The sequence below is a fragment of the Typopeltis vanoorti genome, chromosome 10 (genome assembly GCF_054136105.1).
Source record: "Typopeltis vanoorti isolate ZY-2024b chromosome 10, IOZ_Tvanoo_1.0, whole genome shotgun sequence".
NCBI lineage: Eukaryota > Metazoa > Arthropoda > Arachnida > Uropygi > Thelyphonidae > Typopeltis > Typopeltis vanoorti.
Window position 1 is genome coordinate 135,188,006 of NC_143558.1, and position 144,179 is coordinate 135,332,184.

The 144,179-nt window shown below is 35.0% G+C and overlaps 2 protein-coding genes across 4 annotated transcripts; both read left to right on the top strand.

Moving 5' to 3' along the window:
- Positions 1–812: 812 nt before the first annotated feature.
- Positions 813–79,462, top strand: LOC150102821 (uridine phosphorylase 2). The gene is made up of 8 exons (XM_090398805.1): positions 813–871; positions 19,303–19,423; positions 27,215–27,376; positions 43,553–43,667; positions 47,531–47,601; positions 51,695–51,836; positions 62,333–62,479; positions 72,303–79,462. The coding sequence occupies exons 1-8, from the start codon at positions 843–845 to the stop codon at positions 72,440–72,442; spliced, it is 927 nt and encodes a 308-aa protein (XP_090254931.1). The 5' UTR covers positions 813–842; the 3' UTR covers positions 72,443–79,462.
- A 19,401-nt stretch (positions 79,463–98,863) lies between these two features.
- LOC150102822 (uridine phosphorylase 1-like) lies at positions 98,864–135,774 on the top strand. Of its 3 annotated transcripts, none has more exons than XM_090398676.1 (9): positions 98,864–98,920; positions 101,938–101,993; positions 109,974–110,091; positions 116,091–116,252; positions 120,568–120,682; positions 126,268–126,338; positions 128,028–128,172; positions 131,190–131,336; positions 135,466–135,774. In XM_090398676.1, exons 2-9 carry the CDS (start codon positions 101,944–101,946, stop codon positions 135,621–135,623), a joined length of 966 nt encoding a protein of 321 aa, XP_090254802.1. In that variant the 5' UTR covers positions 98,864–98,920; positions 101,938–101,943; the 3' UTR covers positions 135,624–135,774. The 3 variants fall into 3 exon arrangements, with proteins under 3 accessions (XP_090254802.1, XP_090254804.1, XP_090254803.1); XM_090398677.1 differs by lacking the exon at positions 98,864–98,920 and adding an exon at positions 100,090–100,493; XM_090398678.1 differs by lacking the exon at positions 116,091–116,252.
- The last annotated feature ends 8,405 nt before the right edge of the window (positions 135,775–144,179 follow it).

The window sequence follows — 144,179 nt, forward strand, 5'->3', positions numbered from 1 at the left end:
TCAGGAATGTGTTCTCGGTCTACATACAAAAATTTGAATGAAAAAATTTTCAGTTAATGAAAACATCGAAAAAATTTTTAAAACGAATACTGTTTACTTGCTAATACTTTTTTCCTGTAGTATCCCATACGTATTGGAGTTAGTATGGATATATATAAATGATGTTTATGTTTTTGTAAAATGACTACCAGAATGACTAAAATACAAAATAATTCAAAAAGTACAGAAGTGGAATTTGAAAGAATTGGACAGTAACTAACCCCGTCCATTGCAAGTCAGTACTGATTTTGCAATGGACAAGCTTCATGGACGGGGTTATCACATCTGAAAATATAACATTTCCAGATACCAATTATTCATAAAATCATATATAAAAATTAAGTAATTTGTGTTATGATATTATGGTTATATTTTACTTTCAAGTATCTGAAAAACTGTTGAACTTCCACGCAATAGGAAGAAATAAGCAGCATGCATTTTGTCTTGTTGCTTATTTCTTCCTACTGCGTGGAAGTTCATCAACAGCTTGTCAGACACTTGAAAGTAAAATATAACCATAATATCATAACACAAATTACTTCATTTTCACGTACATGATTTTATGAATAATTGGTATCTGGGAATGTTATATTTTGAAGAAATCATCAGCTGATAAGGATTCTATTTTTGAACGGAAGCTAGAAGAGCTGTTTCATTTCCTTATATCGATTGCCACCTTTTCAGAAATGGACGATTCCTTTATTGATCGGTCTGCCGAGTTCTCCGTATTTCAACGTCCTCACTCACCTTCATACCGTTGTCAGGAAGCTAGAGGAGGTGGTAGTCCCTAGAATACTGCACTCATGGCTGATAAAGAGGATGGAGCTCTTAGGTAAAAGTCATATTTTCCTTTCGAGAATATTGTAATAAGTTAATTATTTGTCTTTTTCTTATTTATTAGATTTAGGAAAATTAAGATTGTTTATATTGCATGTCTTGGGACAGTGGAAAAGCTCGATATGAAAGAGTAAGAAAGAAAATGAAAAGTGATATAAATTAATTAATATTGCACGTTATTGTAATGTGGATATATACTAATAAGTATTGCTAAAACGATCTTCAGTAGAAGAAGCTGAACGAAAGCAAGAGAGAGAGAGAGAGAAGGGGGGGAGAAAGAGAGAAACTATAAAATTTGCTGTTAACGAAAAATATCCATCAAAAAGTTACGCGCAAAACAAATATATGGGGGCAGGGGTCTCTGGAGCAGGATTTTGGGACTATGTAAAAAATAAATTAAAACACAAAAAAATATAAACTTGATAAAAATATAAAAAAAATCCTTACCCCACCCACAGTACAAAAATGTACTATAGGTTTGCAAATAACCTTTCGTGTGTGGGATCAACATATATATATATATATGTATGTGTGTGTGTGTGTGTGTGTGTGTGTTTAAAGAGAATGCTCAATATCACATCCGGAAACGCTTTTAGTTTACATTTAATAACATGACTGATATTATTTTTGTATTATTATTATTATTGTTATTTAGAATCAATATCCGTTCGATATGCACGAATTTATATCCTTGTGCAAACTAGGTACTAGAATAATTTGAAGAGACATATAAGAGGATTTCGAACTTGCTTTGAAAGAAGAGCTGCACAATCTAGCATTAAGATCTTTATTTTCGACGTTCGCTGTTTATTGTTGTTTATATGTCATATCTACTTTATATTAAGAAGGAAGTTTGTCATATATAACCTCAGTGACAGATTTCTTGCAAAAAAAAAGGGAAGAAGAAAAAATCACCAGCAGTGATTTTTTTTTCTCTATTTTTGTTTTCTTTTACAAGAAGAAAGTTATTCATATCACCAAACTGTAACAAAACAAACACGTGAATACGTTAATTTCAAAGAATTGCAATTTCGAACAATGTTTGGTCTCTAGGGCAGAGCCAGATTATGGAAAAAATAACAAAAATAATAATAAAAAGAACAAACAACCCATTAGTCCTCCTACTGTACTAAAGTCTGAAATCTTTCATAGATGGGAGTTGCATAGCAGGTGATTTTTGCATATGGAGCTAAATGGACCGCACTTAATCCAAAGTATCTATCATTGTTTATGTTAGTAACGATGAACTATGACTTAGAAAAAAAAGTACAAAAATAGACGAAACTTTGAAGGGCACAGGTTAAACTTTTAATAAATAGATAAATTATATACACGCAATTTCAAATTACATTTTAATTTCTACTTTTATTCTTGATTAATTAGTTTCAATTTGTTCCTGATTACCCAAGATGGAGGCGTCTAATCGTCTAAATGCAGAACTACTACAATAATTCCATAGAAAGTGACTAGGTTTTCACAAAAACTAGCACTACGGCACTGAAACGCTAAAAAGTATCATGATGATTTTCGAACTGAAAAAAAAAAAAAAAAAAAAAAAAAGGACACGACTTTAAACCCTGATTACACAAGTTACTTGCATTTAGCACATTTCTTGTGTTTGCTTAGAAAAGCTGAGATCGCATTTGTCTTAACTGCAAAATATTTTTAATTGGCAGTATTTTTTATTTTATGATACAAACAAAAAAAAAATTGAATACTTGTTAAATAGGGCTTTTCACTGCAGCGTCCTTGCAACTTAGCGAATTGCGAGGACGTCGCGACATTTCAAGAGGCTTCCTTTTCATATTCCATCTAGGACGCCAGGAACTTTATAAGGACTTTTCAACTGAAGATGAGCTAGGGTCTTTTCCAGGGGTTCAGATTTCAAGCCCGCGCTCATGTGCTCACGTTGCGTGTGTGTCTGTGTGAGTTCCGGCCAATTTGTCTGTTTTATAGTAGAATACAAACTGGGTTAACAAATCCCCCCCCCCCCCCCCGAGATTTCGTTATCCAGGGTGAGTATTCTTGCTCTGGATGATGGAAATCATTCATATCACAGCGGGATTCTAACCTACATGTACTAGTTGGAGAACGGACGCAATCCATTTGGCTAGTCTGGCTGGAAACCAGGTTGTATGCTTATGGATTGCACATAGGCAGAAACAACAAAATGAATAAATGCACTTTAACTATAAAATGGCAACAATAAAATAATTATAGTTATTTTTCTTCAATTCAAGAAAGGAACAACTGCGAGAATTTAAAGTACAATTGAAAAGTAGTCTACCCTCCAGCAGGAGGGAGCGTCTTTTCACATAACAGAGAAATACTAAAGTAACTTAATGTGAAAGCTGAAAACCATTATATACAGTTATGTAATTTTCTGTTGTTTTCAGTGTTGAAAGAGGTTTTTATCAAACAGGCCGAAAAATATGTAACAAAACTTATGCTGTTTGCATATCGACGTAAACAAATACAATATATAAGGTTATATTCCATTAACTGGTTCCAATGTTCCATTACCTCACTTTCACTGTCTTTTTTGCCATCTAATCTTAAAAACAAATGGTTTTTATCTTTCTTTAGTTTTGCCTGTCTTTATTTGTGAATTAAATTCATTCTGATTATAATATTTAATGTCGGTATGGGCTTGGAATTAGAAGTGATTATAATTTACAATCAGAATGTATATCTTTTTTACACCATTTAGAAATCTTATGTACGAAACAGGATTTCCCATAATGGGAAAATGTCAAACATAAAAGCTGTTGCAAATCATGCGGTATATATCTCAAGCGTTGTAAAATAAAATAAATAAATAAATAAAAACGCAGGTAAGCCGTAGCTATGAAAATTTCCCGGGCCTGTCAATAATAAAGAGTTACTGAGATGCTACGAGGGTAGTCTGTAAAAGTTCTCGGTCTCGACCATAGATGGCAACACTATCTGCAAGATTTTCTTTTTCTAAGTTGGTACATCTTTCATCGGCATCAATGTGAAATTGCAAGTCATTCTATCAAGTAGTTTGTTTTATACAGCTATCTGAAGCAAAAGTGTTGTCTGTATCCCTTGAAATGAATGAAATTGAGTAGCGTGTGGTTATAAATTCTTTGTAAAAGAAGGTTTAACGCCAAAAGAAATTCATTCGAAGTTCATAAAAGTTTATGGGCACTCTTCTCCCTTGTTTTCGACAATTACGAAATGGGCTGCCGAGTTTAAAAGTGGCCGTACCAGCCTTGGAAATGATCTACATGAAGGACGTCCAAAAAGTGTAACAACACCAGAAATCATTGATCACGTGCACGATATGGTATTGGATGACCAGCGAGTCAAAGTGCGTGAAATTGCTGAGACTATAGGCATTTCAAAAGAACGTGTAGGATATATTTTGCATGAAGAATTGCAAATCAAAAAGCTTTGCATAAGATGGGTGCCGCGCCTTCTCACAGAAGATCAAAAACGCACTCGCACGAAAATTTCTGAACAGTGCTTGGAGCGTTTTAACAAGAATAAAACTGATTTTGTGCGTCGATTTATTACTATTAATGAGACTTGGATTCACCATTACAATCCAGAATCCAAACAGCAGTCAGAACAGTGAACATAAGCCGGTTGTTCAGCTCCAAAGAAGACAAAGTCATGGCATCGGTGTTTTGGGATCCTAACGTATTTTGTTTATTAATTATCTTGAAAAGGGTAAAACAATAACCGGGGAATATTATTCTGATCTTTTAACCAGATTAGATGAAAAAATTCGTGAGAAAAAACCCGGTTTGCAGAAGAAAAGAAATCATCTTTCATCAGGACGCCCACAAAGGTGTTTTGGCAATGGGAAAATTAAGGGAGCTGCACTATGAAAAAAAACTAAAACTCTTCCTCGCTGGTCAGCGTTTTTCTTCGAATCAAGATGTGATTGCAGCTGTAGAGGGGTATTTTGCAGATCTTACTGAGAACCACTACAGGTACGGGATATATGTATTAGTCTTAAGGGAGATTATGTTGAAAAATAAAAATAATTTTGAAATTATAAATTCGTTTTTTCATTGTTAGGCCGAGAACTTTTCAGACCACCCTCGTATTATTTACAAGGGCTTTTGCCTCTCACATTTTCCCTGTTTTTCCAGCTAATGGAGTTCTCTTAACCTATAAGAACGCCTTCTGTAAACTGATTTAGAATATAGATATAGAATGCAAATATATCGGTTAGGTTTCATTTAAGCAATAATCAAAACATCCTATTGACATTTCTTGCTTATCAGAAGTTTCCTAATAATGAATAAACCATACGAATGAATTAGTGAATGAATTATAAACGAATTAACCTTAAGGTTCATTTATAACAATGCATAGAAATTAGACCCTGAAGCAACTAGAAATAAGTTCATAATGAAACAAAACGCACGTCTTTTCTTTACGGTTCTTTCGTATAATTTCCATAATTGTTTCGAATTTTATATTAATTTATTTTCGATTAAATGGGGGGGGGGGAATAATGTCAAGTATAGTCATGAGGGTTTAAGTGTTCGTGACTAAATAGGCTGTTTTGTAAATGTGGCTGTTTATGAAGTGCAAAAATATTAAAACAATTGGAAAACGGATTACAGCGGTATAAATCTAAAAAGAATAACGAATCAGAAGAAACTTTTGGTATAAAACTTCAGCTTAGCTATTCTTCAAATGATATTTTACAATTTGCGACAATCATATAAACTGTAGGTGGAATGCTCTGAGATAGGACGTTCTGAAGAGCAAGTTTACTTCTAAATGTTAATGATCAAGTTCCTAGTGAGAGGATCATATTGCAGAGTGATGAAGTCAACAAATCAAAAAATCAAATATTTTGTGTATATTCAAACGCTGAAGTGGTCTTACATTTGTGCCAAAGTAATTATATATTTGATAAACGAACATCATTTATGTGAAAAAAAAAGTGAGCCTGGACTGTGTAAGCAGAAGATTGACTTAAATTAGCGCATAGAAGTTGACTTGGTTGGTAGAGTGAATAGTGTACCCGTTATCCAATCCCAACAGGTTATGGATTTGGATCCCACCATAGGCATGAATGTTTGTTATTGTTGTAGCTGTTTTGATATTGTGAATATCCTCGGGGATTTTACATACTTAACAATTAAAATGATAATGTCAGTCAAATAGTTGCTTCTAAATTGCAACTGTTGTTTTTTAGTACTGAGCTTACTTTTTTTATATATGATTTTTATGAAATTTATAAAAAATCAAGGCAGGTAAAAAAAAGTCGAGTAATAAGTGGTCGAAATCGTTGAAAAATCAACACACCAGCTGGTGTATGAGCAAGGAAGAGAAGGGGAAAAGGAAGGTAAATGATGCCGTTTTGCACATTTTTCGCTATTTTCAAAGTGCCAACCGTTCGCTGAAAAGGGGGATAAAAGTCACCCATCATTCTGTTGTTCCTTTGCTCTCACCTAAATCTTTTCGAAAATAAAGGAGAAGATTGACGGCCAGCTCTTTCACAATATGGAAGCCCACAGATTAAATAGTGATCACTGATATGGATTCCGCCATTCTCATTTTCTACAGCAAACCTCCTTGCCAACCTTACCCACCTTGGACACAAACCATGGAAAGATTTGGAGAAGCTCGTGTGGTCGCTCTTGATAATTCCAATCCATTTGATCAAATTTGACATACAGGCCTTCTGTATAGTCCTTCTCCTGCCCTTTGCTATTGGGTCTCCAGTTTCCTCTGTGTCAATTATTTCGTGTCATGATGATTTCCTCTCATCAGATTTCTTTATTCATTGCCGAGGTACCCCACTGCTCTTCTCTTCAAGAAAGTGAAGATGATTTAGTGATAATTGAATACTTATTTCTCCGAAGGATCTTACTTCACTCCTCCTTACATTTGATAATATTCAAATCTCCAGACACTGCCCGCTTATTGGAAGCCTGAAGTGGCTTGAAAAAGTTCCATGTCTGATTTCTATCAGGGTTTCCTGGACTATGTAAAAAATAAACTAAAAAATGCAAAAATATATAAACTTGATAAAAAATAGAAAAAATATCCTTAGCTCACCCACGATACAAAATGTACTATATGTTTGCAAATAACCTTTCACGGGTAGGAGCAATACATATATATTGCGCAAGCACATCATAATATCCATAGGCTTCTCAGTCTTCATGAAACTTGGTCTACTTTCTCATTAAAAACACTGCTTCTCCTCTGCACAACCTTAAACGCGTCAATAGTCTCTAGATCCTTTGCAATACCTGTTCATCTCTTTGAAAACCAGGTGGCCAAATCTATGCATAATAATACTAATAATAATTATTGATACTTTTATGTATTTTTTTTAATATTTTTACACAATTCGATATGTAATTTACGTAATGTTTTTGTTATGTATTTATAATATAATAATTTCAAATATTATATTATTTAAAAGATAAAAAAATATGTGGCACATTTGTAATTTGGCGCCATTGGCGTGTACGCAATTACTTATTCATCTTTTGCTTAAACAACACTGAGCTCTGGATATGAATGATCGTAAAGAAAATTGGTAAAATAATTTGTTTGGACATGCTCAGTAATTGTACGAAGATGACGAATTAAAAATAATTATTATCATCATTATGATTATTAGAATATATATATATATATATATATATATATATATATATATATATATATATATATATATATATATATATATATATATATACCCTATAGATATAAAATGATAAGCCTTTTTATGAAACGTTTTTGTGTCACGTTTTTTGTCAAGTTATTTGAAACGTTTTGAAACTCAGGGGCTACCCTGAGTGTCGAGTCATCAGAATTCAAGGAGAACCAGCCTACCAGTCCGGAATCGGGGGGGCCGTATCCCCCCTAGTGTATATATATATATATATATATATATATATATATATATTCGCCCCTGATATATATATATATATATATATCAGGGGCGAATGCTGGTCTTGAAAAATTCACGCTTGTTCGTTATGATTCAAGGAGTGAGAGGTGTGATTGAAGTCTGATTAACGGAATAATGCATTGCTGACCATTTAAAACTATATATTTAGAAATTTATGTACATTTAATCATACAAATACAACATTTATTTTACAAATGATATTCTATCTTTTTTAATTTAGCTACTTGAATACAAATTCTACCCTACGGTTCTTCTCTATGAACATGGTCATAAAAGTTGGTTGTAACTTAATTTTTCCAAGCAACACGCACACTTGTAAAGGCGGCTGAAGCTCACTGACTAGAGCTGCGTTGACTGCGTATGGCCTGTGTTTTAAGCAACAGAGTGAGACGACGTGAAATGGCCATGAAATCACAGTGCTGCCTGGAGGACCCGGAAGCTCCTACAACCGAGCAAGCCAATGTAGCTTTGACTAGACGAGCAAGCATCGGCCTTCGATACACAACGCAAAGCTCAATTATTGCCTCGCAAGCTTAAGACGTCTTCTGTCTACAAAAATAAAAGCCTAAATGGAATGCTTATAAATGCATGCGTTTATTAACAAATAAATATTACTTCTTTCTCAATTAATGAGCTCATAGCATGCATGGAGAATTCGCCCCTGATATATATATATATATATATCAGGGCGAATCACATTACTCAGCAAATACGCTCTCCCACCCGAAAGTTTAAGCTTAGAAAGTTATTTTCATTAAATAAAAAATTAGAATATTTAATTAAAGATAACGTTTTTTTTTTTAATTTTAAGACTAATGTAACAAAATATTATTTTTCTATGTTTTCGAAAAAATCGATGCTATTTTTACTGCTCTTCCTATTCTTATTTATGCAGTTCTTATTGAGATGGTTCTCGCAAAATGAAACACCTCAAAGTAATGATGCAACAACACTAAACACCTTATGGAACTCCTGTTGGCTTATTGGGGCATATTATTAAAAAGTAGTAGTGGGAGAGTGAGTGGGTTTGTGAAGGTAATTTTTTTTTTATCGTGGCGAGTAGGAATTAGATGGAACTTCATTTTCAGCTGTTAAAACTGGTGTCTGCGACAGATTTAGGCCTATAATGAAGTCGTGTAGCTTCTTTCATTGTATGTTCAAGAAAAAAAAAAGAAAGAAAGAAAGAATAGAAAAATAGGAGTGAATTTTTTTTCTGTCAACCGGATGTACCAATATCTAAAAAATGAAAGAGAGAGAGACAGAAGGAGATAGATAATGTTAATCATCGTTCATTTAAATTTCCCCATTTTGTCATTGTTGCAGTTATTCTGTTTAGAATCAGATTTATTAATATAACATAAGTAATCGAGATGGCGCAATTTACACAGAAAAACATTCTTGAGAGTACTTCCAGAGCCCCATTCTAACGACCATATTTATCTTATAAAGCAGAAAGACAGATGACTTCTCAAGAACAATTAATAATCAAGTGGCATGCCAGTTGTGGAGTTGAAACAGACATTTGCTGATAGCAAGTAGTGTGCAGACGGTAGGTTGTGTTGTGTGGAGTGCCCTCCAACGATTAGTCCTTGGACTGCCTGGAGGTACGCAATAAAAATATTAAAATACCAGCATAACAGTATAAAATAAGGAGAACGATAGCAGTAATTTTTATTTGGGTTAAATTGCCCAATTATGCTGAATGTTTCCTGGAATATGGTTGGCTATGTTCCTCATTCAATGATTTGAATAAAGTTAAATCGAGTTTTTTTTTTTTAACGCCTATATTTAGTATCTGTATAAACTATATTTATAACAATAAATATAGTTTATTCATATCAGGATAAATATATTGTCCATCTTCGTTCTCCATTCCACTTCAAATACGTAACAGATAAATCATATGCGGGAGTTAAAATAACAGAAAGCTGGAAGTTGAATGCAATTTAGAAGCGTCTTGAATTATTAAAACTGTAATGTCATCCAAGAAGTCGCTTCTAAATTACTAGCCACCCTCCAACTTTCTAAGGACATGACCACTCCTTTTTTTTTAGGGAGATATCGTTTATATTTTTAGATGAAATAAGTAAACCAGTTGAAGAGTAATTGGTCGAAATCGATTGAACGATCTATACTGGTGTCTACAGCATTTTAGTTTATTCTCCCCTCCTTCCTCCCTCTCTATAACCACCATAATCCATTTTGGTCAGTTCGTCTGAAATTCGCAAGGAATTTTAAAGAACTTAAGAATATACTTAGAGTATTCGAGATATGAAATTAGTTAATCTAATCACTTCTGGAGGAGGAGTAGAAGAAACTATATTGATTTCCCCTTTCCAAAGTGTTCTAATTCTTTCATTAGTTGAATTACTTTTCAAATTTTGCAGGCTGTGGCCTGCTGAATACCTCTATTGAATAAACTGATACATAATTGATTTTCAACCCAAAGCTGCAGCTACAGCAGGTTAAATTAAATCTATGACTTGGTGATTATTCCAATATGATCTTATTAGTAAGTCAGTTACTAATATTAGTAAGTGACTTACTACTAATATTATTCAGCAGAGTTCTAATAACTTACTGTAGAGTAAGCTAATAGAATTCTAATGACTTATTGTAGAGTAAGGCAATTGGTCTACAGTACTTACCTCAAGATTTACTGCCATCTTGTTGATCCCGTTTAAAAAAGATGTCGAAAATTCCTCTACACACTCATCATTTGTGGTTCATTAGAAATTAGAAGATTTTCAGCTAAGTGATGTTGAACGAAAGTTGTAATATGGTTTGCTTAATCTGCTGCATTTACTTCAGTTCGAAGGTAATTTCTGGACATATAACAAAAACGAATTAAAATTTCGCATGAAATTCAATTTACTCTTTGCTTTTAAAAATCTGCTTCTTTGGTTAAAATAATTCTTCCGATTCACATTCATGGTGGAAATGAAGTGTTTCGTTTCTCTTAAAAAAATTCCACAGAAATTCTCTATTTCTTACCCCCCCTCCCCCCCTCCAAAAAAAAAAAAAGTCAAGCGAACACTTGTGACCAGGCTGTGTAGTGACTTATTTAAAATATTAAATTCCGGAAGAGACATATTCACGGAGAAATTAGACCATTATTGAGCATTCATAGTCCATCTCATCTGGAATATTACAGGACCCTGAAAAATCATCCTTTCTCCTGTCATTTCTTATCGTCACAAAATTTTCAGGAAGAAGACTTTTATTATACGAAGTGTGAATTGTGGTTGACAGGTGAAATGATTTTTTTTTTTTTTTTTTTTCTGTAACACTGGCCTTTCTTTTGGCTTTAACTGTTCGGTGCTACGAGAAGTTGCACCGAATTCACGTTTAGGGGTCACTCACCTCTAGACACATAGCAAACGGTTCGAAAAAAAACAACAATAATTTTGGATGTGTTCAAGTCTGGCTATGACAGGGAATTCTAAGTAAAGTCCTGTCCTGCCGATTTCTTCTGTCCTACTGGAATGTCCTGCCGTTCACTGCATGCCATGATGATGAATTTTCTCCTTTATCATGGCTAATGTAAGAGTGCTAGAATTCTTTTTTTTTTTTTTTTTTTTTTGTCTCTGTCTATTTTTCGTATATGTCAGTGGCCTCTCGCTGACCCGAAATCTTAATTCAGTTTTGTTTATTCCATTCTTTAAAAAAAGCCTTATTCTTCCAGTTTTCTCCAATAATTACATCGTGCAGCTGTTTAGAAATAATATCATATAGTTCCATATTCGTTCTCACCTTTAACCGACATATAAACTGATGAGTGTATTCTATAGGTTATTAAATTTCTCATGTGCAGTATTGATATTAAAAAAATTAATATTTTACTATGAAAAATTGAATGCACAAAGATATTTTATATGAAATAAATAAACAATACATGATTTAATTCATTTGTTTAAGTCACTATATTCAAATTAGTTTATTTAATTAACTAAGTTCATTAATTTTCGTAACCTTAATTTTGCACTGAAAATTCATAACATGCAAGTGTAAGATAACTTACGAACTGTTCATCTTAAGCATCGATAGCATTAATGCTTCTGGGGAAAAAAAAATACGCGCGCGCACACACGAAAATCTACGAAAGATTTTAATAAACCTATAGCACATTTGTACTATGTGTGGGCTAAGTTTTTTTTTCTATTTTATTAATTTGATATATTTCTGTATATTTTTTTTATTATTTTTACATAGTCTGGAAGCTCTGCTCTTGAGTCCAAACATGGAACTTTTTTTTAAACTACTTCAGGCCTCCAACAAGCAGTGCAGTAGTGTCACAACGGGCGATGAAATTTATCTCCCACAATCACAAACTTTTGCACCCACTGCAGTATTCGATCCCGCAACCTGTTGGTTGGAGAGTGGATACACTCACCACGTGTTAACATAGTTATCGCATATAAATTAATTGGATAGGCCATTATTTACAGATGTCGTATCAGTACAATGCCCATGATTTTTGAAAGCTTATTGCGGAACCACTGCTTTAATATCTCTCTCGAATTTTTGCTGATATAAGCAGTTTATTGAGATAGAATGTTTATCTTCTCTTCCGTCTAAGACGGGTTGAGTCTTCTCTTGAGCAGGATCTTCCAGTCTTCTCTATTCCTTGCTGTTCGAAAAAGTTCCTTATATGTTCTGCATCCCGAGATGTTCTTTATTAATTTCAGCCAGGTAATTCTTCAGGTCTTCTTTTTTCAGTTGAAAAAGTATTGATTAGGACGTTAGGGAAGTCTGTCTGCGTACAGTGTGGCCAAACCATCTCAGTTGTTGTTTTCTAAATTTTTCTCTTATTGTCTTTTTATACAATAATTCTTGTCTGACTGTACTGTTTGCTTTCTTTTCTATCCAACTTGTTCTATTTATTTCTCTTAAGCATTTTCTTAAGCCTGCAGCTTGTTCTCCTCTCTTTTCTTAACTGTCCACGCTTCTGCTCCATAGATGACTGTTGGCATAATTATTGATTCATATAATTTGATTTTGGCCTGCTTAGATATCTTGTTTGTTTTACAGATTTTCTGTAATTTTCCCATGGTGGTCCATCCTATCGCTATTCTGTGTTTGATTGTTTTGAGTTCATCTATTGTTTCTGTTAGTTTTGATCCAAGATATATGAAGTTGTTTACTTGTTCTCCATTTAGGGTGACTGAGATGGTAGTTCTGATCCTCCCATCCTGGACTGTCTTCCTTAGCCGAAAAGAATGTAATCAGGGTTCGTCAGACAGTCCGCAAAAGTTGCAATACGTGCGAGTCAAGAATTGCAAATTCCTGAAGCCATCTATGAAAGATCATAAGAAAGCAACATAAAATTCTGCATTTCTTGCAGGAAATCCTAATCAACAATAAGTTAAGTCATTTCAACTTTTGCTTTGAAGGTGTTGACAAAGTTGGGAAAAACTGTTGATATCATCGGTTGTTCTGATGAAGTCAACATCCATTTCAGTACACTTAATCGGCACTATGCGGGAATTTGGAGTTCTGAAAACTAATGTACCATAATCACCGCTGAAGAAACAGTTCAAAAACACGTATATTTTCTTCTATAAACAAAGTACAGACAACAAATATTCTTTTTATTTGCTTAAAAGCTAACAACACAATGGTCATTCTTGAAAATGTTCCAGTATGTGTTCTGTTGCAAATTGATGAAAAGAAGACTTTGCTAACAGAGTTATGCACGGGAAGTTTCTGCTAATGTCTTGTCGGTCGATGACCTGAATCAGACTATCTGTTGAGTCACTTGACGAATAAATATTGCATGCAAATGTGCAGGATGAAATAGTTTACCATTGCAGCATCTGTAGGCTGATAAATGATCTTCACATTAAAACTTCTAAATAAAAATTTAAGAATTGCTCATATTCAAGGATTTGTTGTTATCCTTTGGTTTGTTAAAAACAAGAGAAGCCGGGGGGGGGGGGGGAATGAAAATAGAAGTGCAAAATATTGCTCATAAAATCCTAAAAATGATTTAGATTAGAACTAATTAAAATAATTGAGAAAGTCGAATGCTATGATTTGTAACTCCATCGCCAGGCATGTTGTCGTACGACTGCGACTTATATTTACTGTTATGGTTGGGCAATCGGCGGGATAGCGTCTATGCTCTCCATCTACATGCTCTGAGTTCAAATTTCACAGGAACATGAATATTTGTGAATGGCTTTAATAGTAGAAATTTTCTTTCCTTAATGCGAGACTTCCACTCTGCTTATTCAGCAGAGTGGCAGTCTCGCATTAAGGTACTGGAGTTCTGATGTGCTTGCAGACGTTCCGTATTTGACTTCTAGAGCAGGAATTTTGAATTGTGTAGCCCTTAGCCCACCGAGTACTAACATGCTAGGTGGACTAAGGGCTCTCTCTAAGAATGGAAATCTCCTTCTCCTCTCACAGTTAATCATTCGCTTCCGCAGAATTATGTTGAAGAAAATTTTAGGTGAGTAATGCAGAGTAAAATATAATAGCTCTGTAAAATGTAGTTTTGAATGTATAAAAGTGTATTATTGTTAAATAAGGGTGCAGTGACATTCTGATGCGTTCAGATAATAACATTAACACTCGGATAGAGTTGTGTTTTATACTTACCAAGAAATTATATTCCAATTTTGAACTTTTACTCAAGTGTAGGCAAACAAAGTTTACGTGTGAAGTATCTTTACGACTTGTCTATATGACTTTTGCATTAATTCAACCTTACTATCTTTCTGGGTGTGGCTCTCACTGATGAGACCTGAATAGTGGTCGGAACCGGTCTGAGTAGTTGCCCTTGCCATAATGTTTCTGCATGAGATACTGAGGCAATTGATGTGAAGTATTTATACACCTCGATAAATAATTAAAACAAGAATATAATTGTTTTTCAAGTATAATATTCTTTGTAACCCAGCGGCAAACTTTTTAAAGTTTTATTTTGCTTAATGCACGATTTAATTAGTAATATTGCTGATTGTTTGAGATTCCATCATGAATATATCGCTACTGAAAAACGAACAATGTCCGACAGACAACTTTACTTAGCACTGTATTTACTATTTATTATTTAATCTGTAATGCCTATTTTTATACTGTTAATTTCGAAATGCTCAGAAAGTGTCGTTAATGATATTATTTGGAGTTTCACTGTATTTGCTCAACTTGCGTTAAATTTTTCAAATTTTAAATGACTTTATAAATTATTGTTATGTATGCTAATTTCTGATTACCACATCCCGAATACACATGTTTCAGAATTACATACCACATAATTAAAATTATTAATCTTCAATCCAAAAGACTTTCTTTGAAAGGCACTTAATTAACGAATGTTTAGAATCCCATCTTCCATAAAAACTATTATTATTATTATTATAACAACAGAAAATTCAAGACTGATTTTCCAACGTGTTCTTATATTTAGAACCCACAAAAGAAAATAATCGATATACCGATTCTAGATTGCGTGCCACTTACCAAATCCCAACTTCCTCCCCTAAAAATATACTAAATGCATCCTTATTATTCTTGAAGCGTTGATTTTATCAGTCACTCTTTTCAATATAGATTGTCAGTAATTGCGTTAAATTTTCCAAATTTTAAATGACTTTGTAAATTATTGTTATGTATGCTAATATCTGATTACCACATCGCCACTCACACGTTCAACACGTGTCACGAGGAATAAGCCACTTCCGGTAAAATTAGCGCAACCTTTGCAGCTGAACGCGTGGTTCTTTATGACAGTGTGACGCTCACTCGCTTTCTGTAACAGCGTGCTTAAGTATTCTTCACCTTCTCGAATTCACGGCGTGTAAGCATGGATACCAAATGGCATGTAGATTTTAATATAGAATGGTAAGTTTAGTATATTTTAATTTTTGAAATTTTACTAAATCAGTTTCGTATGGAGAATTGAAAACGTCGTTTCATTTATTCGTTTGTTTGATTTCTCTAGTGATGTGGAAACTTTGTAATGTGCTAAGGCAGTAAGATACTCTGCAGTTTCGCATCGTTCCAAAGAGTGGATTTTCCTCATCACACAAAACATTCACTATCCTTCCAACAACTTCTAGTTCACCTACAGATTAATTTACACTATTTATTTGCATTCTTCTGTATTAGGTACCAGAAACTTCTTTAGGTGTGCTAAAGCAAACACCAGGCTGGTGTTTCTGACAAGGAGAGAACGATGATCGCACATAAACTAAGAATTAGTGTAAATTATTTATTTCGACAATAACTCGCGCAACTGAACATATGGCAGGGAGAAAGGTACTTCTTTAAAATTGCAGTGACGCCCATTTGGGGCTATTAAGGCTTATTCTCCAGCTTAGTGCTCTACGGCTATTTTTGTCCATGTGGCGGCGGATAGATCTGCGTTATTTGAGATACCAGTAGAGAATGCGGCTTACGCTTAGATAAACGCACTTTGCTATTTGAATACCGATGATGATGTTTTAGTCTCGTGTATCTTAGCTGCTTTTTGTCAGGTTGTACGCATCATTATTCTAGTTGAACACATGCTAGTGGAATTTTGTATCCTTGCTAAGCTTGAATAAATCCAGTTTTGTTGAAAACAGAATGCAGATTACATGTTCCAACTCTAAGCTTCAACACAATTTACGATCTTTCCATATATCTTGAATCGAGTTAGAAGATTTCTTTGTCGGAAAAAGATATATCTTAATCTAGTAACAATGGGGGAAAGTAGTGCTTTAGAAAATTTCACTGCAAAGAGAAAAGTAACGCTTACTTAGAATGCACAGCAGGTGCTCTTTCGTTTTCAGTTCATTCACATTACTACATCAGTAGGAAATTATGTTGCAACGAGGGTATGACTTGTAAAATATCAATAGTGCGGTTAAACTCCGTAATATTCAGAGTGTGCGTGTTGAACATACCCAAGGGCAGCTGTAGTTCATAATTTATATGGACTTCTTTATATATGCCCAAAAGTGGTAGTCCATAATTTATATAACTTCTTTTTATATGCCCAAAAATAAGCTTTTAAATTTTATAAAGTGTATATTTATTCTCTGATCATTAGATTTCTTTTTTGAAAAGCTTATTTTTGCATATAAAAAGAAGGTAATGCTCTTAATTTTGATGAAGTCAGTTTCATCATATACATTATAAATATGTTGCAACCTCATCTCGAAATTGCAACTAATCTCCAGGTCCTACTAGCGTCATACGTTTCGTAACATTTCCAGTAATCCGTAATGATACTTCTTACAACACATAGCGCCTATTGAATTAGAAACCTTTATGCAGCTGTATATAAACGTCACTTACACATCGTATATACAAAAATACTTGGTCATGTGCCTCACCATGTGTTTTAGGCACTATTTAAGAATGCTTCTGGTCAGTAATCGTCAACAGTGTTGATCACGTGGACAAACAAAGGATCTTTCGGAGGTCGATAAGGGACTTATTGTAGGTGCCCGTTCAGCTAGAGCCACGATTATGAGAACAGCATAGCTGACTGGTTATTCAAAAAGGTAAGATATCCCGGATGTTTATCAGTATAAAAATAATCCACATTGCTTGTCTAAGAGGCGTAACTGTGGTCCTAAGACAGTCTATCAGGAACGAGATCGCCGTCGGCTGAGAACCTGTAACATATATGAACATAACATCCTGTGTGTAACAATTGACCGAAGCATTTAATAAATTCCCGACCCATACGGGCCGAATTATGTGCAGGGAATAACAGTTTCTAATTTAGTGGCCGGTATGTGTGTAACTGCTATTTTGTACCTTACAGATAAGGCACATAGTTTTATATATTTGATTTCGAGGATATCTTATTTTATGCTTGCTTTGGAATGCTTATTTCTGCTTTTTCTAAGGGTGAGCGCTTCTGGTGACAGTGACCTGACTCAGCATTTTATTTCAGACGACTTTCTGATGAAATGACCTATATGAGCTTGCGGTGGTCATTCAGGTCTTTAATAATTCGTGAACGTAACTAAGTAAATTGATATCGATTCCCTCTTTCAGCTGGTAGAAATGCAGAATCAATTACTGAAGGGTGTATAATTTAATAAAAATGATAAGACTGAAAATACGTAAATCGTTTTTGCAACTGATGTCAGGTCTTCGTAGCGTCATAACGTTTTCAGTAATGAAACTTCTTACTTTACAACAGATTGAATTCTGTTCTCAGTGCCAGTCCTAAGGATTTTCTGAGAGTTGACAAAGAAGCTTTCATCTGTTTCTAATTCTAATACTCCGATTTACTTTTTTCAAGAAATGTTGCCTAAAAACTAATTTATATCACTATAAAAATACATGCGAGCCACTTGGTCATCCTATTCTACATGGAAAAAAACTTATTTTTTTTTTAAGATTTTTTCCGCCATAAATTAATGAGAAGCAGGGATAAATCTCTGAAAAAAAATTTCTTTCATCTAAAGAATGGGATGACGAATCTTCTTGCTTTTGTCCAAGTACAAAGTTAGGCAGCTTCAGTTTTGATTTCACATGATTGAACCACTCAAAGTAACAAGGTAAAAATACAAGTAGTAGGCAATAGATGGGGGTGAGAGTATGGATACTGGATTATGCAATTCTTTGGTGAATGATTGATAGTATGATGTGGATAATGGATTTGTATAGTACGTGGGTGGGACAGTGCCCTTCACGATGACTCCTTTGGGATGCTAAGTAATAATGATATTACTGACCGTCTACGTAAATATTGTCATGTAGGTGGCCTATGAATTGTCATCGTAAATTACTACATATGTAAACATACCAACTGTCCTGATGAATGTGATTTAGTAACGTATATGTGCAGATATCGTGAGTTCCAGTTTTATAACCATGCAAGCATTACTTACCGGATATGGGAGAAAATTAAAAAGAAAAAAGAATCTGATTCTCTTTAATTTCCCCAAAGATAGTAAACAGGGCTCTTTTGCTTTTACTAACTTTTTGGAAATTGGAATGGTGATGCTGGCAGGTCCTCACGCACACACATCAGCTGTCATCAACAGCTGAGTCCACGATTACCAAAGATTTTACTGCCATCGCGTTATGCTAAACCCTGACATTCACAATGCTATCTAAGACAGTGCTGGTTCCACAGTTCATTTTTCTGAAATGCAGGATTAAAATTCAAGCTATTTTCGGAGAAAATCCTACTTATTTGTTCTAGAGATCGACTAACTTGAGAACTAGCTTTAAAACGAACTAAGACGTTCTAGTTGAATCAAACGTAACGGTTTTTCTTCTAGTGGTTTGGTATTATGATATACCAAATACGTTGACAGATATGGTTCAATAATTCTTTTTTTCCGACATTGCAGGAATAAGCTTTACAACAAGAAGTTAAACATTTTTGTAGGTGTTTATCGTTACGTCACAATTTTAATTACTGGAGATCATGTTATTACAATGGTTGTTGTCATAAGCCATTAAGGAAAATATTAGATAGTTAATTAATTCGCTAACTATTTTTCTGGTGTCGAATAAAATTAACTCCTTTTTTTATTGCTTTCATTCAGGTCCGAAGATGGCAGCATTATTTTACGTAATCCGAACATCTCTGAAATGTTAGAAGATGTGTTGTATCACATCTCCCTTAGCACGGCTAACAATTTGCCAGAAATGTTTGGAGATGTCAAGGTGAGTAAATTTAAAAAAAAAAAAAAAAAAACTATAAAATATTGTAAGAGTAGTTATTAATTTTAGAGTGCAAAAATAATGTTTAATAAAAAGAATTCGAAGACTTTCAGTATTTTGTGTTCGATTTTATTGGTTTGAGTTTATGAGCATGTTGGCTGTTTTTCCAAGATGAATTGTGTGCGTTTTGTTCGGACTTCCATTATCCATGATTTGATTATCCTGCTCTACTGTTCTCCAGTTTTTCCAATTAGCTATATCCAAACGTGAGGCGAAACTATAGTTACTCCTCGACTTCAGACTGTGTTCAGTTCCAACGATCCCATCATAAATTGAAAAGGTCGTAAGCTGGAAATCATATGAATATGTTAACAGTTAACATGCCTGGATACTAAAATGTGCAGATCTATTTTGTTAAACTTTTAATTGGTTTTATTCTTTTTGGAGTGAAATAATAAAATATACAAATATAACATATAAATTTACTGTATACATTATTTACTGTAATAATAATGAAATTACGTGTACAATGATTCTGAGCGCTTACAGTAAAGTAATTCGCTGTAAACATATAATGCAGATGTACGTGGTGGGGGCGCTAATGCTCTGATAAACACCTAGAACAAACATGATATTAAAGCAAATGATATAACCACAAGAAACAACATATCTTAGAACCGCTTAAGCCCATTTTTAATCAAATTGCAATAATTTGTTCATTTTCTTTTAGGATATATATATATAAGAAGATAAAATTAATTTTAGTTCTAGGTGTTTATTAGAACTGCTCCAGCCGCCACTTGTAATTATGCAAAACTGCTGCTTAATTAAATGGACGATTCCTTGGATGAGAAGACTAGTTCATCAACAAATTTTTAAAATTCAGGAATTTTGATCTAATGATGGTTTACTAGATAACTTTTGCAAGGTTATGTATTTTCACTCATAAAGATGAGGTGAGAGCAGAGGTTGAAGAAATCAACCTCTATTTATACATTACGTCCAACTTAGTCTGCACAGTTTGCCTTTTGCTTTCTACACAAATTTGTCTAGCAAGCAAATGCAGCTTGCATTATTCTGTATACGTTGCAAAAATCTGTCTACGTTGGAGCTCATTTCCTTACAGTTTAAACAAACGAACTGGTTTATTAAGAAGCAAATGTCACTGCCAATTTTTCCATTCTAAACTTTTTGGAAGAATCGGCTTTTTCTTTTTGTCCTTTTGTTTTTTTTTTTTTCCCATATTCTTTCTTCTTCTACAACTTTTCTGCGCATCTATCGCTATAGTGTCTTCATCTTCCACCAACTTCATCTTCTGTTTCAATAATGAAATACTACGAGTTAGCATAATGAAAAGAATTGTGAAAACGGAGGAAAACTCACGTAAAAAACTTTAACGTAGAATTTTCACCTAAGTATCGTAGGCATCATCAGTGCAAGATTACAGAATGGCTATTAAACAATAACAGAGAATTCTAAAAAGAGTCACCTGAGTAGCTAATGTACGATAACTAAAAAAGGTCAAGAATTTCTTAAGTTATTTAAAATAAATTATATAACTATATACTTAGGCAAAATGAAGTCAGTACTTTTCACATCTGCTAATCTCTCCTGTCTCCCACAAAGGGGATACACATAAATCATCGAATCTTAAGTTCGGACAATGAAGTAAGGTTTCACACGTTTCTTTATCAAGACTTCCTATGAGGAAACGACTTCTTTTTTCGAGTGAACTCTGTTTGTTGTCGATAGCATGTTCCGCAAGTCCAGACTGTTCAGACTCCTCTATTAATATAAGACGTGTGTTCTTCTAGACGAATAAAAGCAGATCTTCCTGTTTGTGTGAAATAAAATACTTAAAAGAGCATGGAATCTGATGGACTCCCTGATAACTGAGAGGTGGAAGCTTGTCTTTAGGAGAAGCGAGAAAGGTGGAGATTTTTCTGATGACGAAGGCAACAAAAATATTCAGTGTTTTTTTAAAACTTTCGCTATGCGTTCACTAATACCATGCACCTAAGGGATATGAATACGAGTTAATTATTCTGTATTTGAAGAGGTAGAGATACTATAACTATTAAAAGCTTTTTTTGATGAAATGATCCTTAAAACCATTAGATAAAAAGGTGGAATTAATATGTCGTAATTCTTTCTGGAAAGGTTCGCTTGAAGAACATGAAGAACGGACACTGTATACTAAAGCTTTAACAGATCCATCCTTTTGACTAGGAATGGTGATGAGATTCGTGTGGATATAACGGCCTGTATGAGTCTTCTTCCGAAAAACTAAAAAATGTAGGCTACCATCTGGTTGACGAAGAATTAGATCTGAAAGGCTAATTGTTTATTTAATTCTTCTTTTAAGGTGAATTGGATTCTGGGGTGAAGTGTACTAATTTCGAAAGAAACTGCTGTAACTCAGAGGATATGAGCCATTCCAAATTGCAAAAATATTATCCACATATTATCCAGTATGTGTAAGTCTAGGTGAAATGTTATCAAAAATACTTTGGTCATTTGTTGATATAATTTGTGTTTAAAGAAAAAGATAACGTGAGTTTTCCTCCGATTTTGTAATTCTTTTCAACTTCATCTTCATTGTCAATCTCCAACTCAAAATCCGTAGTTGACAGCATTATCTTGTCACCAGTCTCTTGTAAAGCGTTGGCTTTGTCAAATCCTATGAATGGATGAACATAATTTTCAGCCACTTCTTCAAAATATCATTGATACACTTTGCTGTCATCTCATTCCATTCTGCATCCACTTTCTTCGGGCAGTGTAAGAATATATTCCTTCCAAAAGTCTATGAGGATTTCTCCCTCATTAGCAGTAATAGCCCGAGTAAAAGTATTTCTTAAAGAAATAAGGGATATGAATTCGAGATAATTATTCTGTATTTGAAGAGGTAGAGATACTATAACTGTTAAAGCTTTCTTGATGAAATAATCTTCAATCTTAATATAATGTGCCTTGAAGGCAGCAATAACATACTAGTCCATGGGTTCCAGGAGTGATGTGGTATTCGGTGAACGAATTACCCTTAACATACAAAGACGTCTGTGACATGTCTTTTGTTTATTGCACCAAAATTGATTTTGAATTTTGGTTTCATATATAAATACAACCGAATATAGGCGCCAGACGATCTTGTGCCTATTTCCTTTCAGCCGAGAAAAGTTGCCAATGGCGTGTATCGGCTATTTCGTTTGCGTTTGTACAAATTCATCATTATTTTTCAAATAATGATGAATTTGATCCAGCAAATCACCCTCCCCAAAAAAATTGGCAGAAAAACGACCGCTTTCTGATTTTTAATTGGTACGTTAAGGGGTCAATGGGATGGACGTCGTAAGTACGAGCGGTCATAAGTCCAGAACTGATTATGTTATGTTCCCTTGTTCGAATAGTGTACTGCGTTGTTTTAATATCAATACTTCATAATGATAATTTGAAAGGTGTCACAGTTTAGATGTGGTCTGTAGTCTCATGTTATGCACGGTTTAATGTCTCTTTTCACTATTTACCAGAAAATTTCTCGCGTCGCTATGCCGAAACTTTTAAAACGTTCATGCCATCCCAGACCCTTGGAAACTTTTACATTCTGGGATTTGAACCCAGTCTTTTTAACCTAAGGGCAAATGTCCCGACGCCCATTACTGCGCAACAGAAGTTATGTACTCTATGCCACACAGCTGGATTAGACCGTATATCGATAAGAACATCGAGATATATCTCGAGAATCCTGTCCAAAGATCATTTAGATCGTCGAGATTGCTTCATACTTGATAACTAGTATTGAAACTGAGAGCAGCATCTAGAACCTTAAGGAATGCGGAGGGCTCATTTACGCAGTGACATAGATCGAGGATCTAGAAAGGTGATCTGTAGTAAGACAGGGTGTCTAAATCAGTATGGGACTTGTAAATAAGATTTCGCTGCCTAAGTGACTCTACTATCATGTATCAATTTACAATATATAAACAACTAACTTTAGCTTGATATCGTTATTTTGGAAAATTTTAAACTTAGGAGTACACTGCTAGGATAACATTTATGTAGTACAACTTGAAATATTACCCTTTTTTTTTAAATTCTTCTAGTAGTGATGATCATAATTGAAATTCATCTATAAAATTTAGAGTTGAATAGTAAGTATTCACGTTAATCGAATCCATTTAGATATGGCACCTCGTTATTCATGAAATTACTAAGGTTAGCAAATCAGCAAAATAGTTGCGAAGTTCGCCGACTGCCGAAAGCCTGCTTCCCTCTTAGATTGAAAATACTCAAGAATTTGAATTTTCAATTCTTACTTAATATCGCGGGTCCTGTAAACGTTTCCATTTGAAGTTGGGCTTCGACTTCCGTTCGAATGTTGCGTTGTTTTAAAGCAAGCAGAATGAAAATAAAAGTTTAAAGCATAATAAAACAATGAAGTGCACTAATAACTGCTCATTTATTATCAGTCCCGCCCATGAGAAGTTCAAATCCCATAATTGGCAGTATTGTGTTGTCACCGTATTATGTTGTCACAGTATTATGTCAAATCCTGTGAATGAATGAACATGAATGGATAATCTAGAAATCCAACTCTAAAGATGCTTTCATAGCATTTTAGATCTCTAATAAGCAGGATGATCTAACACCGAATTAAGTTGAACGAAAAATATAGAAAGTGTTTATTTTATGTTCCTTGTAGTGTATTTCAATAAAGTGTGCCTTACAACCAATGAACGAATGGATAGGAAACAAAGGAACAGCAAAAGCATGTTGACAGAATGAAGAAAAGATGTAATAATTAGACGAATAGGAAAATGGAAACCAAGTTGAAAGACCATGAAAACTGAAGGAAAATTAATTGCAATAAACCTTTTTCACGAGTCTAAGACCTAAGCTGGAGAAATAGTGAATTTCTGTAATATCTCGATGTCGGAGGTAATCCAACTTGTAAGAGTTCATTGTTCAACAGCATCGGTTCATTAGTTCATAGTTCTGGGCTACTCACTGTTTATCAAAGATTGGATCCGGTTCCAGTATTAGGAATGGATCGGCAAAAAAATAGGAACGGTTAATTATCTTTCATCCTTCCGTTTCAATAATATAGTAATTATGGATCATATTTTATACTAATGTTCATATCTTATCGAGACTTCATTAGACGTTAACGTACATGTTTTCTTCTTAACTTCAAGAAATATTATAGTTATCGGTTCCCTGCTGTTTACTCTCCCTTATTTTTTGGAATATTTTTGAAATATTTCTCTGTTATTACTGATCAGGATTAATTAGTAGGATTTCCTTGTGAAAAAGGAAATGCAAGTAATTTTATTTTAGAATATTTGTTCTTTGCCATTTCGTGTTTTTCGGGTAGAGGCAGAGAATTCTGTGCTTTGTGAACATCCAAGTTATGATCGGTTTACTGATTATTCCTCGCTGTATGGTGCTTCATTAAATTTAATTCATGAAGTATGATCACGGGTGACTACACTGCTGTTTCTCTCCACTCTTGCCTTTCAATTTGTTTCGCTGCTTATACACTATTTACCAATGATTCTCCGGATACCTCTGTTATTTGAAGTTATGAAACATTCCAGGTTTTTTAATAACATACAAACCGGTGTACAGATAGAAGGAAGCCGTATGTCATCGTAGCAGTTGAATGTAGGTCGTATGGCAACACGACGTGGACTCGGTGACATCGAGAGAGGTGTCATCGTTGGCTGTCACGTCCATACGTACCATTGCCGCTCAACTGGAGCATTCATAATCAACGGCTAGTGATGTGATTAACGAATGGAAACGTTCTGACATCCCTAGTGCAGGAAAACAATCGGGGCGGCCGCCGAAAATGACTGACAGAAACAGGAGGATGTTAAAACGGGTGGCATGCAAAAACCGGCTACAACTGGTACAGGCCATCCGTGATGAGTTCCAGAGCGCCAGTAACACCATGGTGAGCACTAATACTGTATGAAAAGAACTCCATTTACTGGATTTTCGCGGAAAAGCAGCGGCACACAAGCCGAACATCACAACAACGAACAAGGCGGATCATCTGGCCTAGTGCAAAGAGTTTGTGAACTGGACAATTGACCGATGGAAAACGGTACTCTGAAGCGATGAATCAAGATTCACCTGTTTCCAGTCTGATGGCAGGGTCTAGGTGATGAGGCAGCCTAGTGATCGGTTGTTACTACAGTGTTGTATCCAGAGTAAAGTTTTGTGGTGGAGGAGTAATGGTGTGAGGTGCATTGAGCTAGTTTCGAGTGGGACCACTGGTCGTTGTTCGGGGTTCCACGCGACAGTGCCCCATGCCACAAAGCTGCAGCTGTTATGGAATGGTATGAAGAGATGGGTGATAAACGACTTCTCTGTCTTGCGCACAGTCCAGACCTCAAACCCCCATCGAACACCTGTGTTGGAGTAGCGATTGAGGTCCAGAGCAGCACGTCCTCAATTTGTCGCTGAACTCAGTGCTGCTTTGATGGGGGAATTTTAGTTTTGAGAACATGATTATCACTTCGATGTATTTTTTTTTTTTTTGTGACAACGCTTTGATCTAGATTGTACCACAAGTCTCGTTTTAATAAGCTGAGTTGATTACTTTGACTACTCACTAGTAAGAAGCTTTGTGGGTTTTTTTTTTCACTAAGCCACTTAAAGTATCAGTGTATGAATCAAAGTAGGTACGGAAATTATTTTCAAGAGTGGTCATTTAGTCTATTATTTCCTTCTATTCTTTTGTTTAGGACTTAAGTTTTACTGCTGTTGACTGCCAACTCAATCAGTGCTGCAATTTTACATAAATTATCTAGGTGGTTTGGGATGGTCTTAATGTTTGGGAAGGAGCACGTCATCTTCCAGACAGTGTAGAGTTGTTCCAAATCTTTGAGCGTAAATAAGAATATTATGGAATTTATTATGAATTACATAACACTCTTTACGTTTCGTTTGATTTATAATGGATGCTTTTGGGACGTAAATTGCTATGTTCCTGGAAGTTATTTTTGGACGAGTCCTAAGCTTTTAACAAGAGAAATGTTTCAGCGATTTTTCGTTGTTTTATTTTATTATTATTTTTTGCAAAGTCGCAGAAATTTTCATACAGTATGTTAGTTTTGTAGCCCGATATAATTTCGTTCTAGAAGTGCATTATTATCGTTGTCAAAATGTGGTTGTAGTTTATCACTCAAGTTAAATTTTTATACATCATTTTTAACGAGTTATTTAAAATGCTGTGTTGCGTTTTCTTCTGAAAAATGTAAGTTTTCTAAGAAAAAGAAATTGCATATTTGTGATGGGGGGGGGGATATTTAGAACAATATTTTTCCCATTTCGGGAAAGACATTATGCTAAATATATCCCCTCTCCCATCACAAACTACATATTAGACTCTCTTAGTTAAAATGTGACATCATTTAAAGATGACACACGTATTTTCCCCCAAACATACCTAGGTATGGTACAGAAATGAGTGAATAAGTGTTTTTGTATTTTAAAAAAAAAGTAGACTGATAAGACACCTCCAAATTTATGTCAAATTTATTGTATTGTCTGTGTGTGTGTGTGTGTGTGTGTGTGTGTGTGTGTGTGTGTGTGTGTGTGTGTGTGTGTGTGTGTGTGTGTAATATATAATCAGGGAATCAAATGATTAAGGTATTTTCTATAATTCATTTAATTTTATTGTAATCTTAAAATAGTTTTTCAAATATTTTAATTCAGATTTTATTACCCAGAACTACAGACTATTATCAATAAATAAAAGCACAAATTTTCAATTTTATTTTATAGTTTGTTTGTATGGGTGGAACCCCAAAAAGAATGGAAAGATTTGCCCATTATGTTCAAGAGCAACTGAATATTAAGTTGCCAACTGGAACAGCTCTAGATGATATCAGTCGCCGTTCCTATCGTTATTCTATGTTTAAAGTTGGACCTGTACTTGCAATAAGTGTAAGTGATTGCCCTTTTAATTATTTTGTAAAGAAAAAACACCTGCATTATACGGATTTTATTGACTGCATATATTATTAATATAAATTTCACAAATATGACAATCGTTTATATGAACATTTTAAATATCAGTGCAAAATGTACGCAAGAGATATTTCTGAACTTCATAAGATTGTTATGAAATGATTACTTTTATTGAAAAGTTTTGATTACTCCATGTGATACTTCTTAGATCCATACCACAATTCACTCTTCTCGGTATAACGTGTCCATTTAAATTTATATGTTGGTTATTATTATTTTTACAGCTATTTTACAGCTTGTTTTCGTTTAGGAGTGTCCCTTTTTTTAAAATACATTGGCTTTTTACTCAAGAATTCATAGGGTATTTTAAGGCTAAATATATGTAGACTAGTAGAGGAAGAAATTTTTCACAGACCTTGTTTGGATGTTAGGATGTATTCGTTCTCCATACTTCTGCTGTTAGACTGTTCAAGGGGGGGGGGGGTAGGAAACGTGTGGGAGGTGTTTGAGGCAAGATGGGAGGATTAATTAGAAAACCCAGCTTTTTTTAAACAATATATATATATATATATATGTATGTGTATATATATATATATATACAGGGTGTTCGGGATAAATTTGACATATTTATAATTAATTATATTTTTCCGTAAGTTACATGTATTAACACACACTTCTCTTCATTTAAAAGTTTGGACCCTTCTTCATTCATATACAAGATGTCAGAAAGGATGGATAGCTGGAACCCACCTGAATCATGGAAGAGAATAACTTGTATCATGATGATTCGTGCCCGCCATCAAAATAAGGATATTACGACTGCTGCCCAATGCTCCCTGAATACAGTAAAAACAATCAGGCATGAACTAGAGACTTGCAATGGTGACTACGAGGATGTAGCAAGAAGAAAGATCCCTAGCAGACGATCTGATTGCGTTCGTACAGCAGAATTCCTCGCAAATCTGCAGGAACAGGTGTTGAAGAACCCTGGCATTGGAATTCGGGCTTTGTTCGTGGAGTTGCTAACTGTAGTCAAGCCCTGGATAACAAGGGTAGCCAATGGTAGGCCGTATGTATGGCAGCAGGATTCGGCCCCTTGCCACACCTCTGGGAAAAGTCAAAAATGGTTGTCTGAAAATTTCTACGACTTCACCAGTCCAAATGTTTGGCCTCCAAACTCCCCAGACCTTAACCCCATGGATTATTTTGTATGGGGCGCAGTTGAAAAAGACACCAATCGCACTTCCAGTAATACAAAAGCCCAGTTAATGGATAAAATTAAAACAGTTTTTGCGGCCCTTCCCAGGGAGACTGTAGCATCAGCTTGTTCGAGGTTCCGAAGCAGAATTGAAGCTGTGATCGATGCTAATGGTGGTTATTTTGAGTAAATCTTGTTGATAGTATTGTAATTAACTCTGCCTGTAATGTTTTTTTGTCAATTCATTAAATTTAATAGATACAAAGAAGATTTTCTTTTTCCTTACGAAACTGTCAAATTTATCCCGAACACCCTGTATATATATATGTATGTATATATATATATATATATATATATATATATATATATATGTATGTATATATATATATATATATATATATATATATATATATGTATGTATATATATATATATATATATATATATATATATATATATATATATATATATATATATATATATATATATATATATATATATATATACATACATATATATATATATACATACATATATATATGTATGTGTATATATATATATATATATATATATATGTATGTTAAAGATACCAAGCAATTTTAAACCTGGTTTTACTCCATTTCCCAAGTAAGCAAACAGACTAAAAGTCAAGTTTGCGCCTGCAATTGATGCAAGTCTGATCCCACAGGTAGTGCAGGACCAGGGAAACTCGTGGCAAAGGTGGAACAAGCTCCGATCACTAATCTTAATATTTGCCCTTAATGCCAAAACACATCTCCAAGAAGGGGATGTATGATGTTTTGTATTAAAGGCAAGGGGCCACTACCCAGACCGGTTTCGACCTTTATTGAGGTGGGTGAGAGTGAAGAATAAACCCATCATCGGCCTATTGAAAAATAAAGGGGTCAGAGTGTCCCCGAAGAGAAGTAAAAGAGGGGTAAGGAAGTGACAGAGAGGTCAAGGTGGGGTGCGGGGGGGGGGAGGGGAGGGGAAGAGGAGAGGAAGCGGAATAGGATGGGAAGGGCGGGTGGGGAGGTAGGGGTAGGGAAAAAGAAGAAAAATAGGCCTCAGCTCATTATTCTCATCTTGCTAGCTTAAGGCTATCAAGTGATATTTCCTCACCCTCCTCGGAGATCTGCCTTAGGAAATCAAAAGGACCACGGAGGTAGCCGGTGCCCAGGTGACCCGCCCCTTCAGGGCAGCCCGCCTCGAGTTGGCCTGCGCTGCCTGGGTTTTTCCTCCGAACTACCTCCGTGGGAAACCAGGGAACAAAACAGACCACAGGGGGGACGCAGAGACCAAGGAAATGACTCGGAGTGGAGCTGCTGCTGCAGATGGAGATCTTAAAGCAGCAGCAGGCAGAACTTGATGGCGTTGTTTCTGACAGTACACAGGATTGGAGGTGAACACCACTTGATCTTAAATGTGGTGTCACCCAGAGCCTCCCTTTCGAGATGTAAAAATCTTCTTAAGGAACCGTAGAACATGTAAAGTACGATCCGGGAGAGATCCAACAAACTGGGAGGATTAGCAGAGTTGTAAAATTTTTTTCTTACCTTCCAGATGTGATACTTAAGCTCATTTATTATGAAGATTAGCAACTTCTGCCTGTTGTTGGCTGGTGGAGCAAACTGCAGGAAAATGATCTGCTCCTGCAGCAGGAGGGGGATGCGGAGCACGTCGCTTAACCTCCTCCAGATGAAGATGGAAATGGGACACCGGTAGATGGCGTGCCCCACGGTGTCCGGGCTCCGACAGAAGTCGCATAGGGGGTTCAAGGTGTTGTTGAACCACCATCTGTTCACATTCACTGGAAGGTGTCCATATGCTATCCTCCATGCCAGGTCCTTTCTCGACGGGTAGCCTCGATGTTTGGAGAGGTGGCCGAAAAGGATGTTGTTGTCAATTCCTAGATCCGGAACGTCGGTATGAATGATGTTAAATAAATGTTCATACCATGTTGAACTGTTCCGGATCGCGGCGATGTTTACACCCGAAGAGCGGAGTTGTTGCATTAGCTGGCACAGTCTGTTGTAGGCTTCTGGAACAATGTCCGCCTTGGGACCCTGGTGGACTGGGATCCCAAAAAGGGGAAGCTTGTGACCCAAGAAATACCGCACAGGATAGCTGCAGGGATGGGTGGTCTGCAGTATCCTGCTAAGATGGAAAGCGGTATTACTTAGGTATCTGATGTTAAAGGAGGGGAGGCCGAAGCCCCCCCCCGCTTCTCCGGAAGTTGAAGGATGTTGAGACCAACTTCCTGGCGTAAACTGCCCCAGAAGAACTTCAGGGGCTTCCTGTAGAGCCGGATTTCCTGATCCTCGCTGATGTTAGTAATGTTCAGGACGTGCTGAAGCGCAGGGCATACGATGGTTTTGATGACGGTCGCCCTGGAGGAGAGTGACAGCTGTCCATTTTTCCAGTCCTTGAGCTTCTCGACGGTGTTGTTGTCGAGATGTTCTATGTTGAGCACGGGCTGCTCTTCAAACGGGACCCCCAGGATGGTGAGGGGGTCGGCAGTAGGGACGAGACCTGCAGGGATGTTGTTCAGGTCCCAGACTCCATACATCTTGATCTTTGTTTTGTCGGGGTTGGATGTTAACCCCGACACTTTAAACTTTTCTAAGATGGTATAAAAATTCCGTATGGAGTCGTTGTCCCTAAGAGTGCCCACCACGTCATCCGCGTAGGCGATTACCTTGGAATCATCCGTGGTGAGAGGAAGTGGGATTCCTCTAACCGCATGAGAATTGTTGACAGCCCGCAAGAACGGTTCAAGGGCTAGTGCAAAGAGCAGCGGACTGAGGGGACACCCTTGTTTGACCCCTTTCTGGATGGTGATGGGGTCAGATAGGTGTCCATTAATGAGGAGACGAGTAGAGCTGTTGTTGTAGCCTCCTCTGATGATGTTGAGGAGTCCACTGCTGACCCCGACTTTCTCCAAGATGTTAAAGAGAAAGGAATGCCGGACGCTGTCGAACGCTCGGTTGAGATCAATTGTCAACAATGCCATAGAATACTTCTTGATGTTAACCAGACGTAGCACTTCTCTGATGAGGATGAGATTGAACTCCATCGATCGACCAGGAACACCATACACTTGGGTACTTTTGATGATATACCTCATCCCGATTTTCAGTCTGTTGTTGAGAACACGGGCGAGGATCTTATAATCCGTGTTCGACAGACTGATAGGGCGCCAGTTCTTGATGATAGAAGGGTCCCTGTTGGTCTTCGGGATGAAGACGGTATGGCATTCCAGAAATTCCCGTGGCATGTTTCCGGTGGTAAGGAAAGAGTTGAAGATTGCCACGAGAATGGGGAGGATGTGGTCCCAGGCCTCTCGGTAGAGTTCCGTGCTTAAGCCGTCTGGCCCAGGCGCTTTCTTTGTGCGACACTGTTTGAAGGCTGATGTTATTTCGGCCGCTGTAAATGGTGCATCCAACCCTGCTTGGATGTGCGCAGGGAAGGAGTCAATATTCCAACAGGAGTAATCCTGGGGGGCACTGTTGTCTAGGTAGAGTTGACTGTAGTACCCCCAGAAGGCGTTCATGATGTCAGATGTTGTAGTGTGATCACGTCCGCCTTCTTTGATGGTAGTGATGGTACGTTCCTGCCGGAAGTTGACGTAACGCCTGTTGTAAAAAGCGGCCGATTGCCTGTCTTCCGAGCGGAGGTGGAGACGGATCTTAATGTTCTTTTCTTCCACCTGCTTCTGTCTCTCCGATTCAATGTCGAGATTGATGTCACGGATGACGTTGTGACATGGAAAGCCTTGGCGCTGGCTGGCCACGAACCAGCTCCTCTCCTTGTAAAGATCACGGAGCCGAGCTCTTCTGAGGAAGGCACGTTCCTGGCCCCATTTTATCATATTTTCTCTGATGTTAAGTTTTAGTCGTGCCCAGGCGTCCCAGTCCCAGCCAGCGGTGCACCAGGTGGAGCACAGTTGGTTAAGCTTGGCTGAGAACAGGGACGGGAAGTCTGGTGGTAACTTCCAGGGGCCCGGACCAACATCTACGGCTTCTAATGGATGGTAACTGAGCACGACTAATTTGTGGTCCGAGATAGAATAATTAATTGGAACGTGCCTTATAGCTTCGGCTCTGGAGACAAGGGATGATGACAAGTAGAAGCGATCGAGCCGTGTGCCGATGCCATGGCCTGTCCAAGTATAATCCCGACAGTAGGGGTTGCGAGCCCTCCAGATGTCCGACAACTGGAGATTCCTGATGTGGGTTTCCAGTTGTCTGTAGCCAGCAGTACCTGTATTCGGATTTCCCCCTACTTTATCGTAGGCCGGGTCCGACACACAGTTAAAGTCCCCCATCAAGATGACGTGATGGGCGCCGTACAGGTATGTATAGAGCGACTGGAAGAAAGTCGATCTTGATGTTGGATCTGCCGGGGCGTAGATGTTAATGTATCTAGTGATACAGCCCCGGTACTTCCAGTCGACGGCAAGGACTCTCCCTTCTGTATCCCTCTGGATGTTATGGAAGGCTCCGAGGAGGGGGGCTAGCATAAGTACCCCGACCCCGGCGCTGTTACGTGTGCCGAAGCTCCAGAAAGACGTGACGGGGTACTTATGGCTCAGTTCCTGCATATCTTTGTAATGGAAGAAATGAGTTTCTTGCAGGAACAAGAGCCGGATGTTAAAGGCTAGCATAAGCTTCCACACCTCCTCTTGTTTGGATGGTGAACGGAGCCCTCGGATGTTAAGAGAGGCAACACAAAAGGGGGGTGGCGGCATTCTGATGTTTTTATGCCCGGCCTAGATCTTTAATACGTAGCTGTCTTACGTATTGAATTAAGCTGTCGATCTGTAGGGGGGAGGTAGAATATCCCGCTTCCTGCAGACCGGCTTCCAGTTTATCGCACGAGCTCGAGAGAACCTCGAACTCGTGGTGAATGTTCTTAATTTTAAAGCTGACGATCTTGTTTCGCTCTGTCTCGTAGTTATACAGGTTGAACTGGGAGCCGGTTAATTTCTTTATTTTTTGGTTTATGCTGGAACGGTAAGAGGAGGTTTCCACCTCCATTTCGGACTCCGATGTTGTGGAGTCCGTACTCCTCTTGGAGCGGCTTCGATGTTTTTTTTCCAGTTTGGGGGAAGCCGCTTCCTTCCTTTTCTTAGGGGGTTCTTTCGGAGGTGGAAGGTCTTGTTCCCCCTCTTTCACTACAGGGAGAGGGATGCTAGCTACTGCAGGGGAAGTCTCTGAAGCGTGAACAGAAGAAGCTTCCTCTGATGTTGTTGAGGGGGGGATAGCTGTTGTTGTTGCACTATCCATTGCTTCTTCTGTACTCCCCTCGACTGTAGGCTGTTCTTGTTCCGATGGTGGTGGTGGTGGAACACTGGAAGTTGCCGAGGGGGGGACTGCTTCCTCAGCGGATGTTGTTGCTTGGGAGGAAACAGTTCCTTCTGCTGGTGTTGTTGCAGATTGCCGCTTCGGGATTTTACCCAAGATGGTCTGGGTAAACTTCTTCTCCCCGCTGTTGGTAGGTGGATCTGGAGATGAAGCGTCTCGGGCAGGCTGTGAAGGAAGTGCCTCAATTGGCGCCCCTGCCCGCTCTGCAAATGTTCGTAGTGGACAAGATGTAACAGTATGGTCCTTCGCAGAGCATTTACGGCAGGGGTGAGGGCACTGGTTAGAGATGTGCCCGGCGCCGACGCAGTTGAAGCACTTGGCTCGGGGGCAGTCACTCCCCAGATGTTCAATTGAGCCACATCGCAAGCACTGCCGTTGTACCCCGGGGTAGTTCACAAGAACACGCGACGTGCCGATGTTGACAAGATTTGGCACTGGTTGCCGCATGTCCATGGTAAAGGTTACCTCGCCGGAGTACCAAGCGGGGTCTTCCTTGGAGACGCTCTTTTTGATGTTGCTCACTTTCCCCCACTTACTAAATGTCTGTGTGAGCACGTCGTCTCCGGACTCTAAGTATTCCATGGGGAAGCGGTCGATTCTGATCTGCCGAACCTGTGATCCCACCATGGTTGGGATCACCTGCTTCCCTTGGACGGTGAAGCCCTCTAGAAGTTTATCTCTCGTGGCCGCACTTTTAACAACGAAAATAAATCGTCCTCCTCCATGGGTGGTGAAGGAGAAGATGTTATTAACTCCTACGATCTCCTTAAGAACGGTTGTAAGAACTCTGGGATCCTCTAATCCTGGAATCTCCACTCCAAGTGTCCTTGTCCTGGGGGGGACGTAGACTGCTCTACTCATGTTTATCTCTGCGTCTAAAAAAATAAAAATAAAAAAAAAATTAAGAGTCTTGCGACTCTGAAAATCCCGTAGTGCGTTAAACGCACTACCAGCAAGTTAGTACAATTAGTATAAAAATGCAAAATGTTAGTAGAACAATATAAGTAAATAAACACTGTTAGTAATAAATGTAACAATGAAAAAAAAAAGGCTATCCTGATCCGCTGCGACCGATTAGAACTTCTCGTCAGTGGGAGCTAGGCTAGAAATACCAAGATTTAGTAATACAGAGCTTGTAAGTATTTCACCAAAACAAGTTACCATAAGGTGTTTTAACCTTATTAAATAAAAATCTCTGGAGGAGATATAAATGTAGAAAGTATTTTTACCTTGGGTATAAATATATGTTAAAGATACCAAGCAATTTTAAACCTGGTTTTACTCCATTTCCCAAGTAAGCAAACAGACTAAAGTCAAGTTTGCGCCTGCAATTGATGCAAGTCTAACTGATCCCACAGGTAGTGCAAGATCAGGGCAACTAAGGGTAAATATTAAGATTAGTGATCGGAGCTTGTTCCACCTCTACCACGAGTTGCCTTGGTCCTGCACTACCTGTAGGATCAGCTAGTCTTGCATCACTTGCAGGCGCAAACTTGACATTTTTGTCTGTTTGCTTACTTTGGAAAAATGGAGTAAAACCAGGTTTAAAATTGCTTGGTATCTTTAACATATATGTATATATATATATATATATATATATAAAAGGGAATTAAATGACTTTATACCGAGAATGACAAATTTATTGTTAAGATACAACTAGTTTTGTTGAAATACAACTTCTTCAGGTATCATGGGCAAAGAATAAAATAAAAAATTACAGACACATGAAAAAATACATTAAAAGATCTATTATAAAACAAGTACATTTAAAAAAGATTGCGCGCTGCAGTTCCAACTGAAGTTGACTACGTGCGTGAGCTGGTATTAGTGCGCCAGTATTGGACAGTGGCAATGTGCACATCAGAAATATTATAGCTAAGGCTGTTATTAATATGAGACGAATCAAGCGATATTTCTTTAGATTCAATTATTCTTCTTTGTAGTTCATCATAGCACACATGGATATTAGAGGTTTTTTGCCAGTCAACGATGTGCTGGCGGCGATCATCTGCGTTGATGGAGAAGAGAACGTGGCTAGAGAGAGAGCGCTGGCTCTGGTTCTGTTGTAAGAAATGTCTCTTTGATGTTCTTCCATGCGTAAAAGAATGGATTTAGCAGTTTGGCCGTAATATGGTTTGCCACAATCACACAAAATCTTATAGACTCCTGGATACTGAGTAGGAAGATGTTTCATTTTAGGTCTACTTAGTATGGAGCGAAGTTTAGGGAATTCTGTTTCATCTGTTAATAAAGATCTGGCACGATGTGCCAGGGTTGAAATAATACCAAACTTTTGTGGAGGGTAGCAAGTTCTAATGTTGAATTTCTGAAGCATTTTTGCCAGTTTCGGGGGGAGAGAGCTGATGTATGGTAACGAAATAAAACCTCTTGGTGGAGAAGAATCTTCAAGAGCAGTTGAGTGGACAGAGAGAAATTTATTAATCTTTTTAAGAGAGAATTCATTGTTAACGAAAGACTTTTTAAGAAAATTGAGTTCATATTCAATTTCTGTTTCATCTGTTAATAAAGATCTGGCACGATGTGCCAGGGTTGAAATAATACCAAACTTTTGTGGAGGGTGGTGATGGGAAGAAGCATGAAGGTATCTGTCTGTGTGAGTGGGTTTTCTAAAAATGGAGATGTTGATGTTCTCAGCGCATCTCGTAAGTTTTAAGTCCAGAAAGGGAAGACATTCGTTGGATTCTAGTTCACAGGTTAAGTATGAGAAATACATCGTCAATGTAACGATACCAAACTTTAGGTTTAAGAGGTGAGGAATTAATACACTTTTCTTCAAAATCTTTAAGAAATATGTCAGCAAGAATCGGAGAGAGCGGACTGCCCATAGCCAATGGACTCTCTCTTAAAAAGATTAATAAATTTCTCTCTGTCCACCACTCAACTGCTCTTGAAGATTTTTCTCCACCAAGAGGTTTTATTTCGTTACCATACATCAGCTCTCTCTCCCCGAAACTGGCAAAAATGCTTCAGAAATTCAACATTAGAACTTGCTTCACTACGTTCCCTAAACTTCGCTCCATACTAAGTAGACCTAAAATGAAACATCTTCCTATTCAATATCCAGGAGTCTATAAGATTTTGTACGATTGTGGCAATTCATATTATGGCCAAACTGCTAAATCCATCCTTTTACGCATGGAAGAACATCAAAGAGACATTTCTTGCAACAGAACCAGAGCCAGCTCTCTCTCTAGCCACGTTCTCTTCTCCATCAACGCAGATGATGTCGCCAACACATCGTTGACTGGCAAAAAACCTCTAATATCCATGTGTTGCTATGATGAACTGGAAAGAAGAATAATTGAATCTAAAGAAATATCGCTTGATTCGTCTCATATTAATAACAGTCTTAGCTATAATATTTCTGATGCGCACGTTGCCATTGTCCAATACTGGCGCACTAATACCAGTTCACGCACGTAGTCAACTTCATCAGTATCATGGAATGATACTGATGAAGTTGTATTTCAACGAAACTAGTTGTATCTTAACAATAAATTTGTCATTCTCGGTATAAGTCATTTAATTTCCTTTTTTATATACAGTTCTACCGAGTAAATAATGTACATTAATATATACAGGGTGTTCGGGATAAATTTGACAGTTTCGTAAGGAAAAAGAAAATCTTCTTTGTATCTATTAAATTTAATGAATTGACAAAAAAACATTACAGGCAGAGTTAATTACAATACTATCAACAAGATTTACTCAAAATAACCACCATTAGCATCGATCACAGCTTCAATTCTGCTTCGGAACCTCGAACAAGCTGATGCTACAGTCTCCCTGGGAAGGGCCGCAAAAATTGTTTTAATTTTATCCATTAACTGGGATTTTGTATTACTGGAAGTGCGATTGGTGTCTTTTTCAACTGCGCCCCATACAAAATAATCCATGGGGTTAAGGTCTGGGGAGTTTGGAGGCCAAACATTTGGACTGGTGAAGTCGTAGAAATTTTCAGACAACCATTTTTGACTTTTCCCAGAGGTGTGGCAAGGAGCCGAATCCTGCTGCCATACATACGGCCTACCATTGGCTACCCTTGTTATCCAGGGCTTGACTACAGTTAGCAACTCCACGAACAAAGCCCGAATTCCAATGCCAGGGTTCTTCAACACCTGTTCCTGCAGATTTGCGAGGAATTCTGCTGTACGAACGCAATCAGATCGTCTGCTAGGGATCTTTCTTCTTGCTACATCCTCGTAGTCACCATTGCAAGTCTCTAGTTCATGCCTGATTGTTTTTACTGTATTCAGGGAGCATTGGGCAGCAGTCGTAATATCCTTATTTTGATGGCGGGCACGAATCATCATGATACAAGTTATTCTCTTCCATGATTCAGGGGGGTTCCAGCTATCCATCCTTTCTGACATCTTGTATATGAATGAAGAAGGGTCCAAACTTTTAAATGAAGAGAAGTGTGTGTTAATACATGTAACTTACGGAAAAATATAATTAATTATAAATATGTCAAATTTATCCCGAACACCCTGTATATATATATTATTGTATTTAAGGGCGCTACTTTGGGGAATGGTTTTAATCTTTCCACCTTGCCTTAAACCCCCACACGTTTCCTAACCTCCCCTTCAACAGCCTATCAGCAGAAGTATGGAGAATGAAGACATCCAAACAAGGTATGTGCAAAATTTCTTCCTCTACTAGTCTGCATATCTTTATCCTTAAAATACACTTATAATACCCCATGAATTCTTGAGTAAAAAGCCAATGTATTTAAAAAAAAAAAAAGGACACTCCTAAACGAAAACAAGCAAAAATAGCTGTAAAAATAATGGTTTTTAAGAGGAGTAACATGGGAATTTCCCAGAAATAATACCTTATATGTTGGTTTTACATTAGCAAAACAATTTTAATGGCGTATCAGAATAGGTAAAATAATCAGTCTTTTACGATAAGCTATTAAAATTGTTTTGCTAATGTAAAACCAATTCGGTATTTTCCAGGTTAAAAATAGCTTTCGTTTTCTTATTAATTATGCATGCGTTCAAATGGGTGCAGTCAAAGAAAGTTTTTGGCTGATTCAGACGGGAGGATGGAATCCCCCCCCCAAATATTTTGTAGCTTTTTTTACGTCCAGATTTATTTAAATGAGGTATGTTCTGTAAAGAATGTCGATTCCCAGAAACTTCCACTTTGGAAATGAAGTTTATGATTTTTTTTTCCATTTTACATCATTTTACCACATGTAGGGTATTCACTTTTTCTTGTTTAGCTTTATTATTATTATTATTACGGGCAACTCCAGGGAGTCCTTAGACTCATCGAGGGAAGCCCCAAATCATGTTCATCACAACTATTCAACATTCATACAGTATCTATCATACCTCGCCTTAAACTCATTCACTGTCACAGCATCCACCACAGACTCTGGCAGCCCATTCCACTGATTCACCACTCTAAAAGTAAAGAACCCCGCTCTAACACCCTTACTAATCACACTTTTGCCCAGCTTCCATGGATGTCCCCTAGTCCTCCCACAACCAGCCCTGTTCTCAAAAATATTTTCTGAATTAATTTTATAGAAACCCTTCAGTAATTTGAATGTCTCAATCATATCTCTCCTCCTCCACCTATCAACCAATTTTTGCAACTCACAAATCCTCAACCTGTTCTCATAAGGTTCATTCCACAGACCTGCTATCATCTTGGTCACTCGCCTCTGGATCCTCTCAACCTCCTCCCCATCAAGAAGAAACCTAGGACCAAACCTGGGCACAGTAGCCGAGATGGGGTCTTATCAAGGCTCGATACAGAGGAACAATAACGTGCTTGTGTCTGCTTACCAACGTATTCTTCAGCAACCAAGTGATTTGATGAGCTGATTTGGCCACTTTTGCAATGTACCCCCTAAACTTCAACTCCTTATCCACCAACACTCCTAAATCTCGTGCCTCATCAATTTCCTGGAGTACAGTTCCACCAATGTAGTAATCTGCTGCTAATCTTTTCACCCCAAAATGTATAACCTTACATTTTGCCACATTAAATTGACATCCATTCTCCTTAGCCCAGACCTCCAATCTATCCAAGTCATCCTGCAAAATTTTGACATCATCTGCATTCACTATTGCCCTACCCAACTTTGCATCATCCGCAAACAAATGAACTGTTCCTCTCAGATCCTTTTCTATATCATTAATGAACAAATTAAACAGCAGTAGTCCAAGAACAGATCCTTGTGGCACACCACTAGTCACAGGCCGTCTTGTGGACTCTACTCCTGAATAAACCACTCTCTGATATCTCTCTAGGTGACCTAGAGAGATATCAGATATCCCTTATCCTCATCATTTAGCAGTAGATATATTAGAGACTACTGTCCGTAAGCAAGTTTCTTTTGGCATTGTATCCTACAGACTTCTGGTACTGATAAATGGGTGGACTTGATCCTTAGAAGATCAGATATGAGAAACCAATTTAATACCCAACAGATTTGTTAAGTAATTACTTGACTGGATTTTTGTAGTGTGCTAGTTCAAGAGCAGCTGAAGTTTGCTCAGCATGGTTGGCTGTGTGGATAGAGCTTCCTTTTCCAACCAGCAGGTGGGTTGTAGATCCGGATTCCACTGCAGGCATGCATGTTTGTGAATATCTTTAGGTAATAGATGAATTTCATTGTTTTGTGTGAGACCCACACTTATTGGAGGCCTGAAGTGGCTTAAAAAGCTTCATGTGCTCTCGAGCAAAACTTCCAAATTATCTAGAGGCTCCGCAACTTATCGACAACGATGATAAGCTGCCTTTTGTCGAAAAGAATTTGTATTCGAATTTTATCTCCAATGCGAGATACATTCATAAGGGCTGGAAAGCTCTTATGGATGTATCATGGCAGGTGTCATATGAAGGTGGAAGCGTTTTCTCTGAAAAATCATAAACCTGCCAGAAGAATACACACAATCAACAGGCATAATACACTGGGATTATGGCCTTACCTCTTTTCCCATCCGGATTATCTAACTGTTAACTGCGATAGGTTTATAGCCTGGGTGGGATTCAATAAAAAGAAGCACTCATTTGACGAACTGATTTTAAAGGTCGGATTAGTTCTACAGGAACTATAGACCCATGGCATGTTATTTGCAATAAGCAGCACATTCGGATATTTCCCCTTAATTTGTATATGGAACGAACCTCAAGGAGAACGGAAAAACTTGTCCACCATGTCAGTAGGAGTGAGTCATTACGTTTATGTATTGATTCCTACTAGAAACTCGGGTTTGCTCTCAACATAGGCAAATTCGTTAGTGAACATCCGTAATTAAGGCATTATACACAGGATTAATAGTCTTAGGTATAACTGTTGCTGTTATTCGATTTGTCACAATTCTGGATATTCATAATCATTAGACATAGCATAACCTAATCACTTCTTACCCCAATGTGCCATCCATCTCATCGAGGGATCTATCACTTTCCCGAGGTATTCTATCCTATTTTGCCCTTTTGAGAAGTCCCCTTTCCATTCTTGTTAAATATGCAAAGTATTTCGGCGTTTTTTTTTTTCAGTCGGCGCCTTTAAGGGATCTTAAAGTCTTATTAATCTTCTCTACGATCCACCTATTTGGATCGTAGCTCCATCTGTCCGACTTTCAATGTATGACACTAGACAGTCTCCGGTCCCACCACATTTCAAAAGAGCAGCTTATCGTTTACCTACCAGAATTGGTCGGGTTCCAAGTTTCACATCTATAAATTGGAACCGAAAATTTTCATTTCATTTTTCTGCATTGATGGATCCATCTTTCTTAATTCTAACCAATCCGAGAGCAGATGTAAATTTAGGAAGTTTAAACTCAGTTACTTGGAATACTTTCTGTGCTGTTTTATAACTGCTGCTGTTATTCGATCAACAGTTGTGTGTGTAATATTCGTTTCTAAGTCACCTTTAACACTAATTTTCTCAATTTCAGTTGGAATTAAGTAATATATATATATATATATATATATATATATATATATATATATATATATATATATATATATATATATATATCTTCCTAAGAGATTTCTGGTAATTCCTCAACACCATATAACTGCAACTTTGCCAAACTACTAAGATACCGTAATCATTTTTTTTAAATGTATACTTCTTTTTTTGAGAGAGTGAAAAATACTATTGTAGCAATATATTGTTGGATTTCCAATAACTATATTAGCTTTAAAACTCGCGTATGCTGTGTACAGTTTTTTATTTATTATGTACTGAGAAACTCTGAAAATACGACTACTCTGTGATGATTGTAAATCGTGCGATTTGAAGAAGTGTAAGTGCAAAATGTACTGTAGGTATCTCTAGATCATTTATTTATAAATAATATGAATTTATAAATAAAATTTTTATTTATAAATATTTTTATAAATAATATAAAAATATAAATTTATCTGTAAAATTGTAAAGATAAAACTACAAAACAAATGTGTGGAACTCCAAAAACGACATGCCAACTTGTCTATTAACTTGTTCAACGGTATAATTTCATTTCATGATTTGTTTTGTCAGTGAGAAGACGGCGAATAGTAAGTATTTGTTGCTGAAATTTATTTCTTTGCAACTAGGGTAGTAATTGAGATGAATGCAGAAAACCAATCTCCGTTAATGTAGTATTATTCATCTATTAGTTGGTTAGTATCATGTTTATATATTTTTCCTGCCCTCCGAGAGTGAGACAATAAGAAAACTGGGTTCCATTAGTCACAAGTTGAGTTGTTGTAATGCTTGAGTAAATAATAAAAGGAAATTTGTCATTCTTCGTGTCTGCTTGGAATTGCACTACACTTTACTACTTCTTAGTCAACCAGTAGCCTAGCCCTTGCGAAATAACTGTTCTTAATAGAGGGGAAGGAGAGATCACTTAAGCTATCAATTGAACGAGTGTATTTTATATCTAAGTGTTTTTCTAAATGAGCATTTTTATGTACTGGATATTACCTGGTTGAGTAGGAGGAACGAGTACGGGTTTTATTTTTTTATATGTATGAATAGTAAAGCAAAATAATGAAGTTTTACTTGAAAGGTTCAATGGATATTAATTTATTTACCTTTTTTTTTTTTTTCCCTCTCTCTCTGAAAAGTGATGATTTATTCTGGTTCATCACTATACTACTATGCTAAAGATTCTCAACTTCAGGGTTGTGGTTGCCATGATACTTGTTCGCATGCGTATTATATTTCGTGAAAATTATATGTAGAAATTAGTTTTAATCTTCTCTAGTATTTTTTCATTATCTTAGTTGTAATAACTAAGGTAATGGAAAATAAATATAAAACAAAAGGAAAAAACGTTTTGTTTAAATTTGATTTTGCAATTGATTTTAATGTGTGATTTTTTTTTTAATTTGGAACTTAAGATACAGTATTATAATTTGCAAAATAGATTTTGAGAAAAAAAAAAAAACAGTGAATTCTTTATGTAAATAACCCATTGCCAGCCGTAAGTACCTAATGATTAGTCAGAATGGACATAGAGAAAATAGCAATAACCATAGGTACAGTTCAGATTTTTTTTTTTTTGAAGACTTTCTGTAATCCTAAATTATTTTTCTTACAGCATGGTATGGGAATTCCATCTCTTTCCATTCTGTTACATGAAGTAATAAAGTTGATTTATCATGCAGGATGTAAAGATGTTACTTTTATTCGCATTGGAACCTGTGGAGGTATAGGTAAGTGCTCCTTTGGTAGATTGGTATACTACTATTTCAAAACTGTATGCAAAACAAAGAGGGGGAAAAAGCTATTTTCATTATGGTAGATTCGTGATTTTTTTTATTTTATTTATTTATTTTATTTTATTTTTTTGGATAATTAACCTTCCGAATTTTTGGAGTGATTCGCATTTGTCTTTAATTTCCTATTTTTAGGTTATATATTGTATTAGATAAAGTATTAGATTATATTTTGCCTTTATAAGAAGTTATGCTTAAAATGGAGAATCCTGCAACATCTTAATATTGTCTTTTAGATATGCTGGTCCTTCGATCAGTTTGTTTGAATTACATTGTATTCTAAAGATAAAACGTGTTTCAAATGTCCAACAGTATCATTTATTTCATAAAGCATGCAACATTAAGGATGACATGGCGTGACCTGGATTATCCGTACTCATAATAGTCAAGTAGTCGATTTCAAATCTCATTAGTTCTTAAAAATGCCCAAAAGTGAACGTGATTTGGCAACTTTTGTTCCATTTTTGTCTTCGCTGAGCAGACAGTTTTGTGGAGAATTACACCTCATCCATAATTTAAATTTATTTTAATCATTTAAAGATGCCGAAAATTTGGCATTATTCGTTTCAGTGGAAACGAATAATGTAAAAATGTATGTCAGGCAAGAGAAAGGAATGGAATTTTAAACGGATGATATATACAGTTTGATTATTATACAGTTTGAGTAGAACGTTATACAGAAATTGTAAGTCAGATTTCAAGTAATCATTAAAAACTGTATCACAAATATATTACCACTCATTAAACAACGAAAGTATTTTCTAATATGCTTGCTATTTAATGTTATATTACACGAAAATAATAGGAAGTACGGTCGGTGTTTATGTCTAGCCTCTGAAACAATCTGCTACGTTTGATTTATTGCGAATCTGTTTTTTTCTTTTAAATAACAAATCAGATTAAAACATAAATGGGAAAGTAGGACAAAACCCTAATTTTCCATTTATAGTGCCATCAATGAACAGTAGTTTGATAGAATACAAAAATTTTACACAAGAATTAACTGTCAAGTTCAGGTATTAAGAACAACTGTACAAAAATCTCGTCTATATTCCTCAAAATATGTTTGTCATTATTTTCTAATGCGATTTTAAGTAATTTCAGTCTTATTATATGTATGGAAATGAAGTTATGTTGAATTATACTGTCACTATGTATTTAAATTTCATATCAGTTCTTATCAGAAAATTGTCAGCGTGGAGCATGCTGTCAATTTTCTGACAGTCACGCTTCATGCACACCTCCCGATATAGCAGACTAGTCTAGGATTGATAAGTCCAGCAGAAGCACCCTTCTTTCATAGAAGCTGCTAGAATTTCAGAACGTTCAGAGCAAATTTTTGCCGGCCTAGTTGACCAAGTGGTTAATGTATCCGCTCTCCAACAGAGTACAGGTTCGAATCCCATCGTGGATATGGATGTTTGCAATTGTATTTAAGTTGAATTAAACTCCTACCTAAAGACCATTTTATTTTATTGCAACAATCCGTGCGACGCCATTTCTCCGTTTATTACAGGCTTGAAAAAGATCCATGTTTGGACTCTAGATTAGGAACCCATGAAAGTTAATTTTAAAAATAGAAGAAATCCTTTGCTCACCCACGATACTAATTCTATAGGTTTACGACTTTTCGTGAGTGGGAGTTACGAGGGTGTATAAAAATATATTTCAACTTAAATATATTCCAATTTTAAAACTAAATTTTAAAGTGTATGATTTCACTGAAATGATATGGGGGAATAGCGCTGTGGGATGCACACAGATCTTGGTTGTTCTGTTAATTTAAAAGGAAAGAACTTAAATGGAAAGGATATTTGCTCATTAGACAGTCATCAACGTTTAAGAAATGACGAATTTTATCCAGTATACTCCAAGTTGTGTAGTTTTTTTTTTTTTTTTCACCAAAATGAAACATACATATAGCAACCACTATGTATCCAAGAATCGAAAACATTTAGGAAAGGCCACGGATTTCATTTTTAATCATTTTATAAAAATGGACGAATATAATTTTCTGCAGTCTAAAAGTTCTGTTCTCAAGAGAATTTTGTTAGGTTTATTCTTCGTTCAGTTACATTAATTTTAATAATTTTTTATGTCGGTGAGCTATGTTCCCTCTTCCCGAGCATTTTATCCTTACTCGAATGGTGCATCACCGAGCTCTAGAAAAGTACACTAAAACTAACATTTATACTTGCGAGTACATGTTGATATCTTAAGAGCGCTCGCTATAAACTATTGCAAATGACTATTTTAGATATTTGTAAATGTCTAACATAGATATTTGTAATACTTTTATTTCAACTATTACTTGCGCCAATGCAAAAACCACCTTAACCATTCAATACAGTCTGTTTAAAACACATTTCAAATTGCAATAATTTTTTAAAAATTAAATGCCACAATCCTTAGCCTACCCACTGTGGGCTATGATTTTTTTTTTCTATTTTGGTCAGTTTTTTATATATTTTTTATTGTTTCATCTATTTATACATCGTTTGAACTGACTTATTTCACTATGTAAAATGTATAATAATCGAGATTTACTCTTTAAATGAGCAACCAACTATTGTTTATTTTGCATAGTTGGTTGCTTATTTAAAGAGTGAATCTCGATTATTATACATTTTACATACTAAAATAGTCAGTTTTTGTTTAGAAGCACAGTCTTGAGCACGCACTCTGAACTTCTTTACTTTTTTACATTTAAGAATTCTCTTCTGAAATCATTGGACACGTTTTTGTTCCGCCACCACACACACAGTCTTCATGCTAATAAGCTGGAGCAGTCCATTAAGTTAATTAATGTACTTCTATATATGTGGACAACGAACTTAACTTACCAGCCCATAAGTTCATTATCTATATACATATTTTGCCCAGACGCGGATTATTTACCATAATTTCTCGTACGGAAGTGATGAAACATGCACGAACTTTTCTCTACTCACGTAAAAGAATCTTAGCATTTCCAAAAATATAGCTCCTCTAGACTGTCCAAAATATTTCAGAATTATTTATTTATTTATTTCGTATGTTGATTCAACGGCCGCGAGCCCCTTTTACGGGGAGATATGGCACCACCTCAACCTACCCCCCCCCCCCCTATTTTTATCCGGGCTCGGGACCGGCATAGTTGACAATTCAGACATATGGCTGGAGGGATTGTCTTAAGTATTCCTGACTGTATCCTGCTTGCGGGATGAAAACCCCCAGATAAACCGGGGGAAAAACCCTGCTGTCCACGCCCAAGACCGGCTAACTTGGCTATCGCTGAAGAAGATCCATAAGCTCCTCATGTCGTCGACGGGAATCGAACCTAGGACGCTCCTTCCGGCATGTGGTTGCTAAGCGGTTAGCCTAGTGGCTATGTGTAGTGACTATTTCAGAATAATGAATTTAATTGAAATTGTTCCTGCATCTGATCTCACATATCGAACAAAACAAAGAAAATAAGTGAGTTCCCTTAGTCTTCTTAAGCGAAATAAGCGTCCACCAAAGCTCTCATGCGTTACCACAAGAAGATTGAAGTAGTATAACGTTATAACGGAACTTTGGTTAAAATCTGCCGATATTGTGCCTTACTTTGTCCTGAATGTGGTACTTTAATTTCCATCGCTCATCACTTTCCTTTAAGCTGTTCTTGCTGTTGTTGTTTATCTCTTACCCTTTTATTTCATTAAGATGATGTTGATCAGATGAATTATTTTGCACATAGTTATGTTTGCACAAGAATATTTTTGAAATTCTAATTTAATATAGTTTATCTGTTTTTTTTTTTTTTTTTTTTTTTTGTGCAGGAATTCCTGGTGGCAGTTTGGTAATATCAGAAGCTGCTGTCGATGGGATGCTCCGTCCTTTTCTAAAATTAGTAAGCAACACAGTTTCGTAATTCTTATTCTGAATGATTAACTACTTTTATCACTATTTTAGCATTAGCTGTGGCTTGATCGAAAAATATTTTTTTAAGCCAGTTTAAAATGAAAGGCGCATTTTCTCAAGTAACTAAATAATCATGGTGAGTGTTTTTGCTCAGTAAGTCTTAAGCGAGCTTTCAGAACTTAGTCCGTAACGAGATGCTCTTTGTTTGTAAAGACTTGGGTTCGAATTCTGTCCAGAATGTGAAGAACCTTTTGTAAGGTCTTTTCAGCTAAATGTGAATTAGCTGCTATCATACGCAGACGGCACTACCGACAAGCAAGAGGCTTAAATATTTCTTTATCAATGATATGTACTTTGCATTTTGTACTGTTGTCAAAAGAAAATAAATTCTGTTCATTGCTGTTTCGCAAACAGCAATGAACAGAGTAAATCTTCAAAAGAATGAATGGAGGATTGCAGCAAAAGCCTAAGCATGGATTGTTTCAGCACGAGTTTCGATTACGAGAAATTACATATTGGTTCAGTCTAGTTGAGCTTTACGAACCTAACTAAATAGATGGAATATGGTTATGTGTTCCGTGGCTAAATTTGTTGAGAAATTCTATCTTCTAAATATCACATTACTCAGTGACGATCTAGACGAATGCACCAGGATCTCACATATCGAAGAAAATAAATGAGTTCTCTTAGTCGTCTTAAGCGAAATAAGCGGCCACCAAAGCTCTCATGCATTACCACAAGAAGATGGAAGTAGTATAACGTTATAACGGAAGTTTGGTTAAAATATGTGAGTTATAATTGAATTTTTCGCAATTGAGTTATAATTGAATACTAAAGCGTATCAAAATGATTGGATTTGCGAATACGATACTTCGTTCTTTTTAAAGGATTGTTGAATAGGTAATGGTACACAGTAATGAATTTGCTGGTATGGCAACATTATGATGGTTTCAGGTTCTCTCATGACAAGTTACGACTTTATGCAGATGCGAAAATAATGCAGTGGGAACTGTTTTGAGCTATATATGGTAGTTTAAAAGTATATTGTTATATTAATTACTAAATATGAAAAGCACTTGCCTTCTTCCTGGTTGACTGAGAGCGTAACGTACAAGCAGCCCAACTAACTGGCTACAGTTTTAGAATCCCTTGGGTATGGGAATCTGCACCATGATTTCGGTGCAGGCTCCCATACCCACGGGATTCTAATCTGTGATGCAGATTTCGGTGGGAGTTGAATTCCTCTCGTGGTTTATAACTGCCCTACTTATTGGAGGCCTAAAGAGTTCTGTGTTTGGTCTGTTATAAATAATAGAATTTTTGCATTATGTGGAAAAATTGCAAAAGATCTCTTGGCACACACACAATGTAGTAACGTATTATAGCTTTACCACCTTTCGTTGGTGGATGGTGTGTGTGTGTGTGTATATATATATAAAAGGAAATTAAATGACTTTATACCGAGAATGACAAATCTATTTTTAAGATACAACTAATTTCGTTGAAATACAACTTCTTCGGGTATCATTGGTAAAGAGTAAAATAAAAATAACAAACACATGAAAAAATACATTAACAGAACTAGTATAAAACAAGTACATTTAAAAGGAATGCGTGCTAGAGTTATATTAATTACTAATTATGAAAAGCACTTGCCTTCTTCCTGGGTTGACTGAGAGCGTAACGTACCAGCAGCCCAACTAACTGGCTACATTAACTATCGTTCTCATTAACACACATATATACAGTATATATATATATTTGTGTGTTAATGAGAACGATACAACTAGTTTCAGCTTTTTACAGCCTTCATCAGGTATCCACTAAAGGTAGAAAATGATAATAAAAATTGAAGTTTCTGAAAAACTGAGAATCACAGGTAAAATGCAATACATAATTGACATAAAAAAACGTTGTATTTTTTCAAGTTGTTCTATCCAACGTGCCATTGTTTATTGCGTGCGTGCTTGTAGGCTCTTGTGAATGCCAGTATTGAACAACTGCAGTATGGCTATCAGGGATGTTGTAACTCAAATTGCTGTTTAAGTGTTCACGATTAAGGAGGATTTCCCTGGATTCCACAATTTTCCTTTCAAACTCATCACTGCAGCGAAAAATGTTTTCGGATCTATCCCAGCAAACTGAGTGACTTTGGAGATCATAATGAGGATTGTTTGAGAAAAGAACACGACTGGATAACGCAGTTGCATGTGGTCTTTTATAGGAGATGTCTCTCTTATGTTCCTCTATACATAGTTCAATAGATTTATTAGTCTGTCCAAAATAAGAAATATTACAATCGCACCATAATTTATATACACCTGGATATTTTAGGTTGTGATGAATAGGCTTCGGATGGCTTATAATAGAACGGATTTTAGGAAGAGTAGTGAAAAACGTCCTGATGTTGTATTTTTTAAGGACTTTGGCCAATTTATTGGAGACTGAACTAATGTATGGGATAGAGATGCTACCTTTAAAAAAAAAATTTTCTGTAGTGCACTGCCTAGGAGGATTGAGAAGAAATTTCTTAATCGTTTTTTCAGAATATACATTTTGTTTAAAAATAAGAGAAAGGTGATTAATTTCTTTTTGGAGTTCATCTGGTTCATTTAAAAGAGAGTGTGCTCTGTGTCCCAAGGTAGAAATAGTTCCGAGCTTTTGTGGTGGAAAATGATGAGATTGACAGTGCAGATATCAATTAGTATGAGCGGGCTTTCTGTATATAGAGATTTTAAATCTATCAGAGCATCGTGTAAGAATTACATCCAGGAACGGAAGGCAGTTATTTCGTTCTAGTTCGGCAGTGAATTTTATATTAGGATGTTGGTTGTTAAGATGATGAAGAAAATCCATGAGAGATGTGTGCCCGTGACTTTATATGATAAAAATGTCGTCAACATAACGTGACCACAGTTTCGGTTTAAATGAGAAGGACGATATAGCTTTCGTTTCAAAATCTTCTAGGAAAATGTTTATAAATATTTAAAAAAATATATTTTAAACAGCAAAAATTACAACTGAACTTATAACATATTTTTTTCTACTGAAGTTTTAAGCCTTTTGTAGGTACTATCTTTCTCTCCTCAATAATGCTAAAGAGCACTAGCGAATTATTGTATTGATGAAAATGTTTCCAAGCATTGGTCTTTTGGAAAAATTTTCAAATGGTAATCCTCAAAAAAAATAAAAAATAACTTTTGTGTGTATCTGGGTTTCAAACACAACATATGGCATTTTTCTTCAAATGGTGTTCGCAGTTACTTAGCTCCAGATCTCATAACCTTTGCATTACTGGTCTGTGATCTCGGTATAAGTGTTCTCTTTAAAAAACAAATGTACAATGAAAAGCATACATACTTTCCCATCCACGGTACTAGTGTACTATAGGTTAACAGACCTTTCGTGGATGGATTAGCCATATAAAAAAATAATAACATTATCCCGTCCCTATACCGAAAGAATGTAAAAGTGACTAAATAAATACGACTATGATATAAAATCGTCTCATAAGCAAACTTACGAAGAATAAAATTTATATTAACGTTTTGATTTTACTGTTCAGCAAACTGTGAGCGTTTTTGCAAATATTCGCTGTAGCATAAAATTCTCCAAACAGATACTGCCTGCTTCACTGGAAAATTTGTAAAAGGACATTCTTCCTATGTTGCAAATGGAGGATTTTGATAATTATAAAATTATACTGCAGTAAATAATTTATTTCGTCATAATTTAAATTATTAACGAAATTTTTTTCATTTATTATTGTACTGGATTTATGGCATTATTAGTAATATTCTGTAAAATATTGAAATCATTTAGAGATAATTCTTATTTTTTATGGTGATTAGTTTCTATTATAAAATAATAACAATTACACTCGCGTATCGTTTCGCGAGGCGTTTGTCATTTGGAAACATGTGCATGAATGTATTTGAAAAGATTTCGTATTAATTTTTGCATTCTTTTTTGTATTGATTTGCGTATACTGTTTTAATTACATCGTGTTTATGAGAACTACTTTAGTTTTGAAAGTTACAAATTGGTGAAGTGCGAAATAAAAATTATACACAATTTTTTAGCACATTCTCGGTAAAACTGTGCGGAGACCAGCTGTCCTTGATAAAGAGTTGGCAGAAGAGCTAAAGACCATTGCGAATGAAGAACTACCTCATTATACTACAGTTTTGGGTAAAACTATGTGCACTTATGATTTTTATGAAGGTGAGTTGTCTTCAATTGTATGAGTAAGTGAATTTACACTTCGCTGATTAGAGTAGAAAAATTTAATGATTCGTTGCATTAGTTATTTCTGTTAAAATTGCATTATTTGGTAACGCATTGTATATACATGGCAAATAAGTAATAACATATTTGTTTAACTATTTTTGAAATGTTTTAAGCTCATGAGGGAATGTATTGCTAGGAAGCGAATGAGTTGAAAGAGACCGTAATGGGGATTAAAAGATTAACTTATAAAATTTCTAAACTTAAAATCAATTATTGTTGATTCTTTTATTGGGTCAAAAGAAGCAGAATCTAAATATCTTGTTATGAATGATTAAATAATTATTCTACAAGCATAGAAAGTGTTTTTTTTTTTTTCGTGAACCAAATTTTTGTCCAGTGAGTATTTAGCTTTTTTAAATAACGAAACCTGCGGTGCGTTCATAATTAGAAGAAACACACGTATAAACCACAGTGAAAATTATTTAATTGTAAATATTTCATCCTAAGTATCTTAGGACATCATCAGTACAGTATTTAAACAAAAATTAGGAATAACATACAGTTAGGGCGCATGATTACAATAGAATCTCATGAAAACGTGCTAAAGTAGTACCAAAAAAAAAAACAAAAAAAAAAAAAAACGTTAATTATTTAACACAGTTTTGTATGATAATTTCCCATACTTTAGGAATAGTAAGAACGTCGTTGCGGTTTAGGTTTGGTCTGTGTAGTAGGGCTTCAGAACTTTCTTTGTATAAACGTTCATGTTTAAATAAAGATCTATGTAAAAGTTTAGCCTTTTCCCAATGGATCCTATGGTTTGGATTTTCAATTCCGTGTTGAGAGAGGCCAGATTTCTGCGGTTTAAGAAGACGAATGTGGTCTTGATGTTCCGAGATGCGTTTCTGAACAGACCTACCTGTCTGTCCAAAGTAAGATAATTTGCATGAGCATGGAATCTCATAAACACCAGGTAACATCAAGGGTGAGAATTTGTCCTTAGGAGAAGGTAATAAGTTGTAAATTTGGTTGATAGGTTTGTAAGTAGTGGCAAAATTGTATTTCTTCATAATTTTAGAAAGACGTTCTGAGATGCCTTTAACGTAAGGTATGGGAATCCTATGCACTTCTTGTCTGGTTTGATGTATGCAGAAGTGACTGATGATTTTTTGAGTTGTTTTGGGATTATATCCATTTAGGATGGCTGTATTTTTGATAACTTCTAATTCCTGGTTTAAAGATTCTTCAGAGGAGCAGAATTTGTGTGCTCTGGAAACTAGTGATTTAATAATGCCAGATTTCTGAGATGGATGATGAGCAGAAGAATTGTGAATGTAGCGACCTGAGAATGTAGGCTTGCGAAAGACGGAAGTGGCGATGGAACCGTCTTCTTTTCTTTTGATGTGTAAATCCAAAAAAGAGATACCTGTGGAGATTCTTTTTCTAACGTAAAGTTGATGCGATGATGAAGAAGGTTAATTTTATCTAGAAACAGTTGTAATTCAGGTTCGGGATGATTCCATACTGGAAATACGTCATCGACATATCTTAGCCAAATTTTTGGTTTGGGTTCAAAAGTGAATATTTTTTCCTCAAGGTGTTCTAGAAACAAATTTGCTAGGTTTGGTGATAAAGGAGATCCCATTGCTGTCTTATCCCAAACCTAGCAAATTTGTTTCTAGAACACCTTGAGGAAAAAATATTCACTTTTGAACCCAAACCAAAAATTTGGCTAAGATATGTCGATGACGTATTTCCAGTATGGAATCATCCCGAACCTGAATTACAACTGTTTCTAGATAAAATTAACCTTCTTCATCATCGCATCAACTTTACGTTAGAAAAAGAATCTCCACAGGTATCTCTTTTTTGGATTTACACATCAAAAGAAAAGAAGACGGTTCCATCGCCACTTCCGTCTTTCGCAAGCCTACATTCTCAGGTCGCTACATTCACAATTCTTCTGCTCATCATCCATCTCAGAAATCTGGCATTATTAAATCACTAGTTTCCAGAGCACACAAATTCTGCTCCTCTGAAGAATCTTTAAACCAGGAATTAGAAGTTATCAAAAATACAGCCATCCTAAATGGATATAATCCCAAAACAACTCAAAAAATCATCAGTCACTTCTGCATACATCAAACCAGACAAGAAGTGCATAGGATTCCCATACCTTACGTTAAAGGCATCTCAGAACGTCTTTCTAAAATTATGAAGAAATACAATTTTGCCACTACTTACAAACCTATCAACCAAATTTACAACTTATTACCTTCTCCTAAGGACAAATTCTCACCCTTGATGTTACCTGGTGTTTATGAGATTCCATGCTCATGCAAATTATCTTACTTTGGACAGACAGGTAGGTCTGTTCAGAAACGCATCTCGGAACATCAAGACCACATTCGTCTTCTTAAACCGCAGAAATCTGGCCTCTCTCAACACGGAATTGAAAATCCAAACCATAGGATCCATTGGGAAAAGGCTAAACTTTTACATAGATCTTTATTTAAACATGAACGTTTATACAAAGAAAGTTCTGAAGTCCTACTACACAGACCAAACCTAAACCGCAACGACGTTCTTACTATTCCTAAAGTATGGGAAATTATCATACAAAACTGTGTTAAATAATTAACGTTTTTTTTTTTGTACTACTTTAGCACGTTATGACGTTTTCATGAGATTCTATTGTCATCATGCGCCCTAACTGTATGTTATTCCTAATTTTTGTTTAAATACTGTACTGATGATGTCCTAAGATACTTAGGATGAAATATTTACAATTAAATAATTTTCACTGTGGTTAATACGTGTGTTTTTTCTAATTAGTATTTAGCTTGTTTCCTTTGGAAACAGAAATCAAATGTCGCGTTGAAATCAGTATAATCCTAATGGCTGAATAACTCAGCATTAGCTATAATGATTACATTTCAGCCCTAAAACACAATTTTCCTCTTTCGTTTTTTCCTATGTTTATAAGTTAAGAGATTTAAATAGCCGATTGAAGATGGCGAAACACCTCTAATTAATTAACATTAAAGTGATACTGATTTAATTCTCGGTGTTTTTCTTCAAGGCTGTCGAACCCATAGCTCATATTTCCAGGAAATAAAAAAAATCCAGTCACACTCAATTATGTTACTCTTCCAGATTTCCTCACTTTCTAGGTAATGCAATGTTGAAAAGATGATGAATATTTGTTGATTGGTTGATATGTTTTTTGTCAAGAGACCGAAAGTTTTTGCTGAGGTTCAGGCGTTTAAAGATGTAGGTTTGAAGAAACGAGTTAAAACGATTTTTTTTTTGTTTGACATGACGAATTATAAGATATTGGAATTCATTTCCTAAATGGGTAGTTGGAATCGATGGCTAATAAGCAATTTGGTTTAATTTTCTTTCCTCTATCCGAAAAGCCATCTTTTCTGAGGATATCAGGTTGTAATAAAAATAAACTACAACGCAACAACAATAGGCAGTATAACATCGATGCAAAAATTAGTTCTTGGTTAACACTCCCACTGTTTTCGATAATCGTTTCCTATATTCTAAGTGTTTCGTATTTTCGAAATCTTGGGTTTTTCTAAAGATAAAGTACGATTCAGAAAATTTGCCTTTATTAAACATAAACTGCATAAATCGAGAACAAGATGGAGTGTGTATCTGGTCGCCCGTAGCATTACTCACTCATGAGGGCGGCCATAAGTCTTCTGTCATGATTTAACTGTAATTTTTAAAGTATATTCTTAGTTAATTAATTTATTTATTAACTAATTTCAAATTGAATTTTAAAATTGTATCCTCTGGATAAAAATTTATTTGAAATTTGTCCCAGGCTTGTTTCTATTAAAATAAATAATTCTTAATAACCACCAGATTTGAAATCTTTGTCCATCCCATACTTTGTCTCCTAAGCAAAACCTTATAACAAAACTCATTTTAAAATATGAGTTTTGTGCTGAAAATAGATTAGCTGCAATTTAACAGGGGCTATTTAGATGGTTGTTTAGTTTTTATGTGGTCTGTTTGCTTATTTTGTGTTGCGAAACTGCTTTTCAGTTTTGTATTACTTTTTTTTACATGTGAGATTGTTTGAGATTAACTTATTTTAGTCTTATTTTATTTTTTTATAAACAATAAATAAAATATCAAAGAATACCTGAAAGAGATCACTCGAATGAGGCAACCTATGGGTTGTATAATGTAAATAACTAAAAGTCAGCGACATTTTACTTTCCATTCTCTCCAGTTTGACCATATTATACCAAAATTTTTACGAGTTACGTGAAAACTACTGTATTTGAAATTTCGTCGAAATCAGTTAGACAACAGAATCTTGTAGGAAGTCACGTCGTTCTCCTCCTCTTCCCGCAAACAGGTTACTTGAGGAAGAAAATAAGTTTTTGTCAATGTTTTTGCTATTTTCAGTGTTCTGCTTCTGTTATTAATTGGATTTAATTTTAAATTTGTAAGGCTGTGTTATGTTCATTATTATTATTAAGTGCTATTAATCTTTAAACTATGATTACAGAAGATTGGGATTGCGATTCGACTGTATTTATTTTGCCGCCAAAATAGAGGAGTGTTTCATTTGTATGCATTCGGTACCGGGAATTTCTTAGAGGAATAAAAATCCATCTTTTCAAAACTTGAATACACTTGGATTGTTCATAGCCAGCGTTTCTTGGTATCTCGTATGTTAGGTCTCTTTTCGAAATATATAAACCTTAAATTTTTATGGTCAAATATATTTAAAGGGTTTATACTTACTCTTCCAAAACTAATGCATTTTGTAGAATTTTCTGAAAGAAACTTTGGTCGTGGCCTCTTCGATATGTGTGGATCGAAAAGAACACCCTGGCCATATTGGTGCTAGAAGTTTTCAGATAAAGGTTTCAAACAAGATGGCAGTGATTTCTTTTTTTAGATATTTTCATGTTACGTTATGCTGATTATCATGATATTTCATCTGATTGGGATAACTGCGTAGACTTGTCATATCTGCTTGTTTCCCAGAGCAGAAGTAACAAACAATAAAAATGTAAAATTCCTATCTCATCTAAATAAAAAAATGTATATTCGTTGCCTTATTGAAGAAGAATGTTTTACTATGGCGAGGTTCCTTTTATCAAAAACACAGATGAATTTAGAAACGTAGAGCTCATATTTTTTGAATAAGGATCTTCAGCTGCATTGCTTCATATTTCCCCACATTCTTACTTTCACAAGCTCTCGCTCGCACAAGATAATGAAAAATAAATTCCATGGAGTTAATGTCCTATACGTATAAACCATTTATAGGTAGTATTCCATAAACAAAAGTACTGAGTTGACTGAGCAACTTGATAAAATATTTACGTTAGATTCCTGGATCAGTAGCCGGTGTAAGCATATGATATTACCAGAGACCTCTAAGTCAGGGACTCATGAGGGAAGACACATATCACCCGTACCAATTGTCATGCTTTTTCGTGAGTCATTCACACTATCTGCACTCAGCATCTTCAAAGGCAATCCATTCCAATCACTCACCAGTCTATGAGAGAAAAATCTAGCTTTTATCCCCCCCCCCTTCTTGACTGCATTCATTATCAACTTCCATGAATGTTCTCCCATTCTCTTCCTACGTTCCAAAAATCAAGTATGTCTCTATTATATCCCTGTTTCTCCTGTTTGCTAGTGTCTGCAGTCCTGAAATTCTCAGTCTGTCCTCATGATCTACATTTAACAGTATGAATACCATCTTTCTCTCTCTCTCTCCCCTTTGCACTATTTCCTCTGTATATATGAGGGGGTCTGAAAAGTTCTTGGCCTCGACCATAGATGGCAAAACTATCGGTAAGATTTTTTTTTCTAAGTTGGTACATCTATCATAAGCATCCATATGAAATTGCAAGTCATTCTATGAAGTAGTTTGTTTTATACAGCTGTCTGAAGCAAAAGTGTTGTCTGTATCCTTTGAAATGAATAAAATTGAGTATCGTGCGGTTATAAAATTCTTTGTAAAAGAAGGTTTAACGCCATGGGCACTCTTCTCCTTCTTCGAAAATTAAGAAATGGGCTGCCGAGTTTAAACATGGCCGTACCAGCCTTGAAGATGATACACGTGAACGACGTCCAAAAAGTGTAACAACACCAGAAATCATTGATCAAGTGCATGATATGGTATTGGATGACCGGCGAGTCAAAGTGCGTGAAATTGCTGAGACTATAGGCATTTCAAAAGAAAGTGTAGGATACATTTTGCATGAATTGCAAATAAAAAAGCTTTATTGCAAATAAAAAAGACGGGTGCCGCACTTGCTCAGTAGATCAAAAACGCACTTTCATGAAACTCTCTGAACAGTTATAGGTATTATTTCTGGGAAAATTCTCATATTACTCCTCTAAAAATAAACTATTATTTTAGTGGCTAATATAGTCTACTTTCGTTTAGGACTGTCTCTTTTTTTACTATGTCATTGGCTCTTTACCCAAAAATCTAGGGCATTACTGAAGTGTTATAAAACTAATATATGAAGAATAAAAATATAAAAAATACAGGGGAAATTTTGATTAAACCTTTTTGGATGTTGTTTTCTGTCTTCTTAATCGGCGTTGTGCCTTCATATGCTGTTAAGCTGTTAAAGGTAGTTTTTTTTTTTATATTTTTTTCAAATAATCTTCCCCACATTGCTTCATCCCCCCCCCCCGTCCTAAAACCCTTCTTTTAACAGCTTAGCAGCATATGAAGGCACATCGCCGGAATAAGGAGACAGAAAACAACATCCAAAAAGTATGTTCAAAATTTGCCCTATATTTTTTATTTTTTTATTCTTCATATATTAGTTTTATAAAACTTTGGTAATGCCCTAGATTTTTGGGTAAAGAGCCAATGACATGGTAAAAAAAGGGGCACTCCTAAACGAAAGTAGGCTATATTAGCCATTAAAATAATAGTCTCTGAACAGTGCTTAGAGCGTTTTAACAAGAAGGAAACTGATTTTGTGCGTCGATTTATTACTATGGATGAGCCTTGGATTCACCATTATACACCAGAATCCAAACAGCAGTCAAAACAGTGGAACAGAAGCCGATTGTTCAGCGCCAAAGAAGAAAGTCTGTTCTATCAGCAGGAAGGGTCACGGCATCGGTCTTTTGGGATGCTAAATGCAGTTTGCTTATTAATTATCTTGAAAAGGATAAAACAATAACCGGGGAATATTATTCCGATCTTTTAACCAGACTAGATGAAAAAATTTGTGAGAAAAGGCCCAGTTTGCAGAAGAAAAAAATCATCTTTCATCAGGATAGTGCACCTGCACACAAAAGTATTTTGGGCAGTGAGAAAATTAAGGGATTGCACTTTGAATTATCGGAACATCCACTATTCCCCAGATTTGGCTACCTCTGACTTCTGTCTCTTCCCAAAACTAAAACTACTCCTCGCTGGTCAGCGTTTTTCTTCGAATCAAGAGGTGATTGCAGCAGTAGAGGGGTATTTTGCAGATCTTACTGAGAACCACTACAGGTACGGGATAATGGCGCTGGAGCATCGCTGGAATAAATGTATTAGTCTTAAGGGAGATTATTGAAAAATAAAAATAATTTTGAAATTATAAATTCGTTTTTCATTGTTAGGCCGATAACCGTTCAGACCACCCTCGTACATCATCACGAAAGCCAGGAGACCATATGTGTTCATAGTAATCAAAGTGATGTCATATAAATGCCTTATAAAGAGGCAAAATGACTTCTAATTCGTACGTGTCATTGTTCGTTTAGCATTGTAATTATCCTCCAAATTGTATTTGTAATCTTTGCTATATGACTCTTGAATTTCAACTTTCTATGTAATAAAACTCTAAGATACTTATCAGACCCTTTATTCCTAGCCTAAACACATGAAAATGAATTTTCCGATATTAAGCTGATAGCCATTTTCACATGCCCAGGATTCCAGCTTGTTGAAATCATTCTGCAAGTGCTGCTTGTGAGTCACACTCTTAATTATCTTGCTTATCGTTTCATCATCAGCAAACAGCTGCATGTCACCTGTTAAATCCTTTCTTTCATCAATGTAAAGAATTAATAACAATGGACCATGGACTGATCCCCATGGTACACCACTGGTCATTTCAATGCATTTCATTTCTTGCAGACTCATCTCCATACATTACTTTTTGATACGTTATCCTCTTATCCACTCTAATAGTTTATAATCCAATCCTATATCCTCCAACGTATACAACAGCTTTCCATTCTATATTGTCAAAAGCCTTAGCAAAGTCCAAAAGCATCCATTCTTCTTGTCTTACTCAACCGCAACGGTATTATAAAATGAGCAAGTTGCCCATTTTGGTCATGTGTGAGCAAGTTGCCAAACATGACCTTCTTTTAGTAAACACATGCCATTCTGCATGCTTTACAATGTATAGATTCTCTGTCTACCTATTTCTGTATGCGAGCTCTTATCATTTTTTCCAAAATCTTCAGCCCCCCCCCTCCCGAGATAATGATAGGTTAATATTAAGACATGTCCGTCTTTGCACACCACCTTTATGCAATGGTGTTATCGTACATTATTTCCGCTCCTGCGGAATCTTACCTGTTCTGAGATTCAAATTCATCTGAACACTATTTTAGCATGTGTACTTATATCCCATCGCACATTAGTGTGTGCTGTGAATTCCACTGATTAATCTATAGCAGTTTTGGAATGCGTTAGTTCTGCCCAAAAGCCAGACAGAAACTAGAATATCTATAGCAGCGCATGCTGTCGAAAGTTATATTGATTATAGTATGTTCAAAACTATGTAGTTAAATCCGTTTGTGAATAAGTCCTTTTGTTGGAATAATAATTTTGAATATGACGAAAAGCCAAACGGCTATATTTTCTCGCGAAGTTAGTTAAATTAAGGGGATAAAAAATCCCTTATTATTTTACAGCCAGTATGCAAAACTCTAAGATCGAAAACTACGATCTACGAGTTTCATGCCGAAGAACTATCGGCGAATCCAATCGTAAGTAACCACTTGGTAGTACAACACCAAGGCAACTCGATGCAAAGGTGGAGCAAGCTCCCTCACTCTCTTGGATATTTTCTCATAATGTGAAAACACAACTCTTAGGAGATGTAATACTGCTTTACATTATGAGGAGAGGTCACTACCCAGACCAGTTTCAACCTTTTTTGAGGTCTCATCAGTGAGTAGGTAGACCTGGATGATATCAAAGTTCAAGTATAGTGAAGGTATGTAAGTTCTTTTCACTTGAACTTTGATATCATCCAGGTCTAGCTACTCACTGATGAGACCTCAAAAAAAGGTTGAAACCGGTCTGGGTAGTGACCTCTCCTCATAATGTAAAGCAGTATTACATCTCCTAGGAGCTGTGTTTTCACATTATGAGAAAATATCAAAGAGAGTGAGGGAGCTTGCTCCACCTTTGCATCGAGTTGCCTTGGTGTTGTACTACCAAGTGGTCACTTACGCTTGGATTCGCCGATAGTTCTTCGGCATGAAACTCGTAGATCGTAGTTTTCGATCTTAGAGTTTTGCATACTGGCTGTAAAATAATAAGGGATTTTTTATCCCCTTAATTTAATTTTTAATATGTATTACATTTAAAATGTACTAAATAAGCACCAATCAAAGGCGAATATACGAACTCTTCAGAAATTGCCTGTTAGGTTTGCCAATCAAAACTCTTGGTGTTGTATTGTACTGCTCTTATATTATTCTTTATTATTGTGTTTCAAACAAACGCTTACTGTATCGACTATTCTAAAGATCGTTGTATTATCATACCATTCGCGACAATACTGAAAGCAGTCCGATACTCAGTCGAAAACGGAAGCAAATCCTGTGTATGGGGTGAACCACATAGTTCAGGTTAGACTCTCGAAATGAGTTTCATATGATTCTACAATACTTGTGCTTTATCCATAAAAGAGAAACTAGATGGAAGACCATAATATAAAATTTCTTCTTGCTTTTTAGATTGATTGGTCGAAGAGCCGAAATTTTTCATTGCAGTGCCGTATATTGATATTTTGGATAACTTATCACCCAAACTCCTTAGTAGTGTTTTTTTTCTCGTGCAGACTGATATTTACATGTTCCAGCGTTATGCTGCTGTTCGCATCGCATAACGCTAGATTTACTGGTAGCAGTTTTCAGGACAAAGAAATGAAACAAAAAATAAATAAATAAAAATAATCTGAAAATTTTAACCTGAGCCAGTTGCTTGATATTGTCAACTGGTTACAAGTGTTCCGTGACAGGATCGCTAAGAGTATACGTTTTTTTTTTTTTTTTTTTCCCCTTCTGTAAAGGTAAAAAAATCGAAAGTATTATTGGTGTAGAAATACTTCAGGGTATGTAGTGCATTTAGTTAGCAGGTTAGCTAGCCTGTTAACTAAAACATATTGGCGAACTTTTATGTTATTAATTTTTGTAATTTCTCCATGTTAAATATATAATACAGGCATCAATTTATTTTGAAGGTCAAGGACGATTAGATGGTGCTTTCTGCAACTACACTGAGAAAGATAAGCTAGAATATCTGCACAAGATTCACAAAGAAGGCATTGTAAACATAGAAATGGAATCTCTTGCTTTTGCTGCAATGTGTAACTATTCAGGTATTAAAGGTAAGTTTACCATTAAATCCAAAAGGAAATTTATTTCGTTCAAATTTAACTCTTAATTTCATATTTATAAACCCCCAATTGTAATTTATCGTAATTACGATAAATTACAATTGGATAAATTTCAGGATGACACGTAATTTCAGGAGTAATTGGATAAATTTCAGGATGACACGTAAGATGACATCCTGAATAAACTGAAGCGGATAAACAAATTACGTGTTTATTCCCTTCATGTGCTCTGTTTATTCCACTTCGTTCATTTGAACTTGATATAAATGAGTACAGAAGATGGCTTGGATACTTCGCAGAAAATTAAGCTTTCTCGTATTAGTTTGTAAATTTGTTCATTTAATTTTAGTTGTTATAAAGCAGTATCGTTCAACTTTGGATACCCACTTACTTGTAGATCTTGAGATTGTTTATGGAGAAATATATATAGTAATATATGGATGGACAGGAGAATTTCTTGTATTTTAAATGAGCCATTTTTAAAGCGGATGCAAGAAATTCATCTCTATACGCATGCTTTGACCCTTTATTATGATAAACAAAAAAGGCGCTAGGCGTTTTTTTTTTCCTGAGCATCTTCCAAAAGAAGACGCATTAGTTGATTTCATGTATACATAAAATTTTTTTTAAAAAAAACCTACTTTCTTCTAAGCAGACGGATTGACAGATCAATCTGTCTGCATTTGGCTGTTGAATTCCTTTATGCGACAGGGTTGTAATTCATTTGGCTCTAATGCAAAGAACATTTAAGAACCTTTATAGCTTTGGAGTGTTTTAGAAAAGTGGATAATGGAACTGGTTCAATAAAAAGTTGTGTACTTATTTATGCAATAAAGGTATTTGGCTTATTTTTTATCAATACAGTGTATACAATTCATTCCTATGCATTCTTTGGATTTTTCCTCTCCCCCTTTTTTTTTGAAAATTGGTGTTGTTAGGCTCTTCTTCCAATAATTTCTTTAAATAACTATTTAAAATATCAAAATTCTTTTAATTGTTTCTCTGCATATTTTAATGGCTCATTCTGTATCTTATCTGTTACTTTTCTTATTTATTTAAGCGTGTTTTTTTTTCAAATTTTTTTCTGTTATTACAAACGTTACATTATTTTCTTCATAAATGTCATTAGCTTTGGTTATATTATCTCAATTCTTTCAATACTGTCATTCAATTCTTCAATTCTTTTGAAAAGTTATCATGGAATAATAACTATTCCATGATAACTTTTTTTAAAATTTTCCTTGTCACTTACTGTATTTCGAAAGTTCAATATTCTTCGTATTTCTTCAGATCATCAACTTCCTGATATGCACCCTTAAAGGGTGTGTACAAGATACTCTGATAGCATTTACATTATTATTAACCTCCTATCCGCATTTTTCCTCAAAATTATATTTCTTCATCTACTTCATATATATCTTTATGTATCATTATTCCAATTTTCTGATATTTCTCAAATTTTAATGTTGTGATTTACAAGTTCAGTTCTTCATGCTGTCAGTGATATTACATTCCAGGTAATGATTCTCAGTTTTGAGTTCGTTTTCTTTATTTCCTTTCTAGTAATTTCTGATGCATTCTCCTGCGATCTGATAACTTTATCACGGAACACTTCCTGTTTAATCTTTATTCCTAGGGTGGTGTCTTTCTGGAAGTATATACTTTCCTATATGCTTCTCCTGCTCGCCTTCACGCCAGCATGAGATTAGTAGAGTGAAAAACAGTTCTTTAATATCTCAAGTGATTACGACAGGGTTATCGATTTACAAATAAAAACGCATTTAGAATAATTTCTTAAGTTCATAATATTTGACGACTTTTGAATTACAATCAATTATAAAAGTTATGCTCTGGAGAATTCCTGAAGATCTTTATGCTATTCATTCTGAGGAAGACGCTAGTAACCAGATGAAATCTTATTACTAAAAAATATTATAAATATTATTGTTTAAGAGTATTTTTTCAATACTTATAAATAACGAATATCGAAAAAAAAATACTAGTAAATAACAAGTATTTACGGGTATTTTTTAAAATTGTATAAGGGTGGTTCCAAGTTAAATCGTTGGGGGACTGCACTGCTTAATTTTTGATTTTGATGAGAGTTATTTGTCACCCTGCACTTTAAATAGAAGAAAAATAATTTTCCTCGCATCTTATTAATTATGGCGACTGTGATTTTAATTCTCATGGTAGATAGTTTTTAACTTATTTGCGTTTTCATACAAACTATTTTTTTTAAAAGATGGCAACCACTGCTTTAGGTTTTTCCACAGATTTTTCTCCATTTTGTATTCTGCCCCAATAGGTCCAAGAACGAATCTACAAGGCCGATTTTTTTTTGTAGTTTCATTTATGCATATCGCGGAATATGTATACCAAAAACCATCCTAATTAAAGCCTAAGAAAAAAAAAATTCTTATATGAAAAAAAGAAAAAAAAAACGGCTGATTTGAAGTCGTTTTTATTGAAAACGGCTTCAAATATCGATTTTTATTTGAAGCATGCCAGTTTTGCTATCCTATACAAAATTTATCGCTTCACTTCGTGGTGGTGTCCCATGTTTTGCTCGGTGTAGGATTGCCATCCAGTTGGGTCTACCTCTGATTTACATTTTCTTGCACTTGGTTGTGCCTCTAATGTCTATGTAATAATTAAGCATAAAACACTATGTATTACTGAACACAATTAAGATTATTACTTCAGTAATAATTTTTCACGTTTCCCAGATATTTTTGTAGTGTATTTCTGAATTTCATGCTTCTGGTTGTCATAGTTCTCTTTAGGGAAGGACATATTATGGTAAGCTGACATCTAAAGATGATATACTCTGCTTTTCTGGTGGTGTTTTTGATTTCTCCGACTACAGATCAAACTCTAGTACAATAAAGTTTATTTATGCATGCAGAATAAAATTAGGGGCAAATTCTTCAAAATAACTGCTAAAAAGTTATATTATGCTCCGTTTATGGCATTTTCATTTAGTACATGGATAAAAATCTAAACAATTATTTTTCGTGGTATTTTAGGCATCAGTTTTCTTTTTCTAGGACATCACCACCCTCTGAGTCTTCAAGTAGCAGTATTGTTTTAATTCAGCTCTCGGTAATTAGGACAATGTGTTTATTTACGAAAATGCAAAGCCCTAATGAACACAAAAGAGGACAATAGTCCGGTATGATGAGTAAAAAGCTAGAACTGATTAACATACTGATTTACCGGTGTTTAATAGATTGTTAAAAAATTCTGTTTATCGCAATAACTAGATGCCATTTGATGGTGTTAGGAGTTTCAACCATCGGAGGGGGGGGGGAATACTGACAGAAGTACAAATACAAATTCGCGTCTTAATTTTATGATTGTTCAGAGTTCATTTCATACTGAAATTGTTTCAGAATAAGAGAATCAAGCCCATATCACAACATTTTAAATTAAACCGAATGCTCTGCTCATAGCTTTTCTTGCATAACAGAATATTATTTTGCTGGAGCCATTCCGAGAAACGAGAATTCAGTTATCCAGTTATAAAACTTTTTAATGTTTATATATATATATATATATATATATATATATATATATCAAGCATTTATTTTATATTGCAAAGAATCTGGTTATTACAAATAACTACAGCGCATTCCTTTTGTCGATTGTTGGACATAAAAATGTCCAACAATCGACAAAAAATTGAGGACAGTTACACAGAGAGAGAGAGCGCATAGTGAACTGTTTGAGGGTGTGTTACTTCAAAAGAAAATAAAATACAGTTTTCTCAAAATTGTTTTTATATTTCTCTATATAAAGCATTTTCAACTTTCCTTATGCTTACAGAGCGTTTAAAATACCTTATGGTAATAGTTTTCCAACTTTTTAAACTCCCTCCTTTCTCTTAAAAAAATGTCTTCTCCTCCCTCTGACACTTTTCGTAAAACAGTATTGACCAATGGCATGTATTTTATTGGTTTATTGGCATGTATTTTATTCTAGTAAAATAAGATGTTCTAGTTTTTTTTTTTTTTTGATCATGCACAATTATACTTCAAAACAAACTAAAACTAAAATAACACACGACGATATTATTTTAAAAATTGTGACTTGGAAATTTCTAATGTAGTATATCAATGACAAAATGTTTTTAATGGTATATTATATTGAAAGAAGTGGATTGAATATCTAGTATATGTGAGTTATACGTTATGCTCGTAAATAAACAATAATATTAACCATTGCATTCCACCTAGGGGAGCACGCCCCATAGTTTGAAAACTTGTGGTAACAGTATTAAAATCTTATTGGGGGAATAATCTCTTAAGTGACTTCAAAAATTCTTGTGTTTGTTAGTTCTAGCTCTGATTAATCCTCTCTTTATCATATTAAAACCTCTGTAATACGTTTTATTGATATTAAATATTAATTTTATGTTTTAAAGCTCTTAGTTACAACTTTCCATATGTTTACAGAGGGTTGAAAATACCTTATGGCAGGCGTTTTTTTTTTTTTTTTTTTTTTTTTTTTTTTTAAAGAATCTCCTTACTTCAAATAACCATAGTACATTACTTTTGTTGAGGGTAATTAGTATAATGACGAACGATGAATGCCAAGGTTTTTTCTTCTGACTGCCGCATGTAATGGCATTTACAAACAAGTATGGAAGAGAAGATAATAACAGGATGCAATTCCTAACTGCATCCTTGTCTTCACATCATTAATTATTACATTAACTGAACTTACGTTTAATTTGGGTTTACATACTTTTGTATTAATATTGCCATTAATAATGGTTCGATGTAAAGCAAAATTGATAATTAAATATAAATATCATTAAATTCCACTCTGTGAGAGCAAAACAATTAATTTTATTTAATTTTAAAATTTGTAAGTATACTATTTTGCTTTTGCACTTGAAAGTTTTTCGATTTAAATCAAAATTTCCATCGCTCTGTACATGTAACAATTCTAAATAATAAATCTGCTAAAATGTATTCTCAGAGTTCAGTTATTATTTTGTATTTTGAAATGTTTTGTATACTCATTTCCTTGGAAATGGTCATATAAACTAAAATCGACAAATTTCAAATCTTTATCAAAATACATTCAGCCAGAGAGGATAATACGAATATGTCTCAGTTATATTCTGTATGTATACACGTATTTTATTTTTTAGTGACTGTATCGCCTATATTTGTATTTTTATAGTAACCTGTATCACAACGGCCCTTGGTTATATATTGTATAGTTCCTTCTAATCTAATTCCATCTGGGTTCGATTCCCGTCAGTCTCGTGAGGAACCTTTATCTGGTCTTTTTCGACTAAAGGTGAGTTAGCCAGTCTCATACGGATGTAAGGTGTTTTTTCACTCGGAAACTCGCGTTCTTCTCCCCGAGTGTCCTATAATAAGTAAGGCTTGATAAATAACTCTCAATCCAAATACTGTATTGTACGAAAAGAAACACGCCTGAAAATATACACAACTTTAGCAGTGCCCACATTCTGTTCTTTATTCCTGACTTTTCTTTAACTATCAATCTCTATATTACCTACCACTCGAAAAATAATTGTAGGATTTTTTATAACATTTGTAGTATTACTTTTTCATCATCATAACGCTAATTACGGAAACAGCACATATTGGTCTGTGCCAGCCTCATTATCCATCTGATATCTTCTTTTGAGTTCTACCCGGCCTTCTCTTTCCAAAAAAAAAAAAAAAAAATTATTTGTTTAGGATATCGATGTTGTCCATTCGGTTTATTGTACTTTAGTTTTTCTTCTATTGATTTTTAGTTCTTTTAAAATATCTTCGTTCCTTTTTTTGGTCTAATAATGCGTATTTTGCAATTCTTCTCATGAATTTCATTTCACTTGTTTTTATTCTTTATCTTGTTTGTTTATTGCCCAAAATTTGCTGCCATATAATAATGTGGGCACTGCTAAAGTTGTGTATATTTTCAGGCGTGTTTCTTTTTGTACAATACAGTATTTGGATTGAGAGTTCTATTTATCAAGCCTTACTTATTATAGGACACGCGGGGAGAAGAACGCGAGTTTCCGAGTGAAAAAACACCTTACATTCGTATGAGACTGGCTAACTCACCTTTAGTCGAAAAAGACCAGATAAAGGTTCCTCACGAGACTGACGGGAATCGAACCCAGATCTTCCGACCAAAGGGCTTCGTCAGTACTGACTGAGCTACTTAGGCTCTACTGTTCTGCTATAATGTTTAAAATTATATATTGCTCTTTGTAAATTCTCTTCCTTATCTGATATTATTCCCCGATAATCTGCAAATAATAGTATTTATTTTGTTGTTCTGGGAAATTTCTATACTTGGATTGCTTAAGGTGTTCCACTGTATTAATATTTTATTAATATAAATATTGAAAAGCGTTGCAGACAGAGGGCAATCCTGTCATCCTTGGTTTGTAGATTGTTTTTCAGACATTTTTTCATTTATTTTTATTTTTATTTCGTTATCTTTGTATATATTCAATACTGCATGTAGTAAAATATTAGGTATATTTATTCTTTGTAATATATCAAACAGTATATATCTTTTTACTTTGTGAAATGCATTTTTCATAATCTATAAACAGAAGATGAATTTCTAAATTAAATTCTCTTCTTTTTTCTATAATTAGTTTTAAACAAAAAGCTGCAGCCATTGTAGAACGTCCTTTTTCTAAATCCCTTTGGACATTCTAATAATATTTTTTTCACTTTATATTTTCAATTTTTCATTAAGTATTCTACTATATATTTTGTAGCATGTATTCAATAATCTAATAGCTCTTTAATTAGCAGGTTTTATTTTATTCCCCTTTTTAAAATATATGTATTACTATACTTGTATTTCATTATATTGGTGTTTGTCCATTTGTATATATTTTATTTTAAAAAATTAATCTCTGAAATTTTTTCCAGCAAATTTATACAGTTAGAAGTTTATCCTATCTTCTCCTGCTGATTTAGCATTTTTTAATTTTACTTAGGTTGTTATTGTATCATTTAAAGGATCTTGTAAGTTTTTGGTGTATTTTTTTTTTTTTTGATGTTAGTATTATCTGTCCAAAGATCTGTAAAGTAATCCAAGAATTATTTTACATCTATTTCACAATTTATATTTGCAGTTTCTTTTATCCACATTTTCATATGTATTTTATATTCATTGGGTCTTATTTTGTATATATCATCTACATATGATACAAATTTTTCCCAGCTTTCTCTCTTTCCGGTTTCTTTTTTTTTTGGCTATTATTCAATTTCTATTTCGTCCGCGCGGTTAGCCTAGTTGCTGTGCGCTTCGCAACCATATGCGAAACTGGGGAAGAAGTGTCCCTGGTTCGATTCCCGTCGAAGACGTGAGGAACTTGAGGATCTTCCTTAGCCACAGCCAAGTTTGTTGGTCTTGGGCGCGGGCAGTAGGATTTTTTACTGCCAATCTGGCGTTTTTCATCCCGCAAGTAGGCAAACCGGCCCCGTGAACATACGCTTCTACAGTCAACCAATATCCCCCCCCCCCAGCGACAGGTCGGTTAGGAGTGGTACTAACAAAGGTCGGATGTAAGTAACACGCGGACCCTGCATAGGAAGCGGGAATAACGCGTAGTGAAAGAAGAAGATTCGATTTCATCTTGTTTTTTGCTACTTGACCATCTTTTAAAGGCCAGCTTTTTATTTTCAAGTATTTGTTTTATTTCATTGTCCCATATATGTAATTTTTTTGTTTTTAGTATTACTTTTTACTATATATTATTATCATTTGCATTGTTCTAAATACTTGTTGCATCTATTGTATTATATTTTCATTACAATTACTTCTTCAATGTGAATAAATTTCATGTTTATGAAACACGCCTGAAAATTATGCTCCCAGAAAATTTTATAATTAAAGTTAGGAACTAAAGAACAAAATGAGAAATGTGTCACTTGGCTCATAACATCCTTTCTATAAAAATAAAGTAAATTCTTAGGTACAGGTTCTGTATTCTGTTATGGATTATTTTTTAAAAAAAATCCAATTTCAAAAGCCATTAACTGTGTGAATCTTTCCCAGTTATCAGAATATCCTAACAGCATAATGATCGGCATTATCAGACATCTCATAATGAAGATCTCTTTCGATCCTTAAACGGAAGTCTCCACAGCTCAGCTGAAAAATTTTAGGATTCATCTCTGCAGGTAGTTTGTCCAATCCCCCCCCCCCTCATTTTCACATTAGGTACAACTAGTATTTATTATTGTCTTACAATCACTTCAAAAATGATTATGTTAAAATTGCATGTAATCCATCCATCTCTTCATTGGACATCCACAGATGCCGTACGGTCACTCCCATGTTTCTTGATGTGCCACACCAGTCCTCGCCATGTGGTCATGTTGTATGCTCTTCTGGAGGCTTCAACTCTCTGAAGATCAGTCATTTCGGACACACCATCTATCCATCTATCTCATTAACGGTCTACCCCTTCCTCTTTTTCCAGGAACTTTACCTTCTATTACTGTTCCGAAGTATCCTAAAGTATTTTAACTTTTTTTCTGTCAATATCCTTAAGGAGCTTTAAAGTTCTACTGACTCTTTCTAACACCTATCCATTTGTCCGTCTTTCAGTATATGATATCCTCAAAAGCCTTCTGGAACACTACATCTCAAAAACAGCTATCCTTTTCCTATCTGATTTCTTTAGGTTCCAAATGTCTCATCCATAAGTCGCTGTTGTAAAAACAGCTGCATCCAGAATCCTCAGCTTTGTTCCTGTGGCGATAGATCCATCCTTTCAGATTTTAGATAGGTCTCTGACTATTCTTTTAGCTATTCCTAAAAGAATAGTCAGACTAATTTCACTATTCTGTGGCAAATAAAAGAATTCTGATATTATCCTCATTCACCCGCATCGAGAATTTTTCTGCTATGTTAATAAATTCCTCCTATTTGCTTCTCTGTAAACTGTGAAGACATTAGTCCTTCGGTTGGAATCCTTCCTGCAGAGCGAGGAAACGTTTTTGAAGGCTTTTTCATTTGAATGTAAGGTAGACGGTCTCAAAACAACTTGAAGTTTTTCATCCTGTGGAACAGATTTTTTAAATATTATTAATAGACATAATTCAACGGTTTCACAGTCTCAGTTGCTTCGGTCATAATACTGACCTCGCGCCTCAATTCCAGATCAGTATTAGATGCATTACTCCTCCATCTTAATCTCACTAGCAATGAAGATGCTCACAGTTAATTTTTTTATAGAATCAAACTCGCATAAAACGTTTTAGGAAGCACATCACACAGTTATTATTAATGCAATGAAGATCGAAAAAAAGAATGCTGATGAGGCTTACTTATTGCGAAACAGAAACTCAGGATGATGAATTAATGGATAATGGATTGTTAGATTGTTTCCCAACACTCTCCTATGCAGTTCTTTCGTCTTCCTCAATCTATTTCTCCTACAGAACAAAACATATTCAGTTTTTCATTCTTCCTAGACTAATTTCACTATTCTGTGGCAAATAAAAGAATGAAATCATTTAACAAATTTTGTTAACTTCGAATTTTCCTCATGTTACCCATTATTATGCTTTTTTAAAGGACATCCATTTCTTGATTCTATTTGTTCTATCTTTATTTTACTTTTATAGTCCTTTTCTTTTTACATTTCCTCACTTATTTTTTGTCTATCAAAACTAAAATGCATTTCCATTGTTTCAGTTACAAAGCACATTATAACTCAATATTTGTAAAGAATCTGAAAATGTGTTTTCTTATTCTAAGACTAAGATTTAAAGTTTGGCTTCAAAAATTAAGCTACTTGGGCTTATTACAGGAGCTGTAATATGTGTCACTTTGCTGGACCGACTGAAAGGAGACCAAGTTAATACTCCCAAAGATGTTCTGGAAGAATGGCAGTGCCGTCCTCAAGAGCTGTTGGTCAAATTCATAAAGAAACGATTAGGAATTATTTAACCAAACAAAATAATCTTGTTGGGCAAGCAGCTAAAAATTTAAAAGCTTGTTGTAAATGAAAATTTGTTATTGTGTTGTGGTATATGAATGATAAACATCAACATGTTGTTTATATGATATATGTAATGGTGTTTTCCAAATACTATAATAATGAGATTTATTTCAAACGAATCTGCTTTTTTTAGATTTTTTAAAAATTCTACTAATGTGCTTGCCACTGTTTGTATAGTATGGTAAGCTAATGTTGGTTGCAGAACATATTGATGATATTTAAAAAGTAACATAGTGATGGACTCTGTAACTCTTCTTTCGTGTTGTATTGGTAGTGTGCTAAGTTACCATTGGCAAAAACTAAACGAGGCTTGGTATTTTCGTACAGTGATAAAATTAATCCCCCCCATTATAAAGGGGAAATTTTAAAGATTTGACTGGGTTAGAGTTGTTTTGTGTTTATTCGTGAGGATATCAGATACAGTAGTTGACAAAATCAGACATTCATTTACTCCGCAGGTCTATGTAAATTGTAAATTTTGTGATTAAGGTAATTCGAGTAGATCACCAGTAAGTAAATGGTTTACCTCCAGTTTTAAAGAGGCTGTCTGATATAGGTGTTATAAATTTGAAGAAAAAATTTTTTTATTTAGAATGTTTGAATAGGTTGCAGATATCAGGTACATCTCAGAAAAGTGATTTAGATTTTATTTTCTAGGACGTCACCTGAAATGTTTTAATTGATAAATCTGATTAATGATTTCTTTATAATCTTAGCGTAATGCTAATGATTATCAGAGCAACGTTATATATTATGTTCTTGACTGCCTGAAGTATTTATAATTTATTGTGAGTGTATTTAAAATAATTTGCTCCTTTAAAAACACAGTTCACATTTTAAAAGTATCTTAAAGGATTGGATTTCACATGGAATCCATTCGTGATACTTTCAAGATATATTTAAGTCGCATTGGCATATTTCCCTATTTCTAACAGTCGTAGAAAATGCTGAATGTATTTTGATTGATCCATGTAGGTGACTCCACTAAATAAACGAGGCTTGTCTTTATTCATACAGGGGAAAAAAACGGAGGCCAAAAAAAAACAAAAAAACTAAATGACTCAGTGTTTATGTAAAAGATATGCAACTGAGTCTTTTAGTTCTTTCTTTTTGCACTGCAAGATTTTGTCATTGCTGAACAATAAACATAATTTATAGAGTGCTTAAATACTACGCACATTTTATTTAAACAACATTTGTCGTAGCTCAGTCAGTATCGACCATGCCCTCTGGTTGGAATGACCTGGGTCTATGGCGCGAAGAACCTTTATTAAGACCTTTCAACTGATGGTGAGCTAGCCGCTATCAGGGAACGGTAGACAGGTTTTTCTTCACGTAAATTCAGTGTTTTGATCCCGTAAAACTTTTTAGAAAAACACACGCAATTGATAGCCATGCAGAGGATAATTATAGGGCCGAATGTAAGGTTGTTGTTGTTGTGGTTCCTAAGCTATAACTTTTAAGAGCCCCTCCTTCTCTACTGAATAAATTTTCGGTTATCCATACTTAGCAGATGCCTCTTGTAATGTGATCCCTAAGCTGACGCTTGTCTAGGTTACGCTTAAATCCAACCATGGAAAGGAGAATGGGACAGAATTCATCAATATAATAATTTGCAGCTTATGCAAATCATTATACAAAATAGAAGAATATAAGCAAACTATAGATTTACCTGAAATTTTCAAAAATGTGATTCAAATATATATTTCGTGAATGATTTAATAACTGAATTTGTGTTGCTACTTTTATTTTTAGTTTAATTTCTAAAGATTAGATTTTATAAGTATTCTCTTTCATAACTTCATATTTATTTTTATGCATCTTTATTTTTCTTTAGCATTCAAACTATATGTTTTTGCATAAATGATTTACTTAGAACGTTATTATTTATCCGTAAGTTGTATACTATAATTCATTCGTCGTTTATATTACTTATCCTTAGTAGAAAGGTGTTTTTATTGAATTTGTTTTGATTGTTTGTGATACTTCGTAGATACACAGAACATTTAAGGATAAATTTCGTCAAACTATCAGCTAAGTTGGAGCAGGTGAATATTAAATTTTCAAGAAGATAAGCCTCTCTATACATCTCATTTCTCTCCTTTCTTTTTATTATGAGCGCTTTGCTGGGATCAAGTAAGAAGGTAACTATTACACTATAACTGAAATAGCTCATGTTATTATGATTGTTTTTAACTGTAATTACATAAATGCCTGTTTCGAGGTGCCCGTGCTTCGTGGCTAACTGATACGACTAGGTTTTTCAGAAGAATGGTCAATATATGTTTGGATTCTAGTCGCGGACTAGAGTCTTTTATAGGCCTTTTACCATTGATCTTTCGCACATTTAATGTGCCTTTTGTCCTCCCCCCCCCCCCCCCCAGGAATTCGCGATTCTAAACCATGAGTTGAAAATGACCATAGAACTCCCTATTTCACATAATACCATTCATGATTAGGAACACGAGATGGGGATTTTCCGTTTGTCATACTCTCTCTCTCTCTCTCTCTCGTCACTCTAATTCTAGAAAACGGCCATTAGAAATGAACTGAACTACCGATAGTTCCGCTACGAAGGGTAGAGACTACCTGCCTTATCAATTTCTACAATTTAGGATTAAAAGAGTCCGCCTAAAACATTTTGGAAATGAAGATATAAATAATGCCGTGAAATGATTTATTTTTAAATGTTTCGAAGCAATCATTTATATATATGTATCATAGATGGCTAAAATATAAAAAAGAAAAAGAAAATATTTTATGAGTGCATCTCATTGCTTGTGCACAAATGCAAACTGTGGGTAAGCTGAATGAGGAATAACGACTAAAAACACATCTGACGCAAAAATGCAGTATTAAAATGATTTGCGAATATCTATAAAAAATTATGTCCGCATTTTTCAATATTTCTTCATCACATCCTTTTGGAATATGTATACGCACACACACACACACACACACACACACAGAATATTACATTGCAGGAAACCCATTTCATCTTGATGCGATGTGTTGTATAGACCTTAATACATTGTTTTACTGATGTAATAAAATAAAACACCACCAGACTGTTCAGCGAACACACATAACCTAATATGATATAATGGTAAACTGAAACTATTCTCTGGGTTTAGTTGGCCAAACATTCCCAAAATAAAACGGTCGGCTATATTTAATTTAAAAGTTAAATGAATTAAATTGCCGATAATTCTATAATAATACTTGAAACGTTTGCAAAAATTCTTAAATAATACAATTATGGTATCTCTCTCTTATACTTCTATAAGTATGTAATTTATTGTAATTATATCTTTAGAATGTATAGTATAATACGTTTATGCTATAGAATTATATAATTAGAATTATATAATTATGATATATGTGTGGGTGCTACATATAAATACAAACTATTATCAAAGCGAAACAAAGATGTCGCCATTAGCAAATATGGGTTCTAATATAATATTAGTCGACTAATATGATAGTCAGCAATTATATTAGTGGGCTAATATAATAGCTGACTCTATGAATGGACAGATATTATGGTAGCTTAACATGTAAATCGTAGGACATATAATAGTCTGGTATATAATTTATATACAGTCTACATCTATCCAGTAAAAAATGGATACTGGTTCTGTTTGTGTTTGCTTACATAGAGGGCGGACCGTTTTCAAGAAAATGAAGAATAAAATAAATAAAATGCCAAATAAATAAAGTATGTTGAATAAAATGAAACTTTCGAGATTTTTTATGTCAAATATAATGGACCCTAAACTTTAAAAAAATGCTACAACAACATTTTCCCCCAAAATATTCCAAATATATTGATAAAAATTATGTTAAAATATAAGATTGCAAAAGTTGCTTTGTTGAAGCGAATAAAACAGCACTGTCCTTATTATTATACTTGCTGTTTTGTTTTACGTAAAATAAAAAAAAAAAAGAAATGCTTTTAGGAAATCTCTGTCAGATTTCGTTTCTCGCACAGTTTAATTAAGAAACTTTCTTGTAACGCTTCAATGGCTGTGAAACAAACAGGTTCAAAAGACGTAGGAAAAAGTTCTTGCCTAGTTGGCGACTGACTAGAGAATCTTTCTACGCTACACCATTTTTTTTCACCGATTCTCGAATTAGTTGATCTTTGATCCAGATAACTAGGATGTTTGTCCCCGAAAGAAACTGAGGTATTACCCACGCTATTCAACATAATCGCACCCGGAACTTTGATAGAAGCACGTTAAAAATAAATAAATACGTGTTAGAATTTGGAACACGAGATCGCGGCAGTCGTATACCATAGTATGTAAACTTCCATCTAAACAGATGGAAACTAGAAACGCACTCATCCTCGGATATAATGAAAGTGTAGACGAGCTGCCGACCAATTTTCAGAACGCTAGTATCCACTTCTCACACTGTATTTAAAAGGAATGAAAAACCAGTAGAGGATATTTTTAAAAATTTAATAAATGTTGTATAATTTCACTGGATAGCTCTTTGTCTTTTTCTAAGAAAATCATCCCAGTTCTTCGAATGATTGAGCAGATTAAGTGAATCGCAAACTGTTCTTTAGTTTCTTGAAAGGTTAGTTATCTTTTTTTTTTCACTTATTTTTAATCCTTAAGACTTAAAAATAACTGGAAAAAAATTTTGGAACCTTTTTTTTTACTCCTTGCAAAGAGTTTAGTGCCTATTCGTGACTCTGGACAGCGGAGTCGCAGACAGGTTTCGCATTAAAGAAGAAAATTTATAGATTGATTGCAAATTGCAATCAATCTATAAACGTAATCCGTTTTAAATAAAATATTTTATTTAAAAATTTCCTGTTTATTGTAAACTTTTCCTGACTTTTATAAAATATCTGTTTGACCCCACGACATTCTTCGCTCTACTAATTACTCTCCTCGAGAAGTTTGGAGCGTCATGAAATATTTCTATTTACAGATTTTTAATTTTTTATATATGTCCCTACTAAAGTTTTCGTAAACGTATATTACATTGGTACCGTGGGTCGGTTTATTTTGTTCTATTTTAATTACATTTATATATTTTTGTATTTATTTTTTTAACGTAGTGCTTTTTATAATTGAATTACAAATCACTTATCTCCGGAAATAGTTCATATTGAAAATGGCACATCAACGTTTTCTGTTGATTATCATGTCACATCGAAAGCATTAACTGTGATTTCTATCATGCAGTATGAAGAAGAAAAAGAAAAGGAGGAATATATGACGTCACATTACCGAACACGGTCAGTTAAATACCAAATATTTTGGATGGTTTTCCAATTACAAAGTATGAATATAATTTTTGTCTTTCTCACATGCGAAAAGTTTTAAACTTATAATACATTGGTACCTTGGACGAGCTAAGGATGTTTTAAAATCTTTTCTTTTTCTTTTTTTTTGCATTTATTTCTTTTTTACATATTCAGAAATCCCGCTCTAAAGACCAAACAGAACTTTTCAAGTAATTAGGCCTCCAATAAGCGAGGCGGTAGTCTCACACCAGATGAAATTCATCTCCCATCTAAAGAATACCACGTCCATGATGGGATTCCAACCCGTAGCTTGTTGGTTGGAAGCCTCTCACTTTATTAGAGCCCCCTTTTTCCTCCCGATAATCAGGTTGTAAAGCTAGATGAAAATTAACTACTAAAAGTTTATTTTCAGCATTCCGCATTTGTGGACCAGGTTGAACGAGTGGTCATTATATACATTCTTAAACCAACAAACTGCGGGTACGAATTCCATCTGTGGCTGTATGGTTAGTAAATCGCTTTTGATGGGAAATGAATTCATCGTCAGTGTGAAATCACCACACTGAGTGCTGGGGGCTTAAAGCGGCTCTGTTTGGTTTCTAAGCAAGTTCTCGATTAGTCGGTAGCCCGCCTGTTCCGTACTAAATAGACTAAATAGTCTTTTGGCGGGAGTCCCATAAAATAAAAGAAGTAGGAGTCTTTTAAAGATCTATAAAATGTACTTGAAAATTAATTAAGCACATATAGATTTTTAATAAAATCAGTTAAACTACACAATAATAAATTTTAGGAATAATTGAGAAATATATTGATAATCAAAATAGTGAAATTTTAATTATTATATTTAATTGCTAATGGAAAGAGTGCCTTTTTGCTACTAGTTGTTACTTTGATCTGAGATAGAAGTGGTAAATTATTGCTTTATCCTGAGAACCATACGTGACAAAATGTTTCGTGATTACCTTCGAAACCTTTTATCCCAAATTAAGAACCACTGGTGATTAGTGGTTCTTAATGCGTTTAATGAGGAATATCATACCCTCTGAGAGTGAAGAAAAAATGCTAGCGTTTTCAAATCTGATGTTTTGTACCAATATCTATTAAACAATACACCTTTAATGTTAGAATAACAATCAAGATCAACTGTATTTTAATATTGAAATAAATGTTAAATATTTAGGATATACATTTTATAGAAATATATGATGCATTTTATGTTATGCAATTTTATCCGTTTTCAAAATATATTCTTCCTACATCGATGGTTTGAAACTTGAATATTTCTATTCTTGTTCTTTTATGGTAATGTTGTTGCTGTTTGGTCACACGTAGAATGGAGTACTATTAGCGGATATTCACTACATATGCCTGCAAACCTTTCAGATAACGTTGATGAAAATATTAATCTAGTTATTTGTTATTGTTTTTATTACTTTCGGAACTTGAACTTAGAAGAAATAATATTAATATAACTAGATTTATACGTGTTTTATAGTTCGTAATACAGTAACTCTGAATCGTGTATTGATAAATTATATACATTTTTATGTAATTTTCAATCCTTCTTATGCTACTGCTAGGAATCAACTCTGTTTGTTATTTAGGGAAAATGAAATTTGCTGTTATATATGTTTGGATTTATTTTGCAAATCCAGTGTATCAGGTTAAGTATCAATGAAATCAATAAAAATATTTTATTTTGTATTTGTTTATTGTCTTGCAGTATCGCATAATATTCACAAGATTAAAAGTATAATTATTATAAATTATAATAATTATATTTACAAATTATTTATAAATAGACGTCTTAGTAGTAGGGGTGCTAGCAGCAACTGTCCATTTCCTGACCTGGCTTCATGTATTGCTTGTCGGAAAGAATTTTGTGATGAATGTTTTGCTGATAGGCTAAGTTAGCTGTTAGTGGAGGTAAACTGAAGATGCCTTTTCCTCCTGCCCTCTTACAAATACAGGTCATTCAGCAAAAGTGAACTGTCAAAAAGTCTACGAGGGGGGTCGGAGAAAGATGAACCTTTTCTCATCGCTGCTAGTCGCTCTCACGTGGAGAGGAGAGGGTTTTCCTCAGAGAAACTCGAGTGTTTCATCTAGAAAAACAGAAAAACCGCCAATGAACACACACAATTAGCATACATAATAGACTCGCCTCGTGGCCTTCATGCTTTTGTCGTAATATCAATCAACTCAAGCCAGTCTTCTGGATAGAATCTGGTTTATGAAAGCTAGTATACTTGGTCATTACATTCTGATTACGGCAAATGGAAGGTGATTTTAAATAAATAATAAAACAAGTTAAAATTGTCTGTACAGGCTTTCGAGATGTATAAATGTTACTCAACGACTGTTACTCAAAAAAAAAAAATAATAATAATGTTAATATGAACTTTATTCGGTTGCGGCTTACTGGGTGTAATTAATTTCGCATGGGAGAGCTATATTGTGTTAGTTATCCTAAACAATATGCATTACTTTCATCTCGAAAAACATACTATCTATTTCACAACATTTGTATGAACATGAATGGCGTGCATCACGACTTACAGGCATCAAGACTCGATCTGTGATTCTTTACTAAACCTCATCTGACGTTCTAGAAACAGTTCACCCCATTACACCGACCATGATCCTTTCTCAAGAAGGGCGGACAGATGCTTTAGTCAGGTCTGGCGTTCTATGCCATAATTTATTAAATTTTCATTCCCTTCTGCTAAATCTACTCTGGCTCATGATTTTCTTGCCTCATTTTATTTACTTTCAGTTGTTACCTTTACCTGTTTCCTAATTCAAATAGCAATACTGACTTCTTTGATTATTTATCACTAAAAACTGATTTCATGCGGTCTAATTACCCAAACAGTGAGATTATCCTTGGAGACTTCTTCAGCAACGCAGAAGTAAGCTTTTCTTAAATAAAAGGGATATGAAAGCAGATATCCAGTCCCAATACTCTACACAATAATGAAAAGTTATTATCATGCTGTCATAATCATGAACACAATCATTATCATGCTATGAAAACACAACTATGTTGTCATTCAGAAAAGAAAAAAAAACTTACTTCAGCCCTGTTACCTTTGATAATATTCCGATTTCTAATCAAAGATTAGTTTCTCCTCTTGGTTTACTTTTACTAACTGATCGTGGCATAAATACGTCAGATTTGAAAGCCTCTTGTGCTTTCAAAAACTTGATATATTTTTCTTTCAAAACAAGACGTCTTTTTTCGTTCTGACATTACAAATTTTAACCCTATAAATCCAGAACTCATAAAGTATCGGACTAGGAAAATATCTGCAGAAAATGCAACAGAATGTGGACCACTGTGTAACATGGAGTGAAATGAATTGATAATAAGAGGGTCATTACCCAACTACTTACAATATTTTGCTCTCTGGAATCGAGAAATTCTGGGAGATGAGTGAGAAGCGCCACCCTAAATGCGAAAATAGTATTCCGTAGTCAGACGAATTTGCGATTGTATCATGTTAATTGTTTACAGATAAAGTCATGCCCCCTGCTGTAACAACCAGTTAATGAAAATAGAATTGGTTTTTATTTTTGTGCTGGTGAGTTAGCAACGTATGTGATATATTAGGTCAGAAGAGATGTTTAAGTTATTCTAAATGCGTAGAGAGGGAGAGAGTAGATTTCTTTGTCGAATAGCTACATGTCCATAAAATGTACCATCCGCGACTCTTAAAATAAAAATAATAGTGTTACAGTTCATTAGTACTGAGGGTTAGTTAATCTGGAAATCCAGTACTAGAGACCGAACTACGTCTCCAATAAGAAAATGGCTCTCCCTCGTGGGCGATGAAAATCGTTTAAAAGTTTACTTGTTACCTACATTCAAAGAAATATTTTACGCATTAGTCTTTGCAATCTAACTGCAGTAATGTATTACGTATGAAGGCAGCAGTATCACATCATAATTTGTGGCGATGACGTCTTTTTGTCGAAAAAAACAATTCTATTCGGCTAATGCTTTCATTAAGCCCTTATAAATGTTTTCTCCCAGCTCGGGAGGAACATTTTTAATGGGCTAAAGATGAGTGTTAGTTAACATCATAGAGAGCATCTCTCTCTCTCCCTCTCTCTCTCTCTTTCCTCCAGGAAGTTTGGTTTTTTATCCTGCATGCATTCAAATCGACCAGAGAACACATGGAACTGAGAAAGATCACACACTCGCTTCATAGCTACTTGTTTTGGCCCAATGGCTTAATCTAAATATCAAAACAAACAAACACATGACGGGTAACCTGAAAAGCTACCACTTTTCTAATGATTAATGGAGATAACCGTGGAACACGAACATTGCACCTAGAACTGCAAAGCTTAATATTCGGTGTTTCGTTGCATTAACTTATTTCAGGTGGTCACCATCCAGTTGCTCTGGTCCGTACAGTCGGAACATAAAATGTTAAAAGACTTGATTGTGTATTTTACTACTACTGACAATTTTGCCATTCAGTAAACTGTTGATGATCACTCAATAAGAATTCGAGTAATTCTTAGATTTTCAAGTCTGAGGCTTAAAGCAACGGCTAAATAATAATATTTTATTAAAAAAATGGAATATCCAAAAATGTGGTCACATTAACTTAAACGGAAAATTACTTTTAATATACAACGCAAGATATTCACTGAAATTTCACATTACTTTAACATTACTCTGTCTACGATTAGCTTTATCAAACTGCTTCCACCCTATTCGTGTAGTATGATTTTTACAAATGGCATGCGGTAATAGCATGTAATCTATTTCAGTGCAGTAAAATATCCAAGTAAATCTGTTCTTATTAAAAATATTCTCCTCAAACATGAGTATTGAAAATAAGAAAAGATTATTCTCTTCTGCAATTTGCACAGCTAAACAGACAGGTCCACATGCGGTCAGCTGTAGTGCGATGCAGGAGTAGTCTTCGAATAAGCATATTGGAATGTGCATTACGCCTGACCTTAGACAACAGCAGATGATCGCACTCAAGCGTACGCTTTTAAGCTAAAAGTGAGCAACTCAGTTCACTGCACACAGGAACACCGACACGATCCTAGTGGAGTGATCCAAAGGATCCTATGTCTACTTATTTAACAGGAGGGAAGAGTATGACGATAGCAGAGGAAGAATGAACCAATGGTATGGTTCTGCCAGACACCATTGTGTCCAGTGGCAGAACCATACCATGTTTGGTTCAAAGTGGGTGAAGCGTATTCGTGAGGGGGGGGGGTCATAAATCAGTGTGACAACCTTTTTGCTGTACAAAGTCCAGTATCTTTACAAAGCTGTTGCGGGAGGCGGGAACGCCACCATCATCACCAAAGATATTCAATATTCAATCGTAGGACGGATTTACATAAAAGTTAAAAGCTGTTTGGAGTTAAAGCAACGCCTCGAGCGAAAAAAAAGCGTAATTTTTTTAGACGCATATAAACGATATTTGTAATATATTTGTGGCCAAAGAGATTCGAAGTTAGTGTTATCCCACTAAGGAAATCCTTATTCACAATGAGATGAATATAATTGTGCATTTGAATTCATGTGTTGTCCAATGTAAAGCTAGAAAAGAAAGAGCTGAGTTTTGCTAGCATTGAAATCAACAGGATTTCAATGGCTTAATAATCTACTGGAGTGGATCATTTATATATATATATAGAGAGAGAGAGGGGATAGGAAACTATCCACCACCATCCCACGAAGCGAGCATCCACTCAGAAAGCTTTTGGTTCAACTACAGAATTCAAGGGACAGACCAAATGATGGGAGTTTACTTAACAGACCAGACCCGGTCAAAGGCCTTGTTGGGCAGCCGCTTGAGATTCGCCAAACTTTTCCATGGTATTTGTCAACATAGGTATGTATGAGTAGATTGCCTTGATCGTATTGATCGACAATAAGTTCATACGTCCATGGCGGTCATTTATTAACTGAGATGCTGCTTTAGCATAGCATAGCATAGCATAAAAGTTGATAACTCTTTCAATGGAAAGATTGTGGGTAAAAGAAATTGGACGGTAGTTTGAGGATATACGTTTATTCCCCGTTTTTGGGATAGGTTAAATGTAGGCTAATTTCTTCAGCGTAGATATCAGTGAAATGAAAGAGTGAAAAAAGGCGGCATAGAATGGAAGTCAATTCTGCAGTGCAAACCTTTAGGACAATCGGAGGAATGTCATCAGGGGTAGACTTCTTGGAACTGGGCATAGAGTTGGAACGGTTGGGAGACATTGACTAAAATCAGCAATGCAAGAATTTGAGAAGTAGGAAGACAGACAGCTGCATTTTTCTGTGGTAGCAGTGTTGGGCAGAAGTTGTGACCTATGGCATTGATTACAGACAAGAACGAATGGTTACTATTTGAATAAGATCCAAGTTTCCTGCTTTTAGCTTTCTTAAAGTCAGTTCTTGACTTGTTGGTAGTTTTCTTCAGCTATTCCGGACTTTGGTATAAGCGACATGGGTAGATGGGGTTTTAAATGCAGGCCAGTTACGGTATGCTCGATTCTTCTCGAGCAATTATTATTATTGTTATAGTTGTGAGAAAGCCAAAGCTTAGATAATGGAGGAGAATTCAGGGTGGAACCGAGAATAACTGTTTCTTTGCTGATAACAATTATTTCGATGATACGTTCAGCACATGAGTTTGAGTTAGATAGCCAGAATCAATAATTCATCCAAGGAAATGTGGCGTAGTACTATTGTAGATCATCCCACTTGACTTCCTTGAAATGCCATATGATGCTCGGATGTGAATGATTGTGTTCATGTTGTCCCATGGGGAAGAGATCAGGACAAGACCGTGGTCTGAACCACCCACTAATAACCCATCCAATGACACATCCATAGTGTCATTGGATGGGTCATTAGTGGGGAAGTCGTCCAAGGTATTCAGATTTGAGATAGTCTGGTATTTTGGTAAGCTTGCGTACTATTTGCGTAAGGTCGTTGGCGATGACAATTTTCTTAGACTGGCTGTCTGTTTGATTTTCATATTTGGAATAGAGAGCTAGCTTCTATTATGTGCATTGAAGTCTCCAAGGAAAATGATCTCACTCTTAGGAGAGTTGGACTGAGGAATATCGACTTTTAAGGAAAGAAAATCGAAAGGTTGATAATGGTTGGTGGCAATAGGAAAGCAGTAGAGACGACAAATGAATTGGACAGAATGAGGTACAGCGATTTTTTGCTAAAGAAGGTCAAAATCGGGAGATTCCAGTTTTGGCACTCTTTGACATGGTATATCGGAGCGAAGATATGCACAAACCCAAACTTTGAGGAGTCAAAGAGTTTGTAACCGCTAAAGCTGATATGATATTTTGCTTGGGGTGGTATAAATTTGGGCTGCTGTCAGGAAAAGTACGAGAGTGGTCTGTAAAGTGTTCGGCCTAACAATGAAAAAACGAATTTATAATTTCAGAATTATGTTTATTTTGCAACATAACACTTAATATTTCCCTTAACACTAATACATTTATTCCAGCGCCATTATCTCGTCCCTGTAGTAGTTCTCAGTAAGATCTACAAAATACCCCTCTACTGCTGCAATCACCTCTTGATTCAAAGAAAAACGCTGACCAGCGAGGAAGAGTTTTAGTTTGGGGAAAAGATAGAAATCAGAATGAGCCAAATTTGTGGAATAGGGTGGATATTCCAACAATTCATAGTGTAGATCCCTTAATTTTCCCATTGGGAAAACACCTTTGTGGGCAGGTGCATTGTTCTGATGAAAGATGATTTTTTTCTTCTGCAAATCGCTCTTTTCTCAATAAATTTTTCGTCTAGTCTGGTTAAAAGATCGGAATAATATTCCACTGTTATTGTTTTAACCTTTTCAAGATAATTAATAAACGAAATGCCTTTGGCATCCCAAAACATCGATGCCATGACCTTTCCTGCTGATAGAACCGACTTTGTCTTCTTTGGCACTGAACAACCGGCTTCTGTCTACTGTTTTGACTGCTGTTTGGATTCAAGTGTGTAATGGTGAATCCAAGTTTCATCCATAGTAATAAATCGACGCAAAAAATCAGTTTTATTCTTGTTAAAACGCTCCAAGCACTTTCAAAGATTTTCATGCGAGTGCATTTTTGATCTGCTGTGAGCAAGTGCGGCACTCATCTTGCGCAAAGCCTTTTCATTTGAAATTCTTCATGCAAAATATATCCTACACGTTCTTTTGAAATGCTTTGTAGTCTCAGCAATTTCACTCACTTTGACTCGCCGGTCATCCAATACCATATCGTGCAATTGATCAATTTCTGGTGTTACACTTTTTGGACGTCCTTTACGTGGATCATCTTCCAGGCTGGTACGGCCACGTTTAAACTTGGCAGCGCATTTCGTAATTGTCGAAAACGAAGGAGAATAGTGTTCATAAACTTTTATGAACTTCGAATAAATTTCTTTTGGCGTTAAACTTCTTTTACAAAAAATTTTATAACCACACGCTACTCAATTTTATCCATTTCAAGGGATTCAGACAGCTGTATAAAAGAAACTACTTGATAGAATGACTTGCAATTTCACATGGATGCTTATGACAGATGTACCAACTTAGAAAAAAAATTTTTTTCCAATATTGTTGCCATCTATGGTCGCAATCCAAACCGCCCTTATAGGTGAGGTTTTGAAGATTGGAAATAGAAATAGACATCGCTGAGGATATCTATTGGAACTAAAGCCACGTATATAAGTGTAATGTATAAGAAGGGTTCTGTGAAGTTTACTATTAGCTGCATTTGTCATGCACGTTCCCTATGCATTGATGGAGTTCACGTTTCTGCACTGGCTGTTAGTAAGACTGGATGTTCGCATTAGTAATCCTGTTTTATAATTGAATCCATGCATTGTCTCTGCTTCGTCACTTTTCTTCCAGTTATTGCTGTTAATATTCTACCTTGTTCCCTCTGCTCCTAGGTGATATCTAACCTCACTGGTACATATGACATGGCGGAGGTACTTCCAACATGTTATTTAAGGCGGTTATGAACACCGATCTGTTCGTCGGTTTATCGCAGGTCACTTTCACTAGGCGCAGGAGATTCGTTCCGTCTCTCTTTTTTTTCCTCACCCGAATCGTGACACGTGATGATTTTCCTGTGGTCATATTTGCATTGTTTGGCGAGCTTAGAGATGCTTTCGATCAGCGTCATCTCTGTTTCTGATTGAAAGTTCAATACAGTGGCGTTGTGTTTTTTATTCTCTGCCTCCATAGTGTCTTGGAAATTGTAAAACCTGCTGGCGTTTTCGGAAGTAGGCAAGATAAGGTCAAGAAGTTGATTGTGAATCGCATAGTTTTTATTTTATTTTATTTTATTTATTTTTAATATGTCGATTTCACGCGAAAAAGTATCATCAAGCGTAATAAGATGCTGTTCTAGGCTGCCCATTTGTGTTTTCCGAGATTTAGAAACTGTTTAACGCAGGGGAGATTCACAGGAATGACTGGTCAAGGTTGGTCATGAGTTTTATCGCCGATTCGTCAATCTTTGCGCAATTAGCGTGCATCGACTGGCAGCAAAAATCGCATAAGAGGTGAGGCTCTTTTACTTGTCCGTAATCTCCTGCTAGCTACGGCACTTTTGAGCTTCAAGTATTTTGTCTGAGTTAGCGAGACACAATGCCGGTCGTCGACACTTTGTCGACGATCGGCAATGTGACCGCTCTTTGGTTCGTTCGTACTGTAGGCGTATTTATATGCTGAGTGCAGGCGCTTGCTTTGTCCAATATTAAAGTAGAAAAATCTTTTGCTTGAAAAGCTCAGAAAATACGTACAGTTGGTCGTGACTTCTTCAGTATCTATTGGGCGTAAAATTGGGTGAAAATAACATTACATAACGGTAAAATTAGAGAGTACTAAACCTAGACAACACAGCCCAGAGCGCTTCCACTTATTTTAAGGACTTTTTCTATTTTTTAAATTCATTTAATATTTTCTGTGTTTTTATTTATTTTTGCATAATCCTGAAACCCTGCTTTAGAAATAATTTCGAGTCACTTCAATCCTCAAGTGAGGGCAGTGTGTGTGGTGGTGTTTGAAATTTCATCGCACGGCGTGAGACCCATCTTCCACCTAAAGACAATCACAAACATCAGTTCTCATGGCAGGATTCGAACCTGCATCCTGTTGATTGGAGAGTGGATATGTTAACTACTCAGCCAACTCGCCTGGCATTTTACAGAAGTCACGGAGTAGACCAAATAATGAGAACTTACTTAATAGACCCATATGCTAGACACGATCGAAACCCCTAAAGTTATCAGGGATAACCACCTGAGATTCGTCAAATTTTTCCGTGGGATTTTTCATGCGATGAGTGATGTGGGTAAGTAGATCTCCTCATGATCGAAGTTGGCAGAATCCATATTGACAATTATTTATTAGTTGAGTGCCTTCAAGCTAACGCAGAGTTGAATGTTGAAAGTTATGTCCATAACGTAAGAGAGCTGAAGTGAGAGAAAATATGCTGTAGTTTGATCGTATGGATTAGTTATCCTTATTAAGAATTCCCTGTTGATTTCGTGCTGCAGGATATATACCAGTGAAATATGAAAGCTTTACAAAGCGACACAGAATTAGTTTACTCTGGAGGACACTTTTAGGACGATTCGAAAAACGCAACCAGAGTTGGAAACTTTTTGTATTCGGCTTGAACAAGATTATTCTGATCTCTTTCTGGTGAAAATTAAAAAGAGAGCAGTGTTTGGTGGTGTTTTGAAATGGTTAGGGAATTTCCACGGTCAGCCACACATGGATTAGAGGAAAAGCACTAAGTCAAGAGGTTAGATTCCATTGTCTGGATTCTTTATGTTATTCGTTCCGTAGAACTAGTTGGCGGCTACCGGATGGCATCTGGTACTCGTCCTCGCAATGTTGGGGGGGAGGGGTACATTGATCATGAGAATAATGGATAATTGGAATTGAACTAGAGGCTATATTCGGTGTGGCATGCCGAATTACACTTCCATAACTCCGTCAGTTTCGACAAACCTTTTGAATGGAATGACCTATGTTAGCATTCCGTCCGAAATGCACTTAGCTTTCAGCAGAAGAACACAACTGGATGTGAGTTTGCCGGTCTCATACCGAGTTAGCAGGATTTTCCTTCTTGAAAACTCGCGTTTTTCATTTGACAACTAGGCAAACTGGCTGGGAGGATGCACTCATTTACGCATGACTACTACATGACTTTTAGGCTTAAGGCACCTTGCTCTAGGCATCTTGTCCTAAAGTTATGGTTACGAAAACCAATCTGGATAAGTCGTGGGCCGTAAGGACCCACAAATACGCTGATTATTATCATTATATCATACCCAATATGTAAATGATAAGCTGTCATACTCAAGTCTCTCCATCCATAAAAACCAGAAATCAGTGAAACGTGTTCAGTAGCAAGAAGATAGAGTAAATATTTGGTCAGATGTTGTAGAAGATGCTGTAGAATGACTCCAGAACAGGAGATTTGGTTTCCAGAGTTCGTATAATGCAATATGATAGATCCGTTTTCCTCGCATTGTCCTAGCTCGCGGTGGTATCCCTTTTACTAATTTTTACTTTTTTTTTGTTATACATGATATCGTTCTCGATCAAAGCTACGTTCTAAATGCACATATTGGAACTCGGGCCTGTTGAATAAACTGTATAAACGATGTTGGAATTTTTTTTTAAATCTAGAAAAGAAGAATAACATAAATTTATTTTTTGGGGGTGATATATATATTTATATATATATATGTGTGTGTGTATAAAGACATTGAGAAAATGCAATAAGCAGAAATTGGTGGATGGGAGGAGAAGAGATATGATCGATATAAATCTCCCCCACATTACCAGATTAATAAGGGGGAGGTTTTGCATAATGGGTGAACACAGGAAGAGAAAATGATAAATTGTGCGTACCAGAAAATCCAAACATACATTGTGCGTATGTTTGGATTTTCTTTCTACTTTTTGCCCTCTTTTGTTTATGCCTTCTTGCAGGCAGTTGTGCTCAAGAGTAATGACGTATTTATTTATCAGAATGAAACAAAGAAAGTTATCCCTTTTATTAAACAGCTCTGATTTTTTAAAAGATATGTTTCACTTTCATTATATTATGACTTATCTATATTAATTATAAAATTTCAGGATGCCGAGGCTGAAACTGATGCAGAAGAAGTAAGTAAATCTGCAGTTTATTTTTATTATTATTTTTACTGATTTCTGATCTTCAATTTATTGTATTTTATATTTAATAATACCGGCATAATAATTTTTAATAAGTAATATTTTTATTCATTGCTAGAATATTTACACATATATGTACAATAATTATCTTTAGTGTAATTTTACAAAATTTTTCTAGATTGGATTTCAGTTAATAACTTTAATAACACTCTGCCTCTGTATTATGCATTTACAACACATGTTCTAATATTAACAGTGAAGATTATACAGGATTTTTTTTAGTGAATAACTCATATAATAATAATAATATTTTGGAAGGCATTTCTGATTTCTTCCTCAAAGCTTTGCAGAGCTTATCTGAAGAAGATAATAGATGGCGGTGGTTTCGTGATTATGTTTCTGTACTGGTCGGAAGCCAGGTGTTGAATTTACTGTTTGTTGGTACGTGCTTGGAAGGGTTTAGCTGCTATTCCATAGTTTAACTTTTTTTTCTTGCAAGTAAGGTTGGATTTGGACATGATGTGTTTGTTTGTGTCCTTGTTGTGGTGTTTTTGAGAGGGATTTGTCATAGGTTTTGTGTGTGTGTGTGAGGGAGAAAGAGAGAAACAGGAATTTCTCTAATTTTTATTCGTGCTATAATATATATATTATAGCGTCTGTTTCAGCTCTGTGTATGTCCAAGGTTTCTGTCGTCGAATGGCAGTTTGTTTATCATATCAGGTACGTAGAAATTTTGGGTGGCTTTGCCGTGGTGATTGTTGTACTTATATGTTATGTAGTTTGTTGACTGTGGTCTTGTTATCTGGTTACTCTATAGATTGGGCTGTAATGTTTTAACATGACTGTGTAGTGAATCATAAGTGTTTCACCTTAAATATTTTGTGTTCTGTCCATGCTGCCTGTATAAGTGCTGGTTGCTCCTAGAATATCAGTTTTACCATTTTATCTTGCAACCTTTGTAACCTGTTAAGTCTGTAGTCTGCTCAGAATGCATATGATATGATTGCGTATCTTAAAATGTTTTCATATAATGCTTTATAGATTAGTATTTTTATGCGTGTCGGGGCTATGTCTTTTAATCGGTATAGTTTGTTTGCTATTATCCTACACTTAGTGTGTAGGTAGTTTATATGGCTTTTCCAACTTTGATCAGCATCGAAGTGAAGTCCGAGATAACGTGTTGTTTTCACCTGTGTGATGTTGTGGTTTTAGGTTCAGCGCTTTGTGTATAGGAGGGAGAATGTCGGATAATGAGATATTTAGTTTCTGTGGACAGGGGGTTTAAGGGATTTTTTGGGGAAGTTTTGGACATCATTAGCTTTGTTTTCCCCAGGGTTTATATGTATGCCGTTTTCGGTTAACCAGTTAGTGATTTGATTGATGTCGTGTTGCATATTTGTGTAAGCGATATTTGCGTTGTTGTGAATGGATACTATGGTCGTGTCGTCTGTGTACTGGAAGATTTTACTTTTTAGGGGAAGATAGCTTATGTCGTGTGTGTATATGTTAAATAGAATGGGAGATAGGAGATACTTCACAGGTTAACTGTATCTCTTTGCTATACGCTGATCCTATACGTGTGATATGCTTCCTGTTTTTCATGTATGCTTTAAACCACTGGAGTAGACGACCTCCAATTCTCATATGCGTTAGTTTCCTTAACAAGGTTTTGTGTGTTAGTGTGTCAAATGCTTTTGTTAGGTCAATGAATACGACTAATGTTATTCTGTTTTTATCCAATGCAGCGATTATTAGGTCTGTGAAAATTTCCAGGAGTGTTGCTATTCCTTTATTTTTTTTGAAAGCTATATTGTGTTTTGGGCATGATTTGAAAGTTTTCAACGTACGTGGAGAGTTTGCGATGCACGATGCTCCGTGATTTGGTTGATTACAGACAACGTGGCGATGGGTTTGTAATTACTTATAATGTTTCTTTTTCCATGTTTATGTATGGGTGTGATTAATGCAGTCTTTAGTGTTTCAGGTATTTGTCCCGTTTCGAAGATTTTATTTAACAGTTTTTGTATAACTGGACATAAGTTTGTTGAGTGTTTATTGATGTCTTTTGGTCTGATTCCGTCTATCTCCGGTCTTTTGTTAGGATTAATTTGTTGAATTGCCAGTGATAGTGCTGCTTTTGTTACTGTGGGGAACCACATCGACTGGGTTGCTCGTGGACCTAGTGGAGAATGTTCATTTGTATGAAGAAAGGTTGGTTCTTGCAGTTTTTGTACAGAGTTCACGAAGTGCTGATTAAAGTTCTTTGTCAACTGTTTGAGGGATTTGGGGTCGCAAGCAAAGCTGTGTTTTATTGTTTCTGAGGCAGTGGTTCTGTGTATATTGTCCAGCTTTTCATTAATCAGGCGCCAGGTTTCCTTTATGTCATTCTGAGCTGTTGTTAATTTGTTGCTGTAATAGTTTCTTTTTACCGTTTTAATCTATGTTGTTAAGAGATTCCGTTTTCTTTTGTATTCATCTTTTAAAGCGATATTGTTTGGCGACTTCTTAAGTTGTTTCCATAGGACATCTTTTCTTTGTATGTCTGTTATCCATGGATTCTGTTCCGTTTGGGGGCGTATTTTTATTTTTGTTAATGCTTTGTTATATATTTTGTTAAATGCAAGTTTAAGATTATTATATACAGCTTCAGCAGAGTCGCTATCTGCATCCAGTCTGTTTTTCTGATTTCGTCGTTTACTATTGTTTCGTTTAGAATGCTATAATATTGTTCTGTAGTCTCAATCAGTTTTGTGGGTTTTGGTTCAGTGTGTAACTGTAATAATGCTGTGAAATAATGGTCTGCCAGTTTGCATGTTATGACGGCTGCTGTGTGACTCTTTAGAGGGGCCTGTATATATTTATAGCCAATAGAGGATGAGGTTATTTTATTTCCGACTATCTCTTCTCGTGTATACGACTGTATGGATGGGGTTATGTTATATACTGATAAGAGGTCTAGGTATTGTTCTGTGTTGTTATTTATGTTCCTAATGTTTATATTCATGCCTCCTATTATTATCAAGTATTCTGAGGTGCCTTCTTTCGTGGTTGAAAACGATCTGTTTAGTTTATCTAGAAAATTTGTGGTGCTTAAGGTGGGTGGTCTGTATATTGCGTTTAATATCAAGAAGTTTTTTGGTTTGATGTTTTTAATTTCGATGCATATGTTTTCTACGTATTTTAATTTATAGTTTATTTCTGTTATTTCTAGTTTATGTTTGGTGAATATTATTATGCCACCGCCTCGTTTTGTTTGTCTGCAGTGTTAATGTTGTATTTCGAGTTTAAAATGTGGCAACTGTCATGTTCCGGGGAGATTACATCTGCTTGGTGGTCTGCGTTCATATAGATTGGTATGTTGTTCCCTTCTTTACGACTCATCAGTGTTCCTTTTAATGTGACAGCCTGTTGAGGTATACGGAGTTTATTTGGATTGGCTTTGCATCTTGCGTTTTTTAAGGAATGTTTTGCTGTCTCTTATCCATATAAACTGATAACTTTTTTCTGTTTTTACTTTCCTTGTATGGTAGAATACTTTCTGTTAATACGCTGTTAAGTATTCGGACAAGTCGTCCTGACTATCAGTCAGGCGTCCTAAAAAGAAGCCCTTAACCAAAAAATGAGAATTGCTTGGTTAAACTGGTGAAATAACATGCCAAATGGATCCTTGATCAGTGTAAAAGGGTAATTTTTTTTCTGATGAGAAGTTTAACCTTCAGGGCACTGACGGCAGACAGATAGTTCGAAGACGATCGTGGTAAAAATTCAGTCCAGACTATTTGGTGTCAACAGTCAAATTCTCAGCCAGTCAGATGATCTGGGACTGCATGTCGTATCATGGTGTTGGTCGCTTGCATTTCACCAAAGGTTCACTGAATGTACAAGTGTGCCAGAAAATTTTAGAATGTATGTGTGTGTGTGTGTCATTTCCTTATTTCTTACCTTAGTAAAAAGGTACGCAATAAAAACACAAAACAAGCGTGTCATATAAAGTGCCATGTAGTTTTGAAACATTCTATTTACAAAGTTTCTTAACCGGACTGAGGAGTGGTAATGAAATCATTTGAGAAGTTGTAACGAAGTCAGTTGAGGAGCGGTGCTGATAAGTGTTTATTGCGTGAATGTATAAGGAAAGTACAGGTCTCTTGGAAATTGTTGTTTGGAATGAGGACCGAAGGAAGTAACGCTATGAGACCATTGTATTATTTATGTTAATTGCGTAGGTTCTGTAGACGGTTTGTCTGTTTTTCAGATGGAAAACAAGACTCTCTGGGAGGGATGAATCCTTGATATGCGACTGGATAACTCACATTTAATTGAAAAGTCCTTAGAAAGGTTCTGTCGAACCCAGGTGTTTCCAAGTTTCTTGTTAGTACAAAAAAGTATAAATTACATGATTCGTTTTCTAAGGCAAATGCATGTGTGTACTAGTGACACACACACGAAATGTTGGCTGAAACTAAAGAGTTATTTACTGTAGAAAAAAATAGATTTTAATAAGAAGGATCTAAGTAGTGAAATAGAATACACAGTGGATGGAATCTGACATCTCATAATATTTCAGATTTTAGAAAAATAGCACAGAAACTTTGTTCCGCTAAAATGAAACAAGAAAACAAAATAGCAGTTGAAATGTCATCTCAAACATGATACTTAATGAACAAAATGTTATTTAAAAAGGAGATTTATACAGAATCGAAACAATACTAGGATGTCTTGTATCTTAGCTGGTGTTTGATTTTTATCGTGTGAAATGTGTATGACCTTAATTTTTAGCTATTGAATGAGTTATATGGATATCAGAAATCAAAAAAAATTATATTAAAATAAACTTTTCCTAAAACTTTTTTTGGTATTTTATTTATTCCTAATTTCATATTCTCCGAGGATCATTGGTTTGAGCTGCGTATGTATTTGTTTTTTATACCTGCCTGCCTTTACGTAATCTCTCGAAAATTTGGACGGAAACTATTTCACATATTTGCAGGAAATTTGCTATATGCATTAACTTCTTATTTAATTAGCTCACATTATCGGCATTGTGTCTCCGAATAACACAATCATAAAAACGTGTCGCTTCATGCCACTGATTTTAAGTGATTTTAATATAATTATTTCCTCAAAGAAAATTATTGGAGTCGAATTCACTTGTGTTTAGCCATGGTAGGATATATTTACAGAGAGAGAGAGAGAACATGCTGTCAGGATTGGCGCTCGCACAAGCATGCACGCAGCCACGCAAATATTAACATAAAATAGCAATTCTAGTGACTAGGATATTTTTGTGCAGATTTTCTGAGTTCAAAACTCTTTCTCTTCAACTGCTTGTCGTGAAATACAACATATATTGCTGGGCTGTATGCCCAATGAAAAGTATATCTGCTTTCCGATCTATCAGTTTTCTTCGGGTAATTCTATTGTGGCATGGAACAGTAGAATTGTTTGTGGTTTGAGACAGTTTCTTGGCGTTCTCTAGCGCAGGGTCTTTGGATTATCAAACCTTTAGCTCACCCACTGTACTAATATATTAGGGGGGATATAATCTTGCAGGAGTCTGATTATCATATTCTTTCTTCTGTTCATTTTCCCCACCGCATCATAAATAAAACCCTAAAAATTGAGACCAAACGAAGAGAGGGTGATGCAAATGTGGTCTGTTTAATACAACTACCCTTCGTTATCCCTACTTGTGTCATTATCTTCTTGTTGTCACAATAATACTCCATGGTGTTCTTAATAGAATTTGTAATTAGTCCTCTGAATTTGTTTACTACTTCCTCTTTCCGCTCCATTTTATCGTAGTCTGTCTCACTAACATAGTATGAATTGTACTTTATTGTCCAAAAGCTAAAACATTACCTATGGCTAACGTTAACCTAGAATCATTCTTCTCTGTTGACAGTATTGATCTGCATAAATCCTTCTAAAGAAACTTTGAATTTAATGAGCGCTGTTCCCGACCCATATCTCACCGAACTATGCGCAGGGAATCGAAGAGGATCGGTATTGGCAATCACTAAAGGAAGTCCAGCACAGTACTAAATAAAAGTTTTAATTCATTGGTGGTATGACTTAATATTCGACTAACTATATTTCATATCAATGCAGTATACTAACTACTCTGAAGAGTATTATACCGTATTATGTTTGTCTTTTTAGATGACCTTTTAAAAGGTTTTTGCAGTAAAGAATGCGGTTAGAGTTGATTATTTTTATTGTTATGATTCTAATAAATGAGGATATAAAATTAAACTGAATGGTTTAATTTTAGATTTTTTTAATGTAGCGAGAAAAATGAAAGGTAATAGAATATCCTGATAATGAATTAATTTAAGTTTATTGTGTGAAGTATGATATCTGTTTCTTTGTTAAGGTTTTTTTTTTAATACTATACTGTTAAACTTTGTAAGATATTAATCAATTGGAGGAATAGGAAGAGCCTATAGTAAAGATGTAAATTGGGAAAATATGGAAAACGTATGAACTAAAAGGGAGAGAAAGAGAAACGGGAGCGTAAAAATTAGAACAATGAAGTGATAAGATTTTTTTCAGCTAATTTAGGATGGATAATTTCAGATATTATTTGAGATTCATTTTATGCTAGTGCTTAAGAAAACTTTACTCTTTTCATGATATTCTTTTCAGGTTTAGGCACGTTTAAAAATATATCCAGGCATTTTTCAACTATATTAGTTTATAAAAATGTTTTACATCGCTCCTTGTACAACTTAATGATTAAAATCACATCTGTTTGCATATAGTTTTGTAATATTCTATGATGCATTAAATGCCGTTACTTAATATAAGATGACATTATGATATTTCGAAAAAAAAAATGTTAAAAATGAAACAATGTTCTATCCATTTGCCAGATTTATTATTTTCGTAATCGAATTAAGAATGGAAATTAGAGTTTGAACACAGAGGCAGAAGTAGCGTATTTATTCACTATTGTTTTCTTACCACTAACTTTCGTTTTTCAAGGCAAATATCCGTTGATTCACTCGGTGATGTGTATGTGTGTGTAGAACAAAATGTAATATCTATTCATATCATGTATGTTAAGGTTTTAGATAACAGCAAACTGTAGCAGCTTCATATCAGTGTAAGAAGTATCAAATTTGGGAGAACAACAAAATTATGTACTGTTTTTTTTTGTTTATTTGTTTATTCATTCATACTTTTTTGCAGTCATTTTGAGTCATTTTTTGAGAAATTGTTATGATTAAAATTTCAGTATAATACAAAATAATTTAATACAATATGATATTACAATATAAAATACTTTATATATTACTCGTATAATTATTATTGTATAATGAAGTGCAGGTAAATTGGTTATAAATTTACAACACAAAGCATATTGATTTGAAACAATAAGTAAGGTTTGATAGTGGTCGCCAGAATGGCCAAGAATATTAGTACGCTTAACATACCGGAATAACAAACAGAATATATACACTAGATTTTGTATCGCTCATTCAGAAAACAGTCAAACTAAAGCTTCAGATATCTTATGAAGAAACTACCTACAAACAATTTACAACCTGGATATTATTTTAATTCATATCAAACCTTGCAATGGAGTGGTGTGTGCACAGTTTTCTCCTTAAGTGAATCTGGGTAGCGTAAAGTTTTATTTCTTTAGTATTTTATTTTATTTCCGATGAGTTATTTTTATGAAAATTTACGGATTCAAATATCTGCTTGTTTATATATACAAGAGGTTATCAAAATAATGGAAAAATCTACAAATTTGTTTGGAGAGGTTTTTATTAATAAGCTGTAGCCCCCACTCGAGCTGTTAGAACACCATGAATTCGATGTGGAACAGACTGATACAAGTCATGTACATGATAATGGAATTTGGGACCATTCTTCCTGCAAAATATGTCCAAACTGTGCCAGTGATGTTGTAGGCGGAAAATATGATCGAACCTTGGAGAACCATTGTAGACAACGCCTTGTTCGTTTCCATACCTTGTCATAATCTTCGATACTGTGGCTCGTGATGCACATACGATTTCTGTTGTTTTGGTTACGGAAGATCCTGCAAGTCGCATTCTAATGATCATACCTTTTTTTAGGTCACTGAGGTCTGGCATTTTGCACACTAACTGCGCAGCAACAATCACAGACATACCGTCATCCGCAATGTGATGGTCCAGTATGATATTGGATATCACATAGCAGTGCCATAATCGATGTTGAATTATCTGTTGTGCAGTTAGTGTGCAAAATGTCAGACCTCAGTAACCTACAAAAAAGGTATGATCATTGGAATGTAGCTTGCAGTAACTGCCACAACCAAAATGCAGAAATTGTAGGTGCATCACGAGCCACAGTATCGAAGATTATGACAAGGTATTGCCCCCCCCCCAATCTTTTCTCCAAGTTTCGATCACATTTTACGCCTGCAATATCACTGGCACAATTGGGACATTTTTTGCAGGAAGAATGTCCCAAATGCTATTATCTTATGTACATGGATTGTATCAGTCTGTTCCACGTAGACTTCATGGTGTTCTAACAACTCGAGGTAGGCCTAAAGCTTATTATTAAAAAAAATTCTCCTAAAAATTGTAAGTGTTTCCATTATTTTGAAAACCCCTTGTATCTATTCTAATGATAAGAAACAAACGCATTTTTTTTAAAAAAAATTTCAACAGATAAGCAGTGTATAGTGACAATCATTTTTCATTTGTCACTTCAATGCTAGTACAAGGTGTATGTGATAATGATAATATCTTATCAGTGTGTATTATTTTTAAACATGACAAATAAAACAAATATTTACGTAATCTCCCTTTCGATTCGAGAAATCACCTGTCCATTTACGTGATTGGATAGTATGAAGGTACTGATAACGGAAATCTTCCATGTCTTGGCCTTGTTTATGTTAATAGGCCTTATTGGTTGCTTATCGTGACTCTGACAGACAAACTTTCGACACTGTGAAGTCATCTGTCTAGCTGTACCAGGTAAAGTCTTAAATTTTCATCATTGATTAATCACCTTCACAGCCAGTAGCGTGATATGAATATCATATTTTCTTCCTTTGTAGTTGAAATAACTTTAATTTTTGAGTGGCTGGATAGGTGTAGATATAATCTTTCATTAAACACTGAAATCTGATTCTGGAGTATTAACGGATGTTCGTGGATGCATTCCTTGAACAGTTGATTCATATAATATATAATTTAAATTATTATTTGATTCAGATAATAATACAAGGTTCAAAGTATCTTGTATTATTGACTTTACGACTAAAGGACTTTGTCTTTACCGACCGAGATACGGAGACCCTATGAATGCATTAAGTGAAAGGATATTTAACAGAATAAAATTATTTTATTCTTAAAAAGCCAAATATTTGAAACTTTAAAATTTCAACATTGGAGTTTTGGTATTGCAGAACTTAAAAATGCGAACTCTGCTCGGGACTCTACTTGCTCCTTTTATTAATGCTTTTAAGGTTTCGCCGGTATGACAACTGCTTCGAACTATTTTTTCTCTGATTAGAACCAACAATTTTTAATATTCTTTTATTCAATAGCTCAGGTCATCAAATCAAGCCTTCTTGGTTCTTCTTCAACTGTTGTATACGTGTTATCTGATAATTTGCAAAGAGCTAAGTATTATAATAAAATTTCAATTTATTTTAATAAATAAAATGATTTATGTGAAGTATGATAATGAAATATCATTTTACTTTACTGTGATACATTTACATTTATTTGGATAAATCTTCAATAGTTAGTCGAGTGATTTTTATAATTTTTAACTTACAGTTTTCCTCCAGTGCAGTAACGGAACATATGCAGATATATTGTTAGAATAACAGTAATATGTTCTGTTATTGAGCATATGAAGAAATATTAGAACTGTGTTTAAAAATTTCGTTTCGGAAAGAGAACTAATGAATTGGTGCGCTTTCATATGACGTGTGTAAATCAAAATTTCTCTAAAGACGAATTGATCTATTTCACGCACGCACAACCTGCAACTCTCTCTCTCGTTCGAAGAGCACATTTTCTTTTACTCCTGCAGGAAGTTGTCATATCTATATGGTATTTCGTATCGTTGATAATAGAGTCAAGGTTCACTGAATCACAGATATATAAGAAAAGGGTTGAACAATGGAACGCATGAAGTAAACGTAGATCGTTCAGTTGTTAACCGCTGTCTCAAAGTTGTTCTTTTATTTGCAAAATGTGCAGAGACGTTCATTGTTATTATAATCTTGTTAAGTTAATTAACGAATTTTCCACATTCAATGAATGTAGCAAGCAAGTTTCATTTCAAGTTGTTTAAGCTAGTTTGCTTACTTCAGCGTTGTTGTTCTGGTGTTGGTATTTATTTGATAGCTTATTTTCTTTCTACACATTTGTGACGCGCTTGGAAAAACGGTCGGAACTATCTGAATTTGAATCCTGTCAAAGACAATTAACAATTTTTTTTTATTTTTTAAATCTAGTGAATTTGAAAGAGGGCAGTGAATATACTCAGTTGACAGACATAATAGCCTTGTGGCCTTAACTCAACTAATTTACTGTAATTATTTTTACTGATTAACATGTCAAAAGTTATCCAATAATTCTTAATGTTTAATAAAAAAAGGGAGGGGAGAAGAGAAGCGGCTTTTTCAATTTTTGTGAGAAATAGTTCTTTAGGAATAGATCTTGGTGATAGAACAAAGTTGAGGCCTCTTGAGAGAATGTTTTCTTCTGTGAGTGAAAGGTTGTGTGAAGATAAGTTTATAACCACTTTATTTTGAACGGTAGGGAGTTCGGCAGGTTTGGTGAGAGCGGATTGTTCTCGTTTAAGGAAATTAAATTTTGTAATGAGTTTTAGCTTGTTGGCACATTCGCAAGAACGCTAAAGTGCGTTTAGTATCGAATATTCTTTCTGAGAGAGAGAGAGAGAGAGAGAGAGAGAGAAGGTCTACTTTGCTTTACGGTAGATTCTGCGTGCCCACTCAGTTTTAATGTTCTCCTTAAAGGAAATAAACTTAGGAAAATGGAATGAAACTTACAGCGTTTTAAGAAAATTAATCTGTTTACAGAAAGTCCAATCTTCTTGAGGATCCTCTGATATTCTTTGATATGATGGTCGATATCCTCGTCATTAGGAATATAGTTATTATTAAATTGAAGGTTTAATCGGTTTTATAACATATTAAAATTTATTTAATGACTGAAAACCTCGGTTTTCAGTAAAAAAACTTTCTTAATACACACCACTAGTTTCGTCTGAGAACAGACTTCATCAGGTGTGTGTGTACACACACACACACACACACACACACACACACACACACACACACACACGCACGCACAATATATATAATATATATATATAATATATGTATATATATAATGAGGTCAAATGAGGTTATTTAATTAGGTCAAAGCACCTTATTGCAACTTGTTTAGCTAAAATATTTATAAGTTCTATATTACTTCACCCTTGGCATTTTTTAGGTCTGGCTCCCACTGACGAGACCTCAATAAAGGTTGAAACCGGTAGGTAGTGACCATTACCTTAATGCATAGCATCATACATTTCTGCAAGGAAATGTGCTTTGTATTAGAGGAAAATTCTAAGGAAAGTGATCAGAGCTTCCTCCACCTTTACCACGAGTTGCCTAGTGTTGCACTACCTGCAGCCGCAAACTTGACTTACTTGTCTGTTTGCTTATTTGGGAAAAAGGATTAAAAAACCTAGCTTATAAAATTGCTTGGTATACACACACACACACACACACACATTTTTAAGGCATACATATACATCTTTGTAAGACATGCATCATTAGAAAGTACCAAGTAAAGATAATACTGAGCTATTATTATTGTAACAAAGGTTAAAAAATAAAATCCTGATAACTATTATAGAGATCGTTTTGTTTTCTCAAATGCATTTTATTGTATTTTTTTTTTATTTTTGATGTCAGCAACCATTCTGAGATATTAATTTTTTGCTTTCTTTTTTACTTGAGGATATCATGACAATAGAGAAAGAAGAAGCATTGTTCCAAAAGAAAAAGAAAGAAAGGTATGTGTATTAAATAGTATAATGTAAAATACATAAATTAATTCATTAAATTGAAAGGACATAATTTTCCTAATGTTAGGACAAAAAGAAATGGGGAAATGGTCATTTCCCCATTTCTTATACCAGTTATACTTTTATCGCCGAGGATATCAAAAGAATACCTTTAGGTTATCTCATTGACATATAAAAATCATAATCCAGTGGTCAGACCGTTATTCGTAATTTAAATATCTACTTACCTATTCTCTTTGCGAAGGGGATAAAACTAAGAATCACCTTCTCCTGTTGGTCCTATCTAATTATGCTTCTCTCTCTCTCTCTCTCTCTCTCTCTCTCTCTCTCTCTCTCTCTCTCTCTCTCTCTCTCTCTCGCTGTGTCAATCACTCACCTTTGTTTCTTTCTTTCCATATCAGTCTTTGTCGAGTTAATTTAGACCTTCCTCTTTTCCTTCTGAAATCAATGTCAAAGCTACTTTTGGAATGTTGATATATAATCAAAATGTTTTTCATATTTCACTCAAACAAACTTTATTTGAAAACTATTTAGCTTCCTGTTTCTTTGTCATCCTTATTCTGATCCTTATAATAATATGCACTTCAAATTGCTATTGATGATATTTATTTTGATTTTGTTATGATATTTGGGTGATTTCCATGTGTTACGCAGTCTTTTAAAAGCAGTATTTCCTTTAGTCAGTCTTGTGTTATCCTATTCAGTTTCACCTTCAGTATCAACATTAGCTCCTAGGTACTTAAAATTCTTAATTAATAATTTAAACAACCAAGAACAAGGAACATTGATTTTGGAGAAGTGAGAAGAAAATAGTGTTGAAAAATTAACACATTTCCAACTATGCAAAACTGCTTTCTGTTCCCTCTTCTTCCTCTCGTCTCTTCCTCTGCCAGAAATCCCTTCTCTTTCCTTTCATTTTTTGGTGCAATTCTAGGTGCTCTAGGCAACGGATTATTTTACTCATGTTTCTTTATGTTTCACTACGATACCAATACCACTGAATGCCGTAAGCGACTGGAAAATTTTCATTGTGATCACTTGAGTAATTATGTTTGTAAGAATGCATTTCTTTCTTTACACGATGAATGTGTAAGTTTAATTAAGTCATAATGTGCAGAAATTCTCAGTTCGAGCTTCGGATTGCTTCATTGTCAAGTACTAAGAATTCGAATCTATTTAGTTTTACAATTGCATATTGCCAACACTATTTGACATACATTCATTCCGCTAAACACTCATACTTACGATGGCCATTCCATTAACACGTCTACCGAATACCACTTCACTCCTGCAAACCATGGACCGAGTTGTTATATTGCTGCTTTCAAGTCTTTTATTTAAGAAATGCTTTGTTCAAATATTGCTACTACTGAGAATGAGGAAAGTCTCTGAGAGTTTTGGAAAGAATATAATATCATGCAAATGCAGCATAGAGTAAGGTGACAGTAGAATGTATGAATGTTGTTTAGAAGTTGCTGAAAATATATGTTTATACATTCCCAGGATTCGACAGAGGCGAAGCGTTACAAGAGATTGGTAACAAAATAGTGCTGTTGTCGTCGATGGAGATGTGACGCATTTATTGGAAGCTGTTCAAACGAAGACCTTATGAAGCCAGAAGTACAGAAAGTAGCAGAAAAAGAAGAAGAAGAAGAGAGAAAAAAAAGTAAAACAAGAAGAGGAAGTCCAGTTTACGAAAAAATGTTTGTTATAGTGAAATTGGCAAAGATTTTTGCTTTTGTTAATAAGGCAGTTCTGCTGTTTGATGAAATGGATCCCAACATGGAGAGATTTAGTAAAGTAGATAGAATGATGAAAGTTGTAATTGCTTCCTACAGAGAGCTTTAAGCAGAAAACAAAACGATACCAGTGCAGAGTAAGTTGGAATGTACACATGATAAATTATTTTATCACGCGTACATGTATAAATTTTTGAAGAAACCCATCCCTACTTTCACTTCATCCGCTGAAGATGAGCCTAGACCTTCGACAAGTTATGCATCTGGTGAACCATCCTCAATTGCAATTTCTGAATTTAGAGAATTTGCTATTGATTACTTTGCCTTCCCTTTCTCTTCTTCATATGACTTGTTCAATTAATATATCATCATCAGCTCTGAAGAATTACTCTTCCATGTGTTTCTATGCGTTTCCAGATGATTATTTTACATCAGGTAAGTGTACAGAGAGCTTGTACACTCGTGTTTCATTTTTTTATTACAGACAGTACAGACATTTTGTGTTATGGTTTGTATTGCTTCATCATAAACAAAGAGTAACATTAGTTTAACCATAACAGTTTTCTTATATGTTTGAACTAATTTTACTCACGTATTTTAGACATTCAGGAATGTTGATCGTTAATATATAGCTATGATTCATGTAGTGATTCCGACTTACGACAGATCGTCGGTACGAAATCCCGTCGCAAGTCGATGAGTGGCATTACTCTTGTATCATGTTTTCATCTGATTATTTTACTGGTAAGTGCACAGAAGCAAAGCACTGTATACTCATATCCTTATGGTACAGTAATTGTATGTTATAATTTATACATTGTATTATTTCACTATAATTGAAGAGTGGAAATTAGATAAAATGTAATAAAACTAACTTACACATTTTAGCATTCAGTTGTGTTAATTGTTATTAATAATTGTTACTGTATATCCTTATGGATCGACGATCTGTCGTAAGTCGGAATCACTACATGAATCATAGCTATATATTAACGATCAACATTCCTGAATGTCTAAAATACGTGAGTAAAATTAGTTCAAACATATAAGAAAACTGCTTATATGTTTGAACGTGTAATGTTTGGATCGTGTAATGGTTTCCGACATAAGACGGGATCGTCAGAATGGGACTCCGTCGTAAGTATAGGATTGGCTGTGTTTTATTTATGTGGATTCCATCCATGAAAGGTGGTTTAAAAATATTCTAACTTCTCATTGAAATATTGTGGCTAATAATAATATTAAGTTATGTAATATTATGACTAATACCAGCTTATATATAAAACTGGTATAAGTCACTTTTAGGAAGAAATTGATTCTAGTTTATTGTTTATTTTTATTATTTTTTAACTGCACAGGCAAGCTTGCGATAGCTGAATATTGCAGAGCTTTTACTACCAAAAATTAGGCAGACAGTTCTGGGACCATGCCTAATTTGATTTTCATTATACATCGACGCTTAGCGTCTCTTTATTTTCCTTGGTTTAATTCTGAACAATACGACTCATGAGAAAACATTTAAACAGCAATGTAAGACTGAAATTCACAAGATAGTATAAGCAGGGTCGTACTTATGCACAGGCGCACGAGGCTATAGCTGGGACCCCCGAAAATTAGGCCAATTAAGGGCCCAAACAATTAGGGAAGGGACCCCGGAGCACTCTAACATCTCTGTCCCCATCCGCCTCGTGAAAAGTGTAAGTACAGCCCTGAGTGTAAGATAATATAGGGCAATGCTTCCCAAACTGTGGGCCGCCACCCTTGGGGGCCGTTAGTTTTGTTGAGGGGAGGCCGTGAAATAATGAAAACAAATTTAAAATGTTTTAAGATTAAGTAGCTATTTTTTATCTTAAAAGAAACGTATTTAATTTTTATTATTTATTATTTCATTTTTGTTTTTTTTATATAATTTAACGGAAAAAAATCACACATTGGTGTTGTTCACAAATTTTGCTTCCTGCGTATTTCGGCGCTTAATGAATATAAGTACTTATATGCTTATTCATATAAGTTTCATTTCAAAGGTATTGATAAGAAGCACAAAAAAAAAAAAAATCTTACAAACGCAAAATCTTGCGCTCATTTAAAAAACGGTCAAGTTTTTCGTGCTTTAAATTAATGTTTCATTGCTACATACTATAAATATTATAATAATATATGTCTGTATTAGGATTTTATTATTTTTTGAAGGGGGCGGTGAAATATTTTAATTTTTCCAAAGGGGGCCCTGACATCCATAAGTTTGGGAAGCATTGATATAGGGGATTTAGTAAGCTTCCCTGTGTTATCTTACCCTATCATGTAAATGACTTTCTTTGGAATTCAGAAATTTTGTAATATAATTTGGAAGGACTTACATGTTAGTAACGAAAGTATAGCATAACATTTTTTAACTTTTTTGTCATATATATAAAGTATATATGAAAATATAATAATTTGCCCGATTTTTACGAATCGTAGTAACGATCTCAAATACGAAAGTTCATTAGATTCTATTTCGTGAGAGCAGAACAGTTTCCCATGCCTTTATGGTTGCTATTTCCGACGTTTCAAAAATAATTGGGAGTAATAGTCTGGGAAACGCACTCCTCTCCGATAACTGAGTAATCAAAGAAATCATGTGATGACTTAGCAGGGAGTGGCGTTGTTAGTTTTCATTATCTTTAGAGGTATGTGTTGTTATCTTCGGAATTGTGCGTTCATTTTTTTTTTTTTGTCTGAATTCGATGTTATTTTATTTTTATTTTTTTGAATTCGTTGTTTGCTAATGTTTTTTGTTAATACGCTTGTTTCATGTCATGTGTTGTGTTTTAATGTTTGAATTACTCGTATGTTGTACCTAGCTCTTGTTAATATGATTGTTGTCGTGTTGTGTGTATGTGTTTTTGTTTTAATGTATTTTCTTTTGGGTTGCTTTGTTTTTCAAGGAGTAATGCCTATATCGTGTTTTCATATTCATTTTATTTTTATTTTTATATTATTATTTTTATTACCGATTGTGGTTTGGTCATTTTTAAGATGAATTCGCTATTTTTTTTCTTTGCTTTGTGGAATTGTGGAATTTGTTTTTATGCTTTTTTGGGTTGCTTTTTTATGTTTTGTATGTTTTGGTCGTTTTCCTTTTCATCTAACACGAATTTGTGAGTTTTTAGCATAGCGTGGTGTTTTTATTGGTTTGTAGGGATGGTGGTGGTGGTGGCAGTGTTTGTCTTAGCTTTTAGCAATTTATTTCACTTTTTTCTTTTTTCTTTTTTAAATGTAATATTAGGATTTTAGTGTTGGAAGCCAGCGGTGTTTGGTCCTTAATAGACTGAAGAATGAAACCCGATTCCTGAGTGGGGAAGTAATGCTATTAATGATAGCAGTGTCGTATATAGTCCTCATTAACGATGGTATTAAATATCACAAGAAGAGCATAACAGAGGAATTTACAGAATGTTATAATCAGTTTTAGTTGTTGTTGAGTTATATCAAACAGAATAATGATCAGTTATTTTTACCATTAGGCACGTTTTATTTCTGGAGGCTATATTATGTATGAAATGCTAAGAAAATTGTAGAATAACTGATATAATGTAATATTTATTTGCCGTAAAAATGATAATTCGTTGAAATTGTTTCAAATTAAAGTAAGCCGACTATTCAGAGCAATCTGTAGAAAGAGAGAGAGAGAGAGAGTAGACGATATATCCTCAAATTTGGAATGCCCAAAAGAGATCATGGGGGGTGAGATAAAAATAGTTTAAAAATTATCTGAAATATGGCGCTGTGAGCAGGAGAAAATTATGAAATGATTATTTCATAATTGTGAAATGATGCAGAGATAATGAAAAGAAATTATTCGCTCACACCCTCTTGCAAGTTTTGATGCAAGATTGAGCCTCTCCACATAGGAAGTGAAGTTCAACAATAATTGCGTCAACACTTCACAGAAGATGGGGTAATTAGTCCCTAATTTTCTATGAAATGGCCACCGCGTTCACCAGACTCTAACTCCTGTGACTTTTGGCTTTGGGGTTACTTCAAAGCATGGTATATCAGAGCAAAGTTCTTCACCTGGCAGATTTGAAAGACAAAATCGCACATTATATGAGAAGCCTTTTGACATATAAGTTGAGTTTCGCTGACGACAAAAGCTGTATAGCAGTATTGGTCCTGCACATAGGCCAAAACCTTGAACGTCACTTCCATTGATCATTCGGATACTTTTGCAGCTGTCAGCTGAAAGTGATGTTTTTTTTTTTTTGATCACATTATTTTATGAAATGAGCGAAATAAACATCATTGAATAACTTCGTTTTCCATCGCATCTGAATCAGTTTACAATCATACCATCCAGTTCACATTAATGTAATTTTCTTCCACTCACAGCATAGTTCCCCCTATCAGTTGTTATCAAACTAATTTTTTCACCAAGTTTGAGGTATTTAGTCTATTTGTTCTCTCTCTCTCTTTCTTTCTTTCTCTCTCTCGAGACCGCTTTGAATAAGGGATACTTTAATTTGAAACACCCTTATTTTTTTTAAATTGTTGTTTAAACGATGAAAAGAAACACGTGCATAATTAACAGTATTTGGCTACTACAAATACTGTTAATAGTTAAGCTAATATTAAGGTTTCATGACTGAGTAATAACATAATAGTTATTACTACTATCTAAACGATTTTCATTCTGCTTTTCATTTTGTCGAGATGTTTGTAGCTCTACTAGTAATTGTATTATTACTAGTAGAGCTACAAATTGTTAGGTGTAAAACTTCATGAAAATTACAGGAAGAAATATAGTTTTCTAAATAGATGAAGGCATATTTGCGTGTTTACTTCTTATATATATGGTATATTAAATTTATTTTTCTTGGGTATTTTTGTTCTCGGATTTTGTTCTCGGCAATTCTGGTTTTTCTCCCATGCTGCATACAAACTATCCAGAAGAATACGCAGTTAACACACCAATAATACGCTAGCTACGTTTGCTTAGTTGCTTCGTCCGTTATTCAAACAAACCAGCCCATCGCAGCTTCAGAAAGACAGTTCTCTGCTTCACAAGATTGCAGTCGTAGAATAGTTGTAGGTCAAATCGTTTGTCATTTGCAATCTTGGTTCTCGAATATTCTAACATGACTCGAGAATGAGAGATAGCAGTGATTTCATTCTGAAGGACTCACCACCTGTATAAACAGGCTGTAGAGATTACCGTCATCTGTGTCTTGGTCAATATAATAATCGTAGGTGTGTGTGGGACTTTATACGACCTTCGAGGGAATCGCAGCATATTTTCTTCCTTTTAATCCTGTTGTTTCTCTTCCATCTTCTTGAACTTTGAAAGTAGGTAGTACCTAAGGTGCAGTCTTTTGTAGGATTATCGCATTCTCTGGTAGATGTCGTTTTTATTGATCATCTCACCTTCTGCCATTGATCAACCTACTCTCAATACTACTCTCTCATAATCATTGTAGTTTGAAGTTAATTTGTGAGACGAAGATTATTAACTTGCTTAACAGGAATCATAAACACTTAATGTTCTGTTTATGCATATTTCGCCAGTCGGATTGAGCGAAACAGAGCGCATAGCCATTGTTTTCTGTTCATTTGGTTTTTTTTTAGTTCATTTAGTTCATTCTGTTCATTTAGTTTTAGTAATGCAATTCCTCAGTTCCTGCTTCGACTTTCAGTTTAAAAAGTTATTTTTGCTATTTTGCAATTTTATCTTCTATTTTATATTTATCTATTTTATCTTATATTTTATTTTCTATTATACTTGCTAAATATAAGTCCTAATTAACACTTAGTAAGTGATGAATACCAATGAGTACCAATGATAAATACCAATGAGCCTTTGGCTCTTCATGTCTAACCAATGAGTACATTTGCAAATATATCAACTAAAGATATAGGCCAAATTCATGTACAAAGAAAAGCCCTTTAGGAGCTACACTATCACTGGACTTCGTGGCGATGCTGCGCAATTGTTTGCCACAACAAAAATGATATATTTATTATGACTTCTTTGTTTTGCATCGCAGTGAAGAATCCTCCATTAACTGGTAATTAATGGAGGATTCTTCACTGTTTTTCCCTTGTCAAAGATCGTTATGAATCATGTAATCATGTTGAATATCAAGGTAATTATTTCTGTGTGTTTGAATCGTTTTAAAAGTAGCATTCATTAAAAGAATGACAAAATAATATTTATACGTATTTGTTAACTTTTATTTATTTATTTTTTTAGTGATGGCTTCATTCTGATCCAAAATCCTCACTTAAATGAACTATCTGCAGATGTCTTGTATCACATTGGCTATGATTCTGGAAGTCAAGATCTGGTACAGATGTTTGGAGACGTAAAGGTGAGACATTAGATTTATTCATGATTTATTTGTACTTAGAACGATAAAAATTATGAGGGTTTCAGCTAAAATTTACGAAAATACTAAATTCTTTTTTTCCTCGACAGACATCTTAAATTCAAACTTACAATTTAGGATTCTTTGAATTGTAGGAACATTTAAGAATGGAAAAAAAATATGAATCACTTCACGACTACTTGAATAGTTCTTATGCAGATATTTTAAACGTTCATGACCGAGATATTGTGAATACATGGAAACTAATTTAAATGACGTGATCTGTACAAGAAAAGCATTTGAAGCTCTTTTGAAAACACTATTAGAGCACTCTTAATACTTGAAGCACATATTAGAGTACTATTTTTTCAGTCTTCGAATGAGAGTCGTAGTAGCAACCATAGTTCCGTGAAAATGTATTTGCGTAAGATTATAAGAAAGCATTCGATTTTCTGTATTTTTCCGTTGTTAGGCATGAAGTACGGTATCTCTCACAGTGTTTGGTTCATATATATTCATCTTCTTGTCATTATCCCATTTCACTTGTGGGTCTGCAATCCTAACCCGTAATCGCCAGGATATTCTGTCCTGGGCTGTCGTGTCTCCAACTGGGTAGCTTGGAAGTCTTTTTTATAAGGGATATCAATGTTTAACGTGGTCTTCCAAGTCCTCTCGATTCCGTACACAACACGCACGCACGCACGCACGCACGCACACACACACACACACACACACACACACACACACACACACACACACACACACACACACACACACACACACACACACACACACACACACAGAATTTACTCTTCCTTTCACAACAGTGCCTCCATTCACTTGTATCGTCGGTATCGACGACGCCGTTTGCTTTGAAGGACCTAGGGTCGAATTCCGTCTAGGTTGTAAAAACTTTTATAAGGGCATTTTTTTCATTAAAGGCAGTTAGCCCGTCTCATAACGGAGGTATCATTGTTTTCATCCACTAAAGTAAACCGGCTAGAAGAACAGACGAAATTTACAGACATGATGCATTCGTTAGAACTACTACCTGCAGCAAATGATCTCTGAATTCTTTCTCTCACCTCTCATCTATTCCAATACACAGAAGCAAGCTTATATTCAACTCATTCAAAAAGAGAGAGAGAGGGGGGGGGAAGAAACTCACCATCAAACTACCGATCTGTTACCATCATCTCAGTCCAATTCAAAATAATGGAGAGGATCACCAAGAATCATCTTGGTTTCAGTGGTTCCCAAACATATTTGGCTTACTTCCCCTTTTCCAAAAAAAATTATTCGGCACCCCCCCCTGCCCCGTGGAAACTACTTTCTAAGACCTGATCAGCTCTACCTGATACATATAAAAGAAAATCGGATCAGCAGTTCTCGAGTTTTAAGCGAACAAACAGACAGATACGGAAACAAATTTCCGTTTTTTATGCATCAGTAGAGAGTTTTGAAGTTTGGAAATAAAACACGTGGAAACTGAAATTTTAAAACTCTTTATTGAAATCAACAAAAGAAACAAATTGCACATAAACATAGGACAAGCTGGAGTTAAAAATTTAATAACACTATTAAAATTAAGAAAACAAACATAAATTGTACATATGTAAAAATCGCACATAAAAGTAAATTACGATCAGTATTATTAAAAACAATCCTAATGAGAAGAATGAGCCTGGTGTGCTGCTATCATTTTATCTATATTTGGCTCTATATTTGTCGGCAGCATTATTAAATCACCATGATCAGCTATTTGCTGATCGTGGATTGCAGTTCTTCTTCTAATTAAAGACTCTTCTGTATTTATACTTGAAAACTGGTCCAAAACCCAATCGGGTATTTTCATTTCAAGAATATCTTTAAATCGTTGGTTGAAATCACAATGGAGAGCTTCCAAGTGTTGACAATAACTGAGCACGTCTTCATCACATTTTTCCACTCTTGATAGATTTCGAAACTGGCTGAATTCTCCTTGTCCTAAGTGTCGTTAGTACAGGACAAGTTTTGACACGAACGCAGAAATAACAGCTTTTATTTTTATTAAATTCAGCTGATTCTTCTTGGAGATGTAGATTTGTTTCATTAAATTTGTTAAACAAGTGTCAAATAATCTATTCCACTTTTGAAATTAATCAAGTCGGCTTGTAAAGAATCATCTCTGTCTTCTAAAAACTATAACACTGAGAAAGAGTTTATAAAATCGATTCAAACAAGCATCGTTTGATAGCCAACGAACTTCTCTATGGAGCAGCAAGCGACTAAATTCTTCATCGTTTTCAATACAAAGTTGTCCAAACAATCTGTCATTCAATGAATGAGTTTTGATTTTGTTGACTGTGTAATGACCTGTGTAAGCGATCACTCAGGTATTTGGCTATTAAATGCTGACGATGAATCACACAGTATACAGTGAATACATTTGGCATCGCCTCCTTGATATATGTAATAAAACCGCAATAGCGCCCTGTCATCGTTGGAGCACCATCGGTAGCAACTGACAAGATATTATTCAAAAGGATTTCTTTTTCTTTAAATACCTCTTCCAATGCATGAAATATCGATTCTCCTTTAATGTCATTAGCAAATTTTTAGTAAATAATAATTCTTGGCAAATTTTTTCTTCTTTTATGTATCGTACATATGCTAAAACTAAGGCTTGATTTCCGTAAAGTAGACTCATCAAGTTGTATAGAGAGCTGGGTTGTTTTTAAATGCATAATGAGTCTTCAACATCCTGGGCCATTTCATCAATTCTTCGTTGCACTGTATTATTGCTCAAAGGAATTTTCTTGATAATATCAGAGCCTGGCTTGTGCAGTACAGTGCTTATGACCTCACTAACAGCTTGTTGGATTAGTTCTTCACCAATATTATGCGGTTTTTCCGATTTAGCAATCAGCAAGGAAATGTTGTAAGAGGCGCGTAATCCCATCATCATCAGTTTGGATGCTACTGAAAACATACCTTCCAATGTTGGTTGTTTCGAAAACTTTTCTTTAAGTGCTTGAAAATACAATAAATTCTAATCTGTTTTTATCCGCATGAACGTTTGGCAAATTACGCACATTGGTAATAATGTTTGTAGGCGACTGAATAAAGCTGTATTTCAAATATTCGATATTATATTGTCAATTTCTTCTTGGGTTCAGCCATGATATTATCTGTAAAAAAAAAAAAAAGTTAAATTTAAAAATTGCTAGAATGCAATTTCTCACGTACCTAAGTCAAATTATTTTTACAGAAAAGGTATAAAAATACTCACTTGAAACCTTATGTTTTATTAGAACAACAATAATTGCTTTGTAATCCGTCTAAGTAAGGTACCGACTAGGTATCGAATATGCGCTAAAAGTTTTATGCACTACATCAAATTGCTAACTGCTTATCACACAATTCAGAAACAATCTAAAACTGATTTCATACATCTCACATATTTATAGTATTATACATTGAATAAGTCATAACATGCACATGTTGCTGCCTTTGCATACTGGACTTGTAAAATCCCGAAAGTATGCGCCCGCCAACAATCAAAGTTTTTGACGATAAATTTTTTTCAGTACCTAATTTTTGTCCTTTATCCTTTCACCACCCCCTTACTTCAATTCAACACCTCCTTTGCCTCATGAGGCTACTACCGCCCCATGGATTATTACAGCGTACCCAAGGGGGCAGTACCGCCCACTTTGGGAACTACTGCTCTTGATATTAACAGATCATTTGAACTCGTCTGGCATCAAGGTCTGCTCAGCAAATTGTTGTTCCCTAATATGCCCTTCGTTATCGTTATGCTATCGTTACCAAAGTCCAGGTAACGATAACATTACTGGAGAAATGATTAAATATGGTGGTGAAAATATGGTTACAGAAATGCACCAACTATGTAATATAGTATGGAAAGAAGGGAAAATGCCAGAGGAGTGGGTGAAATCAATATTAGTAACATTATACAAGAAAGGAAATAAGCTAGAATGTAAAAATTATAGAACAATTGCCTTGATAAATCACATTGGTAAAGTGATGATGATCATATTGACAGAAAGATTGAGAACACAATTGGAAGCATACCTTGCAGACGAGCAAGCAGGATTTAGGAATGTTAGAACTACAATTCAACAGATTTTGACAATGAAGTTAATAGCAGAGAAAGCTAGGAGAAGAAACAAAAACATATATACTTGCTTTGTTGATTTTCAGAAAGCATTTGACAGTATTGACCAGAAAGTGACATTAGCAGTTCTAGAATCCTATAGAATTGATAAAGAAAACTAATAGCTATATTAAAAGATGTTTAACAGAATGCAGTTGCGGCAGTTAGAAGGTGATGATTTGGTGAAATGGTTTAAAACAAGCAGCGGTACTAGACAGGGAGACCCAATATCACCAAGCATTTTCATTGCACATTTAGAAAGAGCAATGGACAGACTGAAGGAAGATGCCAAAGGAATATCTGTACACGGAATGAGAATTAAAATTTGAGATTTGCAGATGACATTGTTATTATTGAAGAAGACTAAAGAGAACTACAAAAAACACTGAAACTGTTAAATGAGGAAGGGAAGAGATTTGGACTTGTTATGAACTTGGAAAAAACAAATACAATGGTATTTGGTGAGAAGAACATGAAACAAAAGGTACACGTGGATGGAACTGATATAGAAAATGTAGAAAAATTCACCTAAATAGGTGAATTATTCTACATTTTCTATATCAATTACTTCCCAAATGGAAAGTAAACTGACATATGACTTGGACTGTAAAAAATAAATAACGATCAGGATTGCAAAGAGAAGAACAAATCTGAAGGCCATGGATAACATCTGGAAAAGTAAAGTGATCAGCCTGCAAACAAAACTAAGAGTACTGAAACATGCATCTTCAGCGGTGTACCGTATGGATCCGAAACGTAGGTAATAAATAAGGAATCAATTTTAAATGCCAAAAGAAATTTTGGCATTTGAAAGAACTTGTTACATGAAGATTCTAAGAATAGGATGGGTACAGAAAATCACCAGTGACGAGTTCTATCAGAAGATACAACCAAAACAGAATCTAATGCAGAAGATTATAAAACGGAAGCTGCAATTATTTGGACACATCTGTAGAATGAGTGAGGACCGGAAGATATTTTGGATGGTTTAAACAGAAGAGGTAGACCATACAGAGAATGGATAGACGATATAAAAGACTGGAATGGGTGTACAAAAACTGCTACACTGTGCACTGGACAAAGAGAGGTGGAAGAAGATAGTGAAGCAGGCATCGGACATCAACGGGCAGTGAGCCCATGGTTCGTGATGATGATAATGATGAATATGCCGTTCACTCTCTGTAATTGTGTAGCCATACATCTGTGATGCGTCGATCTCTGCCCGTCATGGTCGATGGCTTCCTCCCTTCAGGGATCAGCTCCATTATTTACCCACTTTCTACTATAGACGAATAACGCATTCAAAACTTCGCAGATCCTAAACCGAAACTTCTGAATTCTCTATACCAGTTCCTTGAACACACACATTTTCATGGCTTACTTCGCTGGAGGAGTGAGGATAATTAATGGAGTTTAATGCTACAAAAATGTAGCTATGCCCTTTTTTTAGCGCAAAAAAATCATTTTGAACACCTTTCCTTACCCTTGATAATATACAAATCACCCGATTGAATAAGTTCTCTTTCTCGGAAGGCTATAGATATGTTTATCTCTAGCCATCACAGGAATAAACACATTAAAAATCATACCATTAGCTTCCTCACTTTGCATTGTTTTCGGCTCAAACCGTTATTTTTCATCCACCTAGATACCAACTCTCTGCACCTCTGTACTTGCCAGTCTGGCTGGCCGAGTAGTTATCTTACCTGCTCTCTAATCAACAGGCTGCGTGTTAAGAATTAGAATCCCGTCCTAGGCGTGGATGTATGTTGGTGTTTGTTTTTAGATGGGAGATGTATTATTATTATTATTATTATTATTATTATTATTATTTGAATTACAGTTTGTTTGTGTTGGAGGAACAAGTAATCGGATGTCAAGGCTCGCTAATCTATTAAGGGAAGAACTAAATATGACAGTTCCAGGAGGTAGTCCTTTACCTGATATTAGCGGAAATCCTGAAAGGTATTCCATATTTAAAGCTGGACCTGTCCTATGTGTCAGCGTAAGTATCTGTGTTGATTATTGCATTAACGGGTATAAAAGATCCTTGATAAAAATTATGCTGCAAAAAATAGTAAATAAAGAACTTATTCTCTTGAATATATAATTGGGTAGGATTACGTCCAGAGCATGATTTTTTTTTAATGTCAATTCAACTGCAATAAAAGTTACAAACTTAACACATTTTAGTGCTGTGAGTAAATGGGTGGATTAAAGGTGAAATAATCATGAGTAATGGTCTCCCATCTAGCGGGGAAAATCATGTTTGATGCATTGTGAATGTCTTTATATGGTCGAATCTAAACACATTCACAACCATTCATAACACATTAGATTTGAATAAAACCTGCCTATTGGCTGGAAAGTGGAAATGCCCAATCGCTCGTAGGCCAAGAGTGAATGAATTAATGAATAAATAAAATATGCTATGTAGAAAAAAAAAATATTTCGACACTTGGGATTTTTTATATGTGCTTCACAACTACAAAAGGTTGTAAATCTATAGTACATTAGCAGACTGAGTGGAATAAAGATTTTTTTTACAATTTATTCTTATTTTTAATTTATTTTGAACATATTTTGGTAACCCTACTTGCCCTAGAGCTCAAAAATTGAATTTTTCCAGTCACTCGAGGCCTCTAATAAGTTAGGTGGTGGTCTCACACACCGGGCCAATAATTTTATCGCTAGTGTGAGACTCACCCGCTTATTGGAGGCCTGGAGTGGCTTAAAAAATTCCATGTTTGGTCTCTAGAGCAGGGTTTCCAGACCAGGTAAAATTATTAACTAAAAACACAAAAAGTATGAAAATTAATAAAAATAGAAAAAATCCTCACCCACCCACGGTATTAATGTACTATAAGTTTCCGATATTTTGTGGGAGGAAGTCACATAAAAATTAAATTTATTCAAAATGTATATTCCATGCAAAATCAAGTGAACATTTTCATTAAAATCCATTTACTTCAAATAAGTACTAAATTTAATCAAATGATTATTTAAGTGGCAAGTGGAGGCTCTCGAATAAAAGAATATTCGAATTTGAATGTTTTTCTCTTAACTATCTGCATCACTTTTAAACAGATTCATAAGCTGTGTTGTTATTAAATTAGGAGCATGCAAAACGTAATTTTCCCCAAAACTCACTTATGCAACATTTTTCAGTGTGTATCGAGTTTTTCTCAAAATATAAATCCAATCATATAAATATTTCTCAAGAATAATCAAGGATTTATATTCTTGTTTCATATAGTTTACTCTAGTAAATAAATGATGTACGTTTTTCTATGAAATGTCTTTACAACTATCGCCGGTATCTCTGAATGTGGCTTGTCACTAATCAGAACTAGTAAAGGTCGAAACCAGTCTATGATGTCTGTAACTTCATAATTCAGGGCAATATGCATGTTCCACGATGTGGATTTTGTGTTATAGCACATCTAGGCAAACCAATAACAGTCTGCTTGGTGATGTTGCTACGTCTCCACTGTCACACTTGTAGCTGTTAGGTTACATCTACTGTGGTATGGATGTTTAAGAATATTTTAAAATTATTTTAATCACTCACAGTGATGCACCCACTTATTATAGACCTAAAGTGGCTTGAAAAAGCAGTATTATATTTGGTCTCCTATGAAAAAATTACAGTGAAGTTAAATGGTTTCAATATGAAGTAGCTACTTGACGCACACAAACTTAAATGAAGTTAAATGGTTTCAATATGAAGTAGATACTTGACGCACACAAACTTCTATTCCTTGCTTATACAAAGTGAAATCTGGAGTCATAATATTAACAGGGTATTTCAAAAAAATTTCTCTCTCGGGGGAGGGGGAGTTTAAATAGATGAAGAGAGCATTTGAATCAACTATTTGCTAATATTATAATGAAATAACATGATGTGGGCCTGTGTACACCATGTATTGCAAGATGTAGGACGACTGGAAATAGTCAATACATTGAGGTACATATAATAATTCTTTACGAGTACTTCACCGACAAAGATTCAGAGGAAACAGGTATAATGCTTTTGCTGACTGCAGGATAATGCCAGGATACGCGCTGTCAGACACATGTTAGGTTGCCTGTGAATTTGTCGAGCAGCTGCCTCCGTTCGAGAAAGCGCATTCAACGGAGTGAAACCGCCGAAGAATTTAATATCTAACTGCATTGTGTGCACATCATCATTTATGATCGGCTTTATGACTGGAGAAATGTTTATGTGTGTACTCGGTACCAAAGCAATCCGTAGATTGCTTTGGTACCGAGGATGCCCATCCAAAGCTTTGGATGGGCATCCTGATTTTACTCTCAATGCTCTCCATCTTTTAGATCATTGAAGGAGCATCTGATCGACTTTAGTTTAATTTGGTTTATCACCAAAGCAGTTAAAGGCCAGTTCATTATGTCATTTAATTAGGTGCATTCTTAGTCAGGTTTCTCCTATTTTCCAGGGTGAGAAACATTGTCATCTGTATACGAGACTGGGTAATTCACCTTCAGGTGAATGCGCTCTTATAAAGTTCCCTCGCTACTCAGACGAAATTTCAATTGTTGGCGCAGCGATTGCAACTGATGGTAATGTGCAACACGCTGCTGTTTCTTGATTAAAAACTTGACACCGATTTCTTTTATGGCAAAAATGTCTTGGTGCCACTTCAGGACTATGTGGAAAGGAGAAGTGTACCAAATTCGGTTTGCATCGTACAAGAATGAATATCTGTATCTATATCAGAATAAATTCCTGAAGGAATTGAACGTAAGAGTGATTTATTATCACTGTGTGCAAATCCGTAATATCTTTGGACCTACTTCATTAGTTTGGAAATTTTTTATTCTTTCGGATAAATAATCAACTATGAAAAACGATTAATTCGTGTTCATAAAAACGCATGCTCTACACAGTGATGCTGGAAGCCTTTGAATCAACTTTATTTATTTTTTTTTTTTTACTAGTTCATCAGTGATCAGCGCTGCAATCACCAGTGTAGTAAACGTTGTAGTTTGTTCCTAGTACTGAATTAGGTGACAGAAGTTTAAAACTTTCTCAGCCATTTCTTAGGCCATACAACAAATTCCTATTTCAAATGATATATATATTTGGGTGCATAATACATAGCATTTGAAATTCTCTTTTTCGTTAATCCAAAGAGTCCAATTCTATATCGCAATTAGTTTTCAGATATACAGAATACGTCATCATTTAAAATAAGTATACAAAGGAAAGGTTTCATTTTTTACTGTGAACAGTTAAGATCTGGAAAAGCAATGGCTTATGACATAGTTCTGGCACTATTTTTCGTTTCTCCTTTCATTCTCTAATCGTCTATGCTTTCATGTAGATAAAACAAGTCCCGGTATCGCCAGTTATTCTCTCTTTCTCTTAGAAAAGTATTCGGACAGAATAATTACTGACTTCCTGTAAAATTGGTATACGCATATAAACGGTTATATAAACATTTGTACGACATCACAGCCGTCGTTACAACACCTCGCACATTATGTCATGGTGGGTAAAAAGCAGAATAAAGCCATACTACTCTACTTTTCACTCCTCTATATATAGGAATTTATCGAAAAATAACACTGCTCTTGGATGAGCGATTTGAAGTATATGGTTCGATTCTTCAATCTAAAAACAGCTACTTAGAAAGCAAAAATGAGGACAATCGCAAAAGGGATGAATAAAAACTTGAACATAACTTTTTAGAAGTCCATCAGAATAGAACGAGTAGACCGGTTTACATATCTGAAAACTCTGATCGCTCGTGATAGAAATGTGAATCAGAAAGACAAGAGAATATGTGAATTTCCGTAAAATAAAACAAATATTAAATCGTAAATTATATTTTTTTAAATTGTAAATTTAAAAAAATAAGTATGCTTAGAAACCTGAACTAATGAGAAAATAATGGAAGGAACGCTGACAACTGGGGATAGTTACGGTGAAACGCTAGAATTACAAGCTGCATAGGTAGAATTGCATAGGGTGACAGTGGTGTCAACGGCCAATATTTTGCTTGTATAATCTGTTTTGTTTTATCCTAATTTAGTGCTGTACTTATCACATTTTCATTGGCAAAACCCTATGAGTAATTATTGTGTAATGAGTACGATGCGTAAGCTGTAATGCCTATAATTATACATTATACGCATTATACCTGCATAAAACATTATTAATTTATGCCTATTTTCAATTATGTTTATGCTTTTTTTTGTATTTATTATCACTTCTTGAAACTAGTGATACCAAGCTGAATGATTTCCAGAAATATCATTACTGTATATATATTATTTTATTTTATTTGTCTTACCAGCATGGAATGGGTGTTCCTTCCATTTCCATCCTATTGCATGAATTGTTCAAACTACTCTACCATGCTAAATGCAAAAATGTTTCGTTTTTTCGTGTCGGCACCTCGGGAGGAATAGGTAAGATTTCGCATACTGTCGTATTTATAATCCGAAATAGTAAAACAGTTTTGATATTAACATTGTTTTTGTTTAAAGCCTCGTTTGCAGTTTTTATAGACTGAAGTTCTGTATTTATTTGTAATAGATCCTTGAAGTACAGAAAGATATTAATATTTTAATACGTCATTCTTTTCGTGGTTCATATTTTTTTCATTTTATCTATGTTATATCTTTTTTTTTTGTATTTGTTATATATTTTTCATAATCAGGAACCGCTGCTGTATAGACCAAAACTAGAATTATTTTTCATTTTTCAACTTCAACCAATAATCACTTAATTGGACAAGTATATGAGCACACGTAAGAGTAGTTTTATTGATAAAGAGAGTTGACTTTATTTTCAGATTTTAAAATAAAACCTCTATTTCTTTTATTTACTTCACTTTCCTAATCTCCAAAACATCACTTCTCCATAATGTCTCCATGAATCCAATAAAGAAATAAATAAACAGTGGCATTTCTATATATTTTTTATATATTTATATATTTTGTTTATATATTTATATATTTTGTTTGGTTGGTTGCTTACTGCCTAAGCAACCAACCAAACAAAAGTTGCATTACTGCCTAAGCAACTAATGCTACGTTTTATTTATTTATTTGTATGGGGTTTCTCCTCTTTCTCCCCCTTCCCTCTGGGGAGATGGGTTGAGCCCTTTTAATGAAGGCTTATGTATATATATTTTCTAACAGTAAATCAGTGTGTGTGTGTGTGTTCACGGGGCTGGTTGCCTTTTCCGAGGGACGAAAAACACGAGTTTCCGAGTGAAAAAAAACTTCTACCTCCGTATCTCCAAATGAGACCGGCTAACTCACCTTTAGTCGAAAGAGAATAGATAAAGGTTCCTCGCGTCATAGACGGGAGTTGAACCGAGGTCTTTCCGACCAAAGGAATTCGTCTATACCGAGGGAGGATCTAATGTTACTACGACCAAGTTATTATGTTTGTTAATTGTGTCCTCTGTCCCGCGTTTGCCAATCGTGCGACACCTCAGGAGGAATAGGTATTATGGAGTTTCACTAGTGTTATATTTTTCCATTTCTATATTTTACTATTTGGGTGGCAGGGTTTTTTTCACCGGTACTTAACAATCGTTATGTATCGGTGTATTCTGTCATTAGTAGACATCATTTACAATAAAATATGAAAAAGAGTATATATTATAATCAATTATCCTAACGATAGACGTAGTGAAAATGCGAAGTTCGTTAAAGGTAAAGGTGTAAAAACTTTACTGAATATTACAAATTTCTAAATCTACCGCATCCATATATCATTGATAGTAAAGGTGTCGATACTCAGCCCCCCCCCCGAAAAAATACTGATATAAAAATAAGAGTGATTTAAAAAATTTAGCAATTGGAAAAGGAAATGGCAGCTTGATTCAGTTGTGAGAGGGTTGATTTAAAGTACAGGCATATTATCAACATTGTGAAATGAATATCGAAGGAGCTGTGTGTGTGTTTCTTTTTGCATTTTCCTCCTAATAGTAACCCTACCAGGAGGTAATTTATTCCTACATGCTCCATTGCATACAATGCAAATATTACATGTAGCTTCCAAGTACTGATTAACATTTACATTTCTAATTTTGTATCAGTATTCATATTTACATTCCCAATTTTCTATTAATATTAATATTTACATTTATATATATATATATATATTCCGACTTTTATATCCATATTTATATTTTTATTTTTATATATACATATATTTACACTATATAATTCATACAATATCAATAATTTATGTTACTTTATAACAACTGGTAGTTGATCTTATTGACAAATTTAATTAGTTCTGAGTAATACTTTTCGATAAGTCTCTGTTTTTACACTGGCCACTTGTCTCCAGAAGTAATGACGTGTTGCATTAGGGCCATCCGTATGGAGTCCAGTAGCTGGCAATCGTAAAATAAGTTGTGAACTACAAATACATGACGGTGATTCATTCCAGGATATGGAATCTGTGTAAGTAGTGTCTTAGTTTTCCATGTCCCCGGTAGTAGCGTGGTTAAACCTGAAGAAATGGCGGAGTCTACTTCTGATGCTAGGAAAGAATTCTTTTCTTGATGATCCGTTTTTTGATGTTTTCCATTCTTCTTCCCACAAGTCTAGGCTTCTTTCTTCTGCAAGTGTTTTTTTAGCAGATTTCGAGTAATTTTGGTAACTTGTTTCTAGCTGTTCATTTCTAGCCGCTTCTTTAGCCAACTGATCCGTTCTTTCGTTTCCTGCAACTGCAGTATGTGCGTTCATCCAGCAGAACTTGATTTCCCATCCCGATAGAGTGAGATTCCAAATCAGCTTTCTTGCCTGTTCTATTAACGCTATATGGTTGTTCTGGTTTTTTATGCCGTCCATAGTGCTTCTACTGTCACTATAAATTGTTGCTGTCTTTTGATGAGAGGTGTTGACTTCTAATTCCTGGAGATATATAAGTGAATGAACTATAGCAAGTTGTTCTGCTTGGTTGTTGCAACAGAGAGGATGCAGTCGAGAGCAGCGTTCTTTTATAATGGACTGCCTGTACATGCGACATTCCCTCCAGTTTTGCTTCCGTCAGTGTATATATGAAATTCGTAATTTTCAGAGCTTTCCTTTTCCTTAATATTTGTTTTCTTTGCTGGGTGAGGCCACTTACTGTAGTGAAGCGAACGTTCGTAGCAATGTGGATCAATTAGAATTTTCGTTATACCTTCCGGAAGTGACTTAAAGATAATTCTTGTATTTTCAGGCAGATCGGAGTTAGAACTGAAATAACGCAAGCTGCCGCTGCCTCCACAGATATTGTCCAGTATCCTTTAATTATATGCATGGATATAAGGCGTTGAACACTATTTAGCTTTTGTCGATTTTTCTTTGATTTTAGTGAATGTTTCCAGGCGGTGTGTGTGTGTGTGTGTTGTGTGTGTGCGTGTGTGTGTGCGTGCGTGCGTGCGTGCGTGTGTGTGTGCGTGCGTGCGTGCGTGTGTGTGTCATTTCCTTATTTGTCACCCTAATAAAAAGCTACGCAATAAAAACACAAAGCAAGCATGTCATATAAAGTGCCATTTAGTTTTGAAACACTGTATTTACAAAGTTTCATAACCGGACTGAGGAGTGGTAATGAAACCATTTGAGAAGTTGTAACGAAATCAGTTGAGGAGTGGTAGTGAAATCAGTTGAGGAGCGGCGCTGCAAAGTTTAGTTTTTATTGCTTGAAAGTATAAGGAAAGTACAGGTCACTTGGAAATTGTTGTTTGTAATGACGACCGGAGGAAGTAACACTATGAGACCATTGCATTATTTCTATTAATTGCGTAGGTTCTCTAGGCGGTTTGTCTGTTTTTCAGATGGAAAACAAGAGTTTCTGGGAGAAATTAATCCTTCATATGCGACTGGATAACTCACATTTAATTGAAAAGTTCTTAGAAAGGTTCTGTTGAATCCAGATGTTTGCGAGTTTCTTGGTAGTAAAAAAAAAATATAAGTTACATGATACTTTTTCGAAGGCAAATGCATGTGTGTACTAGTGACATACACACACACACACACACACACACACACACATGAAATGTTGACTGAAACTAAAGAATTATTTACTGTAGAAAAAGATAGATTTTAATAAGGAGGATCTAAGTAGTGAAATAGAATACACATTGGATGGAATCTGAAATCTCATAATGTTTCAAATTCTAGAAAGATGGCACAAAAAGTGGCTAAAAAAACAAGAAAAAACAGCAGTTGAAGTGTCATCTCAAACATGAACAAAATTTTATTTAAAAAGGAGATTTATGCAGAATCGAAACAATACTAGGATGCCGTGTATCTTAGCTGGTGTTTGATTTTTATCGTGTGAAATGTGTATGACCTTAATTTTTAGCTATTGAATGAGTTATATGGATATCAGAAATCAAAAAAAAAATAATTAAAATAAAGTTTTCCTAAAACCTTTTTTTTTTGTTATTTTATTTATTCCTAATTTCATATTCCCCGAGGATCATTGGTTTGAGCTGCATATGTATTTGCTTTTTATTACCTGCCTGCCTTTACGTAATCTCCCGAAAATTTGGACGGAAACTATTTCACATATTTGCAGGAAATTTGCTATATGCATTAACTTCTTATTTAATTAGCTCACATTATCGGCATTGTGTCTCCGAATAACACAATCATAAAAACGTGTCGCTTCGTGCCACTGATTTTAAGTGATTTTAATATAATTATTTCCTCACAAGAAAGTTATTGGAGTCGAATTCACTTGTGTTTAGCCATGGTAAGATATATTTACAGAGAGAGAGAGAGAGAGAACATGCTGTCAGGATGGGCACTCGCACAAGCATGCATGCAGCCACGCAAATATTAACATAAAATAGCAATTCTAGTTACTAGGATATGTTTGCAGATTTTCTGAGTTCAAAACTCTTTCTCTTCAACTGCTTGTCGTGAAATACAACATATATTGCTGGACTGTTTGCCCATTGAAAAGTATATCTGCTTTCCGATCTATCAGTTTCTTCGGGTTGTAATTCTATTGTGGCATGGAACAGTAGAATTGCTTGTGGTTTGAAACAGTTCCACGTCGGTCTCTAGCGCAGGGTCTTTGGATTATCAAACCTTTAGCTCACCCACTGTACTAATGTGTTAGGGGGATATAATCTTGCAGGAGTCTGATTATCATATTCTTCCTTCTGTTCATTTCCCCACCGCTTCATAATTGTCACCCTAATAATTGAGACCAAACGAAGAGAGGGTGATGCAAATGTGGTCTGTTTAATACAACTACGCTTCCTTATCCCTACTTGTGTCATTATCTTCTTGTTGTCACAGTAATACTCCATGTTCTTCTTAATAGAATTTGTAATAATTTGTAATAATGTGTCCTCTGTATTTGTTTACTGCTTCCTCTTTCCACTTCTTTTTATTGTAGGCTGTCTCACTAACATAGTATGAATTCTACTTTCTCTATTGCCCAAAATCTAAAACATTACCTATGGCTAACATTATCCCAGAATCATTACTTAGCGGAATTGTATTATATACTAGGGAAGGGGGCTACGTCCCTCTGGCGCCTAGCCCCCCCCCCCCGATTTCCGGACTGGTAGGCCGGTATGACTCGAATTTTGAAGACACACTCAGGGTAGCCCCTGAGTTTCAAAACGTTTCAATAAGATATATTACAATAACCTTCATACAATGAAAATGCATTTCGGCGGATGTGTTCCAAATTTTCAGAAGTATATTTCATTTACAGCATTTGCTGAGACCTACTTAGGAAAACAGAGAAAAACATTTGATATCTGAGATTTAGCTTTTTTAGTTGTATGTCCATTCTAAACTCCGTACTATTTCTTAATGAGATGGTATATCATTTAGAATGAACAATACTGGTATCGATGATAAAAACCGGCAAGCCTTGATGACTGGTTAAGCACATGTTTAATATATTTAATGTTACGGTGTTTCAGTAGGATGCCTATGCTTTTCTCTTGGTGTTTTGCATATACAATGGTCTGATGAAGACTTTTACTAATGTTTAATAATATTTATTTCATTCATAGGTATTGAACCAGGAAGCGTAGTAATAACTAGTCAGGCAGTAGACGGCCAGTTCCATCCATATATGAAATCAGTAAGTAGATACGTATGCATTTTGGGTGTTAAAGGGAATTTGACACTGAAAAAACAATTTTAATTGATAGTTGTAATTAATCAATTACTATCAATGTTTATTTGCTAAATCAATGTTTATTTACTGACCTTTCCTAAGTAAATATGAAACTCAACTCGTGCTTTAAAAGTTTACAGCTACATTGCAAATAGAACAGCTTTCCCAGCTTCTGGATAACTAATCAACTTAGGATATTTTCATTCATTTCTACTGATTGAATAAATCTTTATGGCAGATTGATTTAAATTAAAATATCAATAACTTGACAGTTTTTATCTCACTGTCACAGTGGGAAGATTTTAAGACTTGCAGTCCCTGGTGGAAAAGCGCCCTGTATATGAGAGGTATGAAATGGCTTATAAAGACAGCAGATTCGTCTGTACAGCAGGGTTCTTTGTTATTCTAAACGTTAGCCAACCTGATATGCAAGTTTACAGCATTTACAATATTTTGTTGGTGGGAATGTCCAAAAATATTATCTGGTCGGGAAATGTTGCTCCGCCTAGAAGTCATTGGCCTGGATTTTGTGTGTTCACTCACAATTCATGAAATGAACGAATACACAACTCAGCTAACAATTCATTTCATGGCATGCTTTATACCGAGAAATTATAACGATTCCCTACAAACATGTTGCGAGCTTCATTACAGGCAAAAAAAAAAAAATATTGTGCCATAAGACTGCACAGGGAACTCACATTTAATAAGAAATCCTTAAGATTAATGAAATATTGTGATAGTTCATAATTTTAATGTTTGAATCGTTTTCCCAGCTGATATAAAAAGTAACATATGAGTAGTGAACAATCATTTACAGGGAACATCCTGGTGCAATTGCTATCTATTATCCTGCTGTTTGGACTATTTAGATGCAGTTTTGGGTTGTTTAAAGTCGAACTGAACTATTTCCAGTAATTGAGAACGTGTTATTTTTTGGCTATGGCAAAAAATTTTGAATCTGAAAGAATATCCTATTATGTGGATTATTCACTCGAAACAACTTCAATGATTTCGAATTAAGGATGACAAAACTTGAATTTTCCTGATTTATGAGCCATTTAGCAATACGCAGGTACAATACCTTTCATAATTACACTCAGGGATCGATCTCCCGTTATGATTTTCATGAAAGATTAAGATTTGCCCATTTCTTATTTTGTGCAGAATTAATTCCTTTGTTGAGAATTAGGGCTTGAACAAAGGACCGAGAATTTAAAGCCAGTGGAGAAAAAAATTTCTATATTTATAAGAATTCTTTTAGTGGTGTGCAGTTTTTATCATGAAAAACAAACAATCCAACCGACAAAGGGACAAATAGAAATCACAACGATTGCATTAGATGTGTCCATCATTCTAGAGAATGATGGTAGGCGGATATCGAAACATGGAATATACAGTATATATAGGGGGATTACTATTGAAGAAAGAATCAAACGTGTTTAGAGTGGTTCCAGCTATTTGGCATTCTGAGGCATATAAGCCATTTGTGCAAGATTGTTGGGAAAATACTATGTTCTGTGTGTGTGGGGGATTAGTTTTTTTTTGTAATATCTATTTATCTGTATAAATTAATCAAATATATTTAAGCGCTTATTATGCTTAATATTACTGTAGTAACATATGATTTCATAATTTCGAATTTTTTACAAGGTTATTTTAGGAAAAGCAGTTCATCGTCCTGCATTTTTTGATTCTGAGTTGGTACAAGAATTGAAATCTGTGGCTGATGAGAAGTACAATCCAAACTTTAGTTTTTATGTGGGAAAAACCATGTGTGCGGATGATTTTTACGAAGGTGAGTTTACAGTAACTTATTTGAATGCTTACATGTATGAAGAGGAAAATATAGTAGCTTGTAGCACCGCCATAATTCATTAATGCTATCAACTTGAGAGATTTTCACTGTGTTTGTTTTCTAGTCTAAAATTATATACTTGTATCATTTTTACCGGTTCCTTTGTTAAGAATGCAATGGTTTGTTGTTTGCATAGCAACATTTACCGTTGTGATAAGTTCAATGCTAAGCCTGGTTAAGCAAGTGGCTGGTCACTGAGCTACAATATACGCACAGAACTGAAACAAAAGGCACTTCTCTACGTGACATCATTGCATTAGATAAGATACGCGCCTATCCCAAAAAACGAGAACGATATCAAAGCAATGGATGGTACCAATCAATATCTTCCCAGAATCTTAACGGACTGTTTTCTACTTCTTTGGACCGGGTGAATCCCTAGTAACCTTTGCTCATGTGGTGAAATAGCTGTACTATTTCCATTTTCTCATTATTGGTAAAAACCAACAAGAAGTTTCGTTTGTATCTAAAACAAAACGGGTAAATAAGCTGTACTAGATGGAAAAAATAATAAATAATAAAGTCATTAATAAAGTAACAGGAAAGAAAAGAAACGTATCCACAACTTACCGCTGGAAATTTAGCAGTCACCCCTTTTCCGGCATAATGTGCACTTCTACAGTTTTGCATTTTTAATTATGTTCCTTTGCTAAAGATAACTATGAATGACACTTTTCTTCTTGGAACATTCTTTTCCCCGATTTTGAGCTCATTTTAAACAACAACAACACAAAAAAGACTTTTGAGACCAGCACTAGAGTTACTTCCGAAAACACTGAAAGAGGGAATAATTCTTTGACAAGAATGGGCAGGTTTCCTTTTGAAAAAGGAAACGTCCTGGACATGACCAGTTTCTACTATTAGGGGTTTTATTCTTCCGTCTGTCTCCTTAAAAACAGCTTTCGTGAATTCGTGAAGTAACAAATGATGAGTTTATATCACCTAAGTTAGAGATCTCAATAAAGCCAGTTTTTTTGTTTTTTTTATAAATATGTATATATGTGCATATGTCTTCTTCTTCAGTTAGCTATTCATATACCTGTCCACTAAGAAAAGACTGGCTCGGTTCGGAATTACAAGTGAAAAAACTGAGTATCTGGTAAGTTTCAGGTCTAGTCTGGAGGCAGTCATCGGATTCTAGTTCGGAGGTAAAAGAGATTTTTTCATGACACTTGTTTAGGTGGTCTAAAAATAAATTGAGGTTGTTGACACCATCTTCCCAGATGAGGAAAATATCATCAATATAGCGATACCAGAATTTTGATTTAAGGTGGAAGGAGTTAATAGCTTTTTCTTCAAAATCGTTGAAAAATATATCTGCGAGAATCGGAGAGAGCGGATTGCCCATGGCCAGACCTGAGTTGTAAGTAGATCTGTTTGTAAGTAGATCTTATTGTCATATTTGAAGTATCCAGACTTTATGCAATGGGAGAGAATAGCAAAGAGATTTTTTGATAATTTGTTCTTGAGAAGATCGAGGACTTCTTGAGCAAGTATATTTGTAAAGAGAGAAATAATATCGAAACTGGCCATTAATCTGTTTTTTTAAGTTTGATATCCTTGATTTTAGAAACAATATCCTTGTTTAGAAACAAAATCTGCAGAGTTTTAATATGTGAAGAGGAAATTCCAGAAAGATTTCTTAGAAAACTTGGGAGATATTTGGGGAGGTTATAGGTAGGAGAGTGTACGCCCTCAACTATAGGTCTGAGTGGGCAGTTTGTTTTGTGAATCTTGGGGAGACCATACAGTCGAGGGATCAAGGGATGGAGTGACCTAAGGGAAAGACGAATGTTTCTTTGTAACTCCAAAGTTACAAAGAAACATTCTCCAAGGTGGTTTTTAATAAATTATTAGTTCTATTGTGTAGTTCAATCGTAGGGTCACTATTAATTTCTGAGTAAGTATCACTGTTTAAAAGTTCCAAGATTTTATTATGGTAATCAGACTTTTCTAAGATGACAGTCGCATTCCCTTTGTCAGCCGGAAGAATAACGATGTTATTATTATCTTTTAAGGACTTAATAACTGCTCTTTCAGAGTAAGAAATGTTGTCTGGTGGAGGTCTAGCTTTATTTATGGTGAAAATGGTTTCCATACGGAGGAGGTTAGCTTCTTTGTTAGGTAATAAAGAAGCTGCCTTTTCTATCTTTGTTAAGAGATGTTCTTTAGGAATGGATGTAGGAGCAGTGACAAAGTTGAGACCTTTAGCAGGTTTGCTTTCTTCTGCCAAAGATAGTTCATGGGAAGACTTATTGATAACAACTTTTTTTTAAATAGGTAGAGTCAAAATGAGAAGTTTTGCTATCTTGTATATATTTAAGAGAATCGTATTTTCTAATCAGGTTGATTTTATTTAAATTCTGTATTTTAGAAGATTTAAGAGTGCTAATTTCTTTCAAATTGTTCCAAGATGAACTGTCTAGAGAATGAGATAAACGTGTTTCATGATAGGTCTTCCTATAGAAATAAGCGGAAAGACAATGTTTGGTATCACAAATGCGTTCCGATAAAAGATTCAGTTTTATAGGAGAGAAAAACTGTTTATTGCTCTACTCTTCCATTGCATAAAGTCTAGATACTTCAAATATGACAATAAGATCTACTTACAAAACTCAGGTCTGGCCATGGGCAGCCCGCTCTCTCCGATTCTCTCAGATATATTTCTCAACGATTTTGAAGAAAAAGCTATTAACTCCTTCCACCTTAAACCAAAATTCTGGTATCGCTATATTGATGATATTTTCCTCATCTGTAAGGCAACAATAAGAGAGAAACTTGTTAACTAGTAGTATCTTTTTAAATATACCATCTCGTTTTTTTATCTCTCGGTAACAGTCATTAAAGCTTTTTGAATATATATATATATACACACACACGAGAGAGAAAAAAAGATCAGATTTAGTACAATGATAACGAAACCTCTTGATATGCATCACATTAACAATATCTTTCAGGTCAAGGTCGGTTAGATGGAGCGTTCTGTCACTATACACGTGAAGAGCATATAGATTATTTGCATCGTCTTCATAATGCCGGAATTTTAAATATCGAGATGGAATCTCTGGCTTTTGGTGCTCTCTGTTACCATGCGGGAATCAGCGGTAAGTAAAAGCCGATACGAAATTCATTAACTCGTCTTATGATAATAACTTAACTATAATAACCAGTGTTCTCAGTAATCTTACTTTAGGAAATTAAATAAAATAATAGCCGCTGAATATTTGACGCGATTTGTTGTATTTTGAAGTTAATTTCAGAACTCCCGTCCATCCTTCATGCACACACTTATCGAACCTCTATGTGAACACCCAACAAAACGTAATATTATTAAAATATTCTCGATTTTCATTTATACAAGCAAGAAAAGTATTTGGGAATATTCAAGTTTACTTTACCCCCCCCCCCCCCACGCCCTGTAGTGTGTTACTTTTCTTCTTAGAGTGAAAATATTGTATATATTGCAGTTGGATAACGAGACGTACACATTGCTCTTTATGAGTGTAATCCATATAAACTGCAGTTGACTTTCAGGAAATCGAAAGATTTTCGCTCTTACAGGACAAAAGCTAAAATTCAAAACACGTTTAGTCACACACCGATGTGGATATGGGTTCTCTTGCCAGGTGAGAATCATAGTCAGAAATTCTCTCATTACTTAAAGTGGTAGGGAGTTTTCAAGTATTGCACACATACTTCTAGCTGTCTCGGCAAAATTAAAAATGGCTATTAAACGTCTCATACTGCAAAGCGCACAAACTGAACCATTATTTGTAAATGCAATTTATTGATTCGCTGTGTTGGATAATTTAAAATTATTTTAGGAATAATTGATGGATTTTTCAGAGTGCATATCTCGGATTTTTCGGACACCAGATAACATACCTCGGGTCTGTTTATCCCTCGAAATGATGTTTACGAACAAAAGTCATATAAATAGCGAAGACGAATTATCTCCATAAAAGCAAACTCACCATCCCCTAAGCAGACACAGTCACTAACATTGACAGGTAATGTTAACTCCCTTCCTAGTAGCCAATCTTTCCCGATTAAATCCAATCTTTGGATATATGAAATCTGATGATTGCAAACTCTTTATTACTCTCTAAATGCAAGCGACAATTTGTGTAATTCAACTGTGAATGCTGTCTCTAGTTAACTTATTATTCAATACTAATTTTGTAGTTATTGCATAATATGCGATTTTTTTTACGAATTAAATTTGTAAAATTACGAGTTGTTTGTTGAGAAGCACACTAAAATTTTAAGCTAAATTTGTACTTTTTCTTTTAAGAGGAGAATTGCCTGTTGTTAAGAGTAAAAGAAATACTAACAACCCGATATTATCTGTTCATGGAAAGTATTTTTTCAGATACACATGCTTTACTTGAATTTTTGAATCCAAAAGACTGCTTTCGCATCACCTTCAGCTAAGATATATTTAAAATCAAACTGTATGCATGTATTATGATTTCCCCTTAATTCTTGATATCCTATTGCTATATGCACTAACTAAATCTTGTCTAAATAGTCCAGAAAGTGTTTTACGGATTTTTGAGAAGCACCACATGTAAGTGAAGCTGAAGAAACATTTTTTCTTCAAACAATTACACCACTTCAATTGAGAAGTCACCCCTGCGAGGAAGCATTGTTAAGCATGCTTTACACACAGTGAATGTTTGTCGAAGGGAGGAGCGTTGAGAGAGTATTTTGCATATTTTCTCACTTTAGCTGGGGGGGGGGAACTGCAGTCGCAGCAGTCAAACTATGCTTGTACACAAATTCGGCAAAACCATCGGCATGTCAACCCAACGTAATTTTTGCCACTTCTACGCACAAAATATTCCGCTGTCTTTGAACTAAACAGTCTTCATTATTGTCTTTACTAGTTGCTCTATTCTAGTATCTAACTAGTTAACAAAAGAACTAAGGAAAGCACACAGATACTTGGCGATTGTTTTTGCTAAGTTTGGGTAAACATTTAAAGTTCGATGTTTCATCCATCTCCGCTCTGTGAAGTTTTACTCTCTCATATTGAACAACATTTTGGTTTTAAGTTGTATTTAATAATGATACTTTATAGGATCTCGTTAAATGTTAAGCATAGAAAATGAACAATGAATAAACGTGACAAATTAACCTTAAAATGATTACAACTATACCAAGTTCCACGACTCATCTTGAGAAGAAATCTGTAAGCCCTAAAATAATTTTATTGTAATAGTGACTTTGGTTTTATTCAGCAAGAGTTTTTCATAACAGAGACTTAAGTTAATATTATTTATTTATAATTATCATTCATTATTACTCACCGTATTTTGATTATTTGCTCTATAATAGTGTTCTGAATATTATAGAATTCTGAGAAACCATAGCTAATATTGTATTGTATGAAATAATTTATTACTATTTCCTAGTAAAAAAAAAAAAAAACATTTGAAAAATGAATCACCATGATGTATTTTCATAATGGAATCTGGTATAAGACCGTGTCTTTTATCAAGGTGAGACCCTTAAATTCTGCCTTCTGACAATATACTTCGGTGGCCTTTATATGGCTTCCACAGGTGCAAAGATGATGACCACCAGTCTTCTTCAATTGCTTTACCCAGTTTTTAATGCTTTTCTCGAGAATGCTTCCTTTCGTATTCATCAATTTTTGACGCGAGAAATTTAAGTTAAGGGAAGACATCATTGTCAAAATACTTTATGCAATCTTCTATTAATCGAATACGATTAAAATATTTCAACCTCTCTTAGAAACTTGATACTGTCATTTCAGACTTAAGTATGGAATGACATTATCAAGTTCGGTAGAAATATCTATCAAAATTATTAAGACCAATATTCTCTAATTTTCTTCGGTTCCTAGTGGACTTCTGGTTTGTGCGTGGTGTTGGTGGGAACGCTGAATCAGCCTCTGCGCTGGACTGAATTTGAGCACGATTGAATTTCTAATGCGATTCATCATGACCTTTGTGGTAAGTAAAGCGACTGCTTAAGGATTACACTCGTGAAAGGTATTGACATTCCTAATGGCTATCTTCTTTTTACGCGACATTTCGCTATCCTATGCGACAAAATGTCTCGTTCTTGAACCCACGCATTTCCTTTCATCGCGTGGCACTGTTGCAAGCTGATGACGCGAAAGTTACCTTTATCTGAAAAATCAGGTTAGAATCATGTCTAAGATACGAGTAACTTTTATAACTGCTTTTCAACGGAAGGTAAGTCACTGGTCTCATACAGTGGTCATAAGGTTTCTCATTGCCGGCGTGGTTGACCAAGTGGCTAGCATCTCTGCTGCCCAACCAATGGTCGGTTAAAACCCTACTGCAGCACTTAGTGCGAAACAAGACTTGCTTGAAGTGGCTTGAAAAGTACTGTATTTGATCTTCAGAGTACGGTTTCCGAATTATCATTACCGGATAAGGATTAGATAACCGCTTGCCAGCTTTAGCGATTCGTAATGCCTCTTCGAGGAACTGAGGCGTTCATTAACAGTTGTGAACTTTATGGGTTAGATAAACTGCTCTGTTTTGAGCAAAGTTTCCCGATTATTTTACCCTTAGCCTAAGGGTTAGATAAACATGAATATGCAACCCAAAAAAACATTTACAAACTTTTGCCGATGAGATTCTCATAAAGGTTAATTGATTTTTTCTCCCTCATTACTATTAATTTTTTTCTTGAATAATTGGTTTACTCAATCTGTGGAAATGGTGCTGCTAAAAATCAAGGAAATGAGCCAGCTGTTCGTTGACTTTCCTTATGTCACGTCTTTCATATCATATATCGGATCAGTCGAGTACTGTTTCCTGGCTTGAAGGGCCTTTCAGAGTACGTTGCTTTTTTTTTCTTTTTTTTTTTTTATTCGGGGAAGGAATCTCATTGCATTTATTAGTGGAGAAACAAAGTAAACGTCTTGATTTTACAGATCGAATTCCGTACCTGACTTACATTGTCGCACGGTTTTATTTTCATTATAACAAAACGTTAAGCGAGTTGTTGGGTGACACTACAAGTGCGGATCAACTTCGCACGTTAACAAAAACTTTAATTTTAATCATTCATTCAGGAAAAAATGTTTCACATGACCTATTTATTTCATGGGAAACATGATTTCTGAATGAATGGGGAAAATATTCTCAGAAACATCTGATTCATAAATATCATCAATAAAACAGTCTACATGCAACCTACGGATTTTTTTTTCATTTTTTTTTTTTTCAGCTGCTGTAGTATGTGTGACATTGTTGGACCGTCTTAAAGGTGACCAAGTAACCACAGATGAGAAGACTAGACGGGAATGGATAAACCGACCTACGGAGTTGATTTCGAGCTTCATTAAAACACGTTTAAATGAAGCCCCAACTATGAGTAAAACTTGAACTTTTTTAAAAATAGGTGAAGTGCAATTTGTTTAAAAATGTTTTTGAGAACTGAATTCAGCTGTGAAATGTTTCGCAAATATTAATCTATAACGAAATTAAATAATTTGAATGTGCGTGTTATTTATATTAATAAATTTTCAATAAAGTTTGACGTTATTCTGTTTGATTCATAAAAACAAAGACTTCAGTTTGTTTTTAATCCCAACTAATTTCATTTATTAAGATCATTCATTGGTTGATTTGCAATACTAAAAGATTAAATATCACGACAATTTGTTTTTCAGATAACTAATTATTAGCACATCCGGTTTGTATGTGTGATCATACAAACCGGATCATACGTTCCCTAATTTTTATTATTGTTTTTTTTTTATTAAGTTGATTTTGATTTTGCAAAAAAAAAAAAAAAACTTTGTCCCGGATAATGAAATAAGCAATAGAATAATCATAAGTTAAAAAAGAAAGGTCTATTTACTTTTATTCATTTTTTTCATATTTTTATATTTATATTTCACTTATTTATATCAGTCAAATAATCTGAGGGTCTGAGTTCCTTCCTCACCTGGAGCACGAATATACACAGAGGATCACACACACACACACACACACACACACACACACATATATATATATATATATATATATATATATATATATATATATATATATATATATATATATATATATATATATATATATATATATATATATATATATATATATATATATATATATATATATATATATATATATATATATATATATATATATATATTATATATATATATATATAATATATATATATTATATATATATATATATATATATATATTATATATATATATATATATATATATATTCAGGCTTGCCCCATCTACAGATAGCTCCATCAAAACAGGTATCGCTGTATTGTCTAAAATGAGATGATGAGCAATTTGACTTAATGAACCAAACGGATGGTCCACACTAAACGGCAGGAAGCCAACTCTCAAACCATAACTCTACTTCCACAACATTGCACTTCATTTACATGAAGTAGTTCTGTGAAAATACCTTCCCCAAGTCCATTAGATTCACATTTAACATCATACATTAACCGCACCAAAAGTCTTCTTTGGAGTGATGAGTTGAAGTTCAGAGATCAATGGCTTGTCGATCAATTAGTTTCCATGATCTGGAAACTAATTCCACGTCTTATGAAGAATATTTCTGATAACTCGATTCAAACCATTTTCGGGATGTTCCACAACAGTGTTGCACCCAGCTGTTAATTATTCCTCCTACGAATGTGCAAAGGTCTCATCAGTGAGAAAAGTTCTTTTAAAGTATTGGATAGTTCGTCAAACTTTAAAGCAATTAAAATGTCTACGCTGTTGATGGTGGAAGATCTCTTCTACTGTTTTGCTCGTCATCTATGTAACACTCTGGATTTACTTAACTCTGCTCTAGGATTGATGTTCAACTGATCTATATCGTGATCGCATGAAATCTTTACAACTTTGAATCACTTTAATGAGAACAAATAATTTAGGGGCATTGCCTTATTCAAAATGCATCTGTAACAGTTCGTGATTACACGTTGTTCTTACAGTTCTGAGCATATTTTGTTATGCTAGGAATATGACACTGTTCACTATCCTCTAATGCGTAATGTTCTTGACAAAAAAAAAAAAAAAAAACCCTTTGTATTAGAGGCCTTGGAGCCTTACAGTCGGATTTTTCTTGCCATTTAAGCCTGTTTGGTTGAAGGAACAAGATTTATATATACGCTGAAGTAGAATAATTTCCTTTCGCACATTTCTGCCTTTTTGTTCCTACTCTTCTACCTTCCCCTTCACTCAGAAGTACTGCCATCGTATAATCACGTGAAATGCAACGAAATTAATAAGAAAAAGTGTTTTTCTTTATTCCAAATTTCGTTTCACTCCGGTTTTGCTTATCCCGCATTATTTGAGTGCTCTTGTGATAACCTTCCACAAAAATGAAGACCTCCGTTGGCTTAGAAAAAAGGATGCGAGTTAAAATCTCGTCAAGGCGAAGAGGAAATTTCTAACTATCTTTCAAGACGGGGTAAGTTAACTGATCAATGATATTTGAAGGATTTGATCGTTCTAAAATCTGTTTTCCTCCCCTAACCTTGCAAATGTTCTGAAGCTATTGGATTGTTTTAAAATAATATGAGATGCAATGATTACTTTCTTAATTTTCCAGTTTCAAAATATACACACTGTAATGCGCACTTATTCTTGAATGAGGAGATTTGCGGAAGCATTAGCACTAGTCATGAGACCATGACTATTGCACGAGGCACATTTCCGAAAATTATGATTGTGCACGCACAGTGTGTAGCTTGGTGTTTAGCCTTGTCTGTTTATTCATTTCTTCGCTACACTTAAGTGAACGATGGAAGATATATTTCTCGTGTTAGTGCGTACACGAAGATATATTTCTCGTGTACGCGATGGACGTGAAGTTTATACGTTTAGCGAACCTTAATCAAATATTTGATGTACGAAAATGTATTATTTAATGGATTTTATGGTGAATCAACTGTAGATGTGAGTGCCGTATGTCACCGAGCAAAAAGAACAACGAACAGCGATAACAGAATTGACAGTAATGGCCGATCAAGAGATATGTGTGCTGATGAGGGCGCAACCGATGCTTTCCATAAACAGAAAGCTGAGCAGTCAATCAGTAAAAATCTGCAAGTAAATCAGAAATCATTAGCACTGAAACCGAACATTGGATTAGAACGAGTCAGTCAAATCATTACACAATTTGAGCTACAATAAGATGATTGATCCCAGTATTTGTAGTACAAAAAATTCTGATTTGAAGATGTGGAATTTCTTCCTGTCCAGAGTAATCTCATTTTGAAAATGGAAATTAAATCAAAAGTAGTCGTAAGAGAATGGTTCCGAAAACAATCTAAAGAATTTTATTAAGAAAGGGGGGGTAAAACATGTTAGACTGAAGCCTAGGTATTGAAAGGGAGTGAGACTGTGCATTCTTCTTATGGCTCTACAGTCCAAATCGAGCCTTGGCCTCCTAGATTTGTTGCCTCCAACCCTATCTCTCCAAAACGTTGCTTCTCCAGTTTGGACACTGTAGTATGATATTTCTATCTTAACTAATGATGTCTATCCATCTTGTTCTAGGTTTTCCTTTTGGTCTTTTATCGATAATTAGATTGTCTTCCTAAGAATGTTGTCATTTTCCAAAAACATGTTCACTGTAACTTTTTGAACTTGATTACTTGAACTTCATTAACACTGAAACCGAACATTGGATTAGAACGAGTCAGTCAAATCATTACACAATTTGAGCTGCTGTGTAATATTGTGGATTCTTTATAAAGTTGATATAACTCTTGGTTTTATCATATTATCCGGAGACCATTATCATTCACTGGTCCAAATAATTTTCTAAAGAAAAAGCGGAAATCAAATTCTCCATTCTTGCTGTAAACCAGGTTTTACATCCATAGGTAACAACTGGACGAATTATCAATTTATGTACGGGATGATCAAAATTAAAGTATCCCTGTTTAAGATCTTGTGGGGAGCCACCCAATGATCCAAATGCTGCGAAACTTTGAAGGAATGCATCGTGCGTCATGCGGAAGCAATATCTGAGGGAGGGTAAAAAAGGAGTTTCAAAATTATTCACCAGGAGCGCTGTATGTGAATGTAGTAATTTTTCTGTGTTTGTGTGTAAGAAGGAGAAATGCCACACAAGCATTAATAACATTTTTATTCACTTCCATTATGCATTCAAGGGATGTACTGTTCAATGTGCTGCCCTTCCCGGTATGCCACAAACTGTATCCTTTGTACAGTGTGTTCAACGGCAGGATGCAACTGATCAGCACTGATGCGCACATCCTACGTTATGCTGTCTTTCAGTGCTGGCAAGTTATCGGAATCAATCCGATAAACTCTGTCTTTGAGAAATCCCCAGAGTCAGAAGTCACAGGCGATCAGATCAGGTGAACGAGGCGGCCATGCAGTGGGGAAACTTACGGGTGATCTCTCTGGCCTCCGTGAAATGTTCTCAAAGACTCCCCCCCCCCCATTACAAGGATCGACCGATGCATGAACAGGGGCCCCATCCTGCATGAAAATGACTGAATCCATGCACAGGCACTGCTGTAGCTGCGTCACAACAAAATTGTTTTTCATATTGCGATACCTCTCGGCAGTAACTGAGCAGGTCACAGGACTCGACTGGCTAATATCCTCAAAGAAGAATGGTCCAATGATAAACGAAGCTGTAAACCAGCACCAGACAGTAACTTTGGGTGAACGCAAAGAAATTTGTTGGATTGCATGAGGGTTTTGTGCAGCTTATACCCGGCGATTGTGGGGTATTCACTGCTCCGTTCTGGTGAAAGTGAGTCTCATCTCCCTACAAAATCATCCACAGTCACGCAGCGTCCAACTCCCCTCGAACAAGGGATGTTAAAGCGAATGTTAGTCGACTTTCAAAGTCTTGCGGGCAACTCCTGTTTCAGGGTTATCTTACATGGGTAGAAATGCAGAATCGTCCGTAGCATTTTCCAGACAGATGTGTAAGGCACATCCATGTGTCTTGATACAGCACGTGCACTGCAGGAACCAATGCATTCATGGCCTGCTCCACAATAGCGGTAGCAACTTCGTTCACTTGTTGCGAACTGACTGGTTTGCGACCTCTACCAGATCTTACTCCCAACGACCCTGTTTCTTCAAAACGACTAATCATTCGTAGCAGGCCAAATGGGGATAGTGGACCTTGTCGACATTTGTTCTGGCGACGAAATTCGAGGAGTGCAGCGACGGCGTTGCAGTTGTTTAGCTAGTACAGCTTCACGAGCGAAGCATGTTGGAGTAAAGTTAATGTCATCATGTGGACGGTATTAACAACCAGAATGAAGGGAAAAATCTCGTGTCCATCTTTTTAAACCCTCCTGGCACCTGCTGAGTTGCGAGATATGCAAATTCCATGTATTTGATGTTTACAATGCCCGTGGTGGTAAATTTTGAAACTAATTATTTTCTCTTCAGATATCTCTTCCACATGACGCACAGTGTATTCCTGCAAAGTTTTGCAGCATTTAGATCCAATGAATGTTTTGAACTGATTTCCATATGAGAGAGATTAATAGAAAACCACCTCTCTTTATTCGATTCTGCACTTCCACCATCTTATTTGGTTGGCTAGTGATCATTACTCCGAAATATTTAAATTGTTCCAATTTTCCTATTTCAAGGTTCCCAAATTTCACGCTTGTATCTGTTAAGTGATTCTGCCTGGTATTAATCAAATTTTGTTTGTTTCTTTTGTTGTTGTTGATTAATTTTTAGCTTCTCTTGTGCTGATTTTTCTAGTTCCAAATACCTGTCTTCTGCTCTCTGTTTTGTTTCTTGACATGATGTTAATGTCATCTGCATATGCTGCAGTCTGCACTGAATTGTTTATTAGAATGCCTTTAGTATCTATTGGCAACGATCGAATAACGTATTCCAAAACTAAGTAAAAAACCATTGGAGCAAGACTATCTCCTTGTTTTAATCCTTGAGTTATTGGAAAGGAACTTGTTAAATCACTTTGTATTTTAACCTGTGCTTCCGAATTTTCCACTGGTGTCCTTGCAAGTCTTACTGGCTTATCTGCTATTCTAAAGTGCATCATAATTTCCTATAATTTTTCGCTCTTAATGCTGTTATATGGTTTCTGGAAATCGACAAAGTTTGGTGAATATTTATATCAAATTCCCAAAACTTCTCTAATAACTGTTTAACTATATGTATGGGATCAATTGTGGAATTCCCATTTCCTGAAATCTCTTTGTTAGACACCAATTATCTTCTTCATAAATGGGTTTAATCTGTTCTTCAAAATAGAGATAAATATTTTGTATGTTGTATATAACAGAGAAATACCTCTATAATTGTCACAGCAGTTTTCTTCTGCTGCTTCTTTTGACAGTAAATAAATACGCCAACATAAATAAAAACGAGAATGCATAATAATAAATGTGGAGTAATACGTACCTCAAATTACTCGTATTTTCTTAAATTTAGAAAATGTCCTCAAGTCGTTTAGGTGACTTCTTATCAGAAAAAATATTAAGTTAGCGAAACAGAATTGAAAAATATACCTTGAAATTAGATTTAAAAGTTGTATCGATCCTTGGTAATCTAATATGAACGGAAACTGATAATTCTGTAAGAAAGAGTTTGTTTTTCTCTCTCTCTCTTTCTTTTCTTGATATGTTATAAAATTCATTCAATAACTTAAATAAACATACTATAGATTACTAAACTTTTATATGTAATTTAAATTTGATAATGAGTTAAATAAGTAATTTAAGATAATTTAAAAAAAAAAATTCTACTGTGGGAATTTCGTAATTTTGGTTTAGATACGTACTAACTGCGTAGATGATCGATAGATGGCGCCATTTTCTTAGGTTTTTCTATGCCATGGAATGTCCAACATTTGTAAAATGCTATCTATATTTATAAACCATAGAATTTTTAACATAATATTATTTGATAATGATTATTATTATTCTATAATATTCTCACAACTACATGAAAAATCACTATGCTAAATACTATACATTCGCTGAGTGTATATGAACACTCAGTTTATATGAACACTGAAGTTTATGTTACTAAGGATAATTTCAGGCATTTGAAACTTTAGGGAAACTGTAAGACATTTATTTGCTCTTCCAGCTAAGCTTGATACAGAGCATGCATACTTGTGATAGACTGTTTTTTTTTTTCAAAAAATTAAATTCTTTATGATAAAGTGATGATGTATGTAAACCTTTCGTGATTGAAAGTCACACAATTTTTTTTTTTTTTTGTAGCTTAAGAAAGCTGCATTTTTTCCCCGAAAGAAAAAAAAATGAAGATAATATAAAAGCACTAAAAAAACCCCTGAAGGTTTCCTTATTGTAATCCTACTACGAATCTTATACGAAAATCACTCTAGCTAATATGAATGTAAAATTAATTTAATTTAAAAAAATATCACTCAACCTGATAAAGCATACGCTTAAGCTTGTATTATGTCTGATGTGTTACTTGTTTATCTGTTTATTCGAATGCAACAGCATGAGCCGGTTGTTGCTCAAAGGTTTTCGTAAGCGTTACATCACACTGTATTGAAATCTGATGTTATCCACTCATGCAGTTTGAAGAGTTCTGAAGAGGAGCTTCCGAGAATCTTTTCTGCAACTTGATTCTGATCTGTATAATGATTTTATCTTCTTTTAAGTCTCAAAAATTTGATTAAAATTGAGTAACCATTTTAGTCATCAGGGGATAAGAATCCATACAGTTAATAGCCTCCCCTTTCCAGATTCTATTCCCTTAATAAGCATTTACAACAGAGGACTGTGTTTGATTGGAAGAACCACTTTTATGAATAAATACATCAGCAAACGCCTCTGTGATCTTCTTCTTCCTCCTTCTTACCTTTTCAACTTATGAACTCTCTTTAAACAATGGCCTTATCACAGGTCCAAAGTCAAGTTATGTATAACGAAGCAACAGTCGATGATATTAGAAACACGTCATGATATGGTCTATAGTTTCTAAACAGCGTCCGTCCCACAGTCAAATTCACAAAAAAAATAAAATAATAAATAAACGAATAAAAATGAAAGTCAGGAATATTCGTATTCCTTTACGCTGTTGTTATGAGGCACACACTCTAATGACACTGGACATGTTTGGTCCGATGTAGATATTCACCTACCTTTACTCTACCGTCTATAACGAGCAAAAACTTATATATTTCTATTTTTTTTTCTAACAATATTTGTATAATAAGGAATAAAGCAAACGTCTGCTTGTGGCTCTTCACTTCTCGCTCCAAACTCTCAGAACCAGCACACCGAAAGTAACTCAAATTGTTTCTAACTGATGGCCAACCCTTATTCATTTCCTTAAATTCACTAACATTCTCTAAATAAATAACTCTCTCCCTGAGTTCAGATAATCACTAGCTCTATTACACAACCAACTCTTGTTTTTTTATTGTAAATAAATAAACAAGAGCGACTCAAGCAAGATACTCTTATCACATTATAGCATAGCTGCTATAAAATATAAAGTTCTGCAGCAGTTTGGTCCTCTAAGGACCTTCTTAAGATTAATAAAAAATAAAATTGTTGCTATCCATTTGACATCTGTTAATTTTGCATTGCGCGTGAAATGTTGACAAAGGGAAAAAAAAGTGCTAATAGCTCTCTCTCTCTCTTACTGTATCGCAAAATGCTGCACTCATCCTCCCCCCTTCCATAACGCCATCATTCAAAATAAATTTCAATAATGGATCGTTTATCGAAAGGAAATGTTCTTCTAATCTAGAACCAGCACACCAATCTTTGTTCCCGAGGCACTCTTCAATGGCCTGTATAAAGGATAACTTTTTTTTTCCTGCGATAGAGCTTCATTTTGAGAAAACAAATGGAAAAACCTAGGTTATCAATTTGTTTATATGAAATCAGAAATAATATGGAACTGAAAATAATGAAGGAGAAAACAAAAT

Coding starts and splice junctions, on each gene's coding strand:
- LOC150102821 (XM_090398805.1), top strand. CDS start 843: ATGGCTGATAAAGAGGATGGAGCTCTTAG. Junction 43,668..47,530: donor TGGAACCTGTGGAGGTATAG/GTAAGTGCTCCT, acceptor TTTTTTGTGCAG/GAATTCCTGGTGGCAGTTTG. Junction 51,837..62,332: donor CACTTATGATTTTTATGAAG/GTGAGTTGTCTT, acceptor TTTATTTTGAAG/GTCAAGGACGATTAGATGGT.
- LOC150102822 (XM_090398676.1), top strand. CDS start 101,944: ATGACAATAGAGAAAGAAGAAGCATTGTTCCAAAAGAAAAAGAAAGAA. Junction 120,683..126,267: donor CGGCACCTCGGGAGGAATAG/GTAAGATTTCGC, acceptor TTTCATTCATAG/GTATTGAACCAGGAAGCGTA. Junction 128,173..131,189: donor TGCGGATGATTTTTACGAAG/GTGAGTTTACAG, acceptor AATATCTTTCAG/GTCAAGGTCGGTTAGATGGA.